The 144,179-nt window shown below is 42.7% G+C and overlaps 2 protein-coding genes and 1 pseudogene across 8 annotated transcripts; 2 read left to right on the forward strand and 1 right to left on the reverse strand.

The window, feature by feature from the left end:
• The first annotated feature begins 19,113 nt into the window (after positions 1-19,113).
• On the forward strand, positions 19,114-22,064 carry LOC147465043 (uncharacterized; annotated as a pseudogene). The gene is made up of 3 exons (XR_015188838.1): positions 19,114-20,801; positions 20,890-21,020; positions 21,131-22,064. The product of XR_015188838.1 is annotated as an uncharacterized LOC147465043 (transcript).
• Positions 22,065-23,689: 1,625 nt separating this feature from the next.
• On the forward strand, positions 23,690-25,918 carry LOC147465044 (uncharacterized). The gene is made up of 2 exons (XM_086517688.1): positions 23,690-23,820; positions 23,931-25,918. The coding sequence occupies exon 2, from the start codon at positions 24,015-24,017 to the stop codon at positions 25,446-25,448; it is 1,434 nt and encodes a 477-aa protein (XP_086373814.1). The 5' UTR covers positions 23,690-23,820; positions 23,931-24,014; the 3' UTR covers positions 25,449-25,918.
• A 20,784-nt stretch (positions 25,919-46,702) lies between these two features.
• Positions 46,703-106,020, reverse strand: LOC147465045 (thiamine pyrophosphokinase 1-like). 6 transcript variants are annotated; one of them, XM_086517730.1, is made up of 7 exons: positions 105,907-106,020; positions 105,210-105,423; positions 105,027-105,123; positions 74,400-74,472; positions 48,244-48,348; positions 47,183-47,435; positions 46,703-47,112 (listed from the first exon to the last, which is right to left on the reverse strand). In XM_086517730.1, the coding sequence occupies exons 2-7, from the start codon at positions 105,376-105,378 to the stop codon at positions 46,973-46,975; spliced, it is 837 nt and encodes a 278-aa protein (XP_086373856.1). In that variant the 5' UTR covers positions 105,379-105,423; positions 105,907-106,020; the 3' UTR covers positions 46,703-46,972. The 6 variants fall into 6 exon arrangements, with proteins under 6 accessions (XP_086373856.1, XP_086373849.1, XP_086373842.1 ...); XM_086517723.1 differs by having other exon boundaries at positions 105,210-105,426; positions 105,907-106,015; XM_086517716.1 differs by having other exon boundaries at positions 105,210-105,613; positions 105,907-105,994.
• Between the last annotated feature and the right edge of the window lie 38,159 nt (positions 106,021-144,179).

The raw sequence follows: 144,179 nt of genomic DNA on the forward strand, positions 1-144,179 counted from the left end.
GAATGAACAGATAAATTTATACTACCTAGGACTACTAGTGAACCTACTAAGTCCCACTTGTGAACCAGAACGATGAATCCGGTAGAGAACCGCTATGATGTATCATGGGACATTGAACCATGGTCATTGAATCCGTTGAGAATTGCCACAATGTATCGAATTGAGAATAGTGAAGTGTTAATTAAGTGAGAACTGTCATGATGTATCAGGTAGATGAATCATGTTAGCCCAGGAGTACACCATGACATGAACACATGAATGACAACACATGAAATCTTTGTAAAACCCCAAGTTTGGCTTAAGGGGGTGATTGTTAGGGTAATCCCCTCCCAACTTGAGGCACCATATGTGTTGGGATCGGAGAGCACACACACAGAGAGCCAGCACGAAGAAGGAGATAGACGCAGTGTGTGGCGGGGCGGTACTCACACTACAATGTGTAGTTATGAGTATAGTTATTATGAATGAGTAAATGAATGGCTGTACATGGGCGGCTGAACAACGGGCAGTCGGGCACACGGGCCTTTAACCCAACAATCTCCCACTTAAAGGCAGTGTGCCTTTAAAGTGGCCAAAGTACAGCAAAAGAAGTCAAGCCATACCCATCAGTGATCTACAGTGTGCAAACCGCTATGAGGCTAACGACTTCGTGAGTAGATCAGCAGGGTTATCGTCAGTGTGTACCTTGACAAGCTCTATGCGCTTGTCCTCTAGCACCTCTCGTATGAAGTGATACCTCACCTCAATGTGCTTTGTCTTCGCATGGAAGACAGGATTCCGTGCCAATGCTATGGCACTCTGGCTATCACAATGTAGAATCGGAGCATCACCAGCCATACCAAGATCTCCACAATATCATGCATAAAGAGTGTCTGTCAAACTGCCATATCCACATCCATCAACATACATAGATGATGTAAACCTGTAGCTCAAGAACACGCATAAACAGACTGCCCAGAAGAGTAGAAGCTCCCACTCAAACCACAACCATATGCATGGCTGTCCCACAGTCAAAATACATGTTTTGTAACCACAGAAGAAACCTGTATCCAAAGCTCCCTGTAACCTGTAACCTGTACCCGTACCTGTACCTATACCTGCACCTGTACCTGTACCTGTACCTGTAGTCGAAGAAGACAATGTCGCCAAACTCCCACTCTATCTGTGTGTATGAGGCCACTCCAAGAAGAGGCTACACACTCTCAAATGAGCTGTGGGCTCACGTAAGTGGAAGACACTACAACAATGGCACCTGTAATGGCTATGGAAGCTCTCGCAGCAGAAAACTACTAAAGAGAGCTGAAAAACGCAGCTCCTAGTCTGTAGCTCGGATGGGATTTCTGATGGCACGAATGGCTCCGAAAGGGGGGTTAAATGCCAGGACAACTGTTGAAAATACTCGCGGAGTGCTGAACCTTCCAATGCCAAGCTCAGAAAAACCTTCTGCTCTTTAGAAATGCGCGTGTGCACGAAACCGAAAAACGGCAATGAAACAGCAACAAGTTTCAACACACTCAACAATGATGATGAAGCTCTCAATGCTCTCACTACCAAGCTCTGATACCACTTGTTGGGATCGGAGAGCACACACACAGAGAGCCAGCACGAAGAAGGAGATAGACGCAGTGTGTGGCGGGGCGGTACTCACACTACAATGTGTAGTTATGAGTATAGTTATTATGAATGAGTAAATGAATGGCTGTACATGGGCGGCTGAACAACGGGCAGCCGGGCACAAGGGCCTTTAACCCAACAATATGGGAGAGCCCTCTAGCCACATAAGAAAAGATAAATAATGAGATGCTCCAATAGCAAGAGGATGTAGACTATAAAGCACTAACTCTACTTAAGAGGTTATTCTTTAATGAACCAATTGCACTTTTGAGTTCTATCAATTGTGTCTATACTCTCTCTCTCTTTATGCTCTTGCCCTTGTCCTAACCCTAATTTGCATTCCTCTAACCTTAACCCTAGCATCTCCTTCCCAACAATAAGAAATGTTAATTTTTTTTATAGCTCATGAAAAGTTGAGGTGGAGTTGAAATGGCCTTATTGTAGGACATATTGGAGTTCTTGCTACGTTATGGAATCTGCAAGACTTGTAATTAAAGGAATATAAATAGAGAATTAGTTATTGAAACAAATTAAAGTGAAATCATAAGTGGACTAAACGTGATTGTGGAATCAATAGTTTGAATTGAATCATGACGAAGAAAAAAAAATTTAAGTACATGGTTGCAATGATTTCTAAGAAGAGACCATAGATGGTATAACTGAAGTACAAGGTAATTGATTTCTTGGAATTTGTATCACAATGCTAGACGTGATGAAAGGATCGGTGTTTGGATCAAACATATTTGATGCAGGTGTATTTATGATTTTTAGGTTTTTCCTATCCATGACATGGGACAACATAACGTAGACGAGGCTGGCACTGAAGGCCTCTTTGATGTTTAGAATCGCCTTGTTCTCTATTGTCACACCCTGTGACTTATGGCCTGTGAATTTGTATGCCAGTGTCAATGGGAATGTCTTCTTGTGATACCAGTTCCCATCTATTGACTTTCGGGAGTGTTTTGTGTGATGAACAACAAGTGTTGATGAGGTTATGTCTATTTGGACCTTGATTGTTTTGACTTCTTTGTCATGGATGTAGCAAATTTCTTGTATTGTACAAGTTGCACCATTTGTGGCTCCAATTGTGAGATCAATGTTTGAGGTGAGCATGCATTTTTCACCGATTGCTAACTTATCAATCTCATTGAAGGTTGTGTCACCTAGCCAAGTGGTAAAGACCCCCTGGCACTCTTTTTTTATTAGCAAAAATGTTACTATCTCCTCATTACTATAAATCTTATTCAACATGATGTTGTCGTATCTGAGCATGCATATAATGATGGTGGTCTCCTCCAGTGATCTTATTACTTTGTTCTCATCTATGATGCAAGAGGACAACGTGTTTATGATCTCCTCTATTGCTGGCCATCTTTGCCTGATGGCATGTGGGAATTGTAATAAGTTTTGATCCGATGCATAGAATACAGAGAGCTGCATTTTGTGGTGTGTTGTATGTTGATGTGGGTTGTTGTTTTAATGGAGCACATGTGGCATGACATGCCTCAATGCTTGCAAACTGGTGAAAATTGTGTGAGGTCACTTAACAAGAGGAATATATTTTGATTGAAAGGATTATGGAGGGAACCATTTGTAACGTTAACCAATTGGTGCATTATGGTATCAAAGATCATGCTGGTGAGCATAGACATCTCATCAATAATGATCACATATGTGTCATGCATGGTAAGGTACTTGTCATCAGTGGGATGGATGTTAGTTGGGTGCTATAAGGTGATGCCGATGGAAATTTTAAATTATGGACAATGGAGGAAAAACTGGTAAGGTGTGTGCGTGTTGTGGCTATTCTCGTTGGTTAGAATCACATTCTTGTCTTGCTTTACAAATTGGGAGATCAAGTACTTAATCAAAAACGTTTTTTTGCTACCTGGTACATCGGATATGATGTGGAGACCATGGCGGCTTTTGAATATTTTGTTGGAAATGTTTTGTTGTTCTTCTGTGAGTGACATTCCCTCCATAATTTGGAACTCGTTTAGGATCTTTGACATCTTGGCATGCCAATTTAGTGGTTATAAGGGGTTTTATTCTTGGTCAATATCAAGTGGGTGTTGACGGTTCAACAACATTTTTTGCTAGAGTAGAGCTAATATGTGCCTAGTGGATTCACTTATTAGCATGTTTTGCTGTGTGTACTCATCGATCTCCAAGTCCTCTTTGTTCTCTATCAGCTATCATATCTTGCATTCCTCAAAGTACGACCAAATTGTGTTCTTTGGGGATATTAAATTTATCTCGCTTCTAAATGGTATTGTGCACAATATAGCAGATTGAAGAAGAAGCCCTTTTTTTGTGTTCTAGATGATACTTGCTATTTGTTTTGGTCGTTACAATCATTTGTATCCACCCTGAAGTTTCTAAACTAGCTATAGAATGTGAATTCTTATAGCTTTTTTGGCCTTGCACAATACAAGTCGATTGGATGCATTACAATTTGTGAGTGCAGGACTATTCTTTCCCATAAGCTTGGTGGTGAGGAGTCAATGTACTCCACTGGTTCACTAAGTGTAAACATTGTCATTTTTAAGTAGTTTAGTGTGGCCTTCATTGCAGATTTTGGCTTTGATAGGACTGCCACTGTGATGAAGCTCAACTTTATTTTGTCAAGGGCCCACTAGACCTAGCATAGTAGCGTCTGTTGGAGATAGGTTTAGTCGGTCGATTAGCTCTATTTTCAATGCATATTTTAGCAGGTACTGTGATATGGATGATTTTGTGACTTTCTAAATATTCATGTGTGCACCCCATAGCATCAATAGTGTTGGATGGTATGGCACTACATTTCGATGCTTGTCCCTAGGGTGATAGTAAAGCCACCACAAGGTTTTTAGATCTAATGTTGGGGTAGTATTGAGCTATTGTGCTGAATGGGAATACCTAATTTTTATGTTGAACCCCTTTTGACAGCTTTGCAACTTGGCTTACATTTGTGGATTTGTTTTGATTGTATAAGGTTTCTAAGTTTGACACTGTGTATTCATTGTATTTTGAAGAGGGTGCGGGGATGTATGCCATTATTTTGAATGACATTGAGTTGATGTCTTGTTTGGATACCCATAAGATTATGTGTGCATGGAGGGAATCACGGTTTTGTGTCTCGTACCTTATGAGGTGATGATTCACTCGTCCGAGTATGCTTGTTCTGCCAAAAATGTGAGTGTTCAAGAAGTTGCACAGGCAGATGTGAAACATCACGGCACACTCAATAGGACAATCTTTCCATATGAAACTATTGTTGAAGCCTTGTGCGAGTTTTTTTATTGAAATAACTTCATCCCAACGTGTCTCATTGACCTCATCTATAATGAAAGTTAGGGGAAAATGTCTAGTAGACCCCATGCTTCTACCATTGTCACTAGGTCTCTATGTTTTTTTGATGCCATGCTGGGCTGTTGGCCACACTCGATGGCAAGTTGTAACGGATTACGTTTCTGATCAAATATGCATTGGAAGCTCCCTTGTTTGATTTCTTGAAGCCATCAATGTCACGTTGTAGCATTGTGGTAGTCATTGAGTTTGCAATCATGATGGCTTGCTTGAGTTGGTACATCATAATGGTTTATACAGAGTGTATACCAAGAATAGCATCACTATCTGTATTCTGATGTAATCGCCGAGATGTACTTCACCCTTGTAATGTTTGGTGCCGAAGGGGAATAAAAAAGGGAAAGTTGCAGCTTCTATGGTTAGTTCTTTTGTCTCTGAGCTGCTTGCTGGCATGCCATTGTATTGAAACAATGGTTTTCACTCAAGTAGCATCGAGTTGTCTTGTAGTTGAACTGATCCAAAGTCATGTATGTCCATGGTGTTGTAAGCCCTTTCGCTCAAAGTTTTGTACACGTTTTCCAATATGCCTAAATCCAAGTGTGTGTTGCTGTGGAACTATGTGCAGTATTATTGTAAGCATACTCCACTAAGGGTAAGTACTTCTTCCATTGGGGCCTTTGATCTACTTCCGTTACATAGGCTTTTAGTAGATCAAGAATTGTTATGTTTGCTATTTCACTTTGGCCATCCGTTTGCGGGTGATAGGCCGAAGAGAAATTTAGCCTTGTCCCTAAATTATCAAAGAGACCCTTCTAGAAATTACTAGTCATTCTAGGATCTCTATCCGACACTATGGATATTGGCAAGCCATGGTACTTGAAGATTTGTGATATGAAGAGGGTTGCCATTTGATGGGCTTTGATAGTATTTTTGACAGGTATAAAATGAGCTTGTTTGCTGAACTTGTCAACTATCATCCATATTCCCGTATTCCCATGGATGGAGTTAGGCAATCCAAAGATAAAGTCCATGGATATGCTCTCCCATGGTGAATTAGGGATTGACAAAGGTTGAAGCAATCTAGGTTGCTTCCCTCTCTCAAACTTTGTCTTTTGGCATACCACATATTTAGAAACATACTCTTGTATGTTTGCTTTCAGGGCAGGCCAATAGAAATATGTTTTAATCCCATTTAGGGTAGATTGAATCCCTCTATGCCCCGCATAAGGAGGAGCATGACATGACTTTCTCACATAGTGAGTTAGTAACACATAGTCTATTGCCATAGAGAAGATAACCATCTTGTAAAGTAAATGGTTCCTCTTTCTTCCCTAATGCAAGGGCTGAAATCACATCTCTAAAATCGGGATCAATAGCATACTCATCTAACATAGAAGATAGATCCTTGTGAGTTGCTATGGAAACCGCATTCACTCTCGGCCGTCTTGAGAGTGTATCGCTACTTGATTATGCTTGCCAGCAATGTGAGCAATATGAAAATGAAATTGCGAAAGTAAATTTTCCCACCTCATTTGTTTGTCAGAGAGCTTGTCTGCGTCATGAAGTACTTAAGGCTTTGGTGATCCGTTCAAAGAATGAAAGGAGTCCCCAATAAATAGTGCTTCCATGAGTCTAAGGCATGTAGAACTGCGAGGAGTTCCTTTTCATATATGCCTAAAGCTTGCTCAACAGGGTCGAGACTTCGACTTTCATAGGTATGGTGTGCCCTTCTTGAAGCAAAACAGCTCCAAGGCAATCACCACAAGCGTCGCATTAGACCTCAAATGGCTTTGATAGATCCGGTAGTGTAAGCACATGTTGAGAGATAAGCTTTTTGAAGCATTTTTTTCCTTGGCAGACCATGTACACCTAATGTTTTTCTTTGTTAGGTCATGTAATGGTCCTGCTATTAGTGAGAAATTTTCTATGAAGCGTCTATAATATGCACACATACCTATAAAGCTTCTTAGTTCATGAAAATTCCTTGGATTAGGCCATCCTTTTATTACCTCTAACTTTGATGGATCCATTTGGATGCCGTCTTGAGAGATAATGTGACCTAAATATTGCATCTCTTGTAAGAAAAACTCACTTTTTTTTTGATTAACATAAAGTTTATTCTCTCTTAACACTTGAGATATTACCTGGAGGTGTTGCTTGTGTTTGTCTAGTGAATTAGAGTAGATGATCATATCATCAAAGAACACTCCAATAAAGGTTCGGTGAGGCCTAAATAGCTTCTCCATCAAGCGGTTGAATGTGGTTGGTGCATTGGATAAGCCAAAAGGCATGACAATGTATTCGTAAAGACCAAATGTAGTGCAAAATGTGGTCTTTACAATATCTTGATCAACTATCCTTATTTGATGGTAGCCACTTTTTAGATCAATTCTACTAAGGTAGGACAACCCTTTAGCTTTTCAAATAGGTCTTCTACCCGTGGAACGGGAAACCTATTTTTGATAGTGATCCTATTTAGTGCTCTATAGTCGACACACATGTGATATGTGCCGTCTTTCTTTTGGACTAATAGCACGGGTGAACAAATGTGTGCGCACGTGCGTGTGCGTGAAAGGTAAAATACTCATGCAATTGCTTGGGAAACAATTATATTGTGCTCAAAACGATGATGTCATTTATGTACAACATGTGTGTGTGTGATAGAGAGAAGAAGGAGGAGCACACTTTGCAGTAATGTTTCTGAAGAGCGGAGTTGTTGGCGGGAAATCGTTGGGTCTGGTGTGTGGCCGTCGCAAACGCATGGAGGGGAGGGGCTTTCATTGTGGTGGCTTAGTTGGCCAAACGTTCAACATTCGTCCAAAAATTGACGGGCCACGTTTATTAAAAGTGGACGAACATTGGGAATGGCCGCACCATGCGTGCATCACAAGGGCGAGGTCGCACCTAGGAGAATGGGTGGTGGTGGAAAAGAGCAAGGGAGGTTGCACCTTGTGTGTGTTTAATGAAAAGGTGAATATAGAGAGAAATTTGTGCCAAATCATAATAGAATTACGCATCATAATAGAATTGCCCCTTCTTTACCTTTATGTCTCAAGACTCTTCCAACACATACTCGAAGGAGAAAAAACGAGCCAAGAATTTTTGCCAACCTCCTATTAAAAGAAATCCTATCAAAAGCACCCCTATTTATAAACCCGTGTACTTAGTGCAAATGTGTATGTTGCACTCTTGTCGCTCATGAGGAGGCTTTGCACTGCCCACACACAACATGCTCTCTCGCGCTCTCTCTCTCTCTCTCTCTCTGCCCCCCCCTTCCTTGACTGTACGATATTCTACAATATACCTGCTATTTTCATGAGGACATTGCCATTCGCATACATGTTGAACAAAGCAAAAAGGTAGGCAAGCTTGAATTTGACTTGAATAGGTGACAAAGGGCATTGTTATGGAGGCGATGGAAAATATTTTACTTGATGAAAATACATTATTATTGTGTCCCTTGCATATCTTGGCAACACTTTATCAAGGTAGAAACATAGATTTACAAAGTTATTCCTGTCATAATAACTAATACCTAATTCTCCTAAATGATTTTCTCATGTTAAACTGATCATTTAATATGGGGAAGTACCAGGGGAGAAAAAGCTAAAATATTGGTTAAGCTGGCAGACCGGCCACAGTAGGGATCCAAAGGAGGGAAAATAGGGATCCAAAGGGAGGGCCATCTGCAAAAGAGCAATGTGCAACAATGGGCTCCATAGACCTTAGGGTTAAGCCCATTAAGACTTCCAAAATGCTAAGGTTCCAAAATTCAAAGGTAAGTCCAAATGGTCAAGTTTAGTGGAATTGGATGCTTTGTGTGTGTACAAAAAGTCTTCAAGACTCTTACATAGGAGGGGGATGAGCCCTGTAAGTAGGAGATGAGAGAGAAACACACACACACACACACACACACATTCACAAGCTTCCTTTACACAAAGGGAATAGGGGACACATGTCAGCTCCCTAACCCAGTTGCCCACAAGGTGCACTCAAATCCTATTGGATGGCCATAGAGGTGGACCAATGAGAATTATGCTAGAGTACGTTTAGTTTAATTAATTTTAAAACACTTGATAAAAGAACCAATAAGAATTAAGCTCTCTACAAGACTATTGGACAGTCTCCCAAGGGGTCCAATGAGCATTCAGCAGCCCAATGGCTTGCCTGCTTCCTATTGGCCAGAAGACAAAGGGGTCCATTGAGAGTTTAGTTGCATTATTTAATTACCTAAGCTCTCACAAAAGGGGAAACGGGGACACATGTCACAAGACTATCACTTATGACACATGTCACAAGACTATCACTTATGCTACATAGGCCATTAAATGGTACATTGGTATCATAGCACAAGGTTTCTCTTTTCTTGCTCAAGAAGGAAGGTCCTTAAGCTAGCTATAAATGGTTGGTATTATTAATTGCAATTGAGTAAGTAGAATAGGGATTTTGCAGCCTTGCAGTGCGCCTGCCTTCGTGCAGATAACGGGGCATCACCGTCGAGAGCTATGGTCTTAATAGTGGAGTCCTACGGGACTTGCCTACGACTTAACCACTATTGAACTATTAGAAGCTTGACAGGAGCCAGTACTGTTTTGGTGTTGAAAGACCCTCTCTTCTATTCCTTGTTGCAATTAATGATATTCGAGCCACGGATAGAGTAGCTTGAGTGCTTTTCTAAAGGGGTAAAGAGAAGTAGCAACTAGGTCTTGAAGTGCCAAAGTACACCTGAAAAAATTTACACCTAAAGTTGTTAGAATGGTTGACAATAGTAAAGAGAGTGAAATTAACGTTGATAGATTTGATTTTGCGAATGAGCAGGCTACTAATGATGCTCCTATGCTTGTTAATTACCTTGTTTCTAGGCTTCAACAAGCCATGGGGAATCCATCCCTCCAAAGTGAAGTGCAACGTCATCTTCGTGCTTATGGGATCCTCCAAGCTCCCCACCATGACGAGAGAGTACCTAGGAAGCCTCCTTGTGAGACTTCCAAAAGAGGCCTCTCTCCAATTTGGGAAGAAGAAGAGGATCCATACGAAGGGCATCATCTCCAAACGCTGCATCAAATGGATGAAAGCCAAGACTTTTTCCGTAGCACCAAAGGTGCCATCGTAGGTGTCAGGACACCAGCAAGGCCGGACTAGACAAGGGCAAGGTCCGGCTAGGCAGTGTGGAAAGGGAGTCCAACTATGGCAAAGGGCCAGGGGCTATGCTATATAGTGGGTGGTTGGGTGGTGGACTCCTAGGTTCTAGTTCCCATTGTCTAACATTGGTATCAAGAGCTTGGTTCTTTTTTGGAAAAGGCACAGCCGTGGAGGAGGGGAGCCACACAAACTTGCATGAGCAAGTTGCATGTCGGGGTCAAGAAACCGTGGAGCACCTCTCCTGTGAGGACGACGACAAGCAAGAATTCCGTGGGCAACCCCCCTTGCAAGGAGGAGCCGCCGAGATAGACCTGCAACAAACTCACCCCTTGTGGGCTCTACGGCATCGCGCCGAGCGGGGGATCGTTTCACGACCCAAGGCCGAAGCCCCTTGCTAAATATAGTGGCTGTCATTGCCTCCCTTCCTTGCTCGCGCGCTGCTGTAAGCGGCCATAGCTGCTGAGTGGGTTTTTTTTCACATTACAAGGGCGCCCAACCCCTTGGGGGTTAGTGGCCACACCCTTTTTTCAAGAACAAGGGGCGGTACCCACAGTGGGGTACCCCCCCCCCCCTCCTGTGTGGATTCGGCGAGGCCCGACAAGGCACGGCATCTCGACACGTCCGGCACAACCTTCGAGTACCCAATTCTCTACATATTACTGGCAGAAACTCGGAGATTTAAGAAAAGCATTCCAACTGGAGTTCAAAGTACAATTACCTTTCAAAATCAATTAACGATTGCAAGCATAATTGATTCGGCTACCAAGGAATTGCGGAATTTCCTATACGACGGACAATTTGGATCGATTTCCACCAGGATACTATCGATTTTGACGGAATTAGCAAGGCTAATTACACTTTGCAAGTGCTCTCAATCTCATGTATTTTTCTGACTATTCCTTGCACCGCACTATGTCGCCATGGATTCAGATATCAATATGACATTTGATTTTGAGCAAAGTACGCCTGCTCCTACCCATGATGGCCTGCGGCGGCTGCGGATCCTCTCAAGGAGAGTACTCGCGACGCTACGACAGGTGATGACACTTACGAATTGCTTGATATTCAAGAATTTCGTGCACTTCAGACACGCATGTCAGTCATGGATGAAAATTTTAAAGCTTTAAATACAAATGTTAAATTACTATCCACATTAGTGATTCAATTAATGCAACAGTAGTCCAAGGGTCTTGCTGACACGCACATGCATGAGCACGTTGCTACACAAGGGCAAGGCCCTTCTAATCTAGGGCAAGGCCCAGATGCTGATACGTTGCATACTCTCACTGCAAAAGAGGTGGATGAATTGTTGAAAAACACCAAACCACCCATTTTTAGGGGAGAAGACCGAGACCGCAATAAAGATGCAGTGAATATCTTTCTCAGCAAGTGGGATGGAATTCACGGCTTACGGTGTACTCCAGACGCAGTCAGAGCTATGCAAACGAGCTTAACTCTGGAGGGCAAGGCCTACAAATGGTGGATGTCTCTCAAGGAGAAGAATATCATACCACAAAGTTGGGCATCTTTTGAAGCTATGTTTAGCAAAGAATTTTTTCCTACAAATGAGGCAGATCGGAATTGGACGGCTTGGGACACATGTTCCATGCGCCAATACCCATCATCGCTTGAATATATCTCTCACTATCAGGATGTTATCCTCAAGTTGGAAGGCTTAGATACCTTTCAACAAGTATGGGGGTTTATACGAGGTCTGACACCAGATCTTAAGAAGTACATCAAGACCCAAGACCCTAAAACACTTGAGGAATCCATAGTGAAAGCACATATTCATGATGATCCATATGAAAAGAAAGCACATAATATTCACGTGCTTGCTAATATATATGGTAATACATGCACTCAGTATGGGCACAATAAAAGGAAATTTATAGTTACCAATTCAGATGCATCTAAAAAACCCAAGGGGTCCAGGGGTCCTCTCTCTCCTGAGGACTTTGATAAAGCTAAGAAAGAAAAATTATGTTTTCAATGTTTAGGAAGCGGTCATGGAAACAAGGATTGTCCCAAGGGGAAATCTGCTGCTCATGGCAAGGAGAAAGCAGTGCACACGGTGCAATTGCTACCTCTTGAGTCTTCCTCGCGCTTCTCTACAGTGGAAGTAACACACACAGAGGTGGTACATGAATGTTGTCTCACAGCTTCCATGCGGCAACAAAGCTTTGGACCACATGAGTTAGTACGTATGCACGGATCTCTGCAAGGCCACAAGGTGCGCATCTTGGTAGATGACGGTGCTACTCACAATTTCATCAATTATGGATTGGTGAAAAAACTCAATTGCCTCAAACTCCGAGTACCCACCGCTACAAGGTAGCAATGATGAATGGACATGATCTTGAAATCTAGGATACTCAATGTCGAGTTGTTCCGTTGGAAGTACAAGGTTACTCCACATGCTTGGATTTTCAGGTTATGAACATGGAAAGGGCAGACGTGGTTCTTGGTAGGGAGTGGTTGCATAGCCTAGGACCATCACTGAAGCGTAGCTATGAGCACAACAGCTTGATGTTTGAATCCCATGGCACACATGTGTGGTTTTTAGGAGAGAAGGATATACCTTCATCACCATTGATTTGTACCGCTGAGCTTATGCAACTCGTTTCTGATAATGAAATAGATCAAGTTTTCTTGTGTTACTCACTGTCTCATTTTCTTTCTAACATTGAATCTGTTGAACATTCCTCAACGCCGCATGCTTTTCTCTCATCTCTTCCACCAATGGCTAATTCTAAACAAGCAAGCGTTGCTAGTGAGTTACAAAAATTATTAAAGAAATTTCAAGATGTTTTTCCTAATGATTTGCCACCAGGATTATCGCCGACACGATCGGTGCAACATAGCATCGACGTGGCTACAAGCTATAAACCTGTCAGTAAACCGCCTTACCGTATGAGTTATTCTGAAGCTACTGAGGTGGAACGTCATCTTGTTGACTACCTTAGCATAGGGTATATACAACCCAGTTCTTCACCATGGGCCTCTCCTATCGTATTAGTGAACAAAAAAGACGGCAGTATGCGCATGTGTGTAGACTACCGTGGTGTAAATGCGGTTACGGTTAAGAACAAACACCCATTGCCCCGAGTAGATGAATTGTTTGACAAACTCACTTATGCTCGCATTTTTACAAAAATAGACTTGCGGTCAGGATATCACCAAGTCCGTATTCGACTTGTTGATATACCCAAAACTGCATTCCGAACACGGTTTGGACACTACGAGTTTTTGGTGATGCCCTTTGGGTTAACCAATGCGCCCGCAACATTCATGACATTTATGGATAGTGTCTTGAAGCCGTACTTGGGCAAATTTTTCATTGTTTTCCTCGATGACATTCTAGTCTACAGTGCTTCTGAAGAAGAACACTTACAACATCTCAGGTAGGTGTTCGAGTTGTTACGAACCAACAAATTCTATGCCAAGGAATCTAAGTGTGATTTTCTGAAAGAAGAAATTCACTATTTAGGGCATGTTATTTCAGCTAATGGGTTATATATGGATCAATCCAAAGTGGATACCATCCGGAAATGGCCTTCTCCTAAAAATCTAAAAGAGTTACAATTTTTTTTGGGATTTGCAAGTTTTTATCGAAGGTTCGTTAAAAACTATGCTAATATTGTTGTTCCCATGACGGATCAACTAAAAGGCAAAGGTAAGTGGGGATCCGCTCAACAGCACACTTTCGATACGCTCAAGGATGCATTAGCTACAGCTCCCATACTTGCTATTGTAGATCCTTTGAAACCATTCGTCTTGGAAACGGATGCCAGTGATCGTGCTATTGGAGCAGTCCTGTTACAAGATGGACGGCCAATTGCATTTGAAAGCAAGAAGCTTGATGCAGCTCAGCAGAACTACTCTACTTATGAGCGCGAACTCTATGCAATAGTGTCTGCCTCAAAAACATAGCGGCATTATCTGTATGGTGCTCAGTTTGAGATTGTGTTTGACCATGAAAGCATCAAATGGTTTACACAACAAACGGATTTGAAGGGTCGGAAAGCCAGGTGGGCCGAGATTCTTCAGGAATATGATGCCAAGCTACGGTATTATAAAGGTCGATACAATGTGGTGGTTGACGCTCTATGTTGTATACCGGAGATCAATTCTCTCTTGTTCACGGAACTTCGTAGTGAATTTTTGGATTCTCTCAAAGGCAAATATAAGCATGATGAAGCATATATCAAAGTGTTGATCCATGTTCAAATGAGGGATCCTTCTCACTCCAATGATGGTAGTGTAACGTTAACCTCCACACCTAGTTCTCCTCTATCAAGTGATGAACTACAGCAATGGAATCATTTCACCATCGAGAATGGGTACCTACTCCATAAGGGGAGAGTTTGTGTACCGACGGACACAGACATTCGGCACCAAATTCTTTATGAAGGTCATGATAGTCCAAGTGCAGGGCACCCGGGTATTAGAAAAACTTATGCTCTCGTACAACGATAGTTTTATTGGCCAGGTATACATGGCTTTGTTCAAGCTTATGTCTTGCATTGCCAAAAATGTCAAGTTAACAAAGTAGAGCGCCTAAAAGCAGGAGGACTCTTACATCCTTTGGAGATTCCCAATGGAAAATGGGAAAGCATCTCTATGGAATTTATTGTGGGTTTACCAACCACTGTACGAGGTCATGACTTAGTATGGGTGGTCGTCGACCAGTTGACTAAACTATGTAAGTTTATTCCAACCAAATCAACGGTTTTGACACCAGAACTAGCCAAGTTATTTGTGGACAATCTATACAAATTGTATGGTTTGCCAACAAGTAACATTGTCAGCGACCATGATCCCAAGTTTAACAGTCACTTTTAGAGAGCTATGTTTAAACGATTGGGTACACAACTGAACCTCAGTATAGCCGATCATCCAGAAACAGATGGTCAGATTGAACGAGTTAACCAGGTGCTAGAGGATATGCTAAGAGCATACGTCAACAAAAAACAGTCAGACTGGGAAGAATACTTACCTATTCTTGAGTTTGCCTACAACATTGCTAAGCATGTCACAACTGGATTTAGTTCTTTCATGCTCATGTATGGGTTTCAACCTAGGTCACCTGTTACGGTGAGGTTGGCAACCGAAAAGCTCCAATAGGTTAAGGATTTTCTCCAAGACCACATGGATATGCTGAAACTCGCTCATCAAAATGTCCGACAAGCACAGGATAGGTATAAGAAGTATGCTGATGAGAAACGTCGGCAAGTTACCTTCGAGGAAGGGGAGGAAGTATTTTTACGTGTGCTAGAACATTCAGAAAGTCTGAAAACGGGGCCAACACCTAAATTATCTCCCCGATATTGTGGACCTTTCAAAATACTCAAGCGAGTAGGTGATCGTACCTACAAATTATTGCTACCTGCACATTCTCATATTCATTCGGTGTTTCATGTAAGCCGTTTACGTAAGAGATTACATGGGGACAATAATGTCATTGACCAACAGATTTTGGTTGAGTTCATTGAACCTCCTACCTTACCGCATGAACCTGAACGTGTTCTCGATTATCATGAGTTGCGTACACGTCATCATGTACATCAACAAGCCTTAATCAAGTGGAAAGACCGACCTGAGGAAGGTGCCACTTGGGAAAACATTATTGTTCTTAAGAAGAAGTTCCCCACTTTTGTTTTCGAGGACGAAAACTCTTCTTAAGGGGGGAGTAATGTTAGGACACCGGCAAGGCCGGACTAGACAAGGGCAAGGCCGGGCTAGGCAGTGTGGAAAGCCAACTAGGGCAAAGGGCCAGGGGCTATGCTATATAGTGCATGGTTGGGTGGTGGACTCCTAGGTTCTGGTTCCCCTTGTCTAACAGTAGGTAAGGAAAGAGATGCTCTTTCCTCCCTCTTTGAACTTCTTGAGCTTGGATGATCTCTTCCACGCGGCAGAGGATTTTCTATGGCCTCTTTTTTTTTATGGTTCAAAAGTTGCACCATCGCTTTCTTTAGAAGATGAAGAATTTGAGGAAGATGAAGAAGAGGCTGACCTGTTTCTCGCCTTTTCTTGCCTTGTTCCTCCTTGTCTGCACCATCACTTTCTTCATAAGAGGAAGAGGATGAAGAAGATGGAGAAGAGGGTATGACCTCTTTCTCGCCTTTTTCTTCTCTTGCTTTTTGGCATCCCTCTTTGAATTATGGTGTGGAGAAGTGTGCGATGGTCTTCTCCGTTTAGGAGGTGATGGAGAACGTTTTGCCCGCCGTCTTCATGGAGCCATCTCCGTCGAGGTGACAGGAGACTCACTTCTTTCTCGTTCCTTTGGTGGGGGGCTCTCTCCAATTCGGGAAGAAGAAGAGGATCCATACGAAGGGCTCAAAAATTTGCTTCTTGATGACGCATCTCCTTCTCAAAGGAGAACTCAAGAGCCCCCACCAAAGGAACGAGAAAGAAGTGAGTCTCCTGCCACCTCGACGGAGATGGCTCCACGAAGATGGCGGGCAAAATGCTCTCCATCACCTCCTAAACGGAGAAGACCATCGCACACTTCTCCATACCATAATTCAAAGAGGGATGCCAAAAAGCAAGAGAAGAAAAAGGCGAGAAAGAGGTCACCCTCTTCTCCATCTTCTTCATCCTCTTCCTCTTATGAAGAAAGTGATGGTGCAGACAAGGAGGAACAAGGCAAGAAAAGGCGAGAAACAGGTCAGCCTCTTCTTCATCTTCCTCAAATTCTTCATCTTCTAAAGAAAGCGATGGTGCAACTTTTGAACCATAACAAAAAAGAGGCCATAGAAAACCCTATGCTGCGTGGAAGAGATCATCCAAACTCAAGAAGTTCAGAGAGGGAGGAAAGAGCATCTCTTTCCTTACCGACGATGGCACCTTTGGTGCTACGGACAAAGTCTTGGCTTTCATCCATTTGATGCAGCGTTTGGAGATGAGGGCTTCACGGAGTCCTCTAAGCTACACCATGTAGCTATGCATTTTCAAAAGTCCGCCCGGCAATGGTGGTCTAGCCTATTGGCCAACAGTGAAGCTCCACAAACATGGAAAACTTAAGAGCTTCCATTATGAAGCAGTTTTTGGCCACCGATGCCAAAGACAAAGTACTCACCGAATGGCGAAACTTGAAGCTCTCTCCCTACGAATCCATTCATAAACATGTAGACAAGTTTTGGGACTTACATCTCAAAGCCACTGTCTTCAAAAAGATGGATTTTGGAGAGCAAAAACAACAATTTTGTGTGGGCTTAACTGAAGAAATGGCGAAGTAAGTTAACTCCCAAAGGCCACGCACCATATCTGTGGTCGTACACCATACTATGGTGGCTTCATGAATCAATTTCCAAACAAGGGCTAAGAGAAATCCTAAGCCCACGGAAGACAAGGGTTCCAATGAGCCTAAGGGAAAGGACAATGTCCAAAAGTCTCCTAAGGGAAATTCCAATAACAACAAAGATGAGGAGAAGGGAGTTTACAAAGGCAAAAACAAACTCTCTCCTGAAGAGCTTGAGCGTTATCGCAAGGATAACCATTGTGGCGAGCAAGGACATGCATATCGTTCTTGCCCCCAAAAGAACACCTGCCATGAGCCTCCTAGAGCTACCTTGGTCAAAATCCAAGAAGAGGAAGCTCACCACAAAGGATCTCCTCTATGCCATGCTTGGGGAAAGGTAAGAGAACATGATGCTTTTATTCTCTTTGACCCTAGTTCTACTCACAATTTCATATCCACAGAGTTGGCCACCAAGCTAGGTATCCAAGCCTATAAGATGGGAGATTTCCTACCCGAAGATGGTGCTTTCAAGGGGCAAGAAGCTTCAGTCGCTCCCTTAATCGAGAAATTGATGCTCCATGTCCAAAGCTATGTGGACAAAGAGGACTTCTTTATCTCTGCTCTCAAGCACAAGGATATAATCCTAGGGGCATGGTTTGATCGCATGGCTGCCAATGTTAAATTCCTTGAAAGAAAAATATATTTTAAGTACAGGGAAAAAGATATGTACATAGATGCTAAGGAGTTGGGTAACACCATACCCATTGTACATACGCAAGCTTTCAATAAGTCAATAAAGAGCTCTATTTTCATGTACATGATTTTTGTTAAAGATTCTCAAAATGAACTTAATGCTTTAGCAAAAGAAAATATAAACAATCACAAAGATTTAGAGTTATCCAAATTTCTCAAGGGATTTCAAGATGTCTTTATTGACGACATCCCTTGTGAATTACCTCCTAAACGAGGCATTGATGACCATGCAATTGAACTTCTTCCAGGAAGTTCACCACCTAGCAAACCTCCTTATAGAGTTTCTCAAGCTCAACAAGAGGAGATTATGTGGTAAGTGCATGAGTTAGTTGAGAAGGGCATGGTTAGGCCTAGCTCAGCTCCAATAGCCTCCTCTTCACACATGTTGTATAGTACTTTCGACACTATACAACATTGGAAGCCGTATAAAATTTGCTTGAAATTCATGGGTAAATGGAGAAATTAGCAAACTAATTGTCGCAAAATATCTTGGGTCATCACACATTTTACTTCACAAGATGTCCTCCGCCTCTTGCCACTTCTGGAATGCAAAGAGACATGCAAGGGGAGGTTGGTAAGCCGTCTAGGCCCTCTTGGGCAATGCATTTGAACTCGCTATCGCTGTTAGACAAATGCAAGGAACACATTCCTCTTTCCCAAGAGACAACGCCTTTTGAGAAGGCAACCTCCATAGTATGATGGAGGTGGCTTGATGATGATTCGGAGGCCGAAGATTGATGCATGCCATGTGATTGCAATTTTTTCTATATAGCTTGTTTTATGGCCATGCGCAATCTGAACCCAGCCTAAGGCCAAAATTGTAATGGAGACATGAGACCTTTCCAGTCGAATTTATAGAAGGTCATCCTTCAGACTTCAACGAAAGTTATGGTTTGTCGTGTAAGAGTCGTTGGCTGCGCAGAGTAATGTATAAACGGAGAGAGAGAGAGAGAGAGAGAGAGAGAGAGAGAGAGTGTTTTGCTGCGTTCGAATACCGCCAGGACTTCTTTACAGGCCTCCAGACATGAATCGGTAAGTCTGCTACTGTTATAAAGGTCATCTGGCCGTTTGTTGACGATCGAGATTATCTGATGAGAGAGAGAGAGAGAGAGAGAGAGAGAGATTGAGATTGAGATTTTGTAAGCGTGTCTGCGTGTACATGTGAAAGAGAGATAAATTGAGGCCCCAATACTCCGCACTCTTCTGTGTGCTCCAACCATACTCACCCGAGACACTAAAACCACCTTTGGAAGTGTATGTGTGATCCGGACAAAAACCCGCACATTGGGGAACCTTGTGGCCTTGGCCACACTTGATGCTCAAGATCGTTACAAACATGGAACAAATCCTGGAAAGCAAGGGCATATATTCTCGCCTCAAGCTTGGGAAGTAGACTGAGATAAGAAATCTGTCTCCTCCCTAAGCTTATCCGTAGTGGGGTCGAAGCCGTGGTGCCACTATCTGAAGAAAGCTCAAACTGCTCGGATACGTAGCGAGCTCATCGAAGTCACTTTGCTTGCCATCTCTAGAGATTCAAACTCTTTATGGTAGTAACCTCTCCTAAGAATCTGCACATCTATGATCTTACCCACTTCGGTGAGGAGTCGGGCTTGGAGGGAGTTTCAAACCTCGCCTTTGTTGGGCCGTGTGCCCACAATATTGCAAATGACCGAGGCAGCTTGAAGACGTTCCACCTCCCCCATCAAGCTTGCTTGCTCATCTAGCAAAACAGCGAGTCGAAGGGTCAGCTCCACGGTGTCGGACAAGGGGGCTTTTGTAGAGTTCCTTTGAGGTGGGGCCGCCATTCTGTGTGTGCTACTGTAAAGAAGAGGGCGACGGCAATGAAGTAGGCCACCAGTAGGCTGAAACAACCCACAGACGGCTCGCAAGGGCAAAGGGGGATGGGCGCTAGAGGATAAGGCTGTTGCGTGGCAGGGGCAACGCGAGGCAAAGAGGGGTTGGGGGGGGCCCTAGGGCAAGGGATAGCGAGAGGTAGCGTGCAAGGAGGAAGGGCACAGCAAGCAGCAAGCTTCTCACCTCTTCAGTACACTTAGAATTATAGCACTGCCCTTGGACTTTAGTCCTTCGCATCTTTATTCACACACTAAAAGTGGTGTGGAAAAGATGCACACATTAAAGGGGGTGTGGTTGGTGGTATGGGACGTCATTTTTTGTGGTCAGCGCCATAGTCTTTCCATATGTGAACCGTACATCAATATCATAGAGATATGGAGGCGTGGTTGAAGTAGGGTTCAGACCTTGGAGTTGAGCCATATGCGACCCTAATTATAGTAGAGATTAGTCTGTAATTTCAAATTTACTCCAATACATTTTGAGTATCAACATCAATAAAAATTGAAATGCAAGTCCCTAAAAGTTGAGATTTGAGAGCTTCAAAGTCTGAAGTAGAACATTGATACAAGAGACCGAAAACGTCCGTTGATAATAGATCAAGACACACAAGATCAAGAAAGTGAGAACCCTTGAAATGAACATGATCAGTAGTTCGAACTTCAAAGTCAGAAATCGTACATTCGCATGCGGCAAATGTTATGTATAAGGTCACATCAAATCCTTAGAACTTAGGGGTTCGATTTTATTTATTAGCCCCCTTTTTCAAAGAACTTTTGGTCAAGTATGTTTTTTCATATACGGGTATGATATTCTTTCATTTTATACGTCCAGAATTTTCAAGCATATGTGGTCAGCTCTTGATTCCATTGTGGTATTAGCTTCAGGCTTGGGGTGAGGCTCTGTAGAGGTAAGCATGTTTTGGATTCCATAAGCTTGTTTTGATTGTGGTGTGTCGTTTCTGCATGATGGATTGTAGGAAGTTGTTATTGAAATAGGGCAAGTCTTTCAAACATGGGGGAGCCGGTACAAGTCACAAACATGACCGCAATGTCGACAATTAAAAAGTGCTATGAAATTAAGTAGAGGCAAGGATGTGTTTCCAAGAGTATCTTGGTGGTTGCAAAAGGTGAAAGATAATGTCCTTTAAGCTTTCTCCCCCTTGTCATATGTTTAGCATTGTGTAGCTTGAAGGCCTCAAAACTGAAATGTATGCATGGACTTCCGTGCTTCTTGCAGGACCTGATGAGACTTCAGGATGAGTATGCTTGCTAATTGAAAAGGCATCACTGCAGATATCTCAGTTTCGTCCGCAGCTTTTTAATGTGGGCTCTTGAAAAACTCTCTTCCTTGGTTTTTTCTCCTCCAACGGAAGAAAATCATAGGAACACAAAGTGGATGAATGAAGGACAGGACCCTACAAGCTCCTTGGTACCTTATCAAACAGGGAAGCAACGGGCAGAACAGAAGCTTAAAGGCTATTTTAGTCTGGCAAAAGCAGAGATTGACAAAGCACTGCACACAGAAGAAAATGGGCTTACAGGAGAGGCGATTCAACATCATAAGGCCGCTCAGCTAGAGTGCTTGCAGAGGGTCTGTCAGTATGCAGATCACTGCCAGCAGGTCATGTTTCGGAGACCACAAACATGTACAAAGAAAAGATGCTAAAGTGGCGGGATGAGGCGAATCAAAGGCTTCAAGTACTGGCGAACCGGGAAAAACGTGCGAGTGTGGGGAAGGCTTTACCAGCACCCAATCCAAGAGTAGCCAAGCCCGTACGAGGTTCGTTGATTAGAAGTTCATCAGGTTCTGGGTCGACATCGCCAACAGGTGCAAACAGTTCATCCGACAACGAGGCTTTGTTACCTAAGGGAGTTGATTCCAGACTCGCAGCGGTAATTGAAAATGAGATTTTGGATCGAAGTCCGGCTGTGAATTGGGATTCCATAGCTGGACTGGACAAAGCAAAGCAGACTCTGATGGAAATGGTCACTTTGCCAATCAGAAGAAGTGATCTTTTTACAGGGCTAAGAAAGCCTGCTAGAGGGCTGGTACTTTTTGGTCCTCCTGGAAATGGGAAGACCCTGTTGGCCAAAGCTGTGGCTTCAGAGTCTTCAACAACCAATGTGGGCTACGTCCACGGGAAAGCGGCCACTCAATGGCTTTAGTACTTCAAAACAAGAAGTAGTTTACAAAGGGATTATACCCTTAATGGAGCTCACACATTGCTTCACTCTCACCACCTCACACTCACCTTGTTGCATCAACTTCACACTATGAAATGTGTGTAGAAATGGCCTCCTTTTATAGGCCAAAAGAGCTGCCCTCTCTCATGAGAGGCAGCCATGTGTAACCGCCCTTGTGTACATAAGTCAAAATCGGACCCTTCAATCCGCCCATGTGTGGCCGCCCTTGAGAAGACAAGTCCGCTTTTGAATTCGGCCACCGGCCACCAGCCATTGACTTCCGACCACCGGCCACCGTCCATTGACTACAGGCCACCGGCCAATGGCCATTGACTTCCGACCACCGGCCATCGGCCATTGACTACCGGTAGGCCACCGGCCAACCGACCGGTTGTTTTTCGACCACTTTCCGGCTGTCGTCCGGCCATAATATTCCGACGAAAAGGGATATTCCGGCGAGGGAAAAAAAAGTCTCGATGGCTTCTCCTCATAATGGGGGCCTTACAAATGTGTGCTTTTACCACAAAAAATTACAAGGGTAAATCTGGCTCCAAACTTAACACTTCTTTCACAAGTTTCTCATATGACACTTTTGGTAGGGATTTTGTGCTTTGATTTATGATCTTTGCAAACGATTTGTATATGGTTATGGTCCATGGTTAATGTCCATTATATATGCATTTTGGCGAGCAGGGGCAACGCGAGGCAAAGAGGGGTTTTTGGGGGGGGCCCTAGGGCAAGGGATAGCGAGAGGTAGCGTGCAAGGAGGAAGGGCACAGCAAGCAGCAAGCTTCTCACCTCTTCAGTACACTTAGAATTATAGCACTGCCCTTGGACTTTAGTCTTTCGCATCTTTATTCACACACTAAAAGTGGTGTGGTTAAAAGATGCACACATTAAAGGGGGTGTGGTTGGTGGTATGGGACGTCATTTTTTGTGGTCAGCGCCATAGTCTTTCCATATGTGAACCATACATCAATATCATAGAGATATGGAAGCGTGGTTGAAGTAGGGTTCAGACCTTGGAGTTGAGCCATATGCGACCCTAATTATAGTAGAGATCAGTCTGTAATTTCAAATTTACTCCAATACATTTTGAGTATAAACATCAATAAAAATTGAAATGCAAGTCCCTAAAAGTTGAGATTTGAGAGCTTCAAAGTCTGAAGTAGAACATTGATACAAGAGACCGAAAACGTCCGTTGATAATAGATCAAGACACACAAGATCAAGAAAGTGAGAACCCTTGAAATGAACATGATCAGTAGTTCGAACTTCAAAGTCAGAAATCGTACATTCGCATGCGGCAAATGTTATGTATAAGGTCACATCAAATCCTTAGAACTTAGGGGTTCGATTTTATTTATTAGCCCCCTTTTTCAAAGAACTTTTGGTCAAGTATGTTTTTTCATATACGGGTATGATATTCTTTCATTTTATACGTCCAGAATTTTCAAGCATATGTGGTCAGCTCTTGATTCCATTGTGGTATTAGCTTCAGGCTTGGGGTGAGGCTCTGTAGAGGTAAGCATGTTTTGGATTCCATAAGCTTGTTTTGATTGTGGTGTGTCGTTTCTGCATGATGGATTGTAGGAAGTTGTTATTGAAATAGGGTAAGTCTTTTAAACATGGGGGAGCCGGTACAAGTCACAAACATGACCGCAATGTCGACAATTAAAAAGTGCTATGAAATTAAGTAGAGGCAAGGATGTGTTTCCAAGAGTATCTTGGTGGTTGCAAAAGGTGAAAGATAATGTCCTTTAAGCTTTCTCCCCCTTGTCATATGTTTAGCATTGTGTAGCTTGAAGGCCTCAAAACTGAAATGTATGCATGGACTTCCGTGCTTCTTGCAGGACCTGATGAGACTTCAGGATGAGTATGCTTGCTAATTGAAAAGGCATCACTGCAGATATCTCAGTTTCGTCCGCAGCTTTTTAATGTGGGCTCTTGAAAAACTCTCTTCCTTGGTTTTTTCTCCTCCAACGGAAGAAAATCATAGGAACACAAAGTGGATGAATGAAGGACAGGACCCTACAAGCTCCTTGGTACCTTATCAAACAGGGAAGCAACGGGCAGAACAGAAGCTTAAAGGCTATTTTAGTCTGGCAAAAGCAGAGATTGACAAAGCACTGCACACAGAAGAAAATGGGCTTACAGGAGAGGCGATTCAACATCATAAGGCCGCTCAGCTAGTGCTTGCAGAGGGTCTGTCAGTATGCAGATCACTGCCAGCAGGTCATGTTTCGGAGACCACAAACATGTACAAAGAAAAGATGCTAAAGTGGCGGGATGAGGTGAATCAAAGGCTTCAAGTACTGGCGAACCGGGAAAAACGTGCGAGTGTGGGGAAGGCTTTACCAGCACCCAATCCAAGAGTAGCCAAGCCCGCACGAGGTTCGTTGATTAGAAGTTCATCAGGTTCTGGGTCGACATCGCCAACAGGTGCAAACAGTTCATCCGACAACGAGGCTTTGTTACCTAAGGGAGTTGATTCCAGACTCGCAGCGGTAATTGAAAATGAGATTTTGGATCGAAGTCCGGCTGTGAATTGGGATTCCATAGCTGGACTGGACAAAGCAAAGCAGACTCTGATGGAAATGGTCACTTTGCCAATCAGAAGAAGTGATCTTTTTACAGGGCTAAGAAAGCCTGCTAGAGGGCTGGTACTTTTTGGTCCTCCTGGAAATGGGAAGACCCTGTTGGCCAAAGCTGTGGCTTCAGAGTCTTCAGCAACCTTTTTCTGCATTAGTGCATCTTCTCTGACATCAAAGTGGGTAGGTGAGGGAGAGAAGCTAATGAGAGCGCTTTTTGGTGTTGCCAAGGTCAGACAACCTTCAGTGATATTCATCGATGAGATTGACAGTATCATGTCTGCAAGAAGCTCCAACGAGCATGAGGCAAGCCGGCGCTTGAAGTCAGAGTTCTTGATACAATTTGATGGTGTCATGTCCAACGACGAAGACCGTGTTGTTATAATGGGTGCAACAAATAGGCCTGAAGAGATTGATGATGCAGTTCGGAGACGCTTGGTCAAGAGAATTTATGTGCCCTTACCGAGTTTCGGCACTCGTAAGGAGCTTTTGAGCAAGCTTTTGAGAGGAACTGCATACTCCCTTCCTCAGGCAGACATTGAGCGTATCGCTCACGCTACTGATGGTTATTCAGGAAGTGACCTCCATGCATTATGCCAAGAGGCAGCCATGATGCCAATTCGTGAGCTGGGTTCACATGTAAACACAGTGAAGGCAGATCAAGTTCGGTCTCTAAAATACATTGATTTCCAAGAAGCCATGAGGAGTATAAGACCTAGCATATCAAAAGATCAGCTGCAGCATTTTGAGCTTTGGAATCAGAGTTTTGGTTCCAACTAGATTCGCATGCGATGTCACAATTCTAAGTCTAGTTTCACTTTTGATTAGTTCCAGTGCTCTTGTTGCTAGGAGATATCGAATTGAGCAGGTCTTGATTGAGCGAAAGGGATTGATGAGGTCGGGTCTCGGGGCATTTGAAGGTGATATCCCATCTTGTTGATTTTTCTATCATGTCCTTGCAAGCTTCTTTTCAACCTGGCTGCTTCACTAACAACCGGAGTCGATGGCTGCTTCACTGCCATCGACTCCGGTTGGGGCGAGAGAGAGAGAGAGAGAGGAGAGGGAGAAAAATACACGTACCTTTCAAAACATGAAGGGGACTCCGTTGTACACCTCCCTCGGCACACGCCCTCCCTTTCTGCCGAAAGGCAGTGCCAACAAAGATACACTGAAAGGCTACATTAGCCTTTCCTTATCAATTGTAAATTTTACAAGTGGTTATGCTAAGCAAAAACCTGTCTACTTGTATAGATTTGGTCATTGGTAAGATACAAGTACGGTGACGTCTCCCATTGCAGAATGGTGCTTTTGTTGTCATTGATTGAACATGCAGATCAACTGTCTGGCAATCCTCTTGCTTTGCCTGTGTGACATTGCCTCACCTGGGTGTTTTTTGAGAAAAACTGGTAAGAAAAAAAGTCGATAATTGAGCATTGAACTAGTCAAAAATTGGAATTGAAGCTGTTTGTGCCGATGGAAGTTGCTGTACTGTGCTGCCTACACGTCAGCAGGCTATCTGCTGTCACTGACCATCGTCGGCGAAAACCGATCCTGCAGCCCTGTGGAGACTGTGGTCACTGATCTCCTGCAGCGGTGTTGCAACCTCTGGCTGTCCTAATCTTCTACCTGGCCCCCTTCCCTCTGACACTTGTTGGCCAGGAATGGTCCCTTGCAGACCATTCGCCCGGAATCCATGCTCCCGCACGGCTCCTGGCCTCCGCCGGTCGCCATGCAATTGCCTGGATTTTGGGGAATGTCCCTCAAGTTAGTAGGCATTAGCCACGAATGTGGATTGGAACATTCCAAGGATTTCAATTTGCTGGAAATCTTATAAGAAATTTGACATTTTGCCAAAACTAAATTAAAACTTTCAAGACCTACTCCAGGTGCACAAATGAGGGGTCAATTCCTTGTGCATATGAAAGGAGAGGAAAGTAGAGGTTTTGTTTGCAGAAAATCTTCTCTGGACATAGCCATGTATGATTATATACATTGTTTTGACTATATCTCTCCCCCTCTCCACAAGAGTTCTATTTTATGAACGTGCTCGACTTTTAGGGTTGGAGAAATGCACGTACAAAGCTTGTAGAAAAAGAATATTAAGAGCACACAACATAGGAAGTAGTATTACCTAGCATGTAAACGTGTTTTAAGTGATGCTCAAGGATTGAGGATGTATCCCCTATTGAGAGAAAAAGAGTTTTGACAATTCTAAGCGTGTTCACACACCATGGTAACAAATTCCCCTTGGGAGTGTTGTGATGAGCATGAGAGCTCGTACTTATGAGTAGGAAAGTGCTAAGCGTTAGAAAATTGATCATCCATAAAAGAAAGCAAGCTCAAACCTTTCAAAAAGATTCTAACCTCACGAGGCATCTGTTGGGTTGTTTTGTGTAGGGAGTACATAAGCCACACTAATCTTCCCTATAGAGAGTCTTTCCTAATATTAGTAATGCTTGAGCCAAGCGCATGCATCCGTAGCTAACTTATTGTACTCATCTTCCTCCCATCTAGGTCAACCATGATGCCTTGAGTTACCAAGCACAAAGCAAAACCACTTGTAGACACACAAATATCATAGCAACTAACTCGACCTAAGCTCCAAAAAACATGTAAAATTTGAAGCATTGATTCCCCTCGGAAAATAATAATCCAAGAACTCAAGTAGTGAAAGAAGCACTTAACATCATGCCAATGTTTAAAGCATAGGCTATGCATAAATGTGCTCACATGTGAGATGGTCTAATTGAACATTGAGCCTACTTGAGTTACTAAGCATGAAGCAAAACCACTACACACGAATATCATAGCAACTAGTCTAATCTAAGTCCACATGTAAATCTTGAAGCAATGATGTACTAACTTGCATTTATACATCCGTATAATCATTTTTATACATATATAAGGCAATTAAACGTATATTCTCATATTATATGCATTTATGTGTATAAAGTATATTTCATTATACGTAATTTTTTGTATCTTAATTAAATCACTTCCAAATGTGAGTCAAACTCTACACAAGGCAAGCAATTACTATTCTACCTGTCTAAGTCACCTCCAATGTGAGTCAAGCTCTACACGTGACAAGTAATTTCTATTTAACAAAGCTAAATCACTTCCAAATGTGAATCAAACTCTACACAAAACAAGCGATTACTATTCTACCTACCTAAATCATCTCTAGTGTGAGCATTCATCTACACTAGCAGGCAACCGTGATCTAAGTCTACCTAAGTTACTTTTAAGTGTGAGATTGGCCCTACACAAAGAAGTAACTACTAATTTAACTTTAAAAAATATATATATATATATATACATACATACATATATATACATATATATATATATATATATATATACATATATATATATATACATATATATATATATATACATATATATATATATATATATATATATATATATATTTTATTTATTTTTTTAATTAATAGCTCAATGAACAAAAAGTTTTTTTTTGGATAGGGGTTTGGGGGGGGTTTCACCTTTGAAGTGAACTCAAGGCAAACTTTTCATTAAACATGCCCACAATGGTTAAAGGCTCGCGGAGTATGACTCTATATAGAACATTTTTTTAATCAAATTATATTTTGATCGAATTGCTAAGAAATTATACATAATGGTGATTTGATTGATGTGGCACCAAATAATACGTCCGTTTAATTAGGAGGATTGCATAAACCGTCCAATTAAAGTGTATTATACATACCTTATATAGCATACAATACAACATAGCCTTGGGATATAATAATCCAAGAGCACAAGTAGTGAAAGAAGCACTTAACATCATGCGAATGTTTAAAGCATAAGCTATGCATAAATGTGCTCACTGTGAGATGGTCTATTGAACATCGTGCCTACTTGAGTTACCAAGCACGAAAGCAAAACTACTTGTAGACACACCAATATCGTAGCAACTAATCCAATCTATGTCCAAACAAACATGTAAATCTTGAAGCACTGACTCCCCTTGGGATATAATAATCCAAGAACTCAAGTAGCGAAAGAAACAACATCATGCCAATTTTTAAAGCATATGCTATGCATAAATATGCTCACATGTGAGATGGTCTGTTGAACATCGAGCCTCATAATGCATACATAAAAAAAGGCAACCAAGAGTTTGTTGATATTGAGTTATCAAAGTAGTTTCTTGCATTCTTAAACTAAGCTTTAAGCTTGTCTCCATAGGCATAGCACAAGGCTTGGTCAAGGCCAAGTACATGCAACAATGTCTAAATATAATTTGTTTGACACAAAACAATACCTCCACACTGCTTAAATATTATGCCCAACTAGTGATGCAAGAGTCTCAAGTTTGAATCTCAAACGAAGCATTCAAATCAACGTTAGAATCAATAGTGTGCGCCTCATCATAGATCTAGTGAGCAACTTGATCCACAAAACACACCATTGGTATGTTGATATGCAAACTGCTCTAATTAACTCTACTCTAAAACTATTTGTAGTTAAAAGTTATGACTCGGATGATTGGTTTTGGACAACACAAGCCATTCGATCAAAGCCTTTATGGTTGTGAAATCTGATGCAATATCCGTCTCTTAAGGCTTGGCCTGGGCTTGAGATTGATCTGTAATTTTCTGTTCTCTTTCTAATACAATCACTCACAATTGTGAGTTTTGCCAAAAAAAAAAAAAAGTACTTTTCATACAAGTAGCAAAAGAAGCTTATTTCAAACCATACAAATTCTAACCTATAGACAGTTTGTTTTCTTTTGGTTTTGAAAAAACCCAAGAGGCTATGATTTACATACACTTCCTAATGTAAATCACCACTCAAAAACATAGTTTTAATTCCCAATTTATTTACTTCCATTTATTATGAGCTGCCAATGTACAACACCATTCAAAAACAATCTTTTGTCGTCCAATCGATTTACTTCCAATTATTATGAATAGCCAATGCACAAATGCTATGAAGGGAAACCATATAATAAGTGGAAGCAAAAGTCTCAACCGAAACTCAGTGTTTTTCTCTTGGAGTAGACCCTTTGTCCACAATTGAAGCCTTATGGTAATCAATGCTACTTTCCAACTTATTTTTCATCATAAAGCTCATTAAGTACTAATGGAGTTTATGCCAAGAGGAAAACCATGCAAAGACCAAGTTGGCTACCACTAAAATGAGACGATTGCGTATCATACATGCCAAGCAGTGTTTGGGAAAAGTGTGCCTCAGCTTAGCCTTGAGCCGGTTGCAAAATCAAAGTAGCTGCTTAAGGGGAGGGCAAGAAGGAGAAAATTCCGCTTAAAATACATTGAAAATGGTGTAATTTTACAAAAATACTGGCTAGTATTGTAAAATTTCTAGTTCAGAATTGTCTTGGAGGGATTTTTGTATGTTTGTGAAAATGATTTTTCCCGAACATTGATGCCAAGTAACAAAACATGTATATGTTTGCTACATTGCAAGAATGGCACATATCATCTTCCACATTATATACTACTTGACTAATCAAAATAAGCTTTAGCTATGCATGATATAGTTGGCCCCTGCTTTTCAAACTATAGCCAAATAAAATTCATTTCACAAATGATTTTTAATGTTGTCTTATAAACACTAAAGCATAGGCCAAATTAATAAAGATACACTAGTAGCTAATTGAAGGCTTCTTGTTATGCAAAGATCTAATCATAGTGATATATTAAAAAGCTTTAAAATGACACCTATTAAGTACTATCTGGCACAAATGATTGCCTCAACTCAAAATACATGTACAACTTTGGCTTTTGACTATGCATCATGGCATCTCCATTTTCCTCTATGAATGTGACACCTATTAGTACCTATGTAGCACACATGAAAACCTTGAGTCAAAACATATGTGGGTTTAAGTAATACATCATTCCATCTCCATAATGACCTATTTTTTCTCACTTCATTTTGTTGAGGTTTATCACATTGTACATTGGTGTTTTCTTCCATAACTAACCCAAAAATGCATTAAAATCTTTTGGCATATATTCTCTCTCTCTCTCTCTCGATCAAAATGGAAGATGTCCACAATGCAACTAGAAACATTTTTCGTTATAAATTACAATTTTTTGAAGCATGTAAACACTTTGGACTTTCAATTAAATTTATATACATTGTGTACTACAAAAGGTTTGCCAAAATATAGAACATGTCTCAGACCACAAATGTCGCTAATGTGGGCTAGCTCCAATTGCAAAAAGACCTCATAGAACCATTATCTAAACTTTAAAACATTGAGTATTTCCCAAAGTATAACATCCAAACATGTTAAGATGGTGTTTCATAAGGGACACTTAGAAAGTAACCAACTTGAATTTTTGCAAACACAATAAACTGCAAGATTCACATGCGCAAATGCTCATGCCAAAGTTCTCCATCTACAAATATCTTTGAATTAGACACACACATGCTATATCTTCTACACATTTATCACATGCATTGAGCTTGCAATAATATGACCTAAGATAATTCATGAGGTAAAGGCGGTGTGCCTCTTAACCCAATCGGACGAGCCAAAGGTATCCGATCATCCATCACTTGTACACACCTTATTCTTATTAGATAGAAGAATAAGGGACTCTCTCACATACATATTATAGTGAGCTGCTTCACCCACGTCATATGCTTTCTCTCTCTTGTTAAGTATGGAGCATGATTTACACCTTTTAATTTTTTGTATTAAAAACGCACATTTGTAAGGCCTTTGTTATGAGGAGAAGCTATCGTGCGTGAAGAAAAATCACTCGTTGAAAACCAAAATTTTCACGACGGGAATATTCCTTTTCGTCGGAATATTATGGCCGGACGGCGGTCGAAAAGTGATCAAAAAACGGTTGGTTGGTGGCCGGTGGCCGATTTCAAAGGCGAACTTGTCTTCTCATGGACGGATTGGAGAGTCCATTTGGACTTGTCTACACAAGGGCGGCTACATACGACTGTCTCCCATGAGAGAGGGCATCCCTTTTGGCCTATAAAAGGAGGCCATTTCTACACACATTTTGGAGTGTGAAGTTGATGCAACAAGGTGGGTGTGAGGTGGTGAAAGTGAAGCAAGGCGGGAGCTCTATTAAGGGTATAATCCCTTTGTAACCTACTTCTTGTTTGAAGTACTAAAGCCATTCAGTGGCTGCTTTCCCATGGATGTAGCCCATATTGGGTGAACCACGTACATTGTGTTCTCTCTCTCTCTCTCTATTCTATAATCTCTCGTGTGGATAATTTGTCTCTTTCCATTAAGTAAGCTACTCAAATATCTATTTAGCCACATCCTATTTCCTCTCTCTCTCTCTCTCTCTCTCTCTCTCTCTCTCTCTCTCTCTCTCTCTTCCCCCCCCTCGCGCACACGCACCGCATTTGCGCACTCACAATTGGTATCACACCACATGGCAATCATGGGGAGCATGGGGCATTGAGAGCTTCGAGGCAATAGCTTGCTCACTCTTGGCGGTGGATAGATAAGAAAAAACAAAGAAGCTTTGTGAGAACACAATGGGATCGTGTGAGTTTAGTTGAGAGTAATGTATGCTCTTGTGGAAGCTTAGAAGTGATGTGTGGAAGATAGTTTGTAGATAAAGATGCTGCCCTGAAAATTGTATGCGCAACAATACTATTTTTAAATTTGTTTTTCTCCTTGTAGAAGGTAGATATGAAAATTGTGTACTGCATGGCCCTGCATTTCAACATAGCCTACAACTTTGTAAAAGAATTTTTTACAAATTCCTTACCGATTTGTTGATATTTAGCTCGAACTGATTGTATACCAAAAAAATTTTAGGTTTTCTATTTTGGTGCAGTGTACGAATTTGATGCACTTTTGGAAGCACGGCGGGTGCTCAAAGTTTACATAAATTCTAAGTTGAAGATGAATTTCAGCTTATGCAAAGCTTGAGGTTTGAAGTATTTGGTAGATTTGGCTAAAGAATCATGGAGACGTTTACACACCATCGAAGCGGTCTCTTGAAAAACGTGTTTTTTCAAGCACACAGGTGGAGCTTCTTGTTAGGAAATATGACGTAGCTAAATAGATATTTGAGTAGATTACTTAATGGAGAGAGATAGATTTCACACACAAGAGATTATAGAGTAGAGAGAGAGAGAGAGAGAGAGAGAGAGAGAGAGAGAGAGAGAGAGAGAGAGAGAGTACACACGATATACGTGGTTCACCCAATGTGGGCTATGTCCACGGGATAGCAGCCACTCAATGGCTTTAGTACTTCAAAACAAGAAGTAGTTTACAAAGGGATTATACCCTTAATGGAGCTCCCGCCTTGCTTCACTCTCACCACCTCACACTCACCTTGTTGCATCAAATTCACACTATGAAATGTGTGTAGAAATGACCTCCTTTTATAGACTCAAAGGGTTGCCCTCTCTCATGAGAGGCAGCCATGTGTAGCCGCCCTTGTGTAGATAAGTCCAAATCAGACCCTGCAATCCCCCCATGTGTGGCCGCCCTTGAGACGAGTCCACCTTTAAATTCGGCCACTGGTCACCGGCCATTGACTTCCGACCACCGGCCAACCGACCGGTTGTTTTCCGACCACTTTCCGGCCGCCGTCCGGCCATAATATTCCGGCGAGTGAAAAAAAGTCGCCCCTGATTTTTTGGCCGTGAAAATTTTGGTTTCCGGCGAGTGATTTTCCTTTACGCACGATGGCTTCTCCTTATAATGCGGGCCTTACAAATGTGCGCTTTCACCACAGAAAATTACAAGGGTAAATCAAGCTCCATACTTAACAATCTTCCACAAGTTTGGTTTGGAGATTGATCTCCAAACTAAACCTGTGACTGCTTTCCATCCTGGCTTCTTATCCTTGAATGCCGATTGAAGATGAGCAAAAGCTCAACTTCTCCTTGTTGACCACCTTTGTAAACATGTTTGCAGGATTTTCACTTGTATGCACCTTTCCTAGCTTTAGCTGTCCCTCTTCCAAAAGAGTGCGTATGAAGTGATATCTCACCTTAATGTGCTTTGTCTTTGAATGAAAGGCTGCGTTCTTTGCAAGATGGATAGCGCTTTGGTTATCACTGTACAAGACACAATTGTCTTGTTTGAATCCAAGCTCTTCTAAGAATCTGTGAAGCCACAAAATTTCTTTGCTTGCCTCTGTCGTTGCTACATACTCTGCTTCCGTGGTAGAAAGTGAAACCACTTTCTGCAGCTTTGAAGCACAGCTTACTGTTGTGCCTCCAACCGTGAACACATAGCCAGTAGTGCTCCTTCGACTATATTTGTCACCTGCATATCTACATCAGCATACCCTTCTAGAAAAATATCAGTTCTTCCAAAATACAAAGCATTTGTTGTTGTCCCTTTTAGATACCTAAGTATCCACTTCACAGCTTGTCAATGCTCTTTACCTGGGTTGTCCATGAACCTACTCACAACTCCCACTGCATGTGCAATGTCTGGCCTTGTCCAGACCATAGCATACATTAGAGAACCTACCGCTGCAGCATATGGAACTTTAGACATATAGGCTATCTCCTCTTGTGTCTTTGGACATATATCCTTCGTTAGTTTAAAGTGACCAGCCAAAGGTGTAGAAACTGGTTTTGCATTTTGCATTGCAAACCTTTCTAGTACCTTCTTGATGTAATCTTCTTGAAATAGCTTTATTGTCTTCTTCGTCCTGTCTCTTGATATTTTCATACCAAGTATCCTCTTTGCAGCACCTAAATCTTTCATTAAAAAAGATTTAGACAGCTCCTCTTTTAGGTCTTTGATGTCCTGCATGTTAGCACTTACAATCAACATGTCATCAACATACAACATTAGGATGATGAATTTCCATCTCCCAAATTCTTCGTGTAGACGCAGTGATCCGAGTTGCATCTTGTGAATCCATGATCCAACATCCATCGATCAAACTTCAAGTACCATTGTCTTGATGCTTGCTTTAAACCATACAAGCTCTACTTTAATCTGTAAACCATTTTCTCCTTACCTTTTACTTCATACCCCTTTGGTTGAAGCATGTAGATTTCCTCCTCTAAGTCACCGTGAGGGAATGCCGTATTTACATCCATTTGCTCGAGATTTAGATCATGAGAAGCCACAAGGCTTAAGACAAGCCTAATTGAGTTCATTTTTACAACAGGAGAAAATATTTCATTGAAGTCAATACCTTTTTTTTGAGAAAAACCTTTTACCACAAGCTTAGACTTGTACCTTTTCTTCCCACCTTCTTCTTCCTTCACCTTGTACACCCATTTGTTTTGAAGTGCCCGCTTACCTTTAGGCAACTCAACCAACTCCCATGTTTGGTTGCGATGTAGTGAGTTCATCTCAACTTGCATGCTCTTTGTCCATTCTTCTTTGGATTCATGTTGCATAGCTTCTTCGTATGATTCCGGCTCTCCAGAATCTGAGATCAAGAGATGGTTGAAGGAAGGAACAAACCTTTCTAGAGGTCTACTTCCTCTTATAGATCTTCAGGGAATAGGTTGAGGCTCCTCATTTGGTTGACGTTGTTGCACATTGTCACCGTTTGCAGTCCTTGAGTCTTCACCGTCCTTAAGCTCCATGTACTCATCACCTATTTTTTTTGTTTGTTTTCTTTCCAAGTAATCTTTGTACATATTTTGTTCGTTAAAAATTACATCACTACTCCTTAAGATTTTACCATCTTCAGGATTCCATAGGCGATACCCAAAGTCACCTTCTCCATAGCCAATGAAGAGACACTTTTTGCACTTTGCATCTAGCTTTGATCTTAGGCTTCTATCTATGTGCATAAAAGCCTCACACCCAAATACTTTGAGAAATGCATAATTCACCGGTTTACCTGTCCATGCCTCTTCTGGAACTCCCCCATCCAATGCCGTTGAGGGTGACCGATTGATTAAGTACACAGACGTACTTACAGCTTCCGCCACCAAAGCTCAAGCGGTAGGCCTGCGTGTAGCCGCATGCTTCGTGCTCTCGCTCCATGATTGTTTTGTTCATCCTTTCCGAAATCCCATTTTGTTGAGGTGTCCTTGGGGTTGTCTTTTGCCTCCGAATGCCATTGTTAGCACAAAAGCTTTCAAAAGCTTGGCTGCAATATTCGCCTCCATTGTCGGATCTGAGGCATTTAACCTTGGTACTTGTTTCATTCTCCACAAAGGGTTTCCACCTTTGAAATATGCAAAACACATCGGATTTATTCTTCATGACATAAACCAATGTTTTTCTAGTCGCATCGTCTATGAATGTTACATAGTACAATGAGCCACCAAGTGATGGTGTACTTGCAGGACCCCAAACATCAGAATGAACCAACTCAAGTTTTTTATTTTTTCTTTCATTTCCTAATTTTTGAAATTTTACCCTCTTTTGTTTACCATAAACACAATCTTCACAGAACTCTAAGTCCACTTCTTTCAAACCTAGTAGAAGCTTCTTTGTTTGAAGGATTTGCATTCCTTTGGCACTCATATGCCCAAGCCGATAGTGACAAGCTAAAGGTTGCGTGCTAACAGTACACAAGTAAAGTGTACCGACCTTTTCTCCCTTGGCAACCACCAAAGATCCCTTTGAGATCTTCCACCGTTTGTTTCCAAATGCAATGTTGTGACCTTCATCGTCCAATTGTCCTGTAGAGATCAAATTTTTCCGAAGAGAAGGAACATGCCTAACATCTTTAAGCTTCCATTCATTTTCGTTAGCAGTTTTGACAGAAACTGTACCTTTGCCGACAATCTCACAAGCTTCATCATCTCCCAAGTATACATACCCAAGATTACCTTTGGTGTAATCTTGGAAATGTTGCTTGTGTGGTGTCGCATGGAATGAAGCCCCGGAATCTACTATCCAGGAATTAGACACATTGTCGACTCAGTCTCCTTCTTCTTCTTGGACCAGCAATCCTTTTTGATGTGGCCCTTCTTTCCGCAGTTCCAACATTCAAGAACTGACTTTGTGCGTGACTTGCTCCGTCTTGAGCGATCACGATCCTTTGGGTTTTGAATCTCTCCTTAGGCTTTTCTCTTGTTTCCACTGACAGTGCAGCACTTGATGATTCTCCTGTGCTTCTCCTTCGTATTTCCTCGCTTAGGAGAACACCCACAACATCATCAAACTTAAGAGTATTTGTGCGAGAAATAGAATTACTTACAGCCATCACAAGGCTGTCCCAACTATCCGGTAGAGATGATAGTATAAGGAGAGCTCTCACTTCGTCATCAAAATTGATTTTCACCGATCGAAGTTGACTTATGTTTATGTTAAAGTCATTTAGGTGTTCTGCAACTGAACCATTCTCTGTCATCTTTAGATTGAACAAGCGCTTCATAAGAAATACCTTATTGGATGCCGATGGTTTCTCGTAGAAGTCGTCAAGTGACTTCATCAAGTCCTCCGTGGTCTTCATCTCCGAAACATTGAAGGCCACCGTTGACGCCAAGCTTAACCGGATTGTTCCCAGTGCCTTTTGATCAAGGACAATCCATGCTTCATCTGCCATCGTTGCGGGCTTCTTTGCAAGACCGCCTAGTGGCAAATAGAGGTCCTTCTGGTAGAGATAGTCTTCAATCTGCATCTTCCAATGTTGGTAGTTTTTGCCGTTGAACTTCTCAATCTTGAGCTTCCTTCCTCCTCCATAACTCCCACTCAATTCAAGGAATCCTTTCCTTAATATAACTTAGCTACGAGAAAACCTTGCTCTGATACCAGTTGTTAGGAAATATGACGTAGCTAAATAGATATTTAAGTAGATTACTTAATGGAAAGAGATAGATTTCACACACAAGAGATTATAGAGTAGAGAGAGAGAGAGAGAGAGAGAGAGAGAGAGAGAGAGAGAGAGAGAGAGAGTACACACGATATACGTGGTTCACCCAATGTGGGCTACGTCCACGAGAAAGCCGCCACTCAATGGCTTTAGTACTTCAAAACAAGAAGTAGTTTACAAAGGGATTATACCCTTAATGGAGCTCACGCCTTGCTTCACTCTCACCACCTCACACTCACCTTGTTGCATCAACTTCACACTATGAAATGTGTGTAGAAATGGCCTCCTTTTATAGGCCAAAAGAGCTGCCCTCGCTCATGAGAGGCAGCCATGTGTAGCCGCCCTTGTGTAGATAAGTCCAAATCGGACCCTTCAATCCGCCCATGTGTGGCCGCCCTTGAGAAGACAAGTCCGCTTTTGAATTCGGCCACCGGCCACCAGCCATTGACTTCCGACCACCGGCCACCGTCCATTGACTACAGGCCACCGGCCAATGGCCATTGACTTCCGACCACCGGCCACCGGCCATTGACTACCGGTAGGCCATCGGCCAACCGACTGGTTGTTTTTCAACCACTTTCCGGCTGTCGTCCGGCCATAATATTCCGACGAAAAGGGATATTCCCGCGAGGGAAAAAAAAGTCTCGATGGCTTCTCTTCATAATGGGGGCCTTACAAATGTGCGCTTTTACCACAAAAAATTACAAGGGTAAATCAGGCTCCAAACTTAACACTTCTTTCACAAGTTTCTCATATGACACTTTTGGTAGGGATTTTGTGCTTTGATTTATGATCTTTGCAAACGATTTGTATATGGTTATGGTCCATGGTTAATGTCCATTATATATGCATTTTGGCGAGCACTTTTGAGTGCTAGTGACCTCTCTTAATAGCATTGTTCTCGCATTGATCAGTTTTCTGGATTACACCACTTTCAGTGCTTGTTTATGCGCAGACACTCCATTGATGTACGTTGAGTGCGGGTTGCCATCGTATCTGACATTGCAGAGCCACTTTGGTGTTTCTACTCATTAACATTGAGTAATATTATGGTTTATGATTTAGAGTCCTCTTTCGAAGACTATAGTGGTCGAGGTTTACTCTCACTTTGCCATATTAGTTTTTTGTCAGCTTATAGTGGTTGAGAGCTTCCTTCACTTCGACATCTTTGATGCGATTTATAGTTGAGATTTGTATCAGGTCAAACTTTGTTCGCTTTTTCTTAGATTTCTCGCCATAGTTTTGACTTCATTGCCATAAAAGTTCTTTATGTTTTTGTGGTCCAATTGAGATAGTGATTCTCTCTTGTTGTGGTCGACTTTGCTCCCATATTGACAAATATATATTTGTTTTTGGACATGGATTATGTTCTTGTATCCACACACGCAAGAGTGAGATTTGTGTATACTCGCACTATAGGTAGCATGCACAATATTTTATCAACAAATATTCCGATCGTGTCTATTATATGCAATTTACAAGTAGTCACTGGTTACAAATTCCATGTACTTTTGACAGTTGAGACTTGCATCAGTGTGACAATTGCAGAGCACAGTGTGGTTATACTACTACAGGAGATTTTATGTGTTAATGCGCTTGAGCACCATGAGTGCCAGTGAGCTTTTCTGAGAGCGTTGTCTCCCACAAGGAGCTTCTTTTGTTCCAAGTTTTGGTAAACTTTTCTTTGGCATTGGTTTGCACATTGCCCGTATACATGTTGTAGAGCCATAGCTCTTGATTATCCCACTTTGACATTCACTCATGGCAATCGATATGTGTGACAGTTTTGAATCCCCGACAACGACTCATAAGAGACAGCGGTCTCGCTCATGCCGACACTTGAGATATTGGTTGTGGTCACACATGACATATTGGACGTCATTGTTTTAGACTCAAACGCAGATGTATGTGTAATGCAGAGCCAATTTTGACATAAGCTAGAGAAGTGGCTTTATATACTAGTAACGGGGATGTCACATTTATCTCCAGCGTTACTCTTTCTTTTATGTCTGATAGAGATGCAACTTGCTCTCGATGACTGCTAGATGAGTATGCAACGTTCTACATCACATCATGTCGTGAGTGGTTTAACACTTTTGCTAGTGGGAGCCTTGGTCATGTGCATCTATCTCTCAAGCATTTCGCTGAGATCAAGCAATGTGCAATCTCAAGAAAATAGCGTACATGTCGTAGCATATAAGATGCACCACTGGGTAATGACACCCTCTATGTCATATGCTGGTGGAAGCCACTCCGCCGAAGGCCGAGGGAGTCTCACTCGTATATATGAAACACCTTGCCCCCATTGTAAATCACTTATTCATTGCCCCGTTGGTTGGCTCTCTCTCTCTCTCTCTCTCTCTCTCTCTCTCTCTCTCTCTCTCTCTCTCTCTCTCTCTCTCTCTCTCATTCTCCTCGTTGCTCTACGCTTCCGCATTGTCGACTTTGAACGCAAGGCGAAAGTGGGTGGCAGTTTTTGTTACAATGTTCTAAAACACTAGAGCATGAGAAGCTAGCGTCGGGGAGTCATCAACATTTTTAGATGCCATCTTTTTGTGCAACATTTTAAGATGTCGTCAGTAGGAGCATCGGAGCTGCAATGGCCTTGAGGACTACGGGTCTCCTTGATGTTCTAAAACGTTGGAGGTTGTGTATGCTTTACCTACACTACGTCTTGAAATATTGGGAGTTTTGTGTGAAGTCGAGGCATTTTGGGTGTGCCTTTCGAGACACCAATGTTGATTTAGTGGGAGACAAGGACCCCCAACGATGGCTCATCTTCAGAAATTATGAAATGCAATGACAGAGTGGGCCTTAAGTGTATAGCGTTTTGGGAGCATTTTACAATGCCCCTTCGGTTGGCATGTTCTAAGGCTATGTCTTAGCGAGCATTCTGCAAGGTTGAATAAGTGGACTTCTACGCGAGGCAAAGGCCAACATGGTAGATGTTCCACGAAGCCACGATATCAACAAATGACTAATACCAACTAAAGGCTATGGAAAGTGAACCGAATAGCACGCGCTTAGTGCCCTATGCACGGATGAAGTTCTTCTCAAGGAAGCTACCAATTGTTTGGGCTCGGGTTTGCAAAGCCAAACGTAAATTCATAGTTCATTAGATGACAGAGGCGAAGGCAAGCTTGACAAGGACAACAAGGCTAGTACTCAATTAGCAGCCTTGGCACATACTAAGTTCTCAAGGGATGTGTCAACCCATTTGCCTCCGAATTGTAACGCCCAAGGCAAGTTTCAAATTTTGCAAACGTCATCCAAGGCATGGTTGACAAGGACAATAAGACCACTGTTCAGTTAGTTGTCTCGGTACTCATGAGGTTCGAGACAGCTTTGTTCAGCTTGGGAATGCAAAGCCAAAGGCAAAAGCAAGAACTCACAAAAGGACAAAGGCAAAGGCAAGTCCGATAGAGATAGCAGTGATAAAGATTTCGCAAAGAAGATTGGCATGCACATGTGGTGATAGCCTCAGTGACCACAACGCCAAATTTCTAGTTAGGTGGCCATTGTCGCAACTAGCTTCGACCAGGAAGAGGCTTGTGAACATCAGAGAGGTGCAAAAGAATCTCCCTACAAAGGATTTGGACCCATGTGTTGAAGTTGAAGTTATCGATGTTTGAACCCATGGCTCAGAGTTCAAGGCACATGCATCGGGCAAGGAACCAACGTAACGTATACAAAACACTATGGATGTGTTGCAAACAATCCATCATTGTTGGCCGAACTATGCACAACATGTGTTTCAAAGTTCATTGTCTAGGGATGTTTGAACATGATGTGTTCGTTGATCATGAATGGGGATTCTTGGGCGTAGTGTAGTCTACTGTACAATTTTCTATGAGGAAAGCTATGATCAAGATGGAATTCTTCTATTAAACAAAAGTTGGAGGTTGCATAACCGAGGTGTATCCAATGGACGGACCCTTTGGGGTATCGATGGTGGCTTCTTCATTGACTTGGTGTTCGCAGATCATGAATGGGGATTCTTGGACGTAGTGTAGTCTACTGTACAATTTTCTATGAGGAAATCAATGCTCAAGATGGAATTCTTCTATTAAAAAAAAAGTTGGAGGTTGCATAACCGAGATGTATCCAATGGACGGACCCTCTGGGGTATTGATGGTGGGTTCTTCTTTGACTTGGTCTTACTATATATGTCCACTATGAGCTGCAAAGAAGGTGCTAAGTTATAACATCTCAAGTGAATAGCCCAATGTGATCCCAATATTTATTTTGGCTTTAGGTATTTATTTTACTTATTTGTGAAAGTCTTGGGTAGGGCAATTTACTAAGGGGGGTACTTAAGGGCCCCCACGCTAGTATATAAGAAACACCTTGCCCCCATTGTAAATCACTAACTCATTGCCCACTTGGTTGGCTTAGCGCGCTCTCTCTCTCTCTCTCTCTCTCTCTCTCTCTCTCTCTCTCTCTCTCTCTCTCTCTCTCTCTCTCTCCTACCTATTCTCCCCATTGCTATATGCTTCTGCATCGTCGACTTTGACAAAATGTTATAGGAGAATAAAATAGACACTCGTTTTTCATGAACAAGAGCTGATAAGGACATGCTCAAAAAGCAAGGTGAAGACTCACCAAGGCGTTTTAAAACAAAACGAAGAGAATGTCAATGTGGTTGTTTCATGGAAGGACCTATTCAACAACTAAATAAAGGCACACACAAAAAGTATGTCTTTCTCCCTTGTCCTATATCGCATGTTTTAGCATGCAGAGAGAGAGAGAGAGAGAGAGAGAGAGAGAGAGAGAGAGAGAGAGAGAGAGAGAGAGAGAGAGAATAGTAATGTCTTCAAAAGGCCAAAATGACCTATGAGACCAAAAGGTTATATGTGGTGAATCTAATACCAGGTCTGGGTACAAAAAGTACAAAGAACTGAAAAGAAAATAGTGGGTAGGGGTGGGTTGAAAGCTTATACAAAGGGAATACAAAGGTGAGTTGATACAATGGAGCTCTCTGACAATAGAGGCATCATATACATATACATCAGTATCCAAAAGGCTATAAAGGTTCAATGTCCTCCAAGGTAAGCACTCTATGTCGGGACAGCTCCTATGTCACACCAGTATGGTATGGATCCTCTATTGCAATTTGTGTCAATGTCGAGAGGGCCCCCTCATCCATGGGCAACGAGACCGCCCCAACTCTATTGCCCGGTCAAGCAGTATGCCTCTAGTGCTACTATGTTGTGGCAGTTGCTCGAACACCTTTCTATGTTAGTAGAAATCTATAATATGCCGCTGTCGTTGGATCTCTCTCATTGTGACCCTCTTGAAGAAGAACTCTGTGTGTGTGAATCTGTAATAAGTATAATGCGAGGCATCCCTGATCCTGGTATCTCATGACTCTAGAAAGTGGTCCAAAACCCTCTCTGAATAGACAATGAAAGCGAACTCGTATCTCATAGTATGCAGGGCAATGACATATGTAATGTCGCTTTGTCTCGAGCTCTATCTCGCACACATCCTGGACTCAATGGGTACTCCTCTAAATCAGTTTGTCTCAATCTCTAATTGATGTGAGGATGTGTGTATCTGACCAATAGCACATCGTATCCCATGGGATAGATGAGTATCCATGTATCCTCGTTTGATCACAAAATCATCCTCCATAAGCTGGAGAAGATGCTCTCTATAGAAAGCCATCTTCGTACTCAACTCATGTGTAGGTTGTATCCATGTCCTCTTCGTATCCAATTGAATCAAGTCCTACCTAATAAGCCTTGGTAATCTCTGCCCTAGTGAGGGAGATCGAGGGTGCATCCAAAGAGTAATGAAATGGGGGTAGCCGATCCATACGAAAGCCATGTAATTGAAACCGAGATGCCATCTCTGCATACCAACATGATCTATCTCCCTACAATGCCAGCTATTGCGAAGACTCTAGTGCTAATCGATCAAATCTGTCTCTAGGGAGAGCCCAAGTGCTATGCATAAATGAAACTGATTGAGTGAGTGTCTCCACTACCAACGGAGGAGCAGCGAGCTCCGCCCTAACAATGTCATGTGGTATTGAGGCCTTGGCCCTAATCATTCGAGAAATCATAGACATCAAGGGCCTCTCTATCCATCTACATGGCCGAAGTGACCACAGTGTCAAAGAGCCAAAGCTTCGTCCGAGGTTCCTGGAACTGAACCTGTGAACATATCCTCTTAAGTCTCTCCAATGCTGCATAGGCTCTGGTCAATCTCGTATCTGCTGCATGCCTCAGGGAAAATACTGGACCACTGAAAACTGTCCCAAGATAAGTATATGTCTCTGTATACTCCACAGTCTCTCAACCATATGTAAAAGTGGGGACGAACCTCCTTACCCACTGCACCGTAGTATTAAACACCATTACCTTGGTCTTACCAAGGTTCACAAACAATCCACTGTCCTTTGCAAATACATGCAATGCATCCCCTCTGGAGAATCTGAGGTAAGCAAAATATCATCAACGTATAATAGCAACGAGATCCACGTCCCTGCAAGTTGAGCACCTTTATCACCCTCTATTTGTACATAATCTGAAAACTCACCTACATATATCCCAAAGAGTGTCGAAGACAGGGGACAACCCTACTTCACCCCAATGGTGGAGTGAACCATGTCGGACATACCTTGAGTAGTGTGTACCCGCCCTACCACTGTCCTTTATAAAGCTAAGATCCCCCAAATCAGCTTTGTGGGCATCCCCATGTCCTGATATCTGCGTATAAGTCTGGCTCGTGGCACTGTATAAAAGGCTTCGCGGATATCCACAAAGCTACAATAAATCCTCCTGCCATGGTGTCTAGCCTCCTCAATAATGGCTCTGAGTGTCAAAATTTGGTTAAGAGTGGAGAAATCTCTCATGAATCTTGCATGTCCTGCTGCCCGTATACTCTTTGCCCATCCACTCCACTCATGCTCAAGAATTGATGCATATAGCCTAGCCAGAGTGTGACCAACCATGATGGTGCGGTTATTCTTGGGAAGCATAGGATCTCCCGACTTGATGATAGACACAATCGTGGGCATACTCCAAGTCTCAGGAAAACCCTCATACATGGCTCTATTAAACATCATAGCAAGAGGCTTTGCAAGCATATCTCTGGCATGGTTGAAGTGCTCTGCTACCAGACCATCATGATCATGTGCTCTTCCTATCTTCATCTTGTCAATGGCTTTCCTTACCCTCTCTACAATAAAGAAGTATGTCTTTGGACATGCCTTTGGAGGGTCAGGCAAAGGTGGTTGCCCCAATGCTATATAGAGAGATGTAGCATATTCCCCCAATGCTGGATGGTTGGCGGTGGAGAGTGCTCATGGAAAAGCCTCCATGCCTCATGACTCTCATAAACAACTGATATAGATCACGCTCTAACTGAGATAGGTAAGCCATCTTCTTTCGTAGCACTAGGCGGCGAAAGATATCCGTGACTGTCTATGTGTAGTAGTACCCATGAACACCTCTCTACACTCCTCATCATACCAGCTGTTCTAAGCATGCTCCCAGATTGTCTGTGTGTAGATTGGATGTGGGGATATGCCTCTAATGTTGCATCATGGAGCGTCTCTGTCAGAATTTAGGTGAGCTCATCTAGTGGCCGTCCTGGCGCCTGACGACATAGCTTCCTGTATCTCATCAGTGTACACAGAATCCGTCTCCCACGTGAAGGTATACCGAGTATGTGTGGAGACCTCTCCCAATGGAGCTGTGCTGAACTGGAACGATAGAGTGAAAGACAAGATAGCATGATCGACTGCTACCTCAACCGGCCTAGTTCCCACCATGAAATCGTGAAAGGAAGGGATGAGTCCTGGCGAAGCCATAACATAATCCAGTGTACTAGCACCATGCCATTGTGGAAAGCATGTAAAACCACATGTAGGGAATCTTTGTAGACCATTCAAAATGGCCAATCCATATACACTCCCCATATCAATCAATTATCTATCCTACTCAGTGTGCTCCTCATCTTGTGATAATCTAGACAAACCCATTTTTGTAATATCAAGCTCCCACATCAACTCCTTAGAGGTATCATAGAATATTGTTTGGTGATGGGTAGTCCTAGCATTGAAATCCCCCAAGATAATAATGTCACCATCCCTGGAAAACTCCCATGTATTATCATCCAAAATAGAGAAGGGGGACTGTCCTCTAGGTGATGCATATATTGACGTACTAGGAGGAAAATAGCAAATAGCGATGTAGAGGTATCTGCCCATCTCTGCCTTCAATCTCACCCACATGTACCTAACATGATCATCCCTCCGAGCTATATGTATCAAAGGTTGTAGCTCCTCCTTGAATAAGATTGCCACTCCTCCTGAACCTCGTCCTCTGTCCTCTGATTGAGACTCCTGTCTACATGCTATCTCCCATCTATATCTGCTCAGATATGGCATGGACTGCCCCGGTGCCTGATGTGTCTCAGAGTAAAAAATGATGTCTCCCCTTGTGAAACTATCCTCAAAGGCCCCTACATCAAGGCGCAAAGATCCATTACAATTCCATGTAGCCACTCTCAGTGTGGTCCCACAGGTCTTGCGCGATCATGCTGGCGCCTCTCCAAAATAACCATTTGTCCATCCCTGTAGAAGGCCACTTTCCCCTTCTCTCGGGCTGTCATTATCTGGGGCATAACTTCTTTCATATGAGCAAGTTGTGAGAGAGTGAGGTCATCTACAAGGAATATGCCCGTTTTCTTTAGTGTAGGACACTTCTTCAAGAAGTCCTTTGCCTCCATGAATAGGAAACGCATGATTAGAGCTCTCCTTTGAAGTCTCCCCGTTATATATATTAACGTCTGAGAGAGAGAGAGAGAGAGAGAGAAAGAGAGAGAGATGAAATGTTAAAATGTCTTCAAGAGGCCAAAGTGACCTATGAGACCGAAAGTTACAATTGGTGAACCTGATACAATGTTTGAGTACAAAAAGAACAAAGAACTGAAACTGAAACGAAATAGGTGGGGAGGGGTGATGGGGTGAGGGCTGATATTATGGGTTAGTTGACACAAAGGAGAAACAAAGATAGATCAAATGAGATGCAAATCATCAGATGAGATCGATCGCTGCCGAATCTCATCAATAGAGAGTTTATGTTCTCAACGCTGAGTTCTCTCGAGTCAGAATACAGTGCCCTATCTAATGGCCTGAGTCTGACAAAAACATACCTTTGAGTGAGTCATTCATACGACTCTTTCCAACAATCAAAATTATAGAAAAAAATTATTCTTCTTGGGTTGCTAATTGCAAGTATAGCCTAGATTTTAAAGCAGCTTGAAAGGAACAAAACATGGCAAGCCAGCATGTGGAAAAGAACAGACAAGAGAGTCTTTAGATACATTAATAATAGCTGGTAAATTAATTGCCAGAATCCCTCTGAATCCGTCATACAGGTTTCTCAAGATCTGGAGTTAAGATCATAAGAGGGCTTTCAACGGAATGTCAGCTAGTGCTGTTTGACAGAATAAGCAGTCTCTTCTCTGCGATAGCTTTACATGAAATGAATGCTCTCTTTTGCTTCATTCCATCCCAAAATTAATATATTATATTACAAGACCAAGCCAACCTTGGCTATGCTAATTTCTCTTCAAGTGCTGATTTAGTTTCTCTATTGTAACAGTCCAAAGTAGGTCAGTATCCAATAAAACAGTGACAAGCTCACCTTCAATCTGATTGCACACGCTGATGAGGCCACCAAATTCCATTGAAGCCTCCTCTACACACAGCAAGAAAAAACTCATGCCTTTGCAATTACATGCCACAACTGATGTTCCATGCCTACTTACCCAGATTCCACTTTAGGCCTGTTGTTTTAGTACTCGTGGAAGGCTGTCCCAACGGTATCAGCCCACAATAAGGCCCCTCAATGGAGGGGTTAATATGAATCTTGTGGGTGAACTCCTTGGAAAGAAGAAATGCCATGCTCTCATCACTTAACAAGATTATCCGAGTCTTCGGAAAAGAATAAAGGACATTTAGATTTCCAAATTCATGATCTAGTCTTCCACCCAAAGCACCAACCACAAGAATCTTCATCTGCTGGCAGCCAAAAAACATCACAGAGGCTTATTTTGTTGAGTTTCATAATTGAGACACTAGAAACTAGTTAAAACAGAGCTATTCAAATTAATGCCACCTAGCATTCTATATCTGCGCCTTGAATGTGTTTTCAGCCGAGCAACAAACAATTCTTAAACTTGCACCATGCAACAATGCATGTCAGCCCTGAAGCAAACCACCCTCCCCATCCCCTCCAGTCCCCCTTGCCTCCACCTAAGGTGGCCCCACCCCGACAGGCTTTACAACTGCCTCTGTCAAACTGCTGGCCACACCCGTCTCTCTCTATACACCTCCACCTGCCTTGGTTCTTTCTTTGGCGATGAAGTTTGCCTCATTCTGATCCACTGTGCCAATGAGGCATCTGGTCTGTCCTATAGGTCAAGTTTTGACCTCCAAAGGATGTTCATAAATTACTTCTTTCTTTCTTTCTCTTTCATGGGCGATTGCACACACAAACATAAGCCCACCATTGTGCATTAGCCCACATACCTGGGGTGTTAATATGGAGACCAAGTACGTGGATTTGACCTTGCTACAAACAATGCTCTTAAATCCACGCATTGTGCGATGAGATAAAGAGTATCCCACCCACTAATAAAGACTTTATTGATAACTTGATGTCATCGCAGACAGTCCCCTTAAAGAAAGGTCTCAATACAGGATCCTTTGAATACCTTTAAGCAAGGAAGCAGAAATCTAGAAAGTTAGAAACTGGAGTGTCACAAACACAAAAAAGTGCACAAATCCTAAGAGTTTTATGACTTCACAACTTGAGATCCTTACTCACATCAGGTTTTCCAGCACTTAGCCCATGGTCATTTAAGACATAAGAGATACATTTGTGGAGGTCAGTTGTATCTTGATCATGTGACTCATCAACTACGATAGTGCCCTGAAAAAATCAATTCCACTATTCAGAGCCTTGAAATTGCTCAAAAAGGAAAACAAAAGCAAACCAAGATACAAAAATAATTGAAATTTCTTCATAGAGATGTTCCAAGAGACAACTTTCAAGCTGTTCAGATAACCAAACAAAATGACATCTAGAATGTTCATACAGACATATCGTCTTGTCACCATCACCTATAGGATCATCCCCCATGTGGATTTTTGCTAATAAAGCATATTTCAAGCCAACTCTCACATGAGTAAAGGTCATATAGATTTAACCCATGACAACAAATCATTGGCTATAGGATCCTCCAGACATCTGTGTTTTTCTAATAAACTTCAAAATTACATGGTTATAAGTCTTCATACTAGCACACAAGACAGTACAGAGAGAGAGAACCATCACACATGCATTTACAAATTTGAAACTTTTTGTTAAGGGGAGATTTTGTGTGTGTGCGTGCGTGCGCGCGCGCGTGTGTGCGTGCCATGTTAGGGCATAATGATGAGAGGAAACTGGCTAAATGGAAGACTCGAGCTCGCCAACAAGCTCTACAGACAAAGGTTGCGCTTCTAAGCAATACCTCCCACACAGGAAGCTTGCCAAGCACGTTGCTTGTTTCTTTCGCTTGTTACTCCCATTCTTTCAATTCAGCAGGCTCAAGCCTTGAAGGTTGCTTTCACGGAGTCAGAATTGTATGCCAGCCTGCTTGATTTGGGCTGTTGGAAAGCGCCTCGTTGAGATGGTCTTACGGTGGAATTTTTCTTGTCTTTTTGGGACGACTTGAAGTTGCCACTATTGATAATGATGAATACGGCCTGGGAACAACAGCAATTGCCCTCCTCTTGGAAAGAAGGCCTCCTCAAGTTGATACCTAAGCAAGCACTATGTGAAGAGTTCTCTCATTGAGACCAATTACGCTCATGCCCGTGGTATATAAATTGATGGCTAAAATGATTGTTAATCGTCTCAAGGGTTTTCTGCATGAAGGCCTACATCAATCTCAATATGGCTTCATTCCGCACCGTCAAATTACTGATAATCTGGCCAATATCATCATAGACATAGAAATTGCGAAATATGCTCCACAGGATGTATTGGTCATGCAGGTTGACATTGAAAGCCCTTTGAGACTGTTCTTTGGGACTACATTGCAGATGTTTTGAAACAATTGGGCTTTGCGCCCAAGCTTTCCCGCATGGTTTTTTTCCTGTATGCACATAGTTCTTCCGCGGGCTTGTTGGATGCTTCTCTCATAGACCCTTGGCCTCTGGGACAATCAATAAGACAAGGTTGTCCTCTCAGTGCTTTGCTCTATGCAATCGCTACTCACCCCCTGCTTGTGTATCTGCATTTCTTGACTTCTTCTGGCCGATTGCATGGTCTCGCACTTCCATCTGGGAAGCATTTTGTTGGTCAGGCCTATTCGGATGACTCTTTGTTTATGCCTCGCAATCATTTTGACAATGTGGAACTAATTATGCATACTCTTCACTTGTTTGGATTGGCGGCGGGCCTCAAAGTCAATTTTCGCAAATCCAAGTCATTGCCTTTGAATGAGTATGATTGGCATAAGCTATTATGGCCGAGGGAGATTGTTCCTCCGCATGTCATAGTTCGCCATCTGGGTTATCTGTTGGCCTGGAATGTATCGGTTGCGCATAAAATGGATTGGGTACTTCAACACTGCATTCAAAGTTGCATTATTGGAAATTGTCCACTTGGCCATTACATGTACGTCTCAGAATTGTCCAGTGCATTCTCATGGCTTATGTGCAGTTTTTCTTACCCCCTCGGTTGCGCTTGCAGTCCCTCATATCTATTTTTTTGGAGCACTTCTGGCGTACCTCATTTCACAAAAAAGGTCTCTGACTTTTGTCCCTGGATAAGTTGTGTTCTCCCAAGCCCCTTGGTGGGTTGAATATTTTGTATTTGCGCACTCATGTTCTGGCTCAGAAAGCTATGTTGTTACCAATCTTGATGCAACAGCAGCAACCCTGGACACTTATGGTGTCACATATGTGTGAGCATATTATCATTTGATCATTGGAGGCATACATATTGGGAGGTGGTTTTTGGGCGGTTTCAAGGACGCATTCCCGGATGCCCCTTGTACTTCTTCTCTCATTGTGGACTGGAAGGTTGTCACATCGCATATGCAATGGCATGGTCGCCAACACCTTGGCAATTCCCTTCGATTTGAGAGTTTGCATTGGAGCAAGGCTCTCTCCTGGACTTTGGTTCAGCGGTCTCCTCGCCGTGCCTATTTTCTTTCGCAAAAAGGAATTTGCCACGTGTACCAGGTGGTGGATGATACTGGACATGTTCTTTCATTTACGGATGCGGCATCCCGCTTTCGCTTGGGGCACCATTACTCTTCTCTCTGGCGGGAGGTTCAGAGGATGCTTGTTGACTTTCCCCCTATTCCTCCTTTGAATGTGGGCTCACGTTTTTCTGATTGGAAGCTTGCTGACTTGAAGCTAGACTGCATTTCTATTGCCAATGTTATGCTCTATTAAAATCTGATGTATGGATTGTGCGGCATGGTAGTCAGTTGTGATCTCTCTCCAAATCAGCCTTGTGATGGAAGCAAACGTTGGCCGGTTTCTAGCACAATCATCTACCTTTGAAGGAACATATTTTCTTCTGGCGCTGCTTGGTGGGATTTTTACCTGTTGGCAGCTTGTTACGTGCTCAGCACATTTCGCCTTGTCTCAGCTGTCATGATGTTGAGGAGACTGTGTCGCACTTATTGTGGGGATGTCGCTACTCCGGTTCCTTCATTCGACAGGTTTCTGCTGCTCTTCAGTTACGTTTTCCCTGCGTCACTTTTCATAAACGTCTTTGGTTGTTTGAGGACCTTCAGTCTCTACAGTCACAATTCACAAAATTTTGTGTTTTCTAGAGCATTTGGCACCATCTCAACTCCTTGATGTTTCAAAGCGTTGTTGTTGACCTGTTTCCCTACTGCATTTTGCTTATGATGCGGGCAACATTTCTTTTGATACCTACATGATTTATTGTAACTGTTTCCAACCCTTGGAGCTTTACGTTGCTCCACCTTTCGTATCTTTTCTGCTTGGTGGGTTTTCCTTGCTTTGAGGTTTCCCACTTGTAATATGAATCGACAAGATTTACAAAAAAAAAGTGTGAGAGAGTGTGTGTGTGTCTAGAGAGTGTTTCCCTGTGCAACCTGCTCCTATCTTGTGCGCCTTCTACAGCTGCGCGACCTCAGTGCCTTCAGTCTCTGCATGTCCCACACTAGCTTTTTGTCCTAAGTGTCCTGCGCGTTCGTCCTGTGCAGCAGCTCTCAGCGTAACATATTGCCCTTGTGCAATCAATCAACAAAACACTGTTCAGCCCTGCACATTCGTTTTTCTATTGCAGGCCTCAGTGTAGCAGATTGCCCCTGCGCAATCAACCAGTTCAGTTTTGCGTGCAATAAGAGCTTTGTGTACGGCGGCGCTTAGTGGTTTTGAAGTAGGATTTGTGTGTTTGGTGTGTCTGCGTTTGTGTCCTTATGTAACATTGTTTGTAGCGGAATTAAAGTGACAGTAGTGAGCATTTCATTAAGAAGATTCCTAATGAAGATAGAGAGAGTGCTAGGTTGAAGGTAGCAACACAGACAATACACCTAGTTAGCTTGGCATGAACAATACTTGCAAAAGAGAGAGAAATAGAGAAATTGACAGCAGTTGAGGACCGAATTTACTTGGAGCCGGTCCCCCCTCCAAAAGGCTTTTGTATTATATGTTCTCCCATCAAAAGATTGTCCCTGGCCTCAATCCCAAGACTTCAAACACCATAAATGGTGGAGAGAGCTGGCAAGGAGTGAGGGAGATGAAGAGAAGATGTAGCATATGAGAAAGAAGTATTCTCCTTACCATAGATTACTCTTAGAGCTTAGCTTAGCATAGTACTAATGATAATAGAGAGGATGAGCATGCCATTGAAGCTTGATTCTTGCTTGGATTTGCATTCCATAGCCAAGAGGTGTTGGTGTAGGCTCTCTACTTCTCAAGCTTGGAGAAGGAGATGGAGTTCTTGCTCTACACATGAAGAGTGAGTGTGTATTCACTTGTGTGCTAAAAAAACAAGCCTCTTCCCTTGCTTGGTCGACCCCCCTCTCTCCTATCTCTTATTTGATCCTCACTGGTCCATGTTGGGGCTTAGCCAATCAATGGCCTCCAACAAAACAAGCAAGGGGTGTAGCATTGTGACAAGTGTCCTTCTTCCCCCCTTTAGGAGAGAGTTTAGATAATTATTTAAATGAAGCTAAATCTTATTGGTCCACTACGTCAACTGGCCAATAGGAATTTAGATGGCTTATGGGTTGCTTAATTCTTATTGGACTCTTTGGTGAACTGTCCAATAGGAATTTAGGGGTTCTTTTAATGGGCTTTAGGCTTAATTTTATCGAGCTTAATTCTCATTGGTCAAACCTATAGGCCATTCAATAGAATTTAGGCATAATTGGGGCAACTTGGCTAGGGGCCTGACATGTGGCCTTAATGCTTCAAGTGGAAAAGGTGAGGCTTGACATGTGACTGGTAGTCATCCACAAGACAATATGAACAACAACTCGATCATGCATAGTATTAACTAAATACCACGACATCCCCATTAACATTGTCAGTGCCCAATAGTGGGTGTAGAACTAGGTACTAACATATGCTCCAACACAACACACACCACACTCACACACACATGAGCATACATCAACACAAAGTTCAATGTGCTGAGTTTCTGTCATGACTCCGGAAATCAAGGACAGACTCAGCCATAATGAAGCCTAGCACTAAAAAAAGACAATAAATTGGAAAAATGAGCACAAAAGTGAGGTAGTTGATAGGGCATACACACCACAAAAGATCAAAAGAATAGCACAATGACCCAAATGGAAGATCGATGGTGGTGCAATGTACTGTTAATGGGAAAGTCTTTGAATTTGGAGGGGTTTATGCTTTTATAGCCTCTAATGATTGTGCAAGATTATAGAGAGATATCTTCTTGTATAGTTGGCGATATGATGCATTTCTTTGTGGAGATTTTAATAATGCGCTAGCTGCTACAGAAAATACTACTAGACACTCACACATGTTGCGTATAGAATGTCAAGCGTGGGATCATATGATGCGTTCTTGTAATGCATTGTATTTGTGGCCACTTCTCATGATGGAGATCCAACATTTACTTTCAGGATAATTTTCAATCCTCTTACCGAGCTCGCCTTGACCGATGGTATCTTTTTCACAGACAGTAGTATGATGCTTTTGTGTGTGATATGAGGATTGACTACACTTTATGCCTTTCTAGAGGCAGAGGAGACTTTTATATTTGAACATGTCCTAGCACACAAGGAAAGGAAAGTAAAGGGTAAGTTGGTCCGCAAATATTTGGTCGAGCTTCCAACTCCATGCAAAGTGGTTGTGTCACAAGGACGGGCACCACGTGCCAACGAAAAGAGCAGACTGAACAACTTTAAGCACTTCAAATAACAACTAAACTGAAAGAGGTGTACGACACACGAGACGGGGAGTGGCGGAGTTCCAGCCCAAGAGAGCACTGGCCCCAAACCTTGGCATCCGTAACAGACTTGGACACTAGTCAAGAATCTATCGCGACAGCACCAAATAACCACTCCAAAACAGTTCACAGTTCACAATTTATTCGACACTAGCCCGGCGGAGTTCCGTGCCTAGAATTATTGGCCCCAAAGACTGGCGCCCCTTTCGGTATTTTTTTTTGTATTAATCTGAGTTCAAAGTACAAGAGTGCGGGCACGTGCTCACACTCAGACTCTGCGTCCAGATGCTCTGAGTTGTGAGAGGCCTGCTCACATATTTAAAGATTACAAGGGATGCCAAAAGCAGACCCCCAAAAGCTGAAATCAAAAGCCCAAAGGCTTCCTGCTTTCCACAAGCTCTCTCTTGAGCCAATAGAAAAATAAAGCAAAAGAATTCTCTCTCTCTCTCTCTCTCTCTCTCTCTCTCTCTCTCTCTCTCTCTCTCTCTCTCTCTCTCTCTCTCTCTCGCTTAATCAAATAAAGCAAAGAGGCTTTCTCTCTCTCCCATCCTTTGCATAGAAAAACAGCAAAAAGCAATGCCAAAAATCTCCCAAATCTGCCGCAGCTTGTTGCTTCCACAAAATCCGCCACAAATCACGGGGGTCCGTCTGACACGTCAACAATTAGGGTTAGGGTTTCCTGTAGTTAGGGTTAGAATTTCCTACAGCACAGGAATGCCACGTCACAATTTGTGACATACCCCCCTCTTGAAAGCATTGTAATTGCCCTTGATTACGCCTGCAAAACAGACGGAGGCCATAAACCGTCTTAGCAGATACAATAGGGACAGACTCGCCCTTCAGTTTTATATGGAGTACAATGGTTCTGCCCTTCTCTGTAGTCAACGCTTTCCTCACCTGATAGTCGACCATGGCATTGTTCTTGTGGTACCAGGGAATTCCCAAGAGAACATCACAACCTTCCAAAGGCATTATGTAAAAGTCCTCATGCCCCATATACCCCTGACAATGCAACCGAAGTTTGCCAATGACAAGTGTAATGGCTACGTCCCTATTGGGTGCCGCTAGAACTGCCTTCGCAAGTGGTCCCATTTGATCGGGAGTGATCTCGAGCCGCGCCGCCAATTCTGGTGAAATGAAGTTGGCCTTGGCTCCTCCATCAAAGAAGATCAGGGCTTCTTGGTCTTTCACTTTGCCCCAAGCTCGACAAAGTTTTGTACTCTCGTCCACCGTGCTAGGATCAGTACCCATGTGGTCGGGAATCAGTCCTGTTTTCATCTTGCCTTTTCGTCCACGTTCATCAGCTGCTCTTGAACTCTCAGGCCTTTCGTCATCCTTGTCGATTTGTTCTTTCTGTACCTTTTTAGGGCACTTCGGGAGATATGTCCAATTTCCCCGCATCCAAAGCACTTCCCTTCCCTGATGAAGCGAGCTCTCTCCTGAGGAATAAGCTTGGGTCGTGCATCTTTCTTTTCTGGGTTGCTCTTTCTCTTTCTACTTTCATTTGTCGAAGTCTGTTTGGCTCTTTGTGTCATGATCTCATCGGTGGGGTAGGTCAGACTGCCAGAGTGGATGGCAAAACCCCGTTTCGCATGACTCATCAACTCCTAAATAGAAGCTGACTTTTGTTCCAAGCAGTGATCTCGGATCTCTGTAGGTAGACCCAAGGTAAACCGCTCAATCTGTTCCTTGAACGAGATCTTCTTAAATGAAGAGGTGGGTGTAGAAAAGAGCTCCAGAATCTCTCGCAATAAGCGTCCACTATGTCCTTCTTGGTCATCCGAAGATGGTTCCAAGCAGTTCGTATATCGCATTCATACTCTCGAGTCAGCCAAGAAGAAATAAAAAGCCTCTTGAATTTCAGCCATTTAACTGGCGCAGTCTTGCTTAATAGAAGCATGGACCACCAAGTTCGAGCATTCCCCTTAAAGTAAGAGGCAGCTCTCCAAATCATAGAGTGCTCTGAGTAACACCCTCCCGCGAAGGCGATGTCAAACTGTTGTACAAAAGAGAGTAGCGGAAATTAATGAGAGTACTTTTGAGAAATTACTTTGTGAGCATAGAGGGTAAACACAACAGTTGAGGACCAGATTTATGTGGAGCCGGTCCCCCCTCCAATAGGCATTTGTATTATGATTTCTCCCATTAAAAGAGAGACTTGTTACAATACAATCTTTGTGGCCTTGTGACCTAGGTGATGCAATGAAGATGGAAAGCTTCATGCATCACAAGCATAACATAAACTTTGAAGAAAGCTTTAACTATCCAAGCCTCAGTCCCAAGACCTCAAGCACCTTCGAAGGTGGAGAGAGCTAGCAGGGAATGAGGGTAGGAAAGAGGAAGAAGAAAAATTTCATGGGAGAAAGAATTAGTTTTTCACTTATCATAACTCTTCTTGCTAGCATACATAATAGCATATTAATGAAGATGGAGAAGATGACAAGCTTAAGCATTGAAGCATGGATCTTGGTTGGATTTAAAACAATTAATTTATTCAAGTAATTTATCATTGGACCCTCCACCTTCCTTAAACTCTCCAACTTTCTTGCTTTTGTCTTCGAGAAAGTCATATTGGTTGGTTTTGTAAAAATTCTTCTTCGTTGCATAAAAGTTGCTCTCATCAAAGTCTGAACTGTCTATAGACGAGTCCTCTGTAGAACTGTCACTCATAGGGCAAGATTTAGACTTCTTTACCTTTTTCTTGCCCTTTCCAAAGCGTTGCTTCTTGCTTCGCTTTTTGCCTTTTCGATCTTCTTCACTCAAGTCATATGAGCTAGAAGAACTATCACAAGAAGAAGAAGAAGAAGAAGAAGAACTGGGTACTCTTTCAAATCGAACACGCTTCTTCTGCTTTCTTGCCTTTTAAAAGTAGACTGACGACCCAAATAACCTGGGAAGTCGGCGCCTTTCTTCTGCTTTTTGCCGTGCTTTTTAGCTTTGTTCTGCGTGTCAAAAAGCTGAGCAATTCGTGCATCAACCACCTCTTCTAATTCCTTCTCTGTATACTTCTTAGGAGTAGGAGGTTTCTTGAGAGCGGGTTTTGGGGGTGGTGGTGTGGTTTTCTGCCACTGCGCGTGCACCTCCTCCAAAGAGGTCTTGCTCATATATTTTGCCATTTTCAGGTCCTTTGCAAAATTAAGCATCATCTTTGTTGCATCGTCGATCAATTGTTGGTGCTCCATCTCTTGATGCTCCGGCTGAGTAGGCCGAGGCGGGCCATACTCCTCGCGTGAATCTTTGTTGTGATCCCTTCCCGCATCTCCAGATGCAAAGGGAGTCGACCGATCTTTGTCTGAAGCCATAGGTGCCACGGAAAAAAATTTAGGGATCGGATTTCCCGAAGAAGAGAAATTTGCCGTACTCTGATACCACTCTAACAGACTTTCCCAAGTCAAGAATCTACCACGACAGCACCAGACAACCACTCCAAAACAGTTCACAGTTCACAATTTATTCGACACCGGCCCGGCAGAGTTCCGTGCCTAGAGTTATTGGCCCCAAAGACTGGCGCCCCTTTCGGTATTTCTTTTTGTATTAATTTGAGTTCAAAGTAGAAGAGTGCGGGCAAGCGACACTCAGACTCTACGTCCAGATGCTCTGAGTTGTGAGAGGCCTGCTCACATATTTAAAAAGAGAAGAAAAACACCTATTTATATGGGCACAAAAGGTCTTTTGACTTTTCACCTTCATCTATCTATTCATTTCCTAAACTCACCCTTCACTTATTCACTGAATATGTTTTGAATTTTTTTTTATTTTTCTGAGATTAGGGAGATCTAATTGCTTAATCAAATAAATCAAAGAGGCTTTCTCTCTCTCCCATCCTTTGCATAGGGAAAACAACAAAAAGCAATGCCAAAAAGCAACATCTGCTGTAGCTTGTTGCTTCCGCAAAATCCGTCGCAAATCACGGGGGCCCGTACAGCTGCCACGTGTCAACCGTGCCACATCAGCAATTAGGGTTAGGGTTTCTTGCAGCACTGGACAGCCACGTCACAATTTGTGACAACGCCCCTTTCGGTATTTTTTTATATTGCTTGAACTCGGTACAACACCGATACTCCATCCTCTGCACCTTCACACAGAAGCATGTCAGAGAATGAGCCCTTGGCTTATATTTAAAAGCCCTAGCCTATGAAAAGCATCAAACTCTAAAAGCAATTAATCCAAAAGCTGCCAGCGCGTTTTGCCGAAATTCATACAGCTCCACGGCATCAGCGTAAATTGCGGGCATCCGTACAACTGCCACGTTAGCATGTCAACATGAAATCCGGAGCGTCCGTACTACTGCCACGTCATCATGATCCACGCGATTGATTGTGTGTATTGGTCTCGCTTTATTTTGATGGCTTTAGGTCCCCTGGGCCCCATCGGACGGGGTCCCGTAAGTCGGTGGGAACTCGTCTTTAAAATAGGCCACTCGGCAAGACTTCGCAAGTTGGTAAAACTTCTTCCGTTGCTTCTTCTTCTTCTTCTTCTGCTGCTTCTTCTTCTGCTATTTCTAGGGTTTAGGCCCTTCGAAGTTCGGTTGTCGGAATCTGCAAGTAGACTCAGGTCTTCAGTGGCTTGACATGTCAGCAGTTTGTGACATCCCCCCTTCTTGAAAGAACGTAATCGTTTGCAATTATTGTATATCTGCAAAACAACTCAAGTTAGCTCAAAAATTTCCGAGGGACAATCAGTTTCTCATTCCAAATTGGAGCTCTTGATATCCTTGGTCGTTGGCTTCCCAAAAAAATCTCATCCAATAAGGAGTATATTCTCATTCTAGATCAGAGCTCTTGATATTCCAACGTAGTAAAATTAGCCATCACACCCAGACCACGCTCATCTCCAACACATGTCTTGATGCACTAAAATTACATACCCAAGCAATCTAATCCAATTAAAAATATTCAGTGGTTGGCACATCACAATGCAACACAAACGCTCAAATATGCATGTTACAAGACACAGAAACTTAAAGCCGTCGATGAACACTCCCCCCGCAAATAACCATCCAAGCCAGGCCATGAGCTATTCAATGACTCCCTCATCACTCCTCCCGCAAACAACCTAAAAAGGTCCAGGCCATAAGATATAGAGGCCTTTTACAACCAAACGTCCCCCAAACCATAGCCTGCGTCATTTGGAGATGCTGAGAGTAACCATTGCTCGAACTTCTTGATACTCCCCCCGTAAATAACCACAAGGGTCCGGGCCATCAATGAAAACAGCACTTTTCAAACATTCAATACTCCCCCCGCAAATAACCACAAGGGTCCGGGCCATGAATATGTGCAAGCATTCTCAAACATTATTTCTTAGTACTCCACTCGCAAATCATTGAAACCAGTATCAAAACCAAAGTCAAACAGTTCAAATCGGCACCAAGACAAGTTTAAAACAGATACCCTCCATTTCAAACAAATTCCAACCAAGATCACCAAACAGATTCTCAAACAAAATTCAGAAAACTGCTAAACTGAAAAAGCATTCTCGACCTCAGTCAAGCTCGAAATCACATCCTGAAACCTGCACCAAAATTAGGGTTAATTTTCTTCCAATAATAGCCGACCATAGCATGGTCCATAAGCTCTTAAATAGTCGAAACAGGCCTCGACAATGTTTCTGTGACGGTGATGGTAGCCCAAGTTACAGCAATCACATTGGGCCTCCAAGGTTATCAGTTTGAGAAGCGACTCCTAGTGAGAGATGTCCAAAAATTTCAAGTCGTAATCTGCTAGGGTTTTCGTGGCTGCTAGCGAGCATTTCAAGACACCCCCATCTACCAAAGCTGCACTCTGAAGAAAAATATCGAATGTCATGTAACTTCGGGCAAAAATTTTCTTGAAAGCTTGTCAAGTCCTTGGAGTGTACCGCTTGGTAGACTTCCACCACTGCATAGCATTGCCTCTGAGAAAACGGTGGCTCGACAAAAAAATTTGATCGTTCTCTTGCAAGTGATCTTTATGGCTTATGCCCCGTAAGACAAAGCGATGAAGACGGGAGTGCGCTCGATACACGATGGAGTAAGGGTGGGAGTGGCTAATAAGTCAGAGTCGAGACACAAAGATTTTTTTTTTCATAAAATTATGTAGAATCTGGAAGCGCCATCTTGCCGTCTGCTCTTTGGTAGGACCGGTATGCTTTCAAAAACGCAAACGCATGAAGCTCTGATACCACTGTCACGGGGACGGGCACCATGTGCCAACGGAAAAGAACAAACTAAACAACTTTAAGCACTTCAAATAACAATTGAACTGAAAGAGATGCACGACATACGAGACGGGGGAGTGCCGAAGGTCCACCCCAAGAGAGCATTGGCCCCAAACCTTGGCACCCCTTTCAGTATTTCTTTATATTGCTTGAACTCAGTAGAACGCCAGTACTCCATCGTCTCCACCTTCACGCGGAAGCATGCTAGAGAATGAGCCCTTGGATCATATTTGAAACCCCTTGGTCTATGAAAAGCAGTTACATGAAAAGCATCGAACTCTAAAAGTAATTGGTCCAAAAGCTGCCAGCTTGTTTTGCGAAAATTCGTACAGTTATCAATGTAAATTGCGGGAGTAAGTACAACTGCCACGTCAACATGTCAGCGCGAAATTCGGAGCATCTTTACTGCTGTCACGTCATCATGCTCCACGCTATTGAGTGTGTGTGCTTATCCCGCTTTATTTCAATGGCTTTAGGTCCCCTGGGCCCCATCGAACGAGGTCCCATAAGTAGGTGGGAACTCATCTTAAGAACACCCACTCGGCAAGACTTTGCAAGTTGGGCAAAGTTCTTTTGTTGTTGCTGCTTCTTTTGCTGTTGCTACTTCTGCTTCTTCTAGGGTTCATGCCCCTCGGCCGGGATCTGCAAGGAGGCCCGGGTCTTCAATGGCTTTACACATCAGCAATTTGTGACAGGATGGAGGACTTAGCAAATACTCCTCAGATATTAGAGCTTTATCTTGAGGCTTTCGGTTTAGCTACAACTATTCCGAAAGTGCACGCCATATTAGTAGGTTGAATTGGTGCGTTGTGTGTTGCAAAAGAGGGGAGCTACTCCACTCCTATTGTCACAAATTACCTAGAAGTAAATAGAGTCAACCAATTTGTTTTTGACATTCTGGGGGTGCTGACAAGATGAGAGTACTCTATTGAGTGACTTTAAGACATGTACATAGATTGTTGACCATGATGTGTAATGTTATGGTTGGAATTCCTTAAAAACTCAATGATTCATATACTCTTACAATCGTCTCTTTGTTTGAGTATGTGTAAGATGAAATGTCTTCAGAATTTTTTCTTGGTTTATTTGAGAGGTGATATGAATTTAAAAATGGCAAGATTTAGTAGATCAAGAAATCCACCAGAGTTCAGTACGATCAATATGATTGCAAAAAAAGTCCTTAAGATCGCAATTCGTGTCTGAGATCTCGACAGGGTAAATGATATGAATGTGATTGTGATTGTTCAACGACTACTATCGTTGTTCTAGTGCATGGTTTGAGAGGTCAAATGCATATATGCATAGAGTCGGTGTTGTCCACTGTCTATTTTGCAAGCATAATCAAGGGCAATTACTCTTCTTTTAAGGGGGGGTATGCCACCAAATGATGACATGGCATGACCGTCAACTTGACACCAACAAGAAAAATCAATATCAAGATTCACATCGCCAATCCCACCGCAAAATGCGGCGAATTGAGTAACCGAAATCAACATCAAGATTCATGTTGCAAATCTTGCCACAAAACGCAGCACAGATCACGTACTGACGTGGCAAAGCGTAGAGTTCTGACATGGTAGCTTTTAGTAGTTATGAAAGCAATTGCCTTCACATGCTTTTGGAGGCGCCATATTTTTAGTAGCACATGCTTTTGGGGCTCTTGGGAATCCCGAGATCGCTTCTTCTATTGCTCCCGCTTGCTACTCCAAGCTCCTCAGACACCACGCTCTGATACCATGTTAAGAGATAGAGAAGGAGAAAGCTTAAGCTCCTGCAAGCACGCGCACACACACGGAGCTGGAGGCAAACCCTTCTTCTTCTTCTTCTTCTTCACTAACTAAAGATTAGAAGCCTAATATGCATAGAAGAGAAAATACAACATAAGGGAAATAGTACGACGGTCTAGTGTGAACTTCTAGTGAGTGAGCTGGACGGATAAGTGTGCCATCACTCCAATAGGTAGACTAAGTCGGTGTAGTCCAGTTGTAGTATCACTGGCAAAGATATATGTATCCACCAAGGAGCGCTAGTAATGATGACCGTTGGTGATAGTCATCTAGGAGTAGTACATGTTGAGCTTGACATATCAACACTCCTCGTGAGCTACTAATTCTCTCTAGAAAATGCACTACATCATCACCTACTTGCTAGTCTCATCTAGCATAATCAATGTGATTTAGTACTTCCATCTACGAACTACATGAAACATAATGAAATTTGCTATATACAACTGCAATTCCAAGCTCATTGCTCGCTGCTCTCCCCATCCCCTTTGCACGTTGCCTCCCCCTACCCTCGCGCTGCAGCACCCCACCCCCCCCCTCTCCGTGCTTCGCGTTGCCCCCACACCCAACCCGATGCATCCCCCCTTCGCCCTCGCGGACTGTTGCTGGGTTGTTTTCAACCTGCTAGTGGCCTCCATCGACACCCCTGTCCTTTTCTTTACGGGAGCAAACACAGAATGGCAGCCCCTGCTTCCTCTTGGAGGGACTCTGCTGAAGCCCTCTCGTCTAACACCGTGGAGCGGACCATTCAACTTTCTTTTTCGCAAGCAGAGTAAGCGAGCTTGATAGCCGAGGTGGAACGGCTCCAAGCCACCTCGATCATTTGCAAGATTGTTGGCACACAGCCCAGCAGAGGCGAGGTTTGGGACTGCTTAAGGACCGACTCCTCACCGAATTGGGCAAGATCATTGATGTACAAATTCTCAGGAGAGGTTATTACCAGATAGAGGTATCCGCGCAGCTAGAGCTTACTTCAGAGAGTGGCACCATGGCTTCGACCCGACTTCAAATGATGTGCTGGAGGAGGAGGTAGATCTTCCTATCTCAAGCTCCTTCCCAAGCCTCAGCCGGAAATATCTTCCTTTACCTTCGAGTATTGGTTCCATGCTTGGGACGGTCTTGGAGGACCCGTGCACTTCAGCATCAATCGTGGCCAAGGCCACACGGTTACCCACTATGCGAGTTCTTGTTCTAGAGACAAAGGTAAATTTACTGCCTTGGGTGAGTGGTGGTTGGATCAGATAGAGTGTGGAGTATTCGGGCCTCTCCCAAACAAGTGTTTCATTTGCAGATAGATGGGCCATATTGCAAGGGCCTGTAAATGCAGGAGAGCTCAGCTACCTTCACAGCCACACAAGCCCCTAGGGCTCGCCCTCCACCGAGTTCCGAGGTCCCCTCAGCCAGGACTTCGGAAACCCCCACATACCCAGCTTCAACAGCGACAGATAGCCACACTGAGGAGGGATGGCACCCGATCCGTGGCCACCATAGACAGAGTCAAGCACCTCGCCCGGGTGGTTGTGATACTGCTCCTCGCCAAGAGGTGGATTCCTACAAGAAACCGCTTTGGACCTCTACAGCAGGAAACTTTCCCAGACCCCTCCACCTCATCTATGCAGGAGGATCCGCCTGTCACAAAGTGATGACGTGGCGGACAGCAGAAACCCTAAAATTCTTGCAAACCCTAAATTTTACCAAAAACCCTAATTTCCGGAAATCGCGGAGGCGGATTATTAACAAATAATAATAATAATAATAAAATTTGGAAAATGATGAGCGACGCGAATTTTGCTTTTGCTTTTTTTTTTTTATAAAAAAAAAAGAGAAAAGACTCTCTAAGAGAGAGAGAGAACTGATGCTTTTGATTTGAAGCTTTTGGGGCTCTGCTTTTGGGCATCCCTTGTAACCTTAAAATTAGTGGTGAGGGCCTCACTTCTCAGAGCATCTGGACGCAGAGTCTGAGAGTGAAACCCTAACCGCTCTCTTGTACTTTGATGATTGATTAATATAAAAAGAAATACCGAAAGGGGCGCCAGTCTTTGGGGCCAATATCTCTAGGCACGGAACTCCGCCGGGCCAGTGCAAATCTATTGTGATCTGTGAATTGTTTTGAAGTGGTTATTTGGTGCTGTCGCGGTTGATTCTTGACTTGGAGTGTCCAAGTTTGTTACAGTGGTATCAGAGCACGGCCGATTTCTCTTCTACGGGAAATCCGATCCCCGAATTTTTTTCCGCGGCACCTATAGCTTCAGGCAATGATCAGTCGACTCCCTCTGCATCTGGAGATGCGGGCTGGGATCACAAAGAAGATTCAAACAGAGAGTATGGCCCGCCTCGGCCTACTCAGGCGGAGCAAAGAGAGATGGAGCGTCGTCAATTGATTGGCGATGCAACAAAGATAATGCTCAATTTTGCCAAGGACCCGAAGATGGCAAAATATATGAACCAAACCTCTTTGGAAGAGGTACAGATGGAGTGGCAGAGAACCACAACACCACTCCCGAAACCCGCTCTCAAGAAACCTTCTGCCTCCAAGAAAATATACGGAGCAGGAACTGGAGAACGTGGTTGATGCACGGATTGCTCAGCTTTTCAACGTGCAAAAGAAAGACAAAAAGCACGGCAAAAAGCAGAAGAAAGGCACTGACTTCCCGGGATATTTGGGTCGTCGGTTGACATTTGACAAGGCAAAGAAACGGAAGAAGCGTGTTCGATTTGAAGGAGTACCCAGTTCTTTTTCTTCTTCTTCTGACAGTTCTTCTAGCTCTTCAGATTAGAGCGAAGAAGACAGAAAAAGCCAAAAGCGAAGCAAGACACAAAGCTTCGGAACGGGCAAGAAAAAGGCAAAGAAGGCTACATCTCGCCCAGAGACTGACAGTTCTACTGAGGACTCGTCTACAGACAGCTCAGATTCCGATGACGGAAAGTTTTATGCGAACAAGAAGAATTTTTACAAAGCCAACTAGTATGACTTTCTCGAAGATAAAAGCAAGAAAGTCCGAGAGTTTAAGGAAGGTGGCCACTCGATCAAGTTTGATACTTGTCAGGATACTCAGATGCTTCGAAGGCTTTGTCTTTTATACAGCAGTTTGACATCGCTTTCGCGGGAGGACGCTATTCAGAGCACTCCAAGATTCAGAGAGCTGCCTCTTACTTTAAGAGGAATGCTCGTACTTGGTGGTCCACGCTTCTTTTAAACAAGACTGCGCCAGTTAAATGGCTGAAATTTAAGAAGCTTTTTATTTCTTCTTGGTTGACGCAAGAATATGAACGAGATGTACGAGCTGCTTGGAACCATTTTCGGATGACCAAGAAAGATACAATCAATGCTTATTGTGAAAGATTCTGGAACTCTTTTCTACCCGCCTCTTCATTCAAGAAGATCTCGTTCAGAGAACAGATTGAGCGGTTTACCTTGGGTCTACCTACAGAGATCCGAAATCACTGCTTGGAACAGAAGTCAGCTTCTGTTCGGGAGTTGATGAGTCATGCGAAGCGGGGCTTTGCCATTCACTTTGGCAGTCTGACCTACTCCACAGATGAGGCCATGACACAACGAGCCGAACAGACTTCTGGGAATGAAAGTAGAAAGAAAAAGAGCAAGCCAGAGAAAAAGGATGCACAACCCAAGCTTACTCCTGAGGAGAGAGCTCGCTTCATCAGAGAGGGGAAGTGCTTTGGATGCGGGGAGCATGGACATATTTCCGCAAAGTGCCCTGATAAGGCACAGAAAGAACAGAATGATAAAGACGACGACAGATCCGAGATTTCGAGAGCAGCTGAGGAATGTGGCAGAAAAGGCAGATAGAAAAGCAGAACTGGTACCACATGGCGTGGGACCTGCACCGAATCTAATGAATGAAAGTACAAACTTTGCCGCTTTCGGGGCAAAGTGAAGGATCAGGAAGCTCTTTTAAAGGAGCCAAGGCCAACTTCTTTTCACTTGGAATTGGCGGCTCGATTTGGAACTACGCCCGACAGACTGACGCCACAGGCGGAGGTAGTTTGACTGGCACCCGGATGGGATGTTGCCATTACACCGAGCATTGGCAAACTTCGTTTGCAATGACAGGGGTGTTCAGGGCACGCGAGTGACGTTCTACTCGGGATCCCTTGGTACCACAAGAACTACGCCGTGGTTGACTACCGGGCCGAGAAAGCGACTTTGATAAATGAAGGGCTTAGAGATTGTACTTGATGAACTTCAGTTTTCTTACTCATTCTTTTGGGAGAATTGAACGATGGATAAAAGTTGAAAATGTTTTGACCTGAAGAAAAGAACGCCAAGATTTTTTTTCTCCACGCTCATGCCGATTGCTTTTGAGAGGGCCTGAAGATCATACCATTGATCTGATATCTGGAAGCACGCCACCGAATCGGCCACCTTATCGTGTGAGCCGAGTACAGAATGAAAATATTATGAACTCAGTGAAAGACCTCTTGGAAAAGGGTCTTGTCCAGCCTAGTACTTCACCGTATTGCTCTCCAGTATTGTTGGTTTTGAAGAAAGACGGATCTTGGAGAATGTGCATCGATTATAGAGCTCTCAACAAAATCACCATCAAGAACAGATTTCCGATTCCTAGGTCCGATGATATACTCGACAGGTTACAGGGATCCTCATGTTTTAGCAGGATTGACTTGAAGAGTGGATATCATCAGATCAGAATAGCACCGGGAGACGTCTACAAGACAGCTTTTCGGACGACTTTTGGGTTATTTGAGTTTTTGGTGATGCCTTTTGGCTTAACCAATGCTCCTGCGACATTTAACCGGATGATGGATAGGATTTTTCGAGAGTACAGGCTATTTGTTGGCACTTTCTTTGACGACATCATTGTTTTCTCCAAGAATGAGGAAGAACACAGAGATCATTTGCTTCAGGTCTTTCAGGCATTATGAGATCACAAGTTAGTGATTAATGCAAAGAAAAGTGAATTTTTCCTACCAGAGATACACTTTTTGGGACACATTGTGTCAGCCGCAGGAGTGCAAATGGATCCGGCCAAGATAGAGACTATCCGTAATTGGCCCGACTTGAAGAATGTCCATGAAGTTAAAAGCTTCTTGGGACTGTGTTCGTACTACAGGCGGTTCATACGAAAGTTTGCAGAGGTTGCTTCCCCTTTGCATACCTTGACACAGAAAGGAGTACCTTTTTCGTGGGGACCCACAGAGGTGACTGCCTTTCGGACATTGAAAGAGAAATTGACTACGGGACCTATTTTGACTTTGCCGGACTTGCAGAAGTCATTTGAAGTATATTGTGATGCTTGTGGTCGTAGTCTGGGTACGGTCTTGATGCAAGAAGGCCATGTCATAGCTTACGAGAGCCGTTTGTTCTCTAGGCCGGAGATGACAGCACAGATCTATGGGAAAGAGCTTTTGGCGGTTATCCACGTTCTTACTCAGTGGCGGCATTACCTACTCAGAGCGGATTTTACTGTCTTTACAGATTATCAGAGTTTGCGCTACTTCTTGTCACAGAAGCAGCTTTCCGAAAAGCAGATGCGGTGGGTGAACATCTTGTCACAGTTCCACTTGCAGATTGTCCATGTGCAGGGACAGAAGAATGTGGTGGCAGATGCTTTGTCTCGAAAACCGTTGGTTCTGGCTATTTCCGCGATACATCAAACGAGCTTCGAGGATATGGTCGATCAGTATGCCACAGATACAGATTTTGCAGATATTTTCATACGGATACGGGATGGGGAGACAGTAGCTGGATACTCCCTTCGGGAAGGCTACTTGATGAAAAAGACTATGTTGTGCGTTACACAGCCGTTGAGGGAAAAGGTTATGACTGAAGAAGGATGTGGAAGAGTTTGTGCGCAGTTGCTTGGTATGCCAGAAGGTCAAGTTTGACAGGCATAAGGCACAGGGATTGTTACAGCCTTTACCCATACCCACCCACCCAGCCTTTACCCATACCCACCCACCCCTGGGAAAGTATTGAAATGGATTTCATTTTTTTTAATCTCCCGAGAATACAAAATGATCACGATGATTTTCCGATCACATGGCACGCCTGAGACGATTGTCTCCGACAGAGACCCCAGATTTATGAGTTTGTTTTGGAAGGCAATTTGGGAGAACATTGGCACGCGGTTGCAGTTCTCATCATCGTTCCACTTGTAGACTGACGGGCAATCTGAGATTGCCAATTCAGTGATTTTAGATTTATTGAAGTCTTGTATCTCGCATCAGAAGACTCAATGGAAAAAGAACTTACCTTTGGTGGCATTTGCCTACAATAACACGATACACTCTTCGACGGGGAAGACGCCATGTGAGATTGTTGAAACTGCTGAGAAGGTTCCATCCTTCCTGAGCACGAAAGATTAGAAATTTGAAGCGGATGAATATTCGCGAGATTTGGATACGGCTTTTGCCAAGGTTCGCGAGACTTTACAGAAGTCTCAAGAACGACAGAAAAAGGCAGCGGATCGCCATCGTCGCGACTTGAAACTGAAGGAGGATGATTGGGTGCTCTTATTTTTGAGAAGGCACGTCTAAGAAAGAAAAAGGGAAAGGAGAGGCTTTTTCCAAAGCTTAGTATGTGATACTACGGACCTTTCCAGATTACTGACAAGATAAATGATGTCTCCTTCCGATTGAAACTGCCAGATACTTGGAGGATTCACAATGCATTGCATGTGAGTCTCTTGAAACCTGTTAAGGGTGATGTGCCTGATGATGGGGAGCCTGATGAGCAACCCAAAGTGGAAGAAAACGAGGAGATCCTTGTTCCTGAACAGATTTTGGCACATAATGATACGAAGAAAGGTAAAGTCTGAAGGCGGTTCTTGGTTAAGTTCAAGAACTTTCCTGCATTTGATGCGAAGTGGATGGAGGAGGACCTAGCAGATACTCCTCGGATTGTGAAACTTTACCTCGATGTTTTGGTTTAGCATAGTCTACTCCAAACGGAACCCAGAAACTCAGCTTGGCCGAAGATCTGGTGCAGTGGGATGCACAAGAGGGGAGTTACTCCACTCCTTTGTCAACAGATGCCTCGATTTTGATACTAAAGTCACTGATGTCTCTTTGAGCTTCAGGGATACAGAGAGCTGATAGTATTCTGCTGGATGACTTTATGAAATGGAATTCCTGATTATGATACTGATTTGTTCTTGACTTCTTGTGAGTGCAGGAACTGATAGCCGAAATGACTGTAGCATTTTGGTGTGATTGATCTCGAATAGACATGGTTGCAATAGAGGTTAGTCAATCGGACATCGATGAGGTCCCGATTGGACCTAGATGTGATTGCTAGCTACATTGCCGATAAATCATGGTCTAAGATCCGAATGAATGTTGAATGTCATGTGATGTCCTGTGATGTCTGGTGATGTCCTGTGATGTCGTGTGATGTGACTGTCGATTTTGTACATGTGCTAGATGTGTGTTCCTAGTACGTAGGTACTAACAGTCAGTGTTTGCTAAGACGGTTTATGGCTTTTGTCGGTTTTGCAGGCGTAATCGCGGTCGATTACAATGCTTTCAAGAGGGGTTATGTCACAAAGTGATGACGTGGCGGACAGCAGAAACCCTAATTTCTGCCAAAAACCCTAAAATTCCTGCAAACCCTAAATTTTGCCAAAAACCCTAATTTCCGGAAATCGCGGAGGCGGATTATTATTATAAAAAAAAAAAAGGAAAATGATGAGCGACGCGAATTTTGCTTTTGCTTTTTTTTTTTGTAAAAAAAAAGAGAAAAGACTCTCTAAGAGAGAGAGAGAACTGATGCTTTTGATTTGAAGCTTTTGGGGCTCTGCTTTTGGGCATCCATTGTAACCTTTAAATTAGTGGTGAGGGCCTCACTTCTCAGAGCATCTGGATGCAGAGTCTGAGAGTGAAACCCTAACCGCTCTCTTGTACTTTGATGATTGATTAATATAAAAAGAAATACCGAAAGGGGCGCCAGTCTTTGGGGCCAATATCTCTAGGCACGGAACTCCGCCGGGCCAGTGCAAATCTATTGTGATCTGTGAATTGTTTTGAAGTGGTTATTTGGTGCTGCCGCAGTTGATTCTTGACTTAGAGTGTCCAAGTTTGTTACACCGCCCCATCCCTTCCACACACACACCCTTCCCCCAAGCCTCCTCCAACCCATCCCCCCCCCCCCCTGCCCTTGCTTCTCCACACCCGGCATCCCCAATCCCCCCCTCACCACCAATCTCACCCTCACTATCATCAATTCGATCCGAGCACATTCCTATTGCACGCTGCTCCTTGGGCAACTCTTTTGTTGTGAGTAGGTTGGTTCAAGAGAGGCATCCCTTTCTTCAACCTCCCCTCTTGGTTGAGACCTTGGCCTTTGGGGCTATTCTAAGGGGCCTCTCCAGTTTCGACATCAGCAGACGTTGGGACCTCTTCAGCTATGCCTTCATTTGGTTTCTTGGCGACCCCCATGCTGACTTAATTTCTTGCGACACGCGGTACGATGCTCTAGACTATACAATGGGATACTCTTTTCCACTTTGTGGTTGGGACCAACAAGATTGGACCTTGGATTTGACACTTGGTTGGCTTCAAACTCAGGCCCTTGAGTTCTCCCAGCACATGTGACATTGCTTGATGCCACAGACTGCACACACATAATTGTTCGTTTTTTTTCAAATGCACAATCCTGTCCTCGCTATATATACACTCATAAGGACGCTTGGGCAAAGGATGTGGCTCAGAGAACTGCACGGTCATCTTGGGCCTTTGTGGGACATGTGATGCAGACTCGTTTATCTCGGGGTCGTTCGGATGCCGATTACTCCCTATCCAAACAAGCCTCAAAGAATATCAAGGGCCTTGGAGACGCACAGTTTGTGCGCCATCGGGGTCGATTGAGACAAGAGCTCCAGAGATGCCTTGTGGGTGAACCTATTGCTATTCTTATGCTACAAAAGCATCATCTGTGTGAGAGCCACATTCGGCGTTGTGGACACAATCTGTGAGGCCAGTATGAGACATTTTGGTCAACCGCTTTTGGGACTGGCGGCATTCAAGGAGGTGTATGTATGACTATTGCGGACTCATGGCAGCAGGCCATTGTGGGCAGAGGCATCATTGTGCCAGGTAGGGCCCAGTGGGTCACCATGCAGGTTTAAGGTAGCCTTGTCGGCTTCTTGAACATTTATACCCCCAATCATGCAAGTGCACGGGTTGAGTTTGGTGACATATTGTGGAGTCCTTGCCTAATGCAGAGCAGTGGTGCATTGGAAGGGACTTCAACATGCAGGAGGACCCCTCGGATAGGACTGGGGGCAGCCAGCTGCCACGCTATTGTTCGCGGGGCTGAGTTGGCTGCTTGGGAGCGCCTATGTATGACTTTGAGGATTTCGGATGTATGGCAGCATGCAAGCTTTGTACGGCCCTCGAATAGCCTCTCTTTCTCTTGTTCTACTGACCGCAAAGTAGGGGACATGAATCTATCTAGGATAGGTCGTTTTTACGCTAGGGACCACAATATGACATGGTCGGATCAATTTGCATTTTGGCAAGGACTACTTTTCCGATCATTTGCCACCGATTCTAACTGTGTCAGATAGACAGAGGAGGAGCAATGTCATGCTACACATCCCAAAGAGAATTTGGTTAAATACACAGCTCAGAGAGCAAGTTGTGGCACTTTGGACAAAGTATTTGAACGTGCTTTGGGGTTTCGTGCGTTTCGGGGTTTCAAGGTTTTTGAAACGTTTCGTTTCGGAGCCCAGAGAAAGCGAAACACAGGTTTTGTTTTACATGTATGTACTTATAATTATACATTGAATATACATACAAATTCACCTGTCAAGACAGGTGAAATACCGAAATCTAGATGTGAGACTTAAGTCACGAGTGAACAAGGTAAGAGCTGAAATTGAAATACCTAGCCAAGCCAAAACCATGATAAATTACAACGGCAAAACAAATAACAATGTCTAAACTCATGTTCTCATAACAAGAATCATGACTCAAATCACACGAGCCGTTCCTATACATGATCTGAATCTTAAGTCCTTACCAAAAGACCAATAATACATGAGTTATGTTTTGGCCATACTACACAAAATGCCCAAATATCAATAAAAAACTAGCTAGAATCCTCCTCATAAGGCTTTGTAATGGGTTTAAAAATCCTAAAACACCCGTTTTGGGTCAGCAGTCAAAAGGGGAGAAAAAAAAAACATCGTCTCATTTCGCCCGTTTCGCCAAAACGTTTCAGCCGTTTCGCCTTTTCGGAGTTTCGGAGGGCCAAAACGCGTTTTTATGTCACAGTGACCCTGCTACTAAAGTGGCCAATGGCCTTGTGGAGCTTAGTCGTTTCTTCCCCAAGAGTCTGATACTCGCTTGACTGCGACCAAGGAGGAGGAGAAGCGACTCCGATGGTGCATTGCATCCTTAAGGCGGATGTAGAAGCGCCACCAAGGTAGGCCTTGGATGGAGGAGCAAATGCGGTAGGCTCGCCAGGAGCTAATCACCATCGAGGACCGGCGCCACGAGTTTTCCTTTCATCGTCAGGCTTCTCAGTGGACTCGGGTGTATTGGTGAGTTTTTTGAGATTGTGGGTCCTCGCCATGGCACACCAATGTTGGCCACCTGAGGAGGCCCGATGGGTCTATTGCTAAAGAGTCCAAGGATATGCGTGCAGTTGCTACTGACTTCTATCGTGAGTTGCTTTCAATCGAGCCACAGTCAGAGCATCGAGATGCATGCAGAGAACATGTGTGGGCACAGATGCCTTGTTTAGTCACTGAGGAGATGCACCAAAGGCTTGAGAGCCCGCTCCAATTAGAGGAGCTATAGGAGGCCCTAAAGGAACTTCCTCTCGGTAGCTACCTAGGGGAGGATGATTTGACTCCCAGCTTCTTCTTGGAGTATTTAGAGGTGCTTGGTCGAGACCTTTGTAGTGCTTACCAAGACATTCTGCACACTGGGGAGAGGCCAAACAGCATGAGTGAGGGATTGATCTATCTTATCCCCAAGGAGGGAGGCTCCTTGGACGAGATTCGGCAATGGCCACCAATCATCATTCTCAACTTAGCCTACAAAATCTTAGCGCACTGAGTTTGAGAATTCAGCCCCTACTTGAGAGCATCATACATGAGACACAGACAGGCTTTGTCAAGGAGCGCAGCATCCTTGACAACATTTTTACCTTTTGGGAGGTGACTGCCCTCGCACATCTCCAAGGAGAGGATCTTGTGGTACTACTACTACTCGATTTTGAGAATGCGTATGACAAAGTTGACTGGGGTTTCCTTGAGGGCACTATGTGCCGGATGGGATGGGATCGCATCCGCGAGCACCACTATAGTACTAAAATCGACAGTTGGAGGCATTTCAGGATCAGCCTGAGGTGTCTTTGGACGTCCAGTTTTGCAATTTGTTGACTCCTTCCTATCACAATAAGCACAGCTGTCAGACAACAAGATATGGAGTCTCCTTGACTAGCAAAGCAGTTTGATTATTTTGGGGGCTTTGCATCACCATCAAACGTTCCAGCATCCATGTGGCTAGCAGCTGACTTCTATGCTTTAGGCCCGTGGAGATCTCTCCTTTGAGAGATGGCCCATTATGTGTTGATATATCTTCTTCATGCATTATTCTACTACACAAGGTAGGGCCGTAGGGAACACCAATGATCAGATACACACTACAGATCTTGCATGATAGCCCTGGACAGGATTTCTCTTCATGATGTTTACAAGAGCAGGCGCTGGTTGAGGCCAGAGATTTCATAGCCTACGAACGGTATTTAGATATGTATGAGCACCAAAGCAGTGACGGCTTGGGAAGCTGATATGGTCAAAGAGTACTACATCTTGGTGCCTTCCCTTGGATTTTTATAATCAAGGATGACTGAATTCCTCCCATATCCCTTACAGTACGTGTCACAAAAGTGATGCCATCGCACACGGCCATATTGATGACATGGCAAATTCCATAAAACACGGCGTTGTGGCCGCCAGCTGAAGACTGATCAGGGAGAGAGAGACCAGAGACCGTCAATGATGACATGGCATACGGCCGTACTGCTGATGTGGCAGATTGCGGAAAACGGGCCGGGATTTCTGCATGCTGACATGGAAGATTTTTATGCAAGTTGAATTGCTTTTGGGCACCATGTTTTTAGCAGTAGCTTTTCATGGACGCCAGCTTTTGTACTCTGTTGCTTTTTGGCCAAGGGCCTTTAAATAAGAGCCTCGGAGGTCGTCTGCAATAAAATCTTCCTTCATAGGCATCCATGCACTTGGAAGAGTCCTTGAGAGCTCTTTCTTCATCAATTGGGTGTGATGGCTGGGAATTCACTTGATTGTGGGGAACACACTAGGACATCTGAAAAATGCGCTAACCTTGATATCGAAATAATTCACATGCATGCAACCGAATCTAGAAAACCACATGTTGAATAAGACGTAATTATTTTGATGGAGAAAGGTGAGTCAAAGCCATGCCTACTAGGACCAGTACCTCAATTAAGATGGAATGAGACTGGATTCCTGTGAGCATACCACGACCGACAGAACAAGGCAAAAAAAAAAAAAAGGGGGTTTGGGAGCTTACGATTTGTTCATAGAAGGCTTTGACCTCTGAGCGTACTGAGTCCAGATCCCCTTTAATAACATCCGGCTTGTATCTGAGCAAAAAGCATTTTGTACCAATTGTAAAGAAGATGGAAAGTCCTGGAGACACAAAACTCCCTTAAATGCTTCACCACCAGTGCACTTGAAGGAAAGTAGTACATAAAACACAATGATTGTCTCACATCGTAGAATTTTAAACTTATATTGCTCCATTAAAAAGGCACATCCTTGCTTTAGCTGAGGCCACTTTCAGTTTTTCAATATCAAATATCCAGGATAATATGTTCACAGTAAGGTCGCCTTTTCAAGAAAATCCTCAATACCATGTAAACATTTGAAAAGCTTGATATTGTTTTTTTTTTTTTGTGTGTGTGTGTGTGTTGTGTGTGTGTGTGTGTGGGGGGGGGGGGGGGGGGGGGGTAGTAAACAAGCATCACAAAAAAAAATTCTGAGGCCTTTGTTAAAAGTAATGCTTTCAGACTAACAGTGACTAATTGCAAACTATGAGCCGTAAGACATCAAAAACTGTCCACGCCCTTACTGTGAGAAGGGCACCAAAACTGAACCAGTGATTGAAGTGAGTGCGCCTGCGCGCGCGCGCGCATGTGTGTGTGTGTGTGTGTGTGTGTGTGTGTGTGTGTGTGTGTGTGTGTGAGAGAGAGAGAGAGAGAGAGAGAGAGAGAGAGAGAGAGAGAGAGAGAGAGAGAGAAAATGAAATGAAATGTTATATTAACGTCTTCAAAAGGCCAAAATGACCTATGAGACCAATCAGTTACAAAATAGTGAATCTAATACCATGTCTGGGTACAAAAGAACTAGAAAAGAACTAGAAGTGGAACAAAATACTACTACTACTACTACAATCTAAAACTACGTGGGTGTAGCAGCTGATACAATAGGTACCCGGTAAACTGGATGTAACAGTGTGTGAAACAAAGATGGAAGAAATGGTGAGGATCCATCCTCATCTGCACTCTGGATGTCGAGAGAGTATGGCTCGAATCTTCTGTTGTAGTCTCCGTCGATGCTGTGTAGCTCCTCTCCTCAGTCGCGGTCGTCTGTATCTCTGTAGCTCCAATGCTCGGTCGATGAGAGTGCCAGTAGTGGTCGAATGAGTGTGGGACGAGCTCTGCAGTGGTGGCTGCTCCTCTGGCTGTCCCATATCTAGTGAAAAGAAATCTGTAATGTGTCTCTGGGACTGCCTCTCTCTAGCTCTCCCCAGTAAAGTGTCTCTATACCTGTGTAGAGAGAGTTCTTTGATAGATGCAGATTTCATTGGTAGTGTGCACGGAATCCGGCGTGCCAATGCTACCTGCATGCTAGAGATTGACGATGTTGTTCCTGCCGATTGGCTAAAAGAGTGCCTAGGGGGGCACTTCAGTGCATGGTTGCAAGATTGTAGAGCGACTCCCCGACAGCTATATCAGTGATCATCAATAAATGAAGAAGTACCGGCGCCCGACTTAGGGACCAGTGCATCTGGGTTGAGAACTTCGGTCTTCCACTTGTAATCATGAAGAGTAGAAACCCAAGTACAAAGGTGGTAATTGGGACAAATGTGTTGCAATGCTTCCCTCTAGTTGATATGGGCCCTCATGGAAGTAGCACGAGCTGCATCCAAGTTGATCAACTGAACTTGCAAAGAAACACGCCTCATAGGAGTAACGTGCTCATGGATAGACTCTGAATGGTTCCAAATCTGCTTGGCACACAGAATAGCCTTCACATGTTCTAACATCTGTGAAGTATATTTCAAAATGATAAAGGACCGCAATCCAACATTGATACGCTCCCACAGTGCCCCTCTTTCGTTGAAGACAGCTTTGGAACCTTGGCTTCAGCATGATGTGTTCATGGTTCTCAATATCAGATTGGTGGATGTGTTCACTGTTCGAGTAACATGGAAACAAGATGTGTTCACTCTTCAAGGATCAATAAACAGGATGTGTTCACTATTCAAGAAAGCAGAGTCTTAGTTTGGTGGGTATCCACGAGCCTCGATTTATCAACCGATGTAGATTTGAAAAACGGTCAACAGCTACTTTCTCCGAGGCATATCTAGTAGTAGTTGGCTATTGTTAGAGTGTCCATGTCTGCTTCTACCTCAGCTATTTCATCAACTCAATCCACTATAAGCTGCAAATGGGACATAGAAGTTATGCATCTCATGCGAGCATGCCCAGTTTATAGCCTATTTGACAAAATTTACTTGGGTCAGATTCGGATCAGACAACATTCTACAAGTATATAACAGCCCCAAGGGCTATCACTTTGTACCCATCTTGGCAAAGTTAATTAGAGCAATCTCAAACTTGGCGTGTCAGTCCCCCTCTCTCTGTCTCTTCTTCTTGGGTGTGTGTGTGGGTGTGGGTGTGGGTGTGGGTGTGGGTGCTAATAAAAAGAGGAAAATGGTATAACCTTTCTATCACCCAAGTGTGGTAGATTGGTTATACCATTTCCCTCTTGAATAAGAGGTTTTAAGTTCAACTCTCCTCGTCGGCTAGATCTTTAAGGTCTCTTGGGATAGTTTCCTACGACGTTAAAACTCTCTTCTTCTTGGGTGTGGGTGTGGGTGTGGGTGCTAATAAAAAGAGGAAAATGATATAACCTTTCTATCACCCAAGTGTGGTAGATTGGTTATGCCATTTCCCTCTTGAATAAGAGGTCTTAAGTTCAACTCTCCTCGCCGGCTAGATCTTTAAGGTCTCTTGGGATAGTTTCCTACGACGTTAAAACTCTTTTTTTCTTCATCTCTCTCTCTCTCTCTCTCTCTCTCTCTCTCTCTCTCTCTCTCTCTCTCTCTCTCTCTCCGACGCGAGCTGATCTCCTACACGAGCAGGTTCACTACGCGGGGAAGGTCCACTGGCGGAGAGCAGAGGTCTTCTTTTGCAGGTCGCAGGGTACCATACTCTGCAGGGGCAGCAAGTGCAGGTCACACACAAGCCACATAGGACGCAGGGCAGAGGAGACGCACACAAGGCAGAGGAACTCACACGGGGCAGGGAGCCAGGAGGAGCGCAGGAACTACGGGCAGGACAAAGAGCCACGCGCAGGCACAGATTCCAACCTCTCTCTCTATATATAGCTTTGAACCGCTCTGCAAGCTCCTCTACGTGTAGAAAGTCCTGTCCTACGCACGAGACAGTTTTGCCCTATTCTCAGTCCCTCACCCTAGTACCCTAGTACCCTACCCCACATTTGCGGCTCGGGTTCGATGCATCCGCCTACCGAAGGGGAGGGGCCGGGTGTAGATAGCTACACCACCCCAAAAAAAACGACAGCTACATTTAAATGGAGAAACAGAGATACTGTACTATCACCAGGATCCTTACGAGTTGGGAAAACCTCCAGGATACATGATGAGCTAATGATGGAGAAGGTCCAGGTGATGCTCAAATCAGAGCTAAACTATATGAGGGATGACATCAGGAAGGAAATGCACGCGAGCGCTGAGAGCTACAGGAACTCCATGTATGGAGACATGATGAGAGAACTAAGGAGAGAGATCCGGGGGATACAGAATGAGGAAATTCAAATCTTGAAAACGGAATTACGAAACCTAATCAAGGCCGAAGTAAATGTAACAGAATGCGTTATGCAAAAGAAACTCGATGAGGCAGTAGCAAGTTTTGAAGCATGGAGAACAAATATGGAAAAGCACATGGGGGAAAAAGATGCAATAATCGAGGAGCTAAAAGGAGAACTTGCGGCTTGCAAATCTGCAACTAAGGAGAAGGGAGACGACCAACCTTCAGTGTTGAAGGAGCTCAAGGACATGAAGGATCGGATGAAAGCTCTACGGAAAGGAGATGAACAGAAATCGAAAACGGCATCTTCATGGGCGAAACGTCTTTTTAAGACACAAGAAAAGGTTGATGAAGCAGAGAAATGGATTGAGGATGCGAAGAAAGGAAAGGCCCAGATGCCCGAGACCACACCTACCTCCACCATTATTAATATGACCATTGAGGAAGAGCAAAAAAGGAAGAATCGGGCTCTGCATGTGCGGGTCACAGGAGTCAAAGACAAAAAGAATGTAGAGGAAGAAGTGAAGGAACTGCTACAACGCATGGGCATCACATAGCCTACTCACACAAGTGCATGGAGAGTGGGCAAGAAAGGAATCGATGAGAAGGGAAACGTAAAGGATAGGACACTTATTCTCCGCTTCCCGAATATAGAAATAAGGAAAGAATTTCTAAAGAAGAGGCCAACTCTTAAGAAAACCGGTATTTTCCTGTTAAATGCCCTTACATTGGCACAAGTGGCACACATGCAAGAGTTGATGCCAGAGATCAGGGCAGCAAGAGAAAAGGGGGAAATCGCCTTTTATAGAGGAGGGAAAGTAGTGGTTCTGGAACGCTCATCATGACGATGCGAGACCTATGGGGCGACCCTCCGGATAGCGGCGTGGAATTGTAATGGATCATATAGGCTAGATGTAGGTGCCTTTGAAGACAGCTTTAAGGACAGAGACATAGTTTTCTACTCAGAGACACACCAGATACCGGGACAGCTTATGCCACATGTGAAGGGTTATTTATGGGAAACAGCTGGTCGACCAGACAAGAGATCTCTACAGGGTAGCCGGGGTTCACGAGGAGTAGCAGTCTTATTTAAAGAGGAGCTGAAACCACTACTACAGATTATCAGGAAAGATGAGCAAGCAAGGTATATGTGGGTGAGAATGAGAGCCAAGACAGGTAGATTTCTATATATCGCTATATGCTACTTCCCTCCAAGTACATCAGTCTACTCCTCACCTAAAGAACAGTCCCCTTTCTCCATATTGAATAATGACATATGGGAGTTCTCTAGAGATCGAGACATCGTTCTCTTAGGAGACTTTAATGCCAGAACGGCCAACTCTCAAGCAGTATTCTATGATACTTCTGAGGAAATGCTCAGAGAAGTGGATTTATCACAGAGGGGGCTTACTAGAAACTCACAGGATAAAGAACACACTGAATATGGGAGACATCTCATGGAGATGGCAACTATACATGGTTTGGCCATACTTAATGGTCTAGAGAATTTCCCTTTATCTGGGGGATTCACATGCTTCCCGCACAGGCATGGGGCCAGTACAGTGGATTATGTCATGACTTCACCAAGCTTTATTTCTAGTATCGAGGACTTTAAGGTGGGACCCAGACTGGTTGGGATTGCAGTGGATCATGCTCTCTTGACCTTATCAATCTCCTTCCAATACAATGCCTCTCAAGTACAAAGGAAGAAGACACACACAAGATATACTTTCACGCCAGATACTGATTCAGTCTATGTGGAAAAGATCTATAATAGGATGTGGGCAGCCGAGCCAGTATATACTATAGAGGAGATTACTTCTCAATTAACAGAGATACTACATGGAGCAGCACAAGAGGCATACCCACATACTCAACCTGATCAGAAGAGAAGATCTGGAAACATGCCTCAAAACAGTTGGTATGACGAGGAATGCAGAGAGACAAGAACCCAGGTCCAAAAAGAGCTTACACTTGGGATCATTACATATAAGCAGTCTCGGATTGCTCTTCGGCGTATAGTACGTCGCAAGAAAAGGGCATTTTTAGCCAAACTGGAGAAGGATTTATATCAGCTCTTCTTGAGTCAGGACTCACGTGAGGCCTGGCGTTTATTTCACGAGCACTCACCGCCTCTAACAATTACTTCTCCTGAGATTTGGGGTCAATATGTAGCATCATTATATATGGTATCTGGACAGCCTCCATTACCAGATCTGCTAGAGCCATGCCCTGCTACTAGTACTTTCTTTACTACGGAAATGGTGAAAAAAGCCATTGATAAGATGAAGACAAGAAGAGCATATGATCATGATGGTTTAGTAGCAGAACATCTGATCCATGCTAGGGATCTACTTTCAGAAGTCCTTGCTCGTCTGTTTAATCAGGTCATGTGTGAAGGATTACCTGAATCTTGGAAATTATCTACTATCGTATCTATTTTCAAGTCAGGGGATCCTATGATACCCGGGAACTACCGTACCATCATGGTAGGTCACACATTGACCCGACTGTACGCATCCATTCTTGAGCAAAAATTGAGTAGATGGGCAGAGAATGAGGGCAACAGGACAAGCTGGATTCAAGAGGGGTTATTCCACTTTAGATCATATTCTTACGCTCAGAGCCATTATTGAGGAAGGAAGAGCAAGCGGGAGAAGGATGTATTGTTGCTTTGTGGATTTTCAGGAAGCTTTTGATACAGTACCAAGGGCCAGATTGATGCGTCGATATACTAAACTGGCCCTCAAATCCTCTCGACAATTAGCAATGAAGGGGGATACATCATGCTGGTATGCGCAATTGTCCTCGTGGTTTCAGAGACACGGGTTCAGTATGGAAAGATTACCTCCCTTCCAATACTCTCTTGAGGCTCCATCACTGGCAATTACACGAACGGAGATTAATAAAATCATCCGTTAGGATCTTATACAGTTGGATACTAAGAGGACATGGGTAGATCCTACACAAGAATTGGGCACGAAGATGGCCGAGTACAAAGAAAACTTCCTACAGCTATCTGAAGATGGATTTGTGATTCGCCCGAGCTACATGGATGCCCACCTGTCTCATGGTTTGAGATGTGCTATTGGTCAAATTCGTACATCCTCACACCAGCTGGAAATTGAATTTGGCAGATTTAGGGGAATCCCACCTGAGAGCAGAATTTGCAAGTTATGCGGAATGGAGCCGGAGACAGAATTACACTACATATGCCATTGCACCTTATACTATGAGATACGTGGGCGTTTCCATTGCCTATTTAAAGAAGGCTTTGGACCTCTAGATAGAGTCATGCAATACGAAGATCAAAGATGCTTAGGCTTGTACCTACTGGAACTACATCGGCACAAGGATAATCTAATGAGAAGACAAAGAGCACTTTATGTCACAAAGTGATGACGTGACGGACAGCAGAAACCCTAATTTCTGCCAGAAACCCTAAAATTCCTGCAAACCCTAATTTTTGCCAAAAACCCTAAATTCCGGAAATCGCGGAGGCGGATTATTAAAAAAATTTTTTTTTTTTTTTTGGAAAATGATGAGCGACGCGAATTTTGCTTTTGCTTTTTTTTTTTTAAAAAGAGAAAAGACTCTCTAAGAGAGAGAGAGAACTGATGCTTTTGATTTTAAAAGCTTTTGGGGCTCTGCTTTTGGGCATCCCTTGTAACCTTTAAATTAGTGGTGAGGGCCTCACTTCTCAGGGCATCTGGACGCAGAGTCGGAGAGTGAAACCCTAACCGCTCTCTTGTACTTTGATGATTGATTAATATAAAAAGAAATACCAAAAGGGGCGCCAGTCTCTAGGGCCAATATCTCTAGGCACGGAACTCCGCCGCGCCAGTGCAAATCTATTGTGATCTGTGAATTGTTTTGAAGTGGTTATTTGGTGCTGTCGCGGTTGATTCTTGACTTGGAGTGTCCAAGTTTGTTACAGTGGTATCAGAGCACGGCCGATTTCTCTTCTACGGGAAATCCGATCCCCGAATTTTTTTTCCGCGGCACCTATGGCTTCAAGCAATGATCAGTCGACTCCCTCTGCATCTGGAGATGCGGGCTGGGATCACAACGAAGATTCAGACAGAGAGTATGGCCCGCCTCGGCCTACTCAGGCGGAGCAAAGAGAGATGGAGCGTCGTCAATTGATTGGCGATGCAACAAAGATGATGCTCAATTTTGCCAAGGACCCGAAGATGGCAAAATATATGAACCAGACCTCTTTGGAAGAGGTACAGATGGAGTGGCAGAGAACCACAACACCACTCCCGAAACCCGCTCTCAAGAAACCTTCTGCCTCCAAGAAGTATACGGAGAAGGAACTGGAGAACGTGGTTGATGCACGGATTGCTCAGCTTTTTGACACGCAAAAGAAAGCCAAAAAGCACGGCAAAAAGCAGAAGAAAGGCACTGACTTCCCGGGATATTTAGGTCGTCGGTCGACCTTTGACAAGGCAAAGAAATTGAAGAAGCGCGTCAAGTTTGAAGACCTACCCAGTTCTTCTTCTTCTTCTTCTGACAGTTCTTCTAGCTCCTCGGATTCGAGCGAAGAAGACAGAAAAGGTAAGAAGCGAAGCAAGAAGCAACGCTTTGGAAAGGGCAAGAGAAAGGCAAAGAAGGCTAAATCTCGCCCAGAGACTCACAGTTCTACTGAGGACTCGTCTACAGACAGCTCAGATTCCGATGACGGAAAGTTTTATGCGAGCAAGAAGAATTTTTACAAAGCCAACCAGTATGACTTTCTCGAAGATAAAAGCAAGAAAGTCCGAGAGTTTAAGGAAGGTGGCCACTCGATCAAGTCTGATACTTTTCAGGATACTCAGATGCTTCGAAGGCTTCGTCTTTTATTCAGCAGTTTGACATCGCTTTCGCGGGAGGACGCTATTCAGAGCACTCCAAGATTCAGAGAGCTACCTCTTACCTTAAGGGGAATGCTCGTACTTGGTGGTCCACGCTCCTTTTAACAAGAGTGCGCCAGTTAAATGGCTGAAATTTAGGAAGCTTTTTATTTCTTCTTGGTTGACGCAAGAATATGAACGAGATGTACGAGCTGCTTGGAACCATCTTCGGATGACCAAGAAAGATACAATCAATGCTTATTGTGAAAGATTCTGGAACTCTTTTCTACCCGCGTCTTCATTCAAGAAGATCTCGTTCAGAGAACAGATTGACGGTTTACCTTGGGTCTACCTACAGAGATCCGAGATCACTGCTTGGAACAAAAGTCAGCTTCTATTCAGGAGTTGATGAGTCATGCGAAGCGGGGCTTTGCCATTCACTCTGGCAGTCTGACCTACCCCACAGATGAGGCGATGACACAACGAGCCGAACAGACTTCTGGGAATGAAAGAAGAATGAAAAAGAGCAACCCAGAGAAAAAAAAAAGGATGCACGACCCAAGCTTACTCCTGAGGAGAGAGCTCGCTTCATCAAAGAGGGGAAGTGCTTTGGATGCGGGGAACATGAACATATCTCCGCAGAGTGCCCTGATAAGGCACAGAAAGAACAGAATGATAAAGACGACGACAGGCCTAAGAGTTTGAGAGCAACTGAGGAATGTGGCAAAAAAGGCAGATAGAAAAGTAGAACTCGTACCACATGGCGTGGGACTTGCACCGAATCAAATGAATGAAAGTACAAACTTTGCCGCTTTTTTTTGGGGCAAAGTGAAGGATCAGGAAGCTCTTTTAAAGGAGCCAAGGCCAACTTCTTTTCACTTGGAATTGGCGGCTCAATTTGGAACTACGCCCGACAGACTGACGCCACAGGCGGAGGTAGTTCGACTGGCACCCGGATGGGATGTTTCCATTACACCGAGCATTGGCAAACTTCGTTTGCAATGACAGGGGTGTTCAGGGCACATGAGTGACGTTCTACTCGGGATCCCTTGTACCACAAGAACTACGCCGTGGTTGACTACCGGGCCGAGAAAGCGACTTTGATAAATGAAGGGTTTAGAGATTGTACTTGATGAACTTCAGTTTTCTTACTCATTCTTTTGGGAGAACTGAACGATGGATAAAGGTTGAATATGTTTTGACCTGAAGAAAAGAACGCCAATATTTTTTTTCTCCACGCTCATGCCGATTGCTTTTGAGAGGGCCTGAAGATCATACCATTGATCTGATATCTGGAAGCACGCCACCGAATCGTGTGAGCCGAGTACAAAATGAAAAGATTATGAACTCAGTGAAAGACCTCTTGGAAAAGGGTCTTGTCCAGCCTAGTACTTCACCGTATTGCTCTCCAGTGTTGTTGGTTTTGAAGAAAGACGGATCTTAGAGAATGTGCATCGATTATAGCACTCTCAACGAAATCACCATCAAGAACAGATTTCCGATTCCTGGCAGATCAGGATATCGCCAGGAGATGTCTACAAGACAGCTTTTCGGACGACTTTTGGGTTATTTGAGTTTTTGGTGATTCCTTTTGGCTTAACCAATGCTCCTGCGACATTTGACCGGATGATGGACAGGATTTTTCGAGAGTACAGGCTATTTGTTGGCACTTTCTTTGACGACATCATTGTTTTCTCCAAGAATGAGGCAGAACAAAGAGATCATCTGCTTCACAAGTCTTTCAGGCATTACGAGATCACACATTAGTGATTAATGCTAAGAAAAGTGAATTTTTCCTACCAGAGATACACTTTTTGGGACGCATTGTGTCAGCAGCACAGCAGGAGTGAAAATGAACCCGGCCAAGATAGAGACTATCCGTGATTGGCCCGATTTGAGGAATGCCCATGAAGTTAGAAGCTTCTTGGGACTGTGTTCGTACTACAGGCTGTTCATACGAAAGTTTGCAGCGGTTGCTTCCCCTTTGCATACCTTGACACAGAAAGGAGTACCTTTTTCGTGGGGACCCACAGAGGTGACTGCCTTTCAGACGTTGAAAGAGAAATTGACTACGGGACCTATTTTGACTTTGCCAGACTTGCAGAAGTCATTTGAAGTATTTTGTGATGCTTGTGGTCGTAGTCTGGGTGCGGTCTTGATGCAAGAAGGCCATGTCATAGCTTACGAGAGCCGTTTGTTCTCTAGGCCGGAGATGACAGCACAGATCTATGAGAAAGAGGTTTTGGCGGTTATCCATGCTCTTACTCAGTGGCGGCATTACCTACTCGGAGCGGATTTTACTGTCTTTACAGACCATCAGAGTTTGCGCTACTTCTTGTCACAGAAGCAGCTTTCGGAAAAGCAGATGCAGTGGGCAAACATCTTGTCACAGTTCCACTTTAAGATTGTCCACGTGCAGGGACAAAAGAATGTGGTGGCAGATGCTTTGTCTCGGAAACCGTTGGTTCTGGCTATTTCCGCGATACATCATAGGAGCTTCGAGGATATGATGGATCAGTATGCCATAGATATAGGTTTTGCAGATATTTTCACACGGATACGGGATGGGGAGACAGTAGCTGGATACACCCTTCGGGAAGGCTACTTGATGAAAAAGACTATGTTGTGAGTTACACAGCCGTTGAGGGAAAAGGTTATGACTGATTGCCACTGTCCACCTTTTACGGGTCACCGCGGCAATGCTACCACCATGAAAGGGGTAGAGAGAGATTTCTTTTGGCGGAGACTGAAGAAGGATGTGGAAGAGTTTGTGCACAGTTGCTTGGTATGCCAGAAGGTCAAGTTTGACAGGCATAAGGCACAGGGATTGTTACAGCCTTTACCCATACCCACCCGCCCCTGGGAAAATATTGAAATGGATTTCATTTTTTTTTATCTCCAGAGAATACAGAATGATCACGATGATTTTCCGATTACATGGCACGCCTGAGACGATTGTCTCCGACAGAGACCCCAGATTTATGAGTTTGTTTTGGAAGGCAATTTGGGAGAACATTGGCACGCGCTTGCAGTTCTTGTCATCTTTCCACTTGCAGACTGACGGGCAATTTGAGATTGCCAATTCAGTGATTTTAGATTTATTGAAGTCTTGTATCTCGCATCAGAAGACTCAATGGGAAAAGAACTTACCTTTGGTGGAATTTGCCTACAATAACACGATACACTCTTCGACGGGGAAGATGCCATGTGAGATTGTTGAAACTGCTGCGAAGGTTCCATCCTTCCTGAGCACGAAAGATTAGAAATTTGAAGCAGATGAATATTCGCGAGATTTGGATACGGCTTTTGCCAAGGTTCGCGAGACTTTGCAGGAGTCTCAAGAACGACAGAAAAAGGCAGCGGATCGCCATCGTCGCGACTGGAAACTGAAGGAGGATGATTGGGTGCTCTTACTTTTGAGAAGGCACGCCTAAGAAAGAAAAAGGGAAAGGAGAGGCTTTTTCCAAAGCTTAGTATGTGATACTACGGACCTTTCCAGATCACTGACAAGATAAATGATGTCTCCTTCCGATTGGAACTGCCAGATACTTGGAGGATTCATAATGCATTGCATGTGAGTCTCTTGAAACCTGTTAAGGGTGATGTGCCTGATGATGGGGAGCCTGATGAGCAACCCAAAGTGGAAGAAAACGAGGAGATCCTTGTTCCTGAACAGATTTTGGCACATCATGATGCGAAGAAGGTAAAGTCCAAAGGCGGTTCTTGGTTAAGTTCAAGAACTTTCCTGCATTTGATGCGAAGTGGATGGAGGAGGAGGACCTAGCAGATACTCCTCGGATTGTGAAACTTTACCTCGATGTTTTGGTTTAGCATAGTGTACTCCAAACGGAACCCAGAATTCAGCTTGGCCGGAGATCTGGTGTAGTGGGATGCACAAGAGGGGAGTCACTCCACTCCTTTGTCAACAGATGCCTCGATTTTGATACTAAAGTCACTGATGTCTCTTTGAGCTTCAGGGATACTGAGAGCTGACAGTATTCTGCTGGATGACTTTATGAAATGGAATTCCTGATTATGATACTGATTTGTTCTTGACTTCTTGTGAGTGCAGGAACTGATAGTCGAAATGACTGCAGCATTTTGGTCTGATTGATCTCGAATAGACATGGTTGCAATAGGGGTTAGTCAATCGGACATCGATGAGGTCCCGATTGGACCTAGATGTGATTGCTAGCTACATTGCCGATAAATCATGGTCTAAGATCCGATTGAATGTTGAATGTCATGTGATGTCCTGTGATGTCTGGTGATGTCCTGTGATGTCGTGTGATGTGACTGTCGATTTTGTACATGTGCTAGATGTGTGTTCCTAGTACGTAGGTACTAACAATCAGTGTCTGCTAAGACGGTTTATGGCTTTTGTCCGTTTTGTTTGTGTAATCGCAGTCGATTACAATGCTTTCAAGAGGGGGGTATGTCACAAAGTGATGACGTGGCGGACAGCAGAAACCCTAATTTCTGCCAGAAACCCTAAAATTCCTGCAAACCCTAATTTTTGCCAAAAACCCTAAATTCCGGAAATCGCGGAGGCGGATTATTAAAAAAAAATTATTTTTTTTTTTGGAAAATGATGAGCGACGCGAATTTTGCTTTTGCTTTTTTTTTTTAAAAAAGAGAAAAGACTCTAAGAGAGAGAGAGAACTGATGCTTTTGATTTTAAAAGCTTTTGGGGCTCTGCTTTTGGGCATCCCTTGTAACCTTTAAATTAGTGGTGAGGGCCTCACTTCTCAGGGCATCTGGACGCAGAGTCGGAGAGTGAAACCCTAACCGCTCTCTTGTACTTTGATGATTGATTAATATAAAAAGAAATACCAAAAGGGGCGCCAGTCTCTAGGGCCAATATCTCTAGGCACGGAACTCCGCCGGGCCAGTGCAAATCTATTGTGATCTGTGAATTGTTTTGAAGTGGTTATTTGGTGCTGTCGCGGTTGATTCTTGACTTGGAGTGTCCAAGTTTGTTACACTATAGCCTCAGAGGCAGATCACAGATTTCTTCGGATCGAGAGAAGCAGGAGTGGAAGGAGAAGCAAGAGGCCAGCAGCCAGCACAAAGGAGTACCCACATTCATACCAAAGGCACCCTCATTGACAAGGCGATTGAGCTTAGGAAATCGAGACGACCACGACCAAGATGCAGAAGCACACTTCACCGGAGGAGACTACAACAAAGGATTAGAAGCATTCTAACCAGACACCCAGAATGCTCCTAAGAAGTTTATTTAATACTTTGTATTTAGTTTTTCACATTTATTTTCACACCTTTCACACTTACTACTTTAGTACTAAGGTACCCAGACATTGTAACAGATTCACCACTTTTGTATCAGTTTGGTCTCATAGGTCATTCTGGCCTTTTGAAGACGTTAATATAACATTTCATTTCATTTCATTTCTCTCTCTCTCTCTCTCTCTCTCTCTCTCTCTCTCTCTCTCTCTCTCTCTCTCTCTCTCTCTCTCTCTCTCTCTCTCTCTCTCTCTCTGAGCTACGGGTTGGCTGTGGGCTGTTGCACAGTGAACAGGGCAGCGTGTAGGGAATTGGCTGCTGTGCAGGGTGTATCCATTGAGCAGGGAGCAAGCAGCACGCCGAGGAGCAGGCTATTTAGGGCACCACGTCAGTTCTCTAAATTTTGTGCAGGGAACGGGCAGCACGCAAGGGAACAGGCCATGCCAATGCGTAGTTAGGGTTTGCAACAATGAGTAAACAGGGCAGGAGTGCGTTGGGCAGTGGCTCTTCACGACAAGCTTCCCTCCTCGCGACAAAGACTTGTTATCGCTAGGGCTCAGCGCAGGTCGCATAAGCTTCCGAACCATTAAAACCCAGCTGCCGTAATTGGATTTTCTCAAAGCGATTAGGTTGAGTACTATGGCACGTTGATTTAATTTAATGATAAGCAAAGGGCCTTGCTTGAGGCAAGTGTGTCTTCTCTCTCTCTCTCTCTCTCTCTCTCTCTCTCTCTCTCTCTCTCTCTCTCATACGCGTAGGTTTCAGTGGGAAATTCTGTGTGAAAAATGATAAGTGAGCCCGATACATCTCTTGAACGACAAAACATGGAAGCAATCTCCCCTGCAGAGGACCCTGCACAGGACACCGAAGCCGTCAATGTCTCACCTGTTTGCAAGTCGCGGGCAAAGGCAACCTTCATGCTCACGAACAAGCGGATGGCACAGATGGAGAGGTAAATGAAGGAGTGGAAAACAAAGATGGAAGGATGGTGAAAGGAGAAGGCCAACCTCCTTCAGATGGTCTTCAATGAAGGTGCACAATGGAAGAAGGATAAAGAGAGCCTTAACGCAGAAATACAAACACTCAAAGAAGAAGTCTCAACCCTCAAACAGGAGAACCCAAACGCCAAGATACAGACACTCAAAAAAGAAGTCTCAGCCCTTAAACACGAGCTTGCTGATAGAGTAAGCAGTGGACTAGAGGAAGGTGAATTTCAGCCCTTGGTAATAGATGAAATCAAGGAAATCAAGGAACAGGTAAGGATGATCACAGAGGAAGAGAAACTGAGTGTGGCAAAGACATCTTCATGGGCAGAGATGATAATAAGGACACATAAAAAGGCGGACGAGGCCGAAAAATGGATTGAGGTCTCCAAGAAAGGAAAAGGTCAAGAAACTCCTTGTACACCGACGCTTATCAACATGAACCTCAAAGAGGAACAAAGAAGGCGGATGCAAGCACTGCATGTGAGAGTGACCGGTCTCAAGGACATAAACAATGTGGAGAAAGAGGTCACAAGCCTTACGTCCATGATGGGGATGGAGAAGCCTTTGCACACAAAGGCATGGAGGGTAGGTAAGAAAAGTGATGGCATGGGAGAGTCTTCAAAGGGGAGAGCTCTCATACTACGCTTCCCTTCATTGGAAGAGAAGAAGGAATTCTTGAGGAAGAGGCCTACTCTCAAAAAGACAGGTATTTTCCTCGGTGATGACCTAACTCTCTCACAACTCGCACATATGAGAGAGGTAATTCCAGAGATTACAACGGCAATGGGAGAAGGGAAAGATAGCCTTCTACAAAGATGGACAGGTGGTGATTTTAGAGCGGCGCACTGCATGACGGTGTGAGACCTGTGGGACCACATTGAAGATGGCTACCTGGAATTGTAATGGGTCTATGAGGTTGGACGTGGGTGCATTTGAGGACAGTTTCAAAGACAAGGATATTGTATTCTTCTCAGAGACTCATCAGGCCCCTGGACAGGTGATGCCACGTGGTGGGATACAGATGGGAGACAACTCACAGGACAAATGCGAGATCTGAGCATGGGAGTAGAAAATAGGAGTAGCAATGCTATTCAGAGAGGAACTACAACCATTACTGCATATTGTACGAAGAGATGATCGTGCTAGATATATGTGGGTGAGACTGAGAGCTGACACAGGTCGATTCCTATATATTGCCATATGTTACTTTCCTCCCAGTACATCAGTGTATGCTGCATCCAGAGGGCAGTCACCTTTCTCTATACTAGATGATGACATATGGGAGTTTTCTAGGGATGGTGATATCATTCTCCTAGGGGACTTCAATGCCCGAACGAGCAACTCGCAGACAGTCTTCTACGACACTTCAGATGAGTGCTTAGAGAGCTGAATGTGGGTGAGTTGAAACTTGATAGATACGCAGATGACAGAGAGCAGACGGAGTATGGGAGATACCTCATGGAAATGACGACTACACATGGATTAGCCATACTTAATGGCTTACAATGATTTCCTGGAGCAGCCGGTTTCACATGCTTTCCACACAGACATGGGGCCAGTACAGTGGATTATGTTATGACACAACCGAGCTTTGTCCCCTACATTCAGGATTTCACAGTGGGAGCCAAGCCAGTGGGCATAGCAGTAGATCATGCTCTCTTGACACTGTCCGTTAAATTTCAGTATAGTACAATCTAGACATCAGGAGGCAGGTCACACACCCGCTATACATTTACACCAGAGACTGATTTCGTTTATACAGAGGAGATCAAGGACCGTCTATTGGAAGGCACAGCTGGCACAAATGGTATATGCCTCTCAGTGGAAGAGTGCACCACTCTATTGACTGAGACACTGCATGGGGCTGCATCAGTGGCATACCCACACACTCAGCCGGGCAAGAGACGACATTCTAGGAGCATGCCCCAGAATAGTTGGTATGATAAGGAGTGCAGAGAGATGAGAGCCCAGCTTCAGAGGGATCTTCTTTTAAGAGTCATCACTTACAGGCAGTCTCGGATTGCTTTCCGAGGCCTTGTGCGACGGAAGAAGCGAGCTTACCTAGCTCAGATGGAGGGAGACTTATATCAGATGTTCTTGAGTAGGGACTTAGGAGAGGCATGGCGACTCTTCCATGAGCACTCCCCTCCCCCAGTGATTACTTCACCTGATGTGTGGGGCCAATATGCGACATCGGAACCGCTTCCAGACCCTACCAAGCCTTGCCCAGCTACGAGCACTTTCTTTACACCTGAGGTGGTACAAAGGGCCATCGACAGGATGAGGACCGGGAAGGCATATGATCATGACGGTCTAGTAGCGGAGCACTTTATACATGCCAAGGATATGCTGATGGAGGTTCTCGCAATGTTGTTCAATCGTGCCATGTGTGAGGGATTACCGGAGACTTGGAGGTTGTCTAATTTGTACCCATCTTCAAGGCTGGTGACTCTACAGAGCCTCGGAACTACCGCACTATTATGGTTGGACACACATTGGTACGGTTGTATGCATCTATTCTGGAGTAACACTTGAGTAATTGGGCAGAGGGCGAGGGTGTACGAGCAAAGGGTCAAGCCGGCTTCAGGAGGGGTTTCTCCACTCTTGATCATACTCTGACACTCAGGGCCATCATTGAGGAGGGCAGAGCACATGGGAGACGGATCTATTGTAGCTTTGTGGATTTTCGCAAAGCATTTGACATGGTACCAAGAGCTCGATTGATGCGCAGACTACAGAAGATGGAGGTGCCCATAGAGGTGATTTGGGGAATTATGGCTTTGTATAGATCAGTGATGGGACATGTACGCACTCCGGAAGGGGTATCTTATTTAGTTCACTTTACTATTGGAGTGAAGCAGGGCTGCCCATTGTCTCCTACTCTATTTGGTATGTATGTTGATGAGGTGTCTGATTACATTGACAGAGAGGGTGACAGGGGTGCCCAGCTGGCAGAGATGTGGATCCCATTGTTGCTATATGCTGATGATATTGTGCTGATATCTGACTCAGCAGAAGGTATGCAACGACATTTGGATGCACTACGCAGTTTTGCAGAGGATAGTGGATTGTGTGTAAACCTAGGTAAAACCAAGGTTATGGTGTTTAACACCACACCCCAATGGGTCAGGAGATCAATACCTACTTTCAAATATGGTTAGGAGATTGTGGAGTATACAGATGCATACACTTACCTGGGGGTAGTCTTTACTGGGCCGAGATTTTCTTTGAGAAGAGCAACAGAGACTAGACTAACTAGAGCTGGTGCGGCTCTGGGAGGAATGAAGAGGATTTGTTCGCAGGTTCAGTTCCAGGAACCTAGGACAAAGTTATGGCTCTTTGATACTTTGGTTGCCTCTACTATGTTATATGGGGTGCAGGTTTGGGAACCTTCTATAGGCCAGGATGGTTGACCGTTGGAGGCGTATGGAGAAGCCCCTGGTATCTATGATCTCTCGGCTGATTAGAGCTGAGGCTTCCGTACTGCATGATATTATTTGAGCGGAATTAGCTGCCCCCCCTATGGAGATTGAGGCGCTTACCAAACTAGTCTCCTTTGTACACAGTCTGTGGGATACTACCAGAGACAAATATGCCAGGGTGGCTCTAGAGTCCTCCAGCAATTAGCTCTTAATGGGGATACATCATGCTGGTATGTACAGATGGCATCATGGTTTCAGACACATGGTTTCACCATGGACAGGTTGCCTCCTTTTCAAAACTCTCTATAGGCTCCCTTGAGGTCTCTGACGCGGGTAGAGATTAATAGACTCATTCGTCAGGATCTGATCCAACTGGACACGAGGAGGACATGGATAGAGCCGATACAGGAGTTGGGCACAAAGATGGCTTTCTATAGAGAGCATCTTCTCCACCTCACGGGGGATGGGTTTGTGATTTGACCTAGCTATATTGACACGCATCTTTCTCATGGTTTGCGTTGTGCCATTGGCCAGATACGCACGTCCTCACATCAGCTCAAGATTGAGACTGTCAGATCCAGAGGGACACCAGCAGATAGCATGATATGCCGCTTATGCCATCTAGAGCCAGAGACAAAGGTACATTACATATGTCATTGCACAGTGTACTATGAGATAAGAGGCCGTTTTCATTGTCTATTTAGAGAAGGTTTTGGGCCTCTATCTAGGGTCATGAGTTATAAGGATCAAAGATGTCTTGGGCTATATCTACTTGAGTTACACAAGCATAGAGAAACTTTACTGAGGAGAGCCGAAGAGAGACAACCCTAGAGACAGATCACAGATTTCTTTACACTAGATATTGTACACCCAGAAGAACAGACAAAGGAGCAGCCAACAGTGGAGAGGTCTGCCCGCACTACTCGCATTCTCATAGACCGAGCATTGGAGCAAGGGAGATCTAGACGACCCTGATAGAGGAGGAGCTACACAGTTTCGAAGGAGGCTACAACAAAGGATTCGAGCCATACTTTTTCGTCGTCCAGAGTGCAGATGAAGATGAATCTCTATGAAGATGGATCTCTATGAAGATGGATCTCTACTTCCCTCCCATATTGTCTACACATTGTACTGCTTAGTTCACACATTTCACGCCTTTCACCTTTCACACCTATCAGCTTAGTTTAGGATTCTGCAGTGTTTATATTTTGTTATCCTAATTTAATTTATTTTGTTAATCTGACTTTGTATCAGATACACCGCATTGTAACTTTCTGGTCTCATAGGTCACTTTGGCCTTTTGAAGACGTTAATATAACATTTCATTTCATTTCATTTCTCTCTCTCTCTCTCTCTCTCTCTCTCTCTCTCTCTCTCTCTCATGCCTACTACCACAAGCTATGCTTCCGCATTCTGCCATTTTGACGTCCTCTTCCTGGCTGAAAACACATGAGCACTTCTCCAACCTCTCAGCTGGAAAATGCAGATCTACAAAGGTCTTCGCAACAAAATTGTAGCTGAACATCAGCAATCCCATCTAGGTGTATAAACAAAAGAGATGGTGAAGTCTCTGCGACATAAACACAACCACTCTCTCCTTTTCGTGCTCTTAAACATAGCCAGGCATCATCAAGCCTAGGCTTGCTTTAGAAACATGTCAAAGTGCAGCAAAAGAGATGAAGGCATGAGAGAACGGGAGGAGCAGGCAAGTGGAACGAAGAGAGGAAAACGCAAGAGAGAGAGAGAGAGAGAGAGAGAGAGAGAGGGAGGGAGAGAGGTCTCAGCTTCGCAACCTTTGCTTGCCGTGCTGCCCAAGATGGATTTGGTTGCACCGCTGCGACCCTTTGCGCAGATCCAGTTCGAAGCCGTCTCCCTCTCCTCTTTTGTCAAGCTCCCACTTCTGGAGGTGCCGCCTACCATCCATCAACATGAAGCCCATCAAGACCGCTATTTCTACCTCAAGAAGGTTGCTTGCACGACCTCACCTCCCACACCAGTCATCCTCCTCCTGGTGTTGCACTCTCCCTAGCAGTTGTTCGAGCGTTTCTCCCTCTATTGGCCCAACTACTTCATCGATGTCCCGCTTGTGTCAGGTTTGGTTTCTTTTTTCCCTTTATTGTTCCTTTTTTATTTTATCTTCCTTCGTTGTTCTTGATTTTATTTTTTATTTTGTCTGTGTGTGTGTGTGTTTTGCTGTATTAAATTTAATACATATACACAAAAGAACATAACGTTCAAAAGGCAGTTGGCTTTAGATACTGGACAATAATTTGTACAAAAATGACTCGGTTTTAGATTCATTTTTGTACATATAATCAAAATGAAGCATCATTCCAATGATCCTATACTAAAGTAATAAAGTTGTGGAGGTCATCCACGTTGAAATCGGCAAGGATCTTCAAAGTCGGACAGTAGCTAAGCTAAACCATTTTAAGTAAAGATAGCAATGTCACCTGCACCCGTATAAACAAGACAACAGATTCGTTAGCCTTGAATACGTATTATGGGTATCAAAGACCTATTAGTTGTTACCTTTGTCCTACTTAAATTTTTTTAACTTAAACGACTATCCAGAAAGGTTTAATTTGTACATATGTTAGAGTATATAATATAAAGCATCATAAGGCCATCACCCCTTCTGATGCAAGTGGTTATACTTGTCTTAAGTAAGTTTTGTTTAAAGAGTATGAAGCAATCTTTAAGCAATTTTTCCTTATTTCAAGTTTTAAAGAATCTACATTACATCGTATTGTCCAAGAGGCCTCTTCAAAATCTATGCCGATCAAAAAGTAACCCTCAATTACAACAATCTTCTTGAAAAAAAAATTTGTTTTTACTCATATTCCGAGCCATAAACCAAGCCCAACCACTTGCCAAGCTCAAATAGTGAAAGTATACAGTGAATCAGTCAGCATTAAACAATGCCATATCATGTAACATATTCAAATTAAGGATAATTGAACAAGGTGTCCAAAAAATTAACTTTTAACTTAGTTTAGGATTCAAATTTTTGGTAAAAGCATCCACCCTTAACCAATCACCAGTATTAGCTACTAATTGAAGGACAAAAAGTGACACACCAAGTTAATAAGCCAGCAAGCTAGCCATCAAATCCCAAAACTTTGTAGGATTTGAGGATGGGAGAGCCATGAATCATATCTCAAAGCCGTATCGATCAACCATACTGAGAAATAGCATAGGTAGACCATATTCCAACCAGTGCATAAGTATTGCCAGAGTAAGAATCCAAAGCACAAACCGCTAATCATTCAAATTAGATCAGATCATGCACTTAAAAGGAAGTAGGGATCAGATGTATAAATCCATCCAAGGGAGCTACAGTGCTACTCTATTTCTAGAAGCGTTCCAATGAGATAACTTCAATAAAAGAACACCCTTTTTTCGGGCCTATACTTAGTCAATCATCCGAGATTAGTTTCCAGCTGAGACCCAAACAATTTTTTTTAGTTTCCTCGAACCAGTATCCAGACAGTCATATCTCTTATTACTTGTATTCCATCTAATGCATATGACCAGTTATATTTACACTTAGCCTCAAGTTGATACTAGAACAGAAGTAAAAAACAGTTAATATTCACACATTTACTTGTAATTTCAGCATGCTTTACTCAATTAAAACAAGAAATCATCCTTTTCAGTATCGGCACACTTTCTCAGATATTACACCAGCAGAGCAGGATATACGTAAAGTAAAACAACTAGATTTCATCATTTTTCAGCATTAGGAGGACAAAATCTCAGCTATGGGAGCCAATGAAGGTCAAATTACGCAACCAGCACTATAATTATTGTTAACCAGAGAGACTGAGCACTAACCACTGTCGGTTTTGTTTGTGTTTTTTTTTTTAAAAAACTATAGATACCCGTTTCGAAAGCATAACAGTCCAGTATGGTTAACACAACAGTCCAGTACTCTTACCAAGGCTAAGATCAACAAGTCAACCCTTTGACAGCCATTTGTGATATGCGCGCTATTATTGTAACTACAAGTGATAAGTGTGGTAAAAAATAGATCAGAGTTTCCCACAACAAATGTAACAACCAAAAGAATCATTTAAGCACAGCAACAGGTTATTATAATAATCTGCAAAGGAAAAAGCCAGTTTAAAAATAACCTCAGAGTGAGGATTCTCTACGATTTCCATTTTCAAAGTTGCACAACAGGACATAAGCATCGCGAGTATCCACAACAGCAGGTAGACCACGCAACCCTCTCGCTCTTTTATCCAAGGTTGTTTTAAAACGTAAGTACGGATCCGTTCCGTACCGTATGGCCATACTGTACGATCCGTATGGGACGGATCAATATGTACAAGTCAAATTTTTGATTTTCTTTTTTTTTGGGCAGGCCATCGAGTTGTTTTGCGAGGGTTTTCGAGCCATTCCGTACACTTTTGGGCACATAAACAGAGATGTCTTCAAATGTCTCTAAAAGCTAATGCATGTAATCTCGTTATTAATTGGAAATGTCCTAGAAAGTTCGGTAAAGTGAGGTTTTTTTACAAGAGTACGCATTTTTACATACACTAAAAGAAATATGTACAGAACAATGTCCAATACGTACATATCCATCACGTACAGTAAGTTCTCCCACGTACAGTAAGTTTTGGACCACCTTGTTTTTATTAAATACAGTATTGCAAGGCTAAGTAAGGGAGAAAAATGTCCCTCACAAGTTAAATAGCAGCACCCTCCAAAGTGGAATCCAATTGGGCATCACCATCCCCGTCATTAATTATCGTCCAATATCCCGTGAGTGCAAGTGACCCAAGGAAAATATACACAGTAAGAATCCCAAAAGGGTACAGATTACTAGCAGCCTCAAAGAAGCAGAGCTAGGCAAGAATCGTTTCAGCACAGGGGGAGGAGAAAGAAATAACAGAGAACGAGGGCGGCAGTAAATTAGTTTAGATCTCTTTATGAATGCAGTAGGTAGTATAGAGAGTTCCCACTAGATGGACGTTTAAAACAATAAGTCAAATTATCTACCAAAGTTAGTTCCCACACAAACAGTGGGTAGTATCAAAGCTAGACCTAATGCATAGTAAGCAAGTTAAGAGGGGAGAGAGAAGGGAGTTGGAGGGGAAAACATAATGTTCAGGGGGAAAAAAGCCTGAGAATTCTTTAGGCATAACCCACTCGAGGAAATTTCAAGGAAAATCAGTGACAATATAGCCTCAGAAAACCCCTCAAACCCGAGGAATACAGTGCAAGTAAAACCTCATAGTAATCACTCATAAGATAACCATCAGTTCCATCATACATAAGCCAAATGATATAATATGAAGTGACAAAGTGAGTGTGTAGTAGTATGGTCACCAAAAGAATATAGTAAGAAAAAGCAATCATAGCCAAGTCTTGTATGTGTGTGTACAACCCTACACCACTAAGCCCCGAGTGGAGGGGAAATATGTTTAGATGAATCTAAGGAAAGTCCAGAATCACCATTGAGAAAAGCTTTTTAGTAATCATCCTCATGACAATATAACCATCGTCTCCATCAAGCCTAGCATAAGCGAGATTCTCCTATAAAGGAGAGTACAAGGTAACTATACATGGTATTCTCCCACCAAACCATAGGGAAGCACAAATAAGCCATCTTCTTAGACATTATGGGCATTCATGTTCAAGCAAGCCTTAGGTCAAGCCGGGTAAAGATTTTAGCATTAGCCATCAAGTGAGTCTTAGTTTAACAGAGGTAAATCAATATAGTGTGTGTGTGTGTGTGTGTGTGTTGTTGGGGGGAGGAGGGGGGGGGGGGCATTCTTCCAACTTCCCTCCAACAATTTGCCATCTTCTTCACATGGATCAGATTTTGCTCGCTATGGTCTTTGTGGCACCATCGCAATCTCCGCATGTTTCACCGGCATGCGCGCGCGCGCGCGTGTGTGTGTGTGTGTGTGTGTGTGTGTGCATGGAAGCATATCCTTGGATTTTTTTGTTCTTGTTTTCTCCTTTTGTTGCTTTTGATTCTTATTTTTGCTTTTGTTTTGTTTGTTTTCCTCCTCTTTGAGTTGGGATTTTTGGGTTTTCTTGTTGTGACTTGTGTGGTGGTTGGAAAGCTGCTCTTCTCTCTCGCTCTACCACAATTCTTTGGGCGATTTTCACTTGGACACGATTTTCAAAGCCTCCAACACTGTCTCCCTGGAGTTCTCTCCAAGCTATGGTCTTCAAGAACCACCTTCAGCATGTGGATTGTTCGCTCTCTAGATGAAAGTTCCTTGTCTGCTCCGGTGCAATGTTTTGTTACACACCTTGTACCATACGAAGGCGGCGTCAAGGCTGAAAACTGAAAACGCTAGAAGTATCTTGGTAATGTCACTTGCCTCTTCACCCTCACCTACGTCACCAACTGCTCTCTCTCTTCTGTTCCTCCATTACTTTTTGCTGTCAGATTTTATCAGTTGGCCGCCGACACCGAGCTTATCATAAACTGCTCACTATCATCTTCACCACTGGTGGCTTTTCGTGGCTCTTGGCTCACTGTCATCTTCACCACTTGTGGCTGTTGGTGGCTCCGGTTCTTGATTTATAGTTGATGATTGGGCTTTTGGTCGAAGTGCATATCTTTCAGAGGATACTGCCATCCTCTCTCCACTTAGCTTTCAAAGGCACTTTTTACTCTCTTTAGGAGAAGTATTTTTACCCTAGACTTCAATCTTTTCCGTTTGGCCATGTGCCTAGTTGTATCTGGTTTTACAATTTTCCATTTGATTCCTACGGGTCTGCTATGTAAAAGTGATGTACTTGCTCCCAAAATAGGCACCATTTGGGTGTTTTGAGAAATTTTCAAGTAATAGAATCAGAGAGAGAGATAGATAGATAGATAGTTCTATTATCGTCCTGGGAGGTCAAATATGACCTATGGGACCAAATGAACATGTCACGTGGTGTGAGTGGAGTTCATAAGTGACTCTCGATGCTCAAAAATGGCTAAAATGAGCGTCGCAATAGAGAGTCCACATCGTGGTTAGGAGAGGAAGGTATGTAGGGAGAGATCATGGCTGAATATATGGGGAAAAGAGGACCTAATGTGGTCAAAAGCTGAGCACTCTAGTGTGTGGTACTCACTCTCTCGCACTTGACGAGGGCATAAGGTGCAAAGTCGATGACACTCCTCGCCAGTGCCCCAACGTCCTGTCTCGCAGCGTAGAGAATGGGAGCTAAGACGAATGGAGGCAATGGTGCGGATCGCACTCAACGGGATGGGCTCAAGGATGTAGGAATTGGTTCGGTTACCTCATTTCGAGAAGAAGAGAGATTTGTAGTTTGGGGCAACGTGTGTGGTGTAATGGCTGAAGCGAGAACCTCCGAATTTCTCCCAAGCCGTGATACATTGGCGATGTAAGAAGGCCTCATTAACTTGGGAGTCGATCGACGCATCCTTGACCAAGTGACATGCATCCCATCTTCCAAACCATTTCTTGATATCAAGCATCCACCCCGAACTTAGTATTTTGCTCTTGCATGTCTTTTGAACCATTTGACTTGCTTCATATGCAATTCTAGGAAGTCGATGCAAAGGGCTACGTTGTGTCTTACGCATGTACTCCACAACCCTTTGCATGCCCAAGACCTCAATGGGAAGCAATCCGGACTCAAGAAGTAAGAGCATGTAAGGTGTTTGTGTCTTGACTTGGAGAAAGTTGGTGAGAAAACGCTTTTGAACATTCTCAAACTCTTTCCAAGTAGACTTTCCGATGCTTCCACTCCACACCTCCACTTCATAAAGAAGCACTGGTGTCACCAATGTGTCAAAGAGGTACTTTTTGAGAGCCCAACACTTGATCTCTCCTACATTGCACATGTTCTCAAATGCATAATAGGCCCTCTTTCCGGCTTCCAAGCGACGCATTGCACAATCCTCCCATTTATGATTGGATGGAACCTCAAGGCCAAGGTACTTGAAGTGATCTACCACTTCAAGTTTCTCATTGTTATATACAATGCATGGATTTTCATCATTGAGGGTCTTTACAAGCATAACCTTGGTTTTGGATCCATTCACGATCAGCCCGCTATGTAGGCAAAAGCGTTCCAAGACACTCATAAGCTTTTGTGCATCTTCTAAGGTATGTGCCAAGAGCACTACATCATCGACATAAAGCAAAAGCATGATCACCGCATTTCCAATCTTAACCTCTTCTATGCCTTCTTGCTGCATAAAGTCAAGAACCATGCATTCCAATTCATCAATGAGTAGCCCAAAGAGGGTTGGGGAAAGTGGGCATCCTTGTTTGACACCAATAGTGCTTGCAAAAAATTTTGAAATTCCATCTCCCATACGTAATCGACATATCACTTTTTGGTAGATGCGAAAGACTGCATACATAAATTCTCTCGGCACTTGAAGGCTTTGCATACGTCTCCAAAGATTTCCTCGCGGTACCATGTCAAAAGATTTCTTGAAATCCACAAAGCAACAATACAACTTTTTTCCTTTCAATCGAGACGCTTCCATAAGAACTCGAAGAGTGACAAGGTGATCAATAGTGCTATGATGCTTTCGAAAACCTGCTTGGCCAAGTGCACGTTTGCCATTCTTTTCAACCCATTCACTTATCTTCATCTCCATAATACATCCAAATAACTTTGCCATTAAAGAACCAACCATTATAGTACGATAGTTGTTCACATTGTTTACATCTCCTCCTTTGTGCAAAGGTTTGATCCAATTTGCACTCCAATCATGAGGCATGCCATACTGAAGTGCAAGGTTAAACATATCGCATATCCAATATCGTGTTTTCTTGCTTGTCCATTTAATCATTTCAGCCTTGACACCTTGAAGGTCACATGCCTTACGAGTAGCAAGTTTCTCAAGCGCGCGGCATACATCTTCAATGGTAAAGAAGGGAGACATAAACGGAAGGGAGCTACAACACTCCATCTTATCAACATTGGGTTGCTCATAGAGATTCTTACAATGCATATACATATCCTCAAGAGTCAAGTCACCAAAGCTCTCAACGCGCTTGCCTTTTAGATTTTGCCAAAACTTGCCACATGCATGTGCTTTCTCTTGTGCTAAAAGAAGTTGTTTTTGACTTCCCACCTTCTCCTCTTCTTTTGAACAAGTGCTTTGTATGTGTGTGAACATTCCAAGTAAACTTCCTTGTCTTTGATTGCATCCAATCTTAGCAAGTGTTTTCAGGCTTGACTACATTCCATGTCAAACCATTTCTTCTTGGTGCTACCCTTCTTAGACCTTTTGCAAGACATGTGTTTCACCGAAAAGCATTCCTTCGCACAAGAGAAAATTACTTCTTTGAAAACTTTCCACTTGCATTCTAATGTTGGGCTCTCTTGATGCTCTATCATGCTTAACATTTAGTCCACCATATCAGCATATATAAGTGCTCGTTTGAAGTTTAGACGTAGGTACAAATGATTCACATCATGATTGGAGGCTACATGCTCGGGCCGTTTACCACACTTGAGGTCAATACATAACATCCTATGATCCGATTCCGGATTCCATTCACCAAGTGTAAAGCTTTGTATGCATTCTAGAGTGGCTTCCGAGAACACCATATAGTCAATCACGCTAGCACCGTTGTGCTTTCTACATGTAAAGTCATTGGTGCCTTGCCATAGAGATACACCATTTGCAATGAGCATTCCGGTACTATTGCACATATGTAGAAGTGACTTTCCATAGTGATCCACTTCTTTTGCATCATTAGAACTTCGATTATACATGTATGAGTCATCCATTCTTCTTGAGACATGCGGCATGTCTACTTGTTGTGTGTCGTGTTGTAGCATATTTGTGCGAGCATTCATGTCTCCAAAAACAATGACTTCACCTTGATCCTTTTAATGAGCAATGTCCTCTAGTTCAACAAAGGGCTGATCTCTATCCATATTCAAGCAAGCATAAAAGTTGGAGTCATAGTGAGGAATGTAACAACCGGCCACAAACATGACTTGACCATTTGGTGGGCTGATTTTCAGCCATAAGTAGCGTTTATACTTATCTTCTTTGACAATGGAAACATCTTTCAAACCCTTTTTGGTCATACATGCTACACCTCCTTGGCCTCTTCGTTGCTTTGCATTTTTGGCCCACATCAAAGAATGCACATCGTATTTGTCAAATCCAAGAATTCGTTGCGCATCATGCTCCCATGTTTCGACAAGAAGTATCACATCGGAGTCATTGGTAAGCTCATCAATGCCAATTCCCGCATTCCATGGATACCCGTTACAATTGCAAAAGCTTAGTCGCAAGCGTGAGTTGGTCTCATAGATCATGTGTCCCTATTTGTTGGGTGGACTTGCATCCTCCTTAAGTGGCTTTCCTTCTTGAGGTGATACCTTAACCTTCTTGCTTCTTTCCTCATATACTTTGCGACGTACATTTTGTTGCATAATAGTGCGATCCTCATATACATTACAACCTGTTCCTTTGAGGTAGATCCAACCATTGTCAAGGATGATCTTTCTCTTTACCTCATCAGCCATGGTACATACAATAGGTCTTTCTCCCGAGCGAGGGACACCTTGTTTTCCAACTCGATGTGCACCATAAGCCATGATTCCTGACATGCCAAAGTGTGTAGCAAAAAACTCTTCAATAGCAACTGCAAGAGATTGGGGTGTTTCCATGCTTTCCTCCTTGATTCCACGAATGACGATGTTCTTTAAGCGTTTTTGTCGTTCGTGCAATTCTTGAGTGTCCACATTCTCTACATTCTTTGCTTGGACAACGGCTTGCGTGATAGGAGATGTAGAAACCACATTATCCTTACATATATCAACCCATGATTTGGATGCATTTCTCATCTCACATACATCATGTCGTATTGTATCTATTGTTTCCTCTTTCAATACATGATCACTCTCAACTTTGCTCAAGCGCTCTTTCAATACATTCATGTCAACAAGAGAGCGTTTACATTCTTGAACTTCCTTCTCAAGATGCATCAAGCGTGTTGTTTGCATTTCAAGAACCTTCTTGAAGTGCTCATTCTCCACAACGAGAACTCTTAAAGTACCATTCTCCATTGCAAGTGCGCGCAACTCTTCACCTTGTTTGTTGACGGTTTCTTGTAATGAGATCAAGTAAGCCATGATCATTGCTTCCGTTGTTGTAGATGATGTGGTTGGATTAGCATCTAAATTCCTTGGAGATTTTGCATCATTGAGAGAGAGAGAGAGAGAGAGAGAGAGGTACAAGCCCTACAAGCAAGCTTTGCTAACAAAACAATCCAAGCTGCACAAAATAATGGCACAACACGTTGCCCCTCTCCTCCATATCTAGGGGAAATCCAGGCTTCCTAACTCCTCATATCATAGTTACCGGGGAACGCCCCCTAGCCCCCGTTCCGGCGTTCCGGGGGGCAGTTCCCTTCCCGAACGTTCCCAACAACCCGGAACGTCTGACGTTCCGGGTGGCCAATGCAAACCGGAACAGCCATTCCGGAACGTTCCGAACGCCCCCGGAACGTTCCAGAATGCCCCTGGAACGGCCAACGGCTACAAACAAATTTGGCAAAAATTAAAAAAATTGAAGTAAATGTTTGGGCTTCTTTTTGAAGTGTGCAAAGCCTCAAGGACTCATAAAATGCACCCCCCTCCCCCTTTCTCTCCACAAGCTAATCCTCAAGGCTCAAGCTCTCTCCCTCTCACACTCTCAAGATCTCTCCCTCTCAAGAGTCACTCTCTCAAGGCTCAAGGCTTTAAGCCTTCAAGCTCTCTTCCTGTCCCTCCCACTCTCTCAAATCTCTCCCTCTCCCTCTCTCTCTCTCTCTCTCTCTCTCTCTCTCTCTCTCTCTCTCTCTCTCTCTCTCTCTCATCATCTAGTCATAGCAAGGTTGAATGGTCTTCAAAACGAGTTTTTGTGAGTATTAGAGTCAAAGCACTCTAATACTCCTTGTATTTAAACACAAGGAGCTAAAAAATGCACTATTTGGGTGTTTTTTATAACTCCCGTTCCGCGCCGTTCCCGTTCCGAACCCCTAGCCGTTCCCCCGTTCCGCGGGGATCCCGTCGCAGTTCCCGTTCCGCGTTCCGGGTAACTATGTCTCATATACACCATTTACGACCCATAAAATGTGGATATATGAAGTCACTCCTAAAAGCCGGGTACCCTCATAAACTAAGTACGAAACTGTAGTGGCTCAACAAACTTACCAGCACCACCCCAAGACCTACACACAAGAGACTATCCTCACAAGGTTGGACGCATACCCACATAAAAGCCCTCTCCCTAGATCTAGGCAAATTACCCAGGAGATGACCCTCAAAACTAAAACTAAAAGTTCCCACCTAAGTAGAAACTCCTTACCTCATTAGAAACATTGGGAGTACGTGTGGATGCCTCCCCTTGGGACTTCACCAAGTACAATACTCTTACCATATTGAGAGGGCATCTAGCCAAGTATGAGCTCTTCATCGAGCATCTCATCAATGGATCACCCTAGAGCAGTACAAAAACTTTTTCTCCTCATATTTAGTGCTGTCTCTCAAGTTTCGTGTCCTATTTGTCATGCCATGGTGTTTATTTTTGTGTCACACAAGCTACCACAAGCTAATGTAAGACATCATTGTAGAAAAAAGAGGAAAACCTGGTACGAAGTGCAGTGGGATCACTATTCGGAAGCAATTCAGGGAGGCAATCATAGAGCTGATTTGCACCTCCATCCGCACAGATACGAAAACAAGCTGCGAAAACATCAGCAAAAAGATCCTGCTGTTTGTGAAAATGCATCCTTCTTACCCTTAAAGAAACACAACAAAAAGTCTCCAACCTTTTTCCCATAAAGATAAGGTGATTAGAGGCAGTTGATAATTGAGCACCACAAGGACGTTGGTATCAGTGGTGGTATCGGTAAGGTTGATGCATTCATTACTTTTCTCAAAATGAAGAAAGGTGGCCCTATGGTACAATTCTGCCTTCGATGCATCTTTCTTCGTCATTCAGGCAGACTTGTTTTCCGCAGTCGAAGCAGGATAATGTCACACCTGCTGAGAAAGTGACAGTACAAAAGATGTATTTCTATGGCTAACTTGGTTCGCAAATAAAACCATGACCTGCGAGCTGCGCATCAAGAATGCAGCTGGGGTCATATGGTAGGATAGCAGCATATAGCCTGCTCAGGAGCATTTAAAGCAGTCATATCGTGCCATACCTTCGGAGGGGTCAATTCAAAACCTGGATCAAAAGTTTCAACGGATAGCATGCATGGCATCAAGGAAAACCGAGTACAAATAAGGTAAAGCAAGGAAAACGAGCTGCAAAACGAGTCCAAATCCTTCCGTGAAAGGATAATTTTTCCACTTCTTTGACGAGGGGATTGGCATGCAATCATTCTAGATCAGAGATACGATATCGAAGTTAAGTGAACCCAAGAAGCGAGCATGCAGTCTTTGAATATAGGGTTCATACAGAGAATGGATCTGCGGGTTTCTGGAACGTCAGAGAGAGAGAGAGAGAGAGAGAATTACCTTGAAACTGGTGGGCGAATGGCAGAAGTAAGAGTGCGAGCTTGAGTAGTTAACAACGTAACAGGAAGAACGCTTTTGAAATACGAACTTAGATTCTGAGAGATTATTTTTATTTTTATTTTTTACACCCGCACGCGGCACGTGCAAATCTTTGGCGTTCAAAGTCGTCACTACTTGGGCACTTTCCCTTCGTAAGGTTTACTAAAATACATTTCCTTAAAAAATTAGAACCTTTTTTTCAGCCTTTATTTTGCATGGACAAATGGTCTCTCAACTTCCAAACAGATGCCCTCTGAGTAATGAAGGGCCGGCAAGCATTCCGTTGCCACCCAAGCGCAAACTATTACCTATACACGAATCTACTAACATAATATGGTCGAAGGGGGAGCCCTTTACACGTATCACAATCTGCGACTTGAAGGCTAAAGTCCAAAACTAAAAAAAGCCCCTTTGCACGCGATAAAGAGAGAGAGGGGGGGAGAGAGACGACCGAGCGTACTAGTGTAGACTTAAATATGTGTCGTGAGTGTTAAGTTGCCACCTATACGCAATCTATTAGAAATGAATACAACTAGTACATCGGCACCGCCTTCGGCGGCAACATTGCCTCCAACAATGCTATGTAGAGATCCACAACCGGATTTGAAATACACAACCCTTAAAACATTCAAAATTTGCACAATGAAGCTCTTTTTACATCACATCCTATCATTTACCCCTTTGTTGTGTAAAAGTGGTGTGTGTACACGCAAGAGGAGGATGGTATGAGCAAAAGAGGTTTGAAACAAAGGGATGATGGGATGTGGAGGAGCAAAAATGTTCAATAGTATTGACTCTTGACATTATGCTCACTGCACAAGTTCGAGAGTCTAAGTACCACACACTAATAGAGTGCTCAACTTTTGCTCACATTTTTAGCCTTGACTTAGACCTACACACCTTCCTCTCATGGCCACAGTGTGGGCTTTCTATTGAGATTCCCATCACCAAAATCTTGGAGCATCGAGAATCACTTATCATCACCATTCATAGTATATATCACATGTATCTTTAATCCCATAGGTCGTATTTGAACTCAAAGCACAATAATAAAATCGAGCACTCTACATAAGCCCTACAATTATAGAGAACAATTGACGTCACATCGTATATTTCGTGGTACCTATAGTTTAAGTGTGAAACACCAACTTCTAGCCTCTGAAGTAGGTCATTTAAAGCCTGCCGGTGTCTTCCAAATGCAAGAGCACACGCAGAGAGAGAGAGAGAGAGAGAGAGAGAGATGCATCATGCCGAGCACACCCGCACGCGTGCACACACACACCCACATTGTGGTACAAAAGAAGCCCTTGGCTTATTATTCTTTTTTACATTAATAAGACCACACTTTAAATATAAAAAAACCCTAGCATGGGACCTGGCCCGTCCAATAGGTTGGAAATACATGTTCCTTTGAGTGGTTTCTCATCCTATAGCTCTATTGGCCGTGTAAAACTCTAAAAGCTACCTCATCATGGGACTTAGCCCATCTAGTAGGCTGGAAATACATGTTCGGTTGAGTGGTTTCTCATCCTATGGCAATACTGCCCGTGAAAAACTCTAAGGCTACCTCCCCTGCTACATAGGCGGCGTGCGTGTAGCAGTCAAATAGTTAATACAAATAAAGAGAGAAAGAGTGTGTGCGTGTGTGTGTGTGTGTATATATGGAAAAGAGAGGGGGGGGGGGGGGGGGGGGAGATAGGGAGAAAGTGAGAGAATCGGCAAGATAGGAAGAGATTGGATATCAATGAATGAATGAGAGAGAGAGAGAGAGAGAGAGAACAAGCCAGATAGTTAATACAAATAAAGAGAGAAAGAGTGCGTGTGTGTTCTATGATTTACTATCCCTTACACCATAACTTATACACCTTAATTATTCAATTTTAATACAACTTGAATATGTCTCATAAGAAGTGAGAATGAAATTATAAAAAGATGAAGACACCAATATCTGAACCGAGGATATAATAAGCCAAAGTACAATGAAGGTTAAAATAAGTTAGGGTTGTTGAAGAGGATCTCTTCACATTCTTGAAGTTGAACTTGGAGCTGCTAGTAGCTTTAGTAAGAAAACCTTTCACCTTAACGCAATCCGAGGGGAAAAAGCTATACCTACCACCATCCAACACACAAAACACTAAATTAGAAACCGTGTTTGTGTAAAAGGAAGGCAGGTGTCACCACCTTTTCCCACTTGTTATCGATGTCCCGTCAAGCATCTAGGTTAGATTTTCTGTCAATGTCAAAGGAAATTGGCTAATTAATCATATAAAAAATCACCAAGATTGATATCAATTTAACCATGTGACGAGTACGGACCCAAATTTATCCATAGCCTGGGAGAGAAAAAATTCATGCGAGATAAAATCAAATTCACTAAATTTATCACCAAATAGAGTGAAAAACATAGCCAAATCGAAGCTTACATGTGCTAAAGTGCGTTAAACTAAATGCATAGCAATTAGTCTCGTATAAAAATGTTTGCATATATGTGTGGGTATAAGCATGTGTGTGTATGTGTGTGTGTGTGTGTGTGTGTGTTAATATATTCGAGCTATTTTGGCATGCCCCAGGAAAACTACCATCCAGTAACTAAAACCAAAAGTTCGTAGGCTACGAAAACACAACCTTGTAGAACATAAAAAGATCTTTGAATACTAACTCCTAAGTGTATCCAAAGCATAACTAAATTGTAAATAGAAAAGGCAGAACGACCAAGGAACAAGAAGTAGTCCAAAACTAAGTCTTAATGAAATTGAGCTTGAAAAGAAACTCACCACATCAACTTGTGTGTATGTGTGTGTGTGTGTGTGTGTGTGTGTGTCCGTGTCTATGTGTGTGTGTGTAAATGTGGATGACCACAATCAATAACCAAAAACTTCCTATAAGTAAAATGAACATACTAGGTCAATCACATAAGCAGTACAAAAAATCTTGAGGCCAAAGAAATATTGGTGTACACATAAATTGGATAACCAACCTGTGAAGGGGATGCAAGTAGCAATGCCATAGTATCTTGTTTGTGAAGAAGGACTTGTCCTTTGAAAAGTTTTGAGGAGGCTTTGCCTGTATAACCACCAAGCCTTACAATTCTCCATATAGCACAAAGCATTGCAATTCTTCTTGGATTAAAAATGCGCGAATTTTATGCGATTTATCAGATAGGGATTGTCGCATAAGAATTGATAGGGAACAAGCTATGCAGGTAGAAGGGGAGGCTTTTGTAAGTAGTTTGTGTACACTATGCGAGGTAAGGGTGTTTTAAGAGTATACACAGAATGACACGGTGCCTCAACTCCAAGAGAGAAAACTCCAAGGAGCCTTCAAAGCAGAACGCTATGAGCAACTAATTATAGATGTAAAAGGTGAGGTGTATGTTACTAAGTCCTCATATTAGAAAAGTTAGGCGGAGAAGCATTAAACGTCATTAACAAAGGGTAACATGAGGAGAAGAAAGAAAAAGAACTATTTTTTTAAGATTATCTCAAGATCTTCATGTAAAGATAAAGATAAAGACAGACTATCTTTAGTTTATGTTGGAATTAGGGTTGCAGAGAAACACACACAGCTTGGAGAAGACGAAAGAAGCTCAAGGCACACAATAGAGAGTGTGTTACTTAGTGTGCAATGGAAAGATAGATAGCCCTAGAGTGATGGGCGTATATACAATGCACGGGGGAAAAAACCTCCTAAAGAGGGAAAAAATGCCCCGGCGGTCCTAGTGTGTTCACACACATCACTACCACATGTATATGGTAACAAATCCCCCCTGGAGTGATGCGGTGAACGAGAGCTGGCACATGAGTAAAGGGAAGTGCCATGCCCTGAGGACAGGATCAGTCCACAAAGGGGAGTAAGCCCAAAGCTTTGCGGAAAGCTTCAAGCTTCTCACGAGACAATGCCTTTGTGAAAAGATCTGCAAGGTTGTCCTGTGTTGGCACATAAGCCAAGCTGATCTCTCCTGCTGAGAGCCTCTCCCTGACATAGTGGTAATGCACCTCAATGTGCTTTGTGCGAGCATGAAAAACTGGGTTCCTCGCAACTGCCAATGCGCTCTGACTGTCAGTGTAGATAGTGTTGGCAGTGTCCTGTCCAACACCCAAGTCAGCCATAAGGCGTCTGAGCCATACACACTCAACCGTAGCTGTGAAGACTGCCCTGTACTCAGCCTCACAACTCGAAGTGGCCACAGTAGGTTGCTTCTTGCTCAACCATGATATACATGAACTGCCAAGCATGAAACAAAAACCACTTGTGGATACTCGCGTGTCAAAACAACCAGCCCAATTTGAGTCCGAAAAAGCATGTAAGTCTGGCGGCAATGATCCCCCTTGGGATAAAACAAGCCAAGATGTAAAGTGCCACTAAGGTAGCGGAAAATCCTCTTGACAGCCTGCCAATGCTTAGACCCTGGGCTATGCATAAATCTGCTGACCTGCGAGACTGCAAACTGAATATCTGGCCTCGTGTTGCATACATAAATGAGGCAGCCAACAGCAGTTTGGTAAAGAGTGACATCAGCAGGATCGCCAGCATCATGTAGACTCAACTTCAAACCTGTTTCCATGGGAGTGGCAATAGGTTTGCAATCCTCAAGTCCAAACTTACATAGCAATGTCTCTATGTAACTTTTCTGACACAAGGCAATACCACCATCACACTGCTTAAACTGTATACCCAAGTAATGATGCAACAGCCCCAAATCTTTCATCTTGAAAGTAGCATTCAAATCAGCCTTAAATTCAGCAATATGTCTCTCATTTGGTCCAGTGATCAGCAAATCATCAACATAAAGAACCACAATGAGAAATACATCATCCTCACGCTTTACATACAATGTGCTTTCTGTTGGACTGTTACGAAAGCCTCGTTTAACCAAATGAGTGTCAGCTTTCTCATACCAAGCACGAGGAGATTGCTTCAACCCATACAAAGCCTTCTTACATTTGCACACTTTGTCCTCTTGTCCTTTTATGACAAAACCGCGAGGCTGCGTTACATAAACTTCCTCAAATATGTCACCATTCAAGAAAGCAATAACAATGTCTGATTGATGTACATCCCAACCAAAATGAGCTGCCAATGCACATAGAAAACGCACAGTAGTCATACGACAAGTGGGAGCAAAAGTCTCTTCATAATCTATGCCTTTTTGTTGTGCATAACCCTTTGCAACAAGTCGAGCCTTATGGCGATCGATCTCACCATCCGGCTTGCGTTTCAACTTGTAAACCCACTTCGTACCAATGGCCTTTTTGCCAGGAGGCAAATCACATAAAGTCCATGTGTCATTCTCTATAAGTGCATCATATTCTGATTTCATGGCAGCAATCCAATTTTCTGAATTCTGTGCTTCATCAAAAGACAGAGGCTCCTCAACATCATGTAAACTAGACACAGCCAAAGCATAACAATCTGATGCATAAGATGCATGGCGAGAGCCTGAACGAGTACGACTAGATAAAGGTGCATCCAATTTACTGTCACGCAAAGTGTGCACCAGCCATTTTGGCATACCTCTAGCCTGCTCATTTTCAGCCCTTTCCTCATCAAGTACATCATGTACATCTGCATCAGTAATAGGCTGTTCTAAAACATTTTCAGAAACCCCCATAGGCTGTACATTTGCCTCATTGGAACTTACAATCGTATTTCCACCACTGAAAAGAGGCAACAAAGTGTCATAAATGTCCTGTGAGCTTACATTACTGTCTCTAGTACATGACAGCAAGGGTTGAACAGAATCTTCCACAAACACTACATCCCGTGAAACCAAAATACGTTTTGTTTGCGGATGATACAACCTGTAACCTTTGCTTTCAGCACTATAACCAACAAAAATACATTTGACAGCCTTATCATCCAATTTTCTGCGCTGCACTTGTGGCACCAAAGCATATGCCAAACAGCCAAAAACACGCATGTGCTCAATAGAAGGTTTTCTATCATGCCATGCTTCATATGGAGTAATAGACTGCAAAGCTTTCGTAGGACACCTGTTAAGTACATAAGTGGCACACATGATGGCCTCAAGCCAAAAAGAATGCGGCAAAGCTTGACTTTTGACCATACATCGTGCCATTTCCGTTAGTGACCTGTTTTTCCTCTCAGCAACACCATTTTGCTGAGGTGTATAAGGCACTGTACATTGGTGTTTTATCCCACGACTAGCCAGAAATGCATTAAATTCATGAGACATATACTCCCCCCCTCGATCGGAACGGAGGGTGCCCATAGTACATTTTGAGACATTTTCAGCCATAGCCAAAAATTGTTTGAAGCACATAAAAACTTCGGACTTCGCTTTAAGCGGAAATACCCACGCATGCCTGGAGTAATCATCAATGAAAGTCACGAAGTACAGGTAATTGCCCAAGGACGGAGTTTGCATGGGCCCACAAACGTCACTATGCACAAGCTGCAACCTGCATGTGGCCCTAACTGAACCATCCTTTGGAAACTTAGAACGCTGCATTTTACCCAGAATACAGCCTTCACAAACATGTTTGATAGGTGCTTCAAGAGGCGGCAAAGAAGCAACCATATCAGATTTCTGCAAACGCAGCAAACTGGCAAAATTCAGATGACCAAAACGTGCATGCCAAAGTTTTGCATCTGAAATAGCCCTTGAATCTGCAACAGCATTTGCAAAATTTTGTCCACACTTGTCATACAAAGTGAGCTTATACAGCCCACGGCACAAAAGCCCAGATGCAACAATTTCATCACCAAAACTGAGATCATGAACTGTACATCTGTCATCCACAAATTTGACTACAAGTCCAAGTCTAGCAAGTGCGGATACAGACAATAGATTCTTCTTGATCCCAGGTACATAAAGTGCATCAACAAGTGTGAAGGAACTGCCATTAGCAGCAGTGAGCACAATCTTTCCAACTCCCTGAACTGGATAAGAGGCGTTGTTGGCACAAGTGACTAAATTCCCATGAGGGACAGACTCGAGAGAGGTAAACAATTCACGATGTGAGGTAATGTGCTTTGTAGCACCACTGTCGAAATACCACACATGTGAATCTGCAGCAACTGACAAGCATGCATCATGGACAGCAGGATTGTAAGTGCACTCTGCGCTAAAAGCCCATTCTGCATCAACATCAGCATCACAATCTCCTTTCACAGAAGACTCAACAATGGCTGCATTTGTAGTGGAACCAGCATTTGCAGTGGAACCACCCTCTTTCTTCTTAGCCTCTTTGGCCTTCAACTTAGGACACGACTTGATCAAGTGATCATTGGCTTTACAATAATGGCAACGCATCTTCTTTTTGCCCTTATCACCAGAATTGCCAGACGAAGTGCTGCCAGCAGAAGCATTAGGAACAAAATTTTTGCCACTCGCAGCAGAACCATAAGAAGTGGCTGCATTACTGTTACCACCCTTTCTTTGAGAAGCAATAAAAGCCTGTTCAACTGCACGCTGCCTAGTCCTGTTTTTTCTAGAAAGTGACTCTTGCAACAGCAATGTGCATAATGCATCAAACTTGACAACTTCAGGATTTCCTTGGGTCATCAGTCTCCAAGTACTAGCAAAAGTCTGGTAGGAATCTGGTAAGGCATCAAGAACAGTCTGCACAAGGGAACTGTCAGAAATGACTTCACCTGTAGAAATGAGTTGCTCATTGATATCCTTGACACTAGCAAGGAAAGTGTCCATATCATCTTCCTCATGCATAATCTTCGACTCTAGCTCTTTACGCAGCAAAGCAATTTTAGCCTCATTGCGGCTTGCATAAAGACCTGCTAGAATATCCCAAGCCTGTTTTGCAGATTTTGCTGAACGGATGTGAGGAATAATGGTGCGCTTCACAGACAACGCAATCAATGCATGAGCCTGCGCATCCTTAACATCCCAACGAGCTTGTTCTGCTGTAGGCAAAACAACTCTAACAGCTGCAATCCTTGCAGCAAGACCTGCAACATCCTCAATATCGCCTACATCTTCAGAACCAGGACGTACATCAATGCCCTGCACAATGTTCCAGACACCTTTTGACACAAGAACGTGTTGCATCATATAAGCCCACATAGGGTAGTTGTCCCCATCCAACCTGTCCTCAGCAGCAAACATCTTGAACACATCTGTGTTGTTGTTGTCAGCCATGGTAAATGCTGCACCTGATGTGAAAACTGCCCGAAAATAGGAGAAATGGAGCGGGAACAACTTGTGCTATATAGCACAAACCGTAGAAGACTATAAGGCACCTGTTATGCAGAAAACGGCACTGACAGAAAATCTGCACAAAATGACGAAATAGCCTGTGCAGTACTGCCCGTAGTGGAAACGGAGGCCGAAATGAGCCCAAATCAAAATTTTGAGCAGACCGAGCTCTTTGAGTTCTCCCAAAATATTTGTCGACCTGCGAACGCTTGCCAAAGCTCACTGAAATCGGAGAAAGTGAGCAGGCGTGTGCTGGAGCAGCTGGCGACTAAGCCCGGGAGGACGTGACCTGCTCTGATACCAATTGTTGGAATTAGGGTTGCAGAGAAACACACACAGCTTGGAGAAGACGAAAGAAGCTCAAGGCACACAATAGAGAGTGTGTTACTTAGTGTGCAATGGAAAGATAGATAGCCCTAGAGTGATGGGCGTATATACAATGCACGGGGGAAAAAACCTCCTAAAGAGGGAAAAAATGCCCTGGCGGTCCTAGTGTGTTCACACACATCACTACCACATGTATATGGTAACAGTTTAACTCAAATTAACTTAACAATGAAAGTGTGAATATAAGAATGTTAATAGGAGTTGAAAAAGTGAGTTCATATGCATGGGTGTGTAACAATATCAAAAAAATACGACGTGTCAAAAGTATTTGTCGTATAAGAGTATGTGCATGTAAAGCATCTAATGAAGATATGCATATGTCTCATATGAGAAGGCCATTATGTGTGTGTGTGTGTGTGTGTGTGTGTGACCCACCCTAACCACGGGGATACACACACTACTTGGTAGGACACACCAAGTAGTGTGCCTACCCCACAACCAAATCTGAATGCAAGTGAAGGCAATGTCTTAAGTTTGAGAGGCTAAATCTGATACCCGGAACATTATCTTTATCTATGAAAGCTAGAAATGAAGTGAATAAGGAACCTTTGTCATAACCTTTAGAATGTAAAGTCTCAAATAGGTGAAGCAAATCTAATAAAATTGCCTCCACACTAGAACCACCAACATAAATAATAGACATAAAATGTGAGATACAATTATTGTAACAAAATTTTCTAGGCCTATTGTTGTTAATATGAATGAAAGAGGCACTTTTGATAGGCAGCTTTTCTCATTTCCAAGCAATTGAGGAGTGGTAAGTGCCCATAATAGGCGAAATATTGGAAAAGTGAGTGGTGAGAAATGTGGAATGAAGTGAGCCATTTTTGCTTTCGAAGGTTGGTTTGAGCTTGATCACATCAAGTGGATAGATCCAATTATCCTTGGATGAGTGAGGATCCAGATGATCCATGACCTGTAAGTTATTAGCAAAACAAAGATCATCCATAAAGCGAAAAGTATATTGAAAATTTTCGAGGGTGACAAAGTCATTTCTTTGTAGATTTCTCTTTATGAATTTAATTTCAAAGGAGGCCAAGTAAAGGTTACACCCAATGTGGTGAGCAGGCATAGCCCATAGGAATACCTTTTGATTACCTGCTAATATTACACCCTACCTTAGTGTAGCATAAATCCAGTATAATTTCATTTAGTGAAAGAAATTGTGCAAAAGAAAAACCTTCTTTAGATTTTTTCTTAGACAAAATAAGAGTATCCTTTTTTAAATAGAACTCCTTATATCCAAGTGACTTAACCCAAATAATTATAGAGTTTAAAGCTTCCATCAAGCTAGATGGGCCTTTATGAGGAATAGCTTCAAAACAGGCCTCCACATCAAAAGTAAACAATGAGTAAATCTTATCCGGGAGATTGATAAGGAAGTCAATGTGATTATCAATGATCCAAAACGCTTTGAAACTTAGATTTTTTGCAAAAAACTTTGATTTATCCTGAAGTAATAAAGAATACTCTAAGAGCGCATCTTTTAAAGCTTGCAAGCTCGTAAAAATAAAGTGTGTATGATTTGAAAAGATTCAATCATGAGCATTAGTAAGCCAGTGAAATGAATGCTTGTGTGCCTTATAAGTGCCCATTATGTAGGGTAAAGAAGTAGAAATAGGAAAGGATCTATGAATACTAAAGCATTCTAATTTATTTTTAATAAGAGAAATGACTTGATCTAAAGAAAGATGCACTTTAGTGAATTCGGAAGAAGCAATACGGTCAAGTGCTAGCTGACGAATTAAAGATTTACAAATGAAAAGGCAAGTATTACTAGCCTTATCCACAGCAGTAATAAAGAGATGAGATTTTATCCAAGCAATCTCATCCATAATAGAAGCGTTAGAAAACCATTGCAAGTTTTTGCAACACGACTTTTTAATTTTTTGACGAAATCGTTTTAGAAAGGTCTCATTTATAAAGCATTTATGCTCATTTGACGCAGGGACAGTTAAAAAAATGCAAATTTTGCGCCAGACCGCACAAAGCTCGTCTATAGCAACAAAGGGATTAGTGGGAAGAGATGGGATATGATTAAGACCTTTTGCAAGATTTTCTTTTAGAAATGGGTGATGACAGAGAGATGAATCACTAGTGATAACATGAGAGCCATATGGTGGGAAAGCTTTCACAAAGGGTGCAAGTCTATGAGATGACATGCAAATGCAACTATCATTTACAACAAAGTCATTGTAGAATGATTCTTTTGCATTATAAAAGTAAGAGCCAATAGTAGGGGAAAATTTCCATGCAAAATCCATCCTTTGAAATAAAAAAAGTTTATAAGGAAAGAACTTGTGCATAGCAGCAGAAAATATTGAGTGTGGTGAGACAAAATCAAAGGCCTTATTAACATAAAATACATGGAAATAAATTTTAGAACCTTTTCTAGTAGTGGTAAGCTTATGAACACCAAATTTATTGGTATGGATAGCTCTTATTGCTTTAGGATCCCCCATTGAAATCCAATTGCTTGATAGTTTCTCCAAAGAATTGATCAGGAGATGGGCGAAATCCACGTATTTTTCTTAAATGCACAGACTCCTTGGTTGAAGTAGAAGCTGCTTGATTGGAGAATCTCTTCACAGGGGGTTTGCCCTTAGAAGATGGAGCAGACTTTAGGATTCCTTCAATAAGGACGGCAGCTGGAGAGCCCGTATGTTGCGGCATAAGTGGTTTTCCAGATGTGAAATTCTTAGTAGCTTCTAAGAAAAGATCCTGAAAATAATAGAATGTGACCAAAGCCGTACGAGCTTCAAGAGGGAAGGAAGCTAGCCAGGCTAAGAAGCCATAAAATTGAGAGGCTCCTGGAGAGAGATTAGAAAAGAAAGTAGAAAGGTTATTAAGCACAAACCAAATAAGCTGATCAAACCAAATAATGGAAGCACGACATTTGTTAGAAGAATCAATGGCACATCTACATTTCAAAAAGGGCCGAAAAATGTTCCAAATACCTCTTAAATCATCTTGCCTTGACAGGGTATCAAGGTTAGGTGATTTAGTATGAAAATACACAGAAAGATTATCACATTTATAAGGATCAATAGCTTTCAAGGGGAAAAGAGGGAGATCAAAATTAAGATTGTTACTGATGAAATGACTAGCTTGGATCGCAGCAAGTCTACATTCGTCAGCCACAGAAGGGTTAAAATTGCTAAGAAGAATGAGAGACTCAGTAGAGAGAGGAGCACGGTGATTTTGTGTATCCTTTGCCCAAAGCTTATGATCTAGCCTTTCAGAATCCAGTTCAAGTTGATGACGAGGCAAGAGAGGGGCAAAAGGAAGAAAAGCAGCAATAGAATCAAGAGCACTAGTATGTTCTTTTTGATTGAAATTAGACGTAAAAGAAGAAAGAGCTTTCTTTTCTTCTTCTGAAAGAGAATCAAGATTAATTAAAGGATTAGAAGGAAGTTCCACTTCAATAAAAGGAAGAGGCAGAGGGGGAAACCCAAAAGATTTAAGAAGAGCATTAACCAAACTAGGAAGAGTGCTAACCAAGGCTTCTAAATCAATACGGTCTTGGGCATCCAAGCCCACCAAGTGTTGAAAAAAATGATCCAAAATGGTAGCGCTATTTGAGGCAGCGTTGTTAATAGAGAACAATAAAATAATCCAGTCATTAATGGAAGCGACCTCAAGGAGAGAGAATGCTTTATCACTTCCCTTTTGAGTTCCTTGGCTAACCTCTCATGAAAGGTCTGGTTCTTGAAGCATGAGAGCAACACTTGAGTAGTGTGAGATGGTGGAGTAGCATCCAATTCATTACTGGGCAACTTTCTTCTGATGCTCATGACCACGTACGGATGGCTTGGAGTCAGAAACCCATCCCATCAATTAACAATGTTGACTTATCTTCAGGTGAATAAGCCTTAGGTACTCAGTCAGCTCGCACTGAATAGAAGAGAAAGGCCACACAAGTGGAAGCTAGTAGCTCAAAGAAACCAAAACCTACATTAGCCAAGAGCAGCGCTTTCTTGAAGCAATCAAAAAGTCAAGTTAAGCCTTTGCCTATTGCAAAATTTTCAGCTGGCCAGACTATAGCAACTCAGACTTTAGCAACATCTGAAGAACAAGCTCTAACACGGATTACTATTGGGACCAGTCACCAAAAACAGAGAAGAATCCAGCAAACACCATTTCTGAAAAAGACCAGCCAAAGAGAACCAGTGTTGAGAAACTGGCAGTCCATACTGATAAGGGAAAAGGTCCCGCACCTGCTAGTCCAGTTAGTAAAGTTCATATTCCTTTCAGCGAATTGGCTTTAGCCTTAACCAAGAAGGACAAATTACAACAGCTGCAGACTCATCCTCTCAAATGACAATTAGTCATGCACAAACCTGACTTTACCACATTACCATATATGGCTCCTATTACAGTTTATGAGCCTTTGACCCAACGATAGTCATGGATGGTTGCTCAGTGCTTATCCATTCATCCTGGAATACGATTTTCAATGCTTTGGGACAAATGATGGATGCCTCAGAGTCTACTAAATGAAGTGACCAAGTCAAAAGCAGAACTGAGGAACATTGAGCAACAAGTCAAGAAGTTGAAACAGGATACAGGGGCATAGTCCTTGTGGCATAGTGTTCTTGAAAATCAGTCAGCCAGGACAATTCAGACATTGGAAAGCAAGCTATTAAAGCTTGGGTTTGCGATGAGGTAGTTAAATGAAGAAAAGGCAGAAGCTGAGAGGGCTGCTAATAGATTTGAGACTATGTTGAGGATGAAGCGAGTTGATTTCAACACATTGCTGACCAGCCACACTGCATTGAAAGCCTTGTTAACAGAAAGATACATATACAATAACTTGGTTGATATTTTGAATCCAGCAGGCAACACCATTTTCAATATGGATAATCTAAAGGCATTCATAGAAAGTATGCAAAGTGATTTGCAGGATAAGCTGTCTGAATATAATAGTGCTTTGGAAAATCAAGCGATTATTGGACTACATTGATAAGCATAACCTCGATGAGGATTCTGATAAAGCAAAAGAGAAGGATGAAGAGAGGGAGGATGAACCAGCAGATAAATATGATGATGATAATGACACTCCTCCGTCTCCACTTTCAGGATCTGGTGCTAGTAGTAGATCAACTGTCACAGGGGGTAGTTAGCCCAACACAGACCAGCCATACCAATACAAGGATCAGTAGTCGGGAGATCAGGGGGCTGTTGACCAGCAACCAGGTAACACTGAAGACTCCCCAACACACCAGTCATCACAGCACAGTTCATATGTGAAAGGAAAAGCTAAAGCTATGACTGAGACTTTGAAGGGTGATGAGCAACACTCATTACAACTCATGACACTGAACAAGAGGCTAAGGAATCAGCAAGCTCCCATCACTCGGATGTATCTGGAGGATGATGTTCTTCTTTCTTATCTGGAATGTTTTTAGAGACTATATGTCGGTGCCAAAGAAATGATCCAGCACTGGAAATCAGCCACTTTCCATGATCAGGAGTTGTGCCAATTATTTGAGCATCCTAGCAGGATTCAACTGCTAGAGAGAGTACCTGAATGGGCACTAGCTTTTGATGATAAGCTGGTCAATCCACACTGGCAGCAACAATCTACTGCAGACTGTCATTCCCTAGCCATTGAATTAGAGCTTCTTCTTGGGAACATGCCTACATATAAATGTATGAAGGAGGTCAAAAATCAACTGAAAGAAGTTCTACTACAAATGCAAATTGCCAGAGGAGTCTTAGACCAGAGAGAGCGGGCTATCATTGAAGATCATGCTTCTAGCAGAGCAGCAAAGGACCTCGGGTTCAAATGACAGTAGGAGAATAGGCAATTGCTCTTCGAAGACTTTTTCAGCTAGTTCGAGTCACCAAGAAGATGATGCAGCAGGAGAACCAGGCTGTTCTTAACTTTCTAAAGTTTGTACCTGATTCCCCAGTCTTAAATTTTGTGCACAATAAAAGAAAGAAAACGAGTCTTATAAGACAAAAGCGTTGTTCATTTAAAATGCATTTTCATTTGCTTACTCTAGTGTAGCATTGTAAGCATTGACAAGCTTCATATTATGCTTAAAGCTAGGGTCCTTGCATCCATCTAGCATCCTTAAAAGGATAATTCTTAACTTAACAAGATATCATTGGATAACATTACCGTTTCTTAGTACCTTATCTTCGTGTCAAAGAATTGATTCAAGTTGCAACACCTCTTCTTGATCTTCGATCTTTGGCAGGTCCTCCATTATTGGTTCTTCTTGGTGGCTATCCTTTCTAAGGCTTGAGTAGGCTCACATGGTTAGCATTGTGAATGATCCAATGGTTGGGCACTTTAACTAATAAGCCATCCCATTGATTGGCTTAAGAACTTTAAAACAAAGGACCATAGGATCTTTTTGCTACTTTAGCATAACACTCTTGGTGGCTCGTAGGATTCTTGCCCATAATTGAAGGAGTACGAGCGGAAGTGCGACGCGAGAGAGAGTGCGAGAAGAAGAGCACGACGATATGGTGAACTCGCTCTACTGTAATGTGTAGAGCATAGTGAGTTCTTATTAGGTTTTTACAAAAGAATATGTGTACATACCTGGCGGCCCGCCCACTTACCTGGGCGACCACATTGGGCTTTATACCCCAACAACCTCCCACTTAAAGTCCAACGTGGTACTTTAAGTGTGAGAGAAGCTACTATACAAGCTAATATACAAGAGATGTAGAGAAGTGATGTACTACCCTACACCTAACTGCTTGCGAAAATGCACAAAGCTCTCTGAGGGAAGTCCTTTTGTAAGTAGATTAGCAAGATTTTCTGTGGTGTGAACTTTGACAAGCTGAAGTTGCTTATCCTCGAGCATTTCCCTGATGAAATGATACTTCACATCCACATGCTTTGTCTTTGAGTGATAAACTGGATTGCGAGCCAATTGTATAGCACTTTGACTATCACAATATAACACAGGCATCTCTTCTTTGATTCCCAAATCTGTTACTAGTCGATTAAGCCAAATTGATTCTTTGCATGCCTCTGATGGTGCAACATATTCAGCCTCTGTAGTAGACTGAGTAACACAATCTTGTAATCTAGAACGCCATGATACTGCTCCACCAGCCAATGTAAAGACATACCCTGACGTAGATCTTCGGTTGTCTAAGTCACCTGCATAATCTGATTCTGTAAAACCCTTTGCACTTAGCTCCTGACTCCCATAGCATATACGCATACTCTTTGTAGCTTTCAGGTATCTCAATATTCCTTTCACTGCCTCCCAATGTTTCTTGCCTGGGTTTGACATGTATCGACTTACTACTCCCACTGCAAATGCAATTTCTGAGCGAGTAGCAATCATTGCATACATCAAACTACCCACTGCAGACGCATATGGAATCTTATCCATTTAAGCCTGTTCTTCCTCAGACACAGGACAATCTTGTTTGCTAAGTTTCACATATGGTGGCAATGGAACACTCAGTGCCTTTCCCTTCTCCATATTGAAACGTTGCAAAACCTTGTCAATATACTATGTTTGAGATAACAAAATCAACTTCTTTGATCTGTCTCTCTCAATGCGCATACCAAGGATATGACTTGCCTCACCCATGTCTTTCATGTCAAACGATTTTTCCATCTTTGACTTCAAAGCTGAAATTTCTTCCAAGTGCTTGCCAGCAATCAACATGTCATCCACATACAAAATAAGGATCAGCCAACTACCATCCTTAGCCTTCTTTGTATATAGACAATGATCGAACTCACTACGTTTGTAGCCTTGAGAAATCATAAACTTGTGGAATTTATGGTACCATGCCCTCGGTGATTGTTTTAAGCCATAAAGACTCTTTAACAACTGGCATACCCAATCTTCCTTGTCTTTCTCAACAAACCCTTTTGGCTGCTGCATGTAAATTTCCACATCTAAATCACCATGCAAGAACGCTGTCTTGACATCCATTTGGTGCAACACCAAATCTAATATGGCAACCAATGCAAGAAAGCATCTCAATGTAGTCATCTTGACCACCGGAGAGAAGACTTCATCAAAGTCAATGCCTTGTTCTTACTTAAAGCCCTTGGCAACAAGCCTTGCTTCGTACTTTGGCTGACTATCATGAGCGGTGATCTTATACCTGTAAACCCATTTACAAGGTAGAGCCTTTTTGCCCTGTGGTAATTTAACTAGCTTCCATGTCTTGTTTTTATGCAGAGCTGTCATCTCTGACTGCATGGCCAATTGCCAATTCCCGGAGTCCTTCATTTGCACTGCTTCCTTGTAACATGAAGGCTCATTGCAATCAGTGAACATGACATAGTTCATAGATGGAACAAACCTATCAGGAGGTCACGTGACACGTCCAGATCTACGCACAATAGGTGGCTTAGGCTCAGCCACAACCTGTGGTTCCACTCTATCCTGTCCTTGCTCCTCTTGAGCCCTAACATTTTGTCTTGCACGTGCAGGTCCATCTTCTTGGAAGACAACTCTTCTAATGTCCTCAACCCTCTCTGGTTTAGAATGATATTTGGATTCATTAAAGTGAACATCATTGCTGCGGACAACCTTTCTGGATTCGGGATCCCAAAGTCTGTACCCCATCTCACCAGAATTACCATAGCCTAGAAAGATGCACTTTCTACTCTTTGGCTCAAGTTTGTTCCTAAATTCCTTTGGAACGTGAGTATATGCCTCACAGCCAAAGACTCTGAGATGCTTGTATGACGGCATTTTTCCTGACCATACCATCTCTGGCACTGAATCCTTCTGCAAAACCTTGCTAGGAGATCTATTTACAAGATGAACAGCTGTTGATACAGCTTCAACCCAAAACCCATTTGGCAGCTGTGCATTAGACAACATACTTCTGACCTTCTCTTGTATGGTCCTATTCATCCTCTCAGCAACACCATTTTGAGGAGGATTGTAAGGAGCAGTAAGTTCATGTTTTATACCTTTTGACTCACAAAAGTCCTGAAAGGCCTTTGAAACATACTCTCCACCATTGTCAGTGCGTAAGCATTTAAGCTTCTTGCCACTCTGATTCTCCACAAGTGTCACAAACGTTTTGAAAACACTAAACGCTTCGTTCTTGTGCTTGAGAAAGTAAACCCATACTTTCCTCGAGTAATCATCTATAAATGTCATAAAGTAAGAAGCTCCCCCTAGATATAGGTTAGGCATAGGTCCACACAAATCACTATGAACAAGTGCCAACTGTGTATCTCTTCTATTGCTTCTATGCTTATGTGGCTGCTGTGTTTGCTTACCATACAGACAATGTTCACATAATTCAAAATCATTAAATGAAAAGCCAGGCAAATAACCAGAACGAGACAAGATTTCCATTCCCTTCTTGGACATATGTCCTAACCGGCTATGCCACAAAGAAACGTTCGGTTGCTCGGTTACATTGATTACATTTTTAGAGACATTTGATACATAAATCATGTAAAGTCCTCCAGACTTTACTCCATGTGCTACTGTCATAAAACCCTTGGATATCTTCCACATGTTCTATCCAAAAGTGGTGACGTAGCCAGCATCATCAAGTAAACCTGTGTTGATCAAGCTCTTTGTAATTGCGGGAACATGTCTCACATTCTTCAGCGTGAAAGAAGAGCCATTCTGAAACTTCAATTGAACATCTCCAACACCTAAGATCTCACATGTCTGCCCATTGCCTAGCCGAACATGATCTTTAGTGGTCACATAAGAGGTAAACCACTCCTTGTTTGGAGACACATGAAGTGATGCCCCTGAGTCTATAATCCAGTCACTCAGTGCATTTCCATCAGATGCTGTAAGAAGAGCTGAGTCCATTGTATTTTTCAAGAAGTAGATGTCTCCTGACACTAGACTGTCATCCTCTGCAACAGTGTTTGTCACATTTATTTCTTGAATCTTCACTGAGGACTTGTTCTTCTCACCATGGTCTTCAACTTTCTCTTTGCCTTTTTCTACTTTCCATTCTCTGCAGTCTCTTTTCATGTGACCCTTCTTGCCACAATGGTAGCATTCTATGTCACTCTTGCCTTTAGCACTGCGGGACTTGCTACGAGACTGATTCCTCTTTCCACCTTTGTACTTTTCTTTGGTCCTTCCCCTGACAACTAAGGCTCTTCCTTTGCCTTTGTCCATTGTCTTTCTATTGGTTTCTTCAGTAAGCAGACTTCCTTCTACACCTGCTATGTTCAAACCATATGGAGGTGCAGAATTACTCAAAGCTGTGCGAAAAGTGTCCCAACTTTCCGGCAATGTGATCAATAGGAACATAGCTCTAACAGGTTCATCAAACTTGACACCTTGAGCTGACAACTGACTGTAGATGGTGTTGAATTCATTCAGATGATTGGACATAGGTGTCCCTTCTTTCATCTTCAAGTCAACGAGCTTCTTAAGCCAATATACCTGTGAAGCTGCACTTTGCTTCTCATAAAGATCACTCAGCTTTAACCATGCTTGATAAGCCGACATCTCGTCTGCTACATTGAAGTAAACGCTTTCTGCCAAAGTCAGCATAATGGTAGAAAGTGCCAATTCATCCATTTCGCTCCATTCATCTTTATCCATATCTTCTGGTTTTATCCCCTTGAGCTTTATAGGTTTTATCTGCTTCTTTTGTACCAACACGTGCCAAATCTGCTACTTCCACAATGGGAAATTGGTTCCATCCAACTTCTTGATATTGTAAAGAGCAGTGTCCTGTGATCCAGCCATAGCTACGCTTCACAGTAGTTTACTTTCCTGGGAAAATTTCGGCAGAGTTTCCCCTGTAAACTGACCTCTGAACCAATATCAACCTGATGAACTAGTGGATGTCGCCTACAGTCTATGTGTAGATGCGCTCGTGTCGTATGTGACACGCCTCCAAGAACTGTGAGCCGTCCTTCGATGTGTAGACAGCCACAAATCAACACTCTGGGAGTGTCGATATCCTCAGCACCTGCAGTCGTAGGCCGAAAACCCCAAATTTGCAGAGTCGGATCTGCACCTGCTGAGACCACGTAGTCGAAAATGGCATGCGCTGACCTTTGTCGAAGCCGAACGGTGGCCGAGATAACCTCAGAATGAAATTCTGACAACACCAAGTCCTTCGGGCTTTCCCACGAGATTTGGGGCCGTGTCTTCGCCTGTTGAATTTCACTCCAATCTGAGTTGGTGACTCTAGCCTCCTGCAGTGCTGCCCCGAGCCTCGATCTGAGCTCTGATACCAGTTGAAGGAGTACGAGCGGAAGTGCGACGCGAGAGAGAGTGCGAGAAGAAGAGCACAACGATATGGTGAACTCTCTCTACTGTAATGTGTAGAGCATAGTGAGTTCTTATTAGGTTTTTACAAAAGAATATGTGTACATACCTGGCGGCCCACCCACTTACCTGGGCGACCACATTGGGCTTTATACCCCAACAATAATATGCCTTAGATGAGCCTTCAGGAACTTTAGCAAGACCCAATTATTTTTCTTAAAGGCTAAGGCTCTTTTGTGCTTATTAGCAACAACCCTTTGTGCCTTTGCTGTGAGATGGATATAACCTTTTTAATCTTTGGAAAATAGTCTTGTAAGTCTCGGCTATATTCATCAGCAACGAAGATCTTCAAATATACTTTAAGTAGTAAGTGACTTTTGGATCTTCCCTCTTTAACCTCTAAAGGTGCTTTCCCCATAGAAGTATGTACAATGTCATTGTACGCATACTCTATAAGAGGTAGGTACTCTCTCATTGAGAACATTGATCTACTTCCATGACATAGGCTTTTAGTAGATTCAAGAATCATTAGATTAGTTATTTCATTTTGGTCATCCGTTTGTGGATGATAAGCTGAAAGAGAAATTTACTCTACTTCCTAGATTCTCAAAGAGACCCTTCTAGAAATTACTGGTCATTCTAGGATCTATGTCCGACACTATGGATGTTGGCAAGCCATGATACTTGAAAATTTGAGATCTAGAGGGTTGCCATTTGATGTGCGTTAATAGTATTTTTGATAGGCATAAAGTGTGTTTTCTTGCTAAGCCTGTCGACTGAAACAATCCAAGTTGCTTCCCTCGATCAAATTTCAATTTTTGGTATACCCCGCATTTTAAAACATACTCTTGTATGTTTACTTTTCATGGTAGACCGATAGAAATACATTTCTACTCCTTGAAGAGTAGATTATGGAATCCTTCTTGCCCCGCATAATGAGAAGCATGGGATTCATACATGACTTTCTTATTGTATGGGCGAGTAACACATAGCCTATTGCCGTTTGGAAGATAACCATCCTTCAAAGTGAATGGTTCTTTTTTTCTTCCCTAAGGCAAAGAATGTAATTACCTACTTAAAGTCTTGGTCAGTAGCATACTCATCTATCATAAAATATAGATCATTGTGAGTTGCTATAGACACCACATTTACCCTTGGCCGTTCTGAAAGTGCATCGACCACTTGATTGTGCTTGCCAGTAATGTGAGCAATATGAAATTTAAATTGCAAAAGAAAATTTGCCCACCTCATTTGTTTGTCAGAGATCTTGGTTTCCATCATGAATTTCTTGAGGCTTTGTGATCCATTCGTAGGATGAATGGAGCCCCTAAGAGATAGTGCTTCCATGTGTTTAGGGCATGTAGAACAACCAAAAGCACTTTTTCGTATATGCCCAAAACCCGTTCATCCATATCGAGCCTTTGGCTCTCATATGCTATGGCATGCCATTCTTGAAGCAAAATTGCTCCAAGGCAATCACCACAAGCATCACATTGGACCTCAAATGGATTTGAGAGATCTAAAAGCATTAATTATAGAGAGTAATGGAGTGGGTCTAACTTAGAAGAATTGCCAAGGCATAGCTCCTTTTAGACTTCTTATGGCTCAATAATGGTAAAGCCATAGGCAAGTCTAAAAAGATCCCATTATTAAGACCAAAGCTCCTGAGGTGTGCACCGTTTCTCACATAGTGGGCTCAATCAAAAATTCACTTCACTGGATTGTTTACTTATTTTCTATGCTTATTTGGAAGCATTAAAATAATCTTTTGTTTTGATTTTTAATGTGTCCTTTTATTTTACTTCCTTTTTGTTTTACTTTGTTTGAAAATACTGACGTGCAATGTGCACCATTTACCTTATTATTGGGGCCCTTCATAATATATAAGCCATTTACGAGTGGTGGGTACCGACTAGAAGAAAATAAAAAAATGGCTTGATTGAGACTTACCTTAAATGTTATTTAAATTTTATAATATTAAATAGATCTTTTTATTTTACCTTTCATTTGGCATCCTCACGTGGCTTGACTTCTCTTGCATTCTATTCTTTTAGAATGCTAAAGTGAAGCTTCACCTTACATAATTCTAGTAAATTCTATACATACATACATATATACACATATACATACATACATAAATACACACACACACACATATTTATGTAATGTTTATGAAACCTACCTTTTTTTATGAAGGCATTAAAAAAGAAGTCTTTAAATAACAAGACATTAGGTAGGGCGTTTATAGCATAATCCGTCATTGAAGACAATGGTGGGGTCAAATCGACCAGTAAGCCGTTCTGAAACCGCTAGTTTGTAATTGTGTTGTATATGGACAATACAGTTTTATATTAAATCAATACAATTGCAATACTGATTAAAACCTATTTTTGATAACTCTTTCCTCCCTCCTTACCTTCAGCAGGCCATCGTGAGTCCTCACCTTGTTTAGATAGGACAATGATGGCTTTAATTAGTGATCTTTTCAATCTTTTTTTTTTCTTTAATGCAAGAAACCTTTGAACCTACCTAATTTTTTTGACGCCCTGTAGTCTCTCTCTCTCTCTCTCTCTCTCTCACTCTCTCTCTCTCTCACACACACACACACACACACACACACACAAACCTCTTTCATATGGATATGTAATTAAATCTCTCTCTCTCTCTCTCTCTCACACACACACACACACACACACACACCTTTCATATGGATATGTAATTAAATCTCTCTCTCTCTCTCTCTCTCTCTCTCTCTCACACACACACACACACACACACACACACACACACACACACACACACACACACCCTTTCATATGGATACATTTTTTTTTTCCTGATGCTCTTTGATTTAACATTACTTATGCTTATTTTGGAGCAATGCTTTAAAATATATATACAATTGAGACAAATATAGGCCCAAAATAGGTATGATTATCAAATCTTGGCAAAATTAGTCCATACACAATTATCAAGGTTTTAACCACCATGTAGTGCATGCATGCATTGCCTGGGTGTGGTTTTTTGTGAGCTACTCAACCTTTTCCTTTCTTATGTATACCAAAAAGAATATAGTACAAATTGAAAGTATTAAGAACTTGAAGTTAAGGGTTATTATTATGCTAATTCTATGAATGGATCTCTATTTTATCCTCCCTAATATCTACAAATGGCCTCATAGCTTGATTCATTCCTCCTAGTTAACTACTAGGTTAATCTATCTCTAGCATAGATTCCCTATGAAGGATGAGAGGGAGAAGGAGGAGAGAGACACGATTTTGGTGGAGCAACTCACCACAATGTGAGAGAGTCCCTTATTCTTCTATCTAGTAAATAATAAGGTGTGTGTACAAGACACATCCAGACAGGATAAGAGGCACACCACCTTTACCCTAACAATCTTCCATTTAAAGTCGAATGTGCCGATAAGTGGTACTACTATAGGACCTATCATTACGTACATGAGGTATAGAGAGTAATTTCATCTCAACCTATGCCCACTCACTCTCTTGAAGTCAGTGCATGCCACAATACAGGCTCTAGAGGTGTGTGAAAGTGTCTATCTTTGCTAGAATCAACACACGTACCCTACAAGTATCATGTAATGACTTGCACTGCTCCACGATGCATCATGCTAGTGTCAATCATCGCTTGATTGGCAACCCCAACTGTAAATGCTCCTACTGCAGCTGTTATGTCGGGTCTCAATACTAAGAGGTTGTACATGAGAGTTCAAAAGGTTGATGTCAAACGTGTCATTTTTTCTAGCATATCCGAGGCAATTGCATCAACGCCATGTGTAGTGACCTCTACTTATATATTTGCAGTAGGTATCTCAAGGCTCACTACATCACCATTAGAACTAGTCACACATGGATGCATCAATCTTGACTCCAAGGATACTTGTCGCTCCTTCATCATCCATAGGGAATATATCCACATGTCCTGGCATCACCATAATAACCTCTAGCATGAGCATGTAAAAAAGCTCCATATCGCTCATCTCATGGGTGTTCGACAACGTGAAAACTGCTCTGAAGGTAAGCCCTTTGTTAGAAGATCATCATGATTCTTAGTGGTGTGAATTTTGGCAAGCTGCAATCGCTAGTCCTCAAGCACCTCACGAATGAAGTGATACTTCACATCCACATGCTTTGTCTTTGCATGAAACACTAGATTCTTTGCCAATTGTATAGCACTTTGGCTATCACAATGTAACACAGGCATCTCAACATTGATTCCCAAGTCTCCCACTAGCCGACCAAGCCATAGAGCTTCCTTGCAAGCTTCTGAAGCTGCAACGTATTCAGCCTCTATAGTAGACAAGGAAACACAATCTTGCAAATGAGATCGCCATGAAACTGCACCTCCAGTGAATTCAAAAACATAGCCTGAAGTGGCTATCACAATGTAACACAGGCATCTCAACATTGATTCCCAAGTCTCCCACTAGCCGACCAAGCCATAGAGCTTCCTTGCAAGCTTCTGAGGCTGCAACGTATTCAGCCTCTATAGTAGACAAGGAAACACAATCTTGCAAATGAGATCGCCATGAAACTGCACCTCCAGTGAATTCAAAAACATAGCCTGAAGTGGACCTTCTCTTGTCGAAGTCTCTTGCATAATCTACATCCGTGTAACCCATTACACATGCTTCCTTTCTTCCAAAGAAAATACACATGTCTATTGTACCATTCAAATATCATATAACCCCTTTCACTGCCTCCCAATGTTTCTTGCCTGGATTTGACATATATCTGCTAACAACTCCCACTGCAAAAGCAATATCAGAAAGTGTAGCAATCATAGCATACATCAAACTCCCAACTGCAGATGAATAAGGCACTTGTACCATTTCAACCTTTTCCTCTTCAGACTTAGAGCAACCATTTTTAAAAAGTTTCACATATGGAGGCAATGGAGTACTCAAAGTCTTCCCCTTCTCCATATTGAAACGTTTGAGCACTTTAGTAATGTACTTAGATTGAGACAAATAGACCAATTTCTTGCATCTGTCTCGCTTAATGCGCATGCCAAGGATATGGCTTGCTTCACCCATGTCTTTCATTTCAAAGTTTGCATGTAACACTGACTTCAAGGCTGAAATCTCATCCTTGCATTTCTCGACAATTAACATATTATCCACATAAAAGACCAAAATCAGCAAACTATCATCTTTAGCTCACTTAGTGTAGAGGCAATGGTCCATATCGCTACGTTTGTAGCGTTGAGAGAGCATGAACGAGTAGAATTTATGACACCACTCCCTTGATGACTGTTTTAGACTGTAAAGAGTCTTTTCTAATTGACACACCAAGTCTTCATTGATCTTCACAAAAAAACCTTCTGGCTGCTGCATATAAACTTCTTCTTGAAGATCACTATGCAAGAACTCCATCTTGACATCCATCTGGTCAAGTTCCATGTCGCATTTAGCAACCAACGCAAGTACACACCGCAGAGTAGTCATCTTGACAACCGGAGAAAAGATCTCATCAAAGTCAATACCCTGCTGCTACTTAAATCCTTTATCAACAAGTCGTCAAATATGCATGTGATGGAGATTGCAGAAAGAGTCTACAACGAAAGTCTGTACGCAGAAGAAACGACAAAGGTAGACCACCCTGCTGTTTGAATTGAATATCTTTCAAACTGTGCAAAATTTGCAAAAACTTCCTTCTCCAAAGTTGTAGACCACGTGAAAACGATTGGGGATGTCGGGAATGAACATGAAATAAGATGTTTTTACTGGTCAAAACAGATCTATAAAAATCTGGAGCTTCTACTTCTAGACCTATAGGCAGTCTGAGTGATGTATGTCAAAATTGGTGAAGATTTTGAGAAAACTTTCTTCTGCAAAGTTGAAGAGGACAAAAAACCGTTTAACAATTCTGGGAATCGGCTTGAATGAAGAAGTTTTGGTAGGCCAAAACAGATATGCAAAAACATGCTGCAATTTTTGCTGCTTCTCCGTCCTCCTTCCCGCTGAGCTCTAATGGTGCTCCCAATCCCTGAGCTCTGATACCAGTTGAAGTGCGCATGCGAGAGCGTGTGTATGTGAAGCAATGGAGAAGAGAGAAGAAGAGAGGAGACACAGGTTTGGGTGGACTCCAAACACAATTGTGTTAGGGTTATGAGTCCTTATTCTTTTATGTAGAATGAATGGTTAGTGTTAGTTCCCGGTTAGTCTCTGACCGCCCAACACTCAGGCACGGCACATTGGGCTTTACCACCCCAACATCAACTATCTCACCAAAATCAAATGTTGTCACCAAAATCAAATGTTGACATAAAGGGCACATGCAAGAGATGTATGCTCTACAATTGTCACATTGATGCAAGTCTCAACTGCCAAATGTACATGAAACCTATGCCTAGAGCCACTGGAGCAACTAAGAGAATGCTCAACCATTGCCAAAACTAAAGCCTCTGGCTATTTGTAACTTGTAGACACATGAGCATACATCTCATACACATTCTTATGAGTGTGGGTGCGTGAACACCTACCCATGTCTAAAACAACCAATGCCTGTCAATGTGGGAGTAAAGTCGACCACTATGTGAGAGAGGTAAGAAACCTGGGGAAATTTCGACATAGTTTCCCATGTATGAAGAGCATAAACTCAACTCAGATTTCAACCATAAAACTACATTCAAGATGCCAAATTTGGATATGATCTTGACCACTACAAATTGACCAAAAATGGACACACTTCAAGAAACTTCAAAAGAATCTCCTTAATCGTGTCAAAAACTTCCTATGCATCTTCAGTTCATTGAAAGCCATGAACTTGTTGACCCATCTTCTGGAGAAAGGATACACATATTGTGAAAGCATCTAGAAGAAGCTTGATAAATACTTGCGTTTATGCACAAATGAAGCCAAACCTTGGACACTTGACGCGGGTTCCATCAATACAAGAGCCTTTACCTTCTTAGGATTGGTCTCTATACCATTTTGTGAGACAACATGACCTAACATAGGAACTTGAGGTTGCACCAACTTACACTTCTTTGGGTTTAATTGATAGCCTTTTTCATGGAAACGCAACCTTAGCATTGAAAAATGATCTTACATGGAGTTGTAACATCCAACATCATCCATAAACACCCTTATAAACTTACCTAGATATGTTCCACTTTGTAGTAGCATCAAGTGGCTTGTAATCAATACACACCCTCCACTTACCATTCTTATTGGGAGTTATAACAACCAAGGAGACCCACTTTGACTCATGTACGAGATAGAAAATACTTACTTCAAGTAACTTGTTTATCCTCTACTATAGGACTTTCTGTTTCCGTGCTTTGAATCGTGTGCTCCACCCCCTTTTGTCCTCTTAGATCCTTGTACTTTGTTGCAAACAACTTGGGATAGGATGCACATAGTTGCACATAACTCTCTGTCTCTTGCTTAGTCAAGTCTTCACCCAACATATTAGCCACCTCTATAACATCTATGCCATGAATATGAGACGACATACCTTTCTCTATGCGGGGTGGATAGGTAGGTCCCATAGACTTCAAATGACAAACTGACCAAGTTTGGGGTCCTGACATGGAGGAACATGGATCGTGATCCATGACCCAATGCTTATTTTTGGGATTGCAACCTTGCAGAATTGAAGTAGATACCAACAAAAATATTTTATCCAGAAGCAAGGGTAACAAAAAACGTTAACAAGAGGCTCAAATCAGACTTGAGGTAATCTAGACCAAAAACCACAAAAACAGGCCGACAAAGTGACTTTTGGGACTCCTAAAGGGGATCAAACCATCTCAAAATCACTTAACAGCTATTAAGAGGTTGTGAGAAACTTGTGTGCCAAGTTTCAAGTAATTTTGGCATTGGGATACATGGATCGCAATCGATGACCCCCTGACAAAGAAAGTGTCTAGATTGGTACCAGTGATAGCACTAGTCCTTGTGAGCATAGTGGTGTTTTCAAAATTCAATTTGGAGTTGGATTGTATAAATTGCAAACAAAATAGGAATTGTGTCAAGGTTCAACAAAGTTTTGATTTAAGTAGATTGTCGATTAACCCAACAACTATAAAGCTATAGCCACCAAGTGAATTTTGTTCAAGTTCTGTGGATCAGAGTTGCATTGAGTCGTTTTTAGTCGAAGGAACATAAAAGGTAACATGTTAGGGTTTTGCAAGCTTCATTTTCTTGATGTATTTACAGTCAAACAAATTTTATCAAAATAGAAACCCTAGTAATAGAGACCAATCAAGCCATATTTCGACCAAGGGTAGTGTCAATCAAGGGACTATACCCACCTTAGATCCTATCTTGGAAGAGAGTCTTTTTGATACCTCTTCGGAGAGATCATGAACTTATATGGCCGAGGGAACCAAAAGTGTGAGTTTTAAAGAAGAAACCAAAATGGGAGCTAGACCATCGCAACCCGCACTAGACCAAAAACTTTTACACCTGCAATATCAATTTGAGAACGAGCAAGGCGCTCAAATCTATAAGGACAGAATGGATATTTATTGCGTTAAAATCAAAGAGAGTCCTAGTGAGATTAAGCTAGTAGTACCTGTAGATTATAATGGTGATCGATATTTTGATGAAGAGGGAAACATGTATATTGTTGTGCTTAATCCTTTTATTGTGGACAAGTAGGGATTAACAGGCACCAAAGAAAATATAAATGTAGAGCCTGAAGAGAAGCCACCTAAGCTGGATATTCCAAATTCCAAGCTTAGACAAATAAATGTGGCTACACGCATCAACACCAACAACACGCATGTGGTCTTATATAAGTATGATAACAAAGAGCAAATGCTCTATTATAGATGCGAGGAGCCCAATGTGAGAGAGTTAACTAAGCAAAAATACTTGTACATATTTACATTTGAGGTTGAGAGAGATACACAAATAATCATGCTAGACAAGTATGGTAAAAAATATTTGGCAGTGAGCCGTAATGAGCTCGAGGGATATATGTACTTTGGAGTCCCACTCCATCAGTACTATGTCACCCCTAGCGTATTCAAACATACAATCTCAAAAACCACAAAATTAAAAACTACGAGAGTGAATCCTCTGAAATCTCATATGGAAGACTCATTCAGTCGACTTCATCTTTCTGTACTGAGACCGATGGGATCCCTAGATTCCTGGGCTCCCATGTCTACACATCAAGGTAGTGACATTATAGACACAATTTTCAGCACGAGGATGTCATATATCAACACCGAAGGCTGAGATGTAAGGCTCGAAGGAAGGGTGCCTGATCGAGCCCCTTTCGGAGCACCTGTTTTAGTGGATACGAGACGATGGATATAATGATGGGAGAACCTAGAATGATGAGGATGGTTGCAAAAACTCAAAAAATATGACCTTCTCAAGTGGCTAAGTGCGTGCCTAAGAAGTACAGCAGATCAAGAGATCCATATGCGTATGTCTCCATTTTTAATCAAGTCTTAAGATTGGAGAAAGTGGAAAATTTCCACACACGATACAGGGAGGTGACAAACCACAACAAGTATTGGGGCAGCAACCGGCATTACATCATGACAATTGAGCAATTGTGTGTTATATACAATCAAAAGAACCTCTCATACTCAGCCAATAATGCCACCAATAATTTATTATGAGGAGCCTCTCGAAGGCCATGAAAGGGAGATAGAGGGAGTAGCTTATACACCTAATGAGAGTCCATTTTGTGCTAGTGCCGATAAAACTTTTGAACCTATGTGGCTCAAACATCTAGAAATCAATTCATGATGGATAAGAATATGCTCATGTTCATAGCAAATCAGAACTACAAGCTCAGGGATTACCTACCTAGAACATGCTAGCCAATGTGAGCACTACCAGCAACCTGACGAGGGCCCGTGTTATGAATGTGGAGGCGATCATTGGGTACAGGAGTGTCCACATAAAGGTCAATGAATGTTTTTCTTTTGGATTTTGTGATGGGTGTGGAAGAGATCACTTGATTCAAAACTGTTCGAAATCTATTGTCATATATATTTTGATCATGAGGATTGTATCCAACAAAGTTTCCTCCATGTCTACCATAACCTCGGCCTCTTCCACCACGATCACGATTTTGATTTAGCCTTGTGTAACATTCTCTTTCAAAGTGACCATAAATGCCACATCTGTTACAGTATCCATCTCTTTGAGGATGTACAAATTGTCCACCTCCACGTCCACGAGGTTGGGCTCTTTCCCTGCCTCTATGGCTGTAATCATTGTAACTTTGACTTTGTTGGTTTTGCCATTGACCTCTTCTAGCATTGTTTCCACGACCATAGTTTTCTCTTCCACCTCTATTGTTTCCACGACCTCTAGAGTAAAAAACCTGCTCTTTGAATTGTGTTTTGATGTAGAAGGACCTGACTTGCCTAACTTCACCTCTTCTTGCAAACAAAGGTTTACTAACTCTTCAAAAGCAGGCATGTGTCCTCGAACAGATATAGATGTATCCAATGACTTGTATTCCAGTTCCAAACCATTTAATGTCACTGAAACTTAGTCATCATTTGGAACTTCAACATTAATGCTCGCAAGATCTTCCTGTATTTGCTTTATCTCTGTCACATAATTTGATATGGATCTATTTCCTCGCCATACACAATGTCACCTTTGCTTCAAGTGAACTTTTCGTGGTTCTGTATTGGAGCTGTTCATCCTTGCTAGTATCTCCCATGCTTCCTTTGGAGATTGAGCCTTCTTCACATGTGGTATAAAAAAGTCACTAATGCATAGTGAAATCCAATGCATCACTTTCCTTGAATTCTCGATCCACTTCTTGTAAGCTTATACTCCTGCTTGCCATGTTTTATATGCTTCAACATTCTCTCTGTTTGGTTCCAAACCAACCTCGGGAAACTCTTATTCACCTTAATATAGTCCCATAAACCTTTGCCCATGATAAAGTTCTCCATCCTGTAAGACCATATGCTGTAGTTCTCTCTGGTTAGCTTCTCTCCAACAATTTGTGTGACTTGAGTTGAACTTTCTGCCATCTTCACTCTCTCAATTGCTTCCAAAGGATTTTGACAAATTTCAGCAGAGTTCCATTTGTATTTGGACAATATCTCAAGTGACAATCTCAACCAAAGTTCTCATAAACACTGACAGAAAATCTCTCACTGCAAAGGGAAAATCCACTGACTCACTTTGCCGCAGACTGACTCAATACTATGCATAAATACTCTAAAACAATGTCCACATGGACCTGTATGCAAATGCAATCCATACGCTGTCCTGTACCACATATCCATACATCCACCTTCATCCCATAGTCGTAAACGACATATGAGGTCTTTAGCGGGGCCAGTCGAGGGTTCGCTCTAGTACCTAATCCACCTTACCAAGGTACCAAAGCTCCCAAAGCAAGGCTTCAGAAAACCTCACTCGACCCTCACAAAGGTTGCAGTTTTTTAAAATACATTAACCGCATATCCATACATAACCATAAAGTACTCAATCTGACAATATAACCGCCTCAACTTCTTCCCACAACCTTTCTTACATAGGCGGCTGTCCATACCAGACCCACAACAACCAAACATAATCTTCAATAACACCAAATCATGATGAAAAAGCTCTATGTCGCTCTCCAAAACCTGTGTAAATGCTGAATTCTTCACGTGGAACCTATAAATCTACTGCTGAGTACAAAACTGGAAATCTTCTATGCTTGTGTGAGCTGGCTGTTTGCTTTTTTTTTTTTTTTTTTGCAGATTTTGGCAAATTTGAGTATGCCAATGCGTCTGGAATGCCCAAAAACATAAAGATAGACTCCTGGACCACTGTGTTTTGAGTTCGGGTGAGGGAGTTATGACAAAAAAACCTCTCTTTCTGGCTGTTTTCCAGAGCTACGAAAATATGTGTATTGACTGTAGCTCCTTAAACTGAGCTCTAATACCACTTTGTAGAGTGCACATGTGATTGAGAAGGTAGGAAAGAAGACTACGCACACACACTAACACACATCGAGACACACACACACAATCGTTACCCTGCAGCAGCAGCCATTCAACGTGCTGCTCTCACTCTTCTTCATTTTGAACTATTATCCAAAGTATATTTTACAACATAGTATAGTCAGTGTCCGGCCTCCCATAGCACAACAGCCATATTCTTTAACATCATATTTTTTAACATGAATATTATGTGAAAAGATGCGACACAACAATGTACTAAAGTACTAGCGCAATAAGATTACATGCCATTGAGACCAATAATGGGAGCACGCGCTTTTGCCAAATGGGGAATAGACTTTGTCGGGCCTATCTAGCCCCCATCCTATAGGACGCATGCTCAATACAGTATAGTGGAAACATATTACTTGACCAAGTGGGTCGAGGCTAAGGAAACACAAAAAAATGATGCTAGAACTAGTGCACAATTCTTGTACTAGAACATTTTCACGAGATATGGCCTTCCTATTGAGATTGTGAGTGATTGAGACACTCATTTCCTCAATGATATGATTGATTTTTTTCTCCATGAATTTATGGTATTTCATTCTAAATCAGCTCCATATCACCCTCAAGCCAATGGACAAGCGAAGAGCACCAACAAAATATTGTGCACAGTGCTAACAAAGATTGTTAGTGAATCTCGATCAGATTGGGAACTGAATCTACATACAACCATATGGGCATATCGGGTAGCATATAAAACGCCACAATATACAACTTCTTTCAGCTTAGTGTTTGGAATAAATGAAATCATGACCCCTTTGATGCAGACTGGTCAAGAAACAAGTGCAGAATGTTTACAATGGAAGTAGGAATATGTGTCAAATTGTGGTTGTTTTCTCATCTCAAGAGCCTTACATGTCAGAGTGAGCAAAGTACAGAATTTGTGATTTTGAACAAGTTGTAACACAAAAAGAAAGTTTGAAAACTTGTTTTGACCAAAGTAATGCTAAAAATTGCTTGAGAATGGACTCAAACTTTCCAGAGGACTTGGAGTGTCCAAACAAACTGCAAATAACATGCAACTGGGATTGGGGTACTTCATCAATTCCAAATTATTAGAAAAGATAAATGCCTAACATATTGACCACAGTCAAGGATCCAAAGTGCCACCCAATACCACATGTGGCAAAGTCAAACCAAATTAGACCATAACTTGGGAAATTGGGAAAACTAGTGTGCGTGTATGTCGCACGTGTCAATGCAAGGAACTTGCCGATACACCGTGTGCGAGCCACAAATGGCTCCAAGCACACAACAAGTCTAAACTAGTAAGCTCAAAGAAGGCGATGGTGTGTCACTCACCGCTCTACGCTTGCTTCGTGGAGGATTCCTCGCCGCGAAGAAGAAGGAGACGCCGCTACACCGTGCTCAACTGCTTCACCGTCGTCCTGCCTTCGTAATGCTCGATCGCCCACACACTCCCTCTCTCTCCCTCTCTCACTCTCTCTCTCTCTCACACACACACAAAGAGATGAAGAAGAAGAAGAAGGAGATAGAGCAAGAGCACTCTTCAATTGCACAAATGAGAGAATGAGTGAATTTTAGGTTTAGTTGACTTTTATATGAGCTCGCCCCATTCACACTTGGACGCCCATGCTTAGCCAACTAATCCCTTGAATGTTCCAGTTAGAGTGCGCCTCTCATCGGCGATCACTCTTACCCTTTTCCTATTGGACCGACAAGCTCGGTACCTGACTCTACAAGTAAATAATACAACGTCCATCGTAGGTTATAACGTCCGTCGTAGGTGATAGGGTGTCCGTGAGCCGTGAGGGTTAACATGCCCCCTTTCTGATGTAGATTCCGTCCTCGGAAGCTATTGAGTTGAAGCTCGTTCGTCGAGGTGGAAGAGCATTTGAAATGAATGTCCTTAGCCTTCTTCAGTCATTGCAAAATCAAACAACATTGGCACAGTAATTGCATTCTCATAAGCGATTAAAAAGCATATGCAGTTTTAGGCAGACAAATTGATTGGTAATGAATTTTAAACAATTTGTCAGCAATAAACATTAAATTGCAATATAATCAAATGCATAAACAGATGTAAAGGTAAAAATTAAGCAAGTCTGGGGTCGCTAATTTAACGGTCGAAAGGCACTAGAGATCGACTATTAATACCATGGGTAAGCTTCTTAATTTTCTCTGGTCAATTAAGTTGTTTAATCGCGAAAGCCAAGTATTTCATGTTCGAGGACTGACTAGGGCTATACTTAGAAGACCTTGTAGTTAAGCTACGATAAAAGGAATTTCTCATGAAATCATCGCCTGACTGATTACCTTTTCTTTGACCCCCCAAAGTCTTTTCACAGTGATTCAATTTTGATGTGTGTGCTTATTTGTATGCCTTGGGTTTTTTGCTTTTCAAGGAAAAGCGCCCATACTGGGAACCTCTAGGGCTCTAGTACCATAGGCGATACATGTGAGTGAAGTACCCAATCAAGCTGAGATTTCTCTTCCAGCTTAAGATTTTACATTGTGGAACTTTGATTTTTTGTTTGTTCATTTTCAGCATTTTAATTTTGTAACTTTGGGGGGTCATATAGCACTGATACACCTCCCAGGCTCATCACACAAGTAAACTCCATTTATAATACTTAAGCTAAAGGTCAATAGGGTCAAGCCCACTAGAAAGCCCTAGTACATTTCACACAATGCTGCCTAAATCGGATTAAGAACCTAAGTAACCATTGATTATTAGGAAGGCAATCCCCATGGTATTAAGAGAAGATCTTTAACACCTAACTTGGTCAAACTAGCTTAGTCAGACTGCTTGATTTTTAAACCTAGACAAGTGATTATGACAAAAAATTACATTGAATTAAATGTTTGTTACTAAGCAAATGTGATGGATATTATGCTACCAATCACAATCAAAGTAGACAATCATAGATGCAAAAAAGATAAGGGGCAATGATAATGGACAAGAAACACCTGTTTGTCGATGGTCGCGCTTGATTTGAAGAGTGAGTCGAGATAAAGATTCCATGAAGGTCCAAATCCTAACAACAGCAACATGCTCCTGTACACACTAGGAAACACAAGGAATACCTCTAGGAGGCACATCAGTGGGAAAAAAGAACTTTGCTAATCACTCAACTCTAAAACAGAAACACTCCTATTGTATTAGTCCTACCTATCATCCATCACTCGAGTGATGGGGATCAAAGGTATTTTATGACATAGGTTTTTGTTTCAATGTACCGGATGTGAATGTGTAGGTCTAAGTCAATGTTTTGACTTTTATTGTGCATACTCGTTTGCTAATTGCTCTTGTTCTTTTTTTTTTTGTTGTGAGTATAAGGCTTTATATATACATTCCCTAAGATTGGGAGATTGAGAGGTCAGGGAAACAAGGTTGAGAGGTGAGTGAGTGAATGATGACTGTCAGCAAACACTCCCCCCTTCCTTGGGTAGATCATACCGTTTGAAATGAGCTTGTCACCCTTTGAAACCAGTTGTTCCAATTGGTAACAGGTGAGGATTTTTGCCAGTAGTTTTCTATTACCTTAGGCGCCTCATCGAGTTGCAAGGGTGGTAAGGTACTCTCCCAGGATCGAACTTGAAGTGGTTCATCAGGTGATTCTTGAACACTGGGAGGTGTGGATTCCTTTGTAGCTTTATGGAGGTCCACTATTGTAGGTCGACGATGCTGTGAAGAAGCTTTTACCTCTATGGATGTATTACATGAGGAGCTAGAAGCTTTATCCGTTTTTTCTATGGTTGAGTTCAGCTAAACAAGCCTTTCTCGCTTGGGAACCCATACTAGCTCCGGATCCGGTGTATAGTGTTCTGTGATTTTCCCTTTCCCACGATCTTTCATCGGCTTTGTCATCACACGGTTTGACTCACATGGATACATGACAGGTAAGAACACAATCTACGTTTTAGGACCCAGATTTGATCATTTCCTTGATAGTAGCCTTGGGCTTTCAATAGTTGTTTAGGAATCCAACGCCATGTTTTCTTACTTTTCTTGGAGCGAGTGGTACGTTTCTTACAAGGCTTTTGTTTTTTAGCACTAGCTATGGTCGCTAAAGAAGCTTTAGGGACCCACTTGTAAGTTTTCTTCGTTATATCAGAATGAGTCTTGTCAGAAGATATATGCATTGCTTGTAGCATACTTAAGGGTACAGGCATTTCATCCCCCTCAGGTGTTACCCAGGTCGTCCCCCTATTCCCCCAAGTGTCTATGGTTGCTGCTAGGTGGACCCAATCCACATTGTCTGACTCAGTCATCCTAGGTAGTACATCCATATAAGGAGAATCTTCCCCAACATCAGTGTCCGCTTTACACGTGTAACAATACTGCAATGGAGCCGAGTGAACTGTTGTGTCAGATCTATGATCAATTATAAACTTGTTTCCTAGAGGATGTGCTCGACCAGTCACAAGATCCACTCGAATGACAGAATCTTGAAATTGTAGGTAGACATGGTTTTTAGACCAGTCATGCACCATTTTTGCTTCCCTCATGAAAGGATGTCCTAAGATCATCTCAGATGCCATAGTGTGCTTGGAGAAATCCATAACAATGAAGGTAACCCTTATTTTATGTCCAAACACCTTGATCTTGAGATCTTCTAGCATCCCAATAGGTTTAACAATAGACCCATTGGCCATCTTCACTACTATGGTTGTGGTCGCAAGGTGAGGTATTCCCATAGTTTCCCAGCAATTTTTAGTCACAATGCTAACCCCAACGCCACTATCAAGGATTCCCTTCACAGTTAATCCCTTAGTAGTAGTCGCATTGGATTCATCACCCTCAAAATATTGTCCCAACTTGTTAACAGGTATTTCTATAACAAAGTTCTCATCTAGGTTGAGTTGTGGATCTATGTATTCCTCCTCTATTGGCATCTCCTCAGCTCCATCCATGTGTGCAAATTGTGGTAGCCCAAACTTTAGTTCTCCATTGAGGAAGGCTCGAAGAGCTGAGACTAGCTAAGGGTCTTTATATAGTTTGGACATGATGGTGGTTCTAACTTCTGAAGACATGAAATCCATCAATTTGGCAATGTTTAACGTCACCTTTTGGCCTTGAGTCCCTTGACGTGGGGAAGATGGGATCTCCATTTCTTCGATAGGATCGGGTAGTCCCTCTGTAAACATTCTTTCCATCAAGAAGTGAGTACGCCCACTTTCCCATGACTTTAAGTCACTTTCTTCTTGGATGACACTAGGTATGTCCAAGGTTCTATGGACTTGGTGAGGTTGTTGTTGCGTAGGGAACACGGTGTCTGTAATCTGGATCTTCCTACGTGCTGGTTCTAGATCCCTTTGGGTATCTTCTACCAAACTCCTTAATTGCTTGACTCGCTCAATCTCCTCTGTAGGGTTTGGGTAAGTTTCTATCTTCTTTTTGGATCCTGGCCATTGTGGCTCATGAAGATCTTCCTTGTTGGTTTCTATGTTAGTGGTCGTTTTGGTCTCCATGGTTTTACCTGAATCAGAATCTTCTTCAGCGTCATTCATATATACGAGGTCGTCACCAGTCCCTATGTTGGTCTTTGAACTGGGGTCTGACTTCGCTGCTTTTTGCGATCTCTTTCTTCGTGTTTTCTTCTTTTTCTGAGATTGGGCAATTGATGCCGTGTCTCTTTCCTCAAGAATATAATTTTGTTTTTGGAGCATCGATCGTGTGAGTACGTTTACTGGTACCATGGGTGTACTTGGTGATGGCTCCTCGGTAACTTCAATCAAGTTTAATGGCGTGATCTTCGGTGCATTTGGATTATTTGGACATTGGGCAATCAAATGATCTATGCCACATCGATTACACATGAGTATCGGCATTGTAGACGTGCTCGCTTGATTGGTTTGCATTAGTGTGGCGTTCTTTTGTAGCCTAATAGGACACTCGGCTGCACGATGCGGACCTCCACACTCATAACATTGAAGAGGTGGTCTCTTAACAGTGTAGTTGATATTTTGGCCTCTTGCCGCAAGAGCAGCTACTTGATATACAGGTTTGACTTGTCCCCAACAGTCCTCCATGTAGTATTGTGGACTTTCTTCAAGCACATCCATCCCATAGGCGATATTAGGATCTATATCTTCCTCGTAGCCTTCCAAACAAGAAATAGATGACTCACAACCCACTTGATTCACAGAAGTGATTCTCGGATGTGGTGGTTGCGGTCCTAGCACTGGAGGTGGCAAGGGTGTTGTTTGAACAACATTTTGGGCCCTAGGGACCATGTGTTATGCTGTTTGTTCAAGAGGTGGGGCCGGCATCAATGCAGGCACTCAAGGTGTGTCTGTCCATGCTAAGGTTGGCCTATTGGCAATCGCGCGCTTAAATACTATGCAATCCTTAGCTTGATGACCATATCTCCCACATGCATTGCAGTTCCCATTGAATTTTACTCTAAAAGTAGGGCATTCACTGGTACTATGCGGTCCATAGCATACTGAGCACCATTGTTGCTCCCTTCTTGGATACATATGATTGTTTTGTGGAGCACGATTGTCTCTAAGACTCTCTTGAATAGCCTTGGTGAGATCTG

Source organism: Adiantum capillus-veneris, chromosome 1 (assembly GCF_014529385.1).
Source record: "Adiantum capillus-veneris isolate H3 chromosome 1, ASM1452938v2, whole genome shotgun sequence".
Lineage (NCBI taxonomy): Eukaryota > Viridiplantae > Streptophyta > Polypodiopsida > Polypodiales > Pteridaceae > Adiantum > Adiantum capillus-veneris.

What these genes read in the sequence shown, in the direction of transcription:
- LOC147465044 (XM_086517688.1), top strand. Translation starts at nt 24,015, where the DNA reads ATGTGGGCTCTTGAAAAACTCTCTTCCTTGGTTTTTTCTCCTCCAACG.
- LOC147465045 (XM_086517730.1), bottom strand. Translation starts at nt 105,378, where the DNA reads ATGACGAAGAAAGATGCATCGAAGGCAGAATTGTACCATAGGGCCACC. An exon ending in CTTATCTTTATGGGAAAAAG is followed by an intron (nt 105,124 to 105,209) that starts GTTGGAGACTTT and finishes ATGTTTTCGCAG; the next exon opens with CTTGTTTTCGTATCTGTGCG. An exon ending in TAAGTGCTGGAAAACCTGAT is followed by an intron (nt 47,436 to 48,243) that starts GTGAGTAAGGAT and finishes TTTGGCTGCCAG; the next exon opens with CAGATGAAGATTCTTGTGGT.